The following is a 144,179-nucleotide window of genomic DNA, read 5'->3' on the forward strand; positions in this document are numbered from 1 at the left end:
AGTATTTTGAGAGTTATGATGGAAATAGTTAGACTCGCGCTTTGGTTTAGCAATTTACTGACCTACCTCCGATTGATTGACCATAACTCTGTCAATTTAACTCGTAATTCATTTAAATTAGTTTCATTTCGAAGGAATCGAAGTGTAGTTTAAAACGAAAGAAACGGAGATTAAAAACTCCAAGTATTTTGAGAGTTATGATGGAAATAGTTAGACTCGCGCTTTGGTTTAGCAATTTACTGACCTACCTCCGATTGATTGACCATAACTCTGTCAATTTAACTTGTAATTCATTTAAATTAGTTTCATTTCGAAGGAATCGATGTGTAGTTTAAAACGAAAGAAACGGATATGAAAAACTCCAAGTATTTTGAGAGTTATGATGGAAATAGTTAGACTCGCACTTTGGTTTAGCAATTTACTGACCTACCTCCGATTGATTGACCATAACTCACTCAATTTAACTCGTAATTCATTTAAATTCGTTTCATTTCGAATGAATCGAAGTATAGTTTAAAACGAAAGAAACGGAGATGAAAAACTCCAAGTATTTTGAGAGTTATGATGGAAATAGTTAGACTCGCTCTTTGGTTTAGCAATTTACTGACCTACCTCCGATTGATTGACCATAACTCTGTCAATTTAACTCGTAATTTATTTAAATTAGTTTCATTTCGAAGGAATCGAAGTGTAGTTTAAAACGAAAGAAACGGAGATTAAAAACTCCAAGTATTTTGGGAGTTATGATGGAAATAGTTAGACTCGCGCTTTGGTTTAGCAATTTACTGACCTCCCTACGATTGATTGACCATAACTCACTCAATTTAACTCGTAATTCATTGAAATTAGTTTCATTTCGAAGGAATCGAAGTGTAGTTTATAACGAAAGAAACGGAGATGAAAAACTCCAAGTATTTTGAGAGTTATGATGGAAATAGTTAGACTCGCGCTTTGGTTTAGCAATTTACTGACCTACCTCCGATTGATTGACCATAACTCTGTCAATTTAACTCGTAATTCATTTAAATTAGTTTCATTTCGAAGGAATCGAAGTGTAGTTTAAAACGAAAGAAACGGAGATGAAAAACTCCAAGTATTTTGAGAGTTATGATGGAAATAGTTAGACTCGCGCTTTGGTTTAGCAATTTACTGACCTACCTCCGATTGATTGACCATAACTCACTCAATTTAACTCGTAATTCATTTAAATTCGTTTCATTTCGAATGAATCGAAGTGTAGTTTAAAACGAAAGAAACGGAGATGAAAAACTCTAAGTATTTTGAGAGTTATGATGGAAATAGTTAGACTCGCTCTTTGGTTTAGCAATTTACTGACCTACCTCCGGTTGATTGACCATAACTCTGTCAATTTAACTCGTAATTCATTTAAATTAGTTTCATTTCGAAGGAATCGAAGTGTAGTTTAAAACGAAAGAAACGGAGATTAAAAACTCCAAGTATTTTGGGAGTTATGATGGAAATAGTTAGACTCGCGCTTTGGTTTAGCAATTTACTGACCTCCCTACGATTGATTGACCATAACTCACTCAATTTAACTCGTAATTCATTGAAATTAGTTTCATTTCGAAGGAATCGAAGTGTAGTTTATAACGAAAGAAACGGAGATGAAAAACTCCAAGTATTTTGAGAGTTATGATGGAAATAGTTAGACTCGCGCTTTGGTTTAGCAATTTACTGACCTACCTCCGATTGATTGACCATAACTCTGTCAATTTAACTCGTAATTCATTTAAATTAGTTTCATTTCGAATGAATCGAAGTGTAGTTTAAAACGAAAGAAACGGAGATTAAAAACTCCAAGTATTTTGGGAGTTATGATGGAAATAGTTAGACTCGCGCTTTGGTTTAGCAATTTACTGACCTCCCTACGATTGATTGACCATAACTCACTCAATTTAACTCGTAATTCATTGAAATTAGTTTCATTTCGAAGGAATCGAAGTGTAGTTTATAACGAAAGAAACGGAGATGAAAAACTCCAAGTATTTTGAGAGTTATGATGGAAATAGTTAGACTCGCGCTTTGGTTTAGCAATTTACTGACCTACCTCCGATTGATTGACCATAACTCTCCCAATTTAACTCTTAAGTCATTGAAATTAGTTTCATTTCGAAGGAATCAAAGTGTAGTTTAAAACGAAAGAAACGGAGATGAAAAACTCCAAGTATTTTGAGAATTATGATGGAAATAGTTAGACTCGCGCTTTGGTTTAGCAATTTACTGACCTACCTCCGATTGATTGACAATAACTCTGTCAATTTAACTCGTAATTCATTTAAATTAGTTTTATTTCGAAGGAATCGAAGTGTAGTTTAAAACGAAAGAAACAGAGATGAAAAACTCCAAGTATTTTGAGAGTTATGATGGAAATAGTTAGACTCGCGCTTTGGTTTAGCAATTTACTGACCTACCTACGATTGATTGACCATAACTCTCTCAATTTAACTCTTAAGTCATTGAAATTAATTTCATTTGAAATGAATCGAAGTGTAGTTTAAAACGAAAGAAACGGAGATGAAAAACTCCAAGTATTTTGAGAGTTATGATGGAAATAGTTAGACTCGCGCTTTGGTTTAGCAATTTACTGACCTACCTCCGATTGATTGACCATAACTCTGTCAATTTAACTCGTAATTCATTTAAATTAGTTTCATTTCGAAGGAATCGAAGTGTAGTTTAAAACGAAAGAAACGGAGATTAAAAACTCCAAGTATTTTGGGAGTTATGATGGAAATAGTTAGACTCGCGCTTTGGTTTAGCAATTTAATGACCTCCTGTGGGACATGATCCCGCGAGAGGGGCGTGGGGCGCGAGCCGCCGCGCGCTCTCCTTTGGTCTCTCGTACCCACGCGATTGGCGTGTGCATTTTAATTATTGATTTGAATTTGTCTTTCCTGTAAACTTGGGATCACTAAGGCAATCCGAATTCCACACGAAAGAGACTGACAGAGTCGCCACCTAGATGTGGGATCTAGGACCCGTAATTAACCAGAAATCTAGACTCGCTACCTGGTTACGAGAATGGAAGGTATGGGGAGTTATCCACCACATGCACCATTCCTGCCCGATAATCGGTCTTCGATTCCAAAAGCTAACTCTTTTAAATTTATTTTAAATGGCTCATTCAACTCTATGTTAATGTGCGAACTAAGTGACATGCATCCTAGAATCTAATTTCAATGTGAATCCTAGATGTGTATCTTGATTTATTAATTTGTCTGGATTCATTCTAAGTGAAAGTTCTCCTAGAATTCTAATTTCATGGAAAACCCTAACTGATTTGATTAAGTATTTACAAGAAAATTAATATACAAAACACCACAATTTGTTGTGGTGCCGACTCGCGGGTGGTATGCCGTCAGACATCCAAGCTGCCTACGTACCCAAGCCTCACTGGGATCAGAGTCGACGTAGTTCGGTGCACCTAAGCTAAGCTACATATGCCTAACTCAACTAGGACACCGACTTAGACGGATTTGACTGTTTCAACAGTTTTAAGAGGAATTATTTAATTCAAGTTGAGGATTTTATTATCTTAGGATTTCATCTAAGATGCTATATGATTCTTATCTGAATGCAAGTTGTCCCTTAGACTAATGCAGGTTTTGCCTACATCCTAGTTTACTAGGCTTGTCCTAGGGAAAGATCGGGTGACTAGTGTAACTAGACCTATGGTACGGTTGCTATTCATAGCAAGCGTCCGTGATGAGGCTGGACTCCTAACTCTAGGACTCCCTAAAACCTAGGACACGGCACGACACCAGTGTTCCTAAATTGGGCTCTAATGGTTCTTAGATTGGAAACCATAATCCAATGGTTCCGAAAGACACAAGATAAATCGATTTAAGTTCTCGAGGTTAATGAGTTTCAGATTTCGAAGATTTTCAGTTTCTAGACATTTAAGGATTACCAATGGTTCTAGGGTTCACCAATTTCGGCCTTGAATGACATCCAAAGGAGGGAATCGTGCGCTCTTTCCTTGTGCAATTTAATACTTAGGTTATAGCATCTTATTGCCTGGCAGAATCTCAGGATTTCCGTGGACAATAACCTCGGAGCCAACAACATGCTATAACTTAAATATTCAAATTGTCAAAGATCAAGTTGCAATTGGGATACGATTATGGATGCACTGGCCATTTTTCCAGGAAAATCTAAAGATCCTAAAATTTCTGTTTTAATGGATTAAGGAGTGAACATGTGACAGAATTTTAAAGTTCTTTAGGAATTTTTATATGATTTTCAATTAATTTCGAATTTTCCATGGATTTTATCAATTTTAAGCATATGAGCGGTTTTACAAGTGAAATTGTTGCAAATAAATTCGAAATGATTTGAAATTTCTACAGCAGCAAGATGAAAATGTATGTAGCTTACAGGATGAGTTTTGCATATTTTTACATTAAATTCACATTTAATCTTGATTAATCCATTAAATGTCCAGATTGCACAATTAACACATAAACTAGTAGAAATACAACTCTAAATTCTATGAAATTTCTACAGAAATACTATATGAATCAAAATAGCATGCAGTGAGATTTTCATGAATTTTAGAAATTATTTACTACCAATTTCGGATTTTACAATTTCCAGACCAGATTATAAATTAACACTACATCCCATATTAAAACAGATCCAAATAACACGAAAACTTTACAGTAACAAGTAATATGGAAGATAAGACTACTGTTAAAATTTTATGAATTTTAATGATGATCTGATGTTAGTAAAAATTCTCCTAAAATCTGATAAGTTTCAAAGAAAATATTAAATAATATACCAAATAAACTCCAAAAATCTTTATAAATTCATGGTAAAATGAATCAGTAACATATTATTTTCCCACGAAATTTCATTAATTTTAGAATCTGTTTGGTATATAATTTAATTTTTCTTCGTCAAAAGATGTTTTTTGAAGAGTTTTCCATTTTTAAAACACAATTTGCGGAAAAAATCAGAAAAATTCGGAAAAATACAGAAATATTTTGAGAACAATGCACCTACCTGTGGTGAAGATCTCCGCCCAATCCAAAAAAATATAAAAAATCCTGCCGCCGCCGATCCGCTCCGCCGTCTTTCGCTTTCTCTGGAGTGTTTAGAGGGAGTGATTGAGGGAGTGAAGAGATAATGGAAGAAGAATATTAGGGAGAGGGATGGAAGAATATATTGAGGAAAGGGATTGGAGGGAGTGATTAGAAGAGATAATGGAAGAGAAAGAGATAATGGAAGATAAATTTCTCTTTTTTTTCCTCTCTCTTATGGATGGGAAGGGAGATATATATAGGGAGAGAAAGAGAGAGAGAGAGATATGTTGGTGGAGAGCTCATCATGTTGTCCCTCTTAGTGGAGAATCCATCATTATTGTTCTTAGTGGAGGGCCCATCATGTTTCTTAGTGGAGAGTCCATCATTATTGCTCTTAGTGGAGGGCCCATCATGTTTCTTAGTGGAGAGTCCATCATTATTGCTCTTAGTGGAGGGCCCATCATGTTTCTTAGTGGAGAGCCCATCATTATTGCTCTTAGTGGAGGGCCCATCATGTTGTCTTAGTGGAGAGCTACCATCATTGCTCTTCATGGAGGGCCCATCATGTTGTCTTAGTGGAGAGCTACCATCATTGCTCTTCATAAGAGGCCTCACAAGAGGCCCCACTGAGGCCCCACAACGCGGGCCCCACAATGTGGGCCCTCGGTTGATTCGATTTTAAACAAATGTTCAATGCGGGCCCACCAAACGAGTCCAAATTTAATCAAAATGCATCATGCGGCCCCACCAAATGGGTCCAACTTTCTCGATCCAAATTTAATCGAAGCACCCAATGCAGGCCCACCAAACGGGTCCCAATTCTCTCTGGTTTAGATTTTTCTGAATAATCCTTCTCAACATTTAGCGGGAAAATACGAAACACGACGGAAACGACCAAAAATATTTAGAAATGTAACAAACGGATGCGGGAAAGAAAGACATTGGAAAACCGACGGAAAACAAACCCTAATTTCTTTATCGATTAAGGTAGAGCAAAATGGGGTGTCTACAGATGCCCCTCTTTGGTAGAGATGACGTAGTCATCGAATACCAAAGTCAAAATGACAGAGCCATTTTGCGTAGCTTTAATCGACAAAAGACTCTACACAAACGGAACTTAGACGCAAACATTTACTACCTACTGCAAGGCCCTAAATGAAATCCTAGAATTAGAACATAATAAGAAATCCTGATGCGGTGCCGTTCACAAACGGGCAACGAGAGAATGAGATACCACTTTCGAATGGATTCCGAACAGAAAGAACAAAGATCGTTCTCAAGCGGTGTTTTTTTTTTTTTTTTTTTTTTTTTTTTTTTTTTTTTTTTTAAATGAGACATCTTTAACAAGCGGGCTCAAGGAGGATAAGAGACCATTCACAAATGGACTCAGACAATGAGGTACCATTCACAAACGGCCTCAAGGAGGATATGAGACCATTCACAAATGGACTCAGACAATGAGGTACCATTCACAAACGGCCTCAAGGAGGATATGAGACCATTCACAAATGGACTCAGAAAATGAGGTACCGTTCACAAACGGGCTTAAGAAGAAGATGAGACCATTCACAAATGGACTCAGAAAATGAGGTACCGTTCACAAACGGGCTTAAGGAGAGGACGAGACCATTCACAAATGGACTCAGAAAATGAGGTACCGTTCACAAACGGGCTCAAGGAGAAGATGAGACCATTCACAAATGGACTCGAGAAACGAGGCACCGTTCACAAACGTGCTCAAGGAGAACATGAGACCATTCACAAATAGACTCAGAAAATGAGGTACTGTTCACAAACGGGTTCAAGGAGAATAAGAGACCATTCACAAATGGACTCAGAAAATGAGGTACCGTTCACAAACGGGCTCAAGGAGAAGACGAGACCATTCACAAATGAACTCGAGAAACGAGGCACCGTTCACAAACGGGCTTAAGGAGAAGACGAGACCATTCACAAATGGACTCGAGAAACGAGGCACCGTTCACAAACGGGCTCAAGGAGAATAAGAGACTGTAGACACCCCTATTTTATATCTCTGGTTATCTGTTGCAACAGAGCACATCATGGGATCCAGGGCCCACTTCCTTGGATGGCGACTCTTCTTTGTTTAAGGTACGCCTCGAATCGGGGCTAGTCCCCGAATCGAGTGGTATCTCACTCTACATCGCCGCTCATGCTGTGAGGGGCACTCTTTCGAGAGTTCCTTGGTGGGGCTCTCCTTCACGTGGATGGTCTGGAGACTCGCGCGGGGGCCCGTCCCCTCCGCTTGTCCCGGATCGGGTTCCACAGAGACCATTCACAAATGGACTCAGAAAATGAGGTACCGTTCACAAACGGGCTCAAGGAGAAGACGAGACCATTCACAAATGGACTCGAGAAACGAGGCACCGTTCACAAACGGGCTCAAGGAGAACATGAGACCATTCACAAATAGACTCAGAAAATGAGGTACCGTTCACAAACGGGCTTAAGGAGAAGACAAGACCATTCACAAATGGACTCGAGAAACGAGGCACCGTTCACAAACGGGCTCAAGGAGAACATGAGACCATTCACAAATGGACTCAGAAAATGAGGTACCGTTCACAAACGGGCTCAAGGAGAAGACGAGACCATTCACAAATGGACTCGAGAAACGAGGCACCGTTCACAAACGGGCTTAAGGAGAAGACGAGACCATTCACAAATGGACTCAGAAAATGAGGTACCGTTCACAAACGGGCTCAAGGAGAAGACGAGACCATTCACAAATGGACTCGAGAAACGAGGCACCGTTCACAAACGGGCTTAAGGAGAAGACGGAGACCATTCACAAATGGACTCGAGAAACGAGGCACCGTTCACAAACGGGCTCAAGGAGAATAAGAGACCATTCACAAATGGACTCAGAAAATGAGGTACCGTTCACAAACGGGCTTAAGGAGAAGACGAGACCATTTACAAATGGACTCGAGAAAAGAGGACCGTTCACAAACGGGCTCAAAGAAACAAGATAGCTTTGATTGATGAATTCAACAACGAAGAATTTAGAGTTTTTTTTTTTATGAACTTGAATTTGACATAGGATTGGATTTGATGAATTTTTGATTTTTCAGAAATAAGGCACCGTCCACAACCGGGCTCAAGGAGGACATGAGACCATAAACAAATGGACTCAGAAAATGAGGCACCGTTCACAAACGGGCTTGAAGAGGATATGAGACAATTTACAAATGAACTTCAGAAAATGAGACACCGTTCACAAACGGGATGAAGGGGAACATGAGACCATTTACAAATGAACTTCAGAAATGAGGCGCCGTTCACAAACGGGCTCAAGGAGAACACGAGACCATTCACAAATGGATTCGAGAAACGAGGCACCGTTCACAAACGGGCTCAAGGAAAACATGAGACCATTCACAAATAGACTCAGAAAATGAGGTACCGTTCACAAACGGGCTTAAGGAGAAGACGAGACCATTCACAAATGGACTCGAGAAACGAGGCACCGTTCACAAACGGGCTCTAGGAGAACATGAGACCATTCATAAATGGACTCGAGAAATGAGGCACCGTTCACAAATGGGCTCAAAGAAACAAGATAGCTTCAACCACGAAGAATTTAGAGATTTTTCATAAACTTGAATTTGACGTAGGATTGGATTTGATGAATTTTTGATTTTTCATAAATAAGGCAGCGTCCACAAACGGGCTCAAGGAGGACATGAGACCATTCACAAATAGACTCAGAAAATGAAACACCGTTCACAAACGGGTTCAAGGAGAAGACGAGACCATTTACAAATGGACTCGAGAAAAGAGGCACCGTTCACAAACGGGCTCAAAGAAACAAGATAGCTTTGATTGATGAATTCAACAATGAAGAATTTAGAGTTTTTTTTTTTTTATGAACTTGAATTTGACATAGGATTGGATTTGATGAATTTTTGATTTTTCAGAAATAAGGCACCGTCCACAACCGGGCTCAAGGAGGACATGAGACCATAAACAAATGGACTCAGAAAATGAGGCACCGTTCACAAACGGGCTTGAAGAGGATATGAGACAATTTACAAATGAACTTCAGAAAATGAGACACCGTTCACAAACGGGATGAAGGGGAACATGAGACCATTTACAAATGAACTTCAGAAATGAGGCGCCGTTCACAAACGGGCTCAAGGAGAACACGAGACCATTCACAAATGGACTCAGAAAATGAGGCACCGTTCACAAACGGGCTCAAGGAAACAAGATAGCTTTGATTGATGAATTCAACAATGAAGAATTTAGAGATTTTTCATGAACTTGAATTTGACATAGGATTGGATTTGATGAATTTTTGATTTTTTGAACTTAATGAAATCGAGATGTTATAGATCGTGCCTGACAAAGATATCGGAAACTAGGACTTTGACGAATGATGAAACGGCAAACCGAAGAACCATTACTAACAAGAATGGATTAGAAACACTTTTATGAAACTTCAACAAGATTTTTCTCAAAGAGACTGCTGGTCTTGTCTTTGGGGATTTGGATGACTGAAACCTTGAACAAGACACTTGAAATTGGTAATCTAGAACAACGGCTCTCTTGGATATAATCATGGAAAAGTGGGACTTGCCTCTTGATAGGTGTTTAGATAAACATTTCTTGACCAGGAAAGTATTTAACTAACTGGAAGGAAATTCTGAATTTTAACGGTTCATCTTTCTGAGAAATTGGCTCGACCATCATTGCATCTGAGGCTCTTCCAAGCTTAAGATGCCTTTTTGAGGTATGATCTTTTTACGGAAGCTGGGCTTTCTGATGTTTCTACTTCTGAACTCTTCTGAGTTGATCATCTTTGAAATGAAGCTGTTTGACTGGATTCTCAAGCTCTTTCAGGTACAATCGAAGGGAGCTGACGAAGCCGGGCCTCCTTCACCGAGACAGTTGCATCATTTTGGACATAGGAACGACGATTGGCTCTTTCTAAAGAGAAAACTTAGATGAAAGGCACTACTCAAAGGATTGAGCAGCTCTGAAGGAGTGAACTTAGAATGACAAAGAATGACTAACGACACTGACAAACACAGTAATGCTTCTGACTTAGTTAACGTTTTATTTGGTAAGTCTATCCTTTCGAAGAATGCTTTTTCTTTTTTTTCTTTTTTTTTTTTTTTTTTTTTGAAATCGTAAACACTGGACTTCTTCCTTGAAACAGTAATGCCTCAAGAATTTAATTATGACCCCTAAGATTGCTTAGCTTCAATGCCCCCAGTTTTGAGGATATCACTTGCATTTGCTTGAACTTCAGTTGATCTTCAGTCTTGATACCGGCTGTAGCCTTCTTATATCGATTCTCTTACCGTGACCAAGTCACCTCTTCAGGGTTTTTAACTTGGCGGACCGTGGTAGCCTTAACTTTTGCCTGAACCGTCTTTCTAGGTTTTCGATTCAGCAGGCTATCCCCTTAGCTTTTGCCTAAGCCGCCCTTTCGGGTTTTCAACTTAACAGGGGAATGATCTTAAATTTTGCCTAAACCGCCCTTTCAGGTTTTCAGTCTAGCAGATCTTCAAACTCCATTTTTTTTTTTTTTATTCATCATCATTTTTTTTTTTTTTTTTTTTGTTTCGGGACCTAGATCATTAGTTCTGAACACCGGAAGGACTTTATAGGTAGGATAGGGCTTTTCAAAGAATGGCTTAAGGTTCAACAAAGATTTCGACCGAACCTGTGAATAGGTTGCCTACATATCCCAAGGTAGGAATCAGGTCGTGTATAGTTCAGGGCGAATGCCCCTAGTTTGAAGATAAATTGTTCGAAAGTTTATTGATTTTTCTTTTTTTTTCTTCTTTCTGGAATAATTGACTTCTCTTCTTTAGGAACTTGTCCCCTTTTTTTTTTCTGAAAGGATTGAATTTCTTTTTTTTTTTTGGATTGATTGAATTGCTTTTCTTTTTTGAATTGACCGAACTCAGTTTAACCGAGCTGCCTACGTACCCCAGTGTAGGGATCAGGTCTCGCGTAGTTCGGGGCGAATGCCCCTAGTTTGATGGATTTTCAAGAAAATTTCATTTAGGCTCGAAGGGTTTGCAAACCAGTATTCTTTTGACGTTGGGTTCTGATTTTGGGATTTATTCGGCCAAAGGAGGCCTTCCGATGTTCAGATTGGGAGTCGATCTAGTTTACTAGAGTCCCTCTGGTACTGATTATTTATTTTTTTATTTTCTTTTTCTTTTTTTTACGGAGTTTGACGGCATTTCCAGGTAAGAGATAATAAATCTTCTTCTTTCAAGATTCTAATACGTGCCTTCGACTTTCATAGAGCGAAACTTGTTCTTCGACATCCTCCATCTATGGATTTGTAACTCTTGATATCTGATGATCACTTTTCAATGCTTGCTCTTGAACTTCTTATCTCGAATTTGATGGCTTCATGTTATGAATTTGAGAACCAAGGTCATTGATTGGAAATATGAAAGTTGTTTCCACTCCATGCCCCTTGCATAGCATATGATATTCACTTCATTCTTTCTTGAACCTTCTATCTGGGTCTTTCTCTTGGCATTAATGGTAACACTTACCGGACCATCTTTTTATCCTCAAAATGGGTTTACCAATTCTTCACACTCTTCAGAGGGTAATGTATTTTCAATCGGCATTTACTGGATCAAGGTTTCAGTGCCAGTGTTTACCACTTTAATTTCATCTTTGAAAGGCTGAGATTGGCGCTCCTCCTCTTGTTCAAGTAATCGTTGTGACTCAAGTGGAGTTTCGTCAATTTTGTCCTCATTTGATGAGGGAGTCTTACTTTAAGATCAGAAGCACACTTAAGAAACAGACACCAATGAACTTTTGGAACTGAAATTTTTATTTAAAGAAATGGCTATTACATCTGATGACCTATCCTGAACATTCTTAGGATTCACAACTCTAAATAAAAAAGAGAAGCAGAAGATATCTTGCCTGGACTAGGCATTGACCTTGAAATGTAAGACCGGACTCAACAATTGTACTGACCATGATTACTGATTCGCATAGGGGAACGCCCCTAGTTCAAGGATTATGATAGTGAACTCTGAAGGACTTAGCAAAATATTCTTGAAAAAGGTTGCCCTTAGAGTAAGAAAAGACCAAGGGTACAAGCAAGATTGGATCATCTGGACCAGGCATGATCAGATCATGAGATTGCATAATCGAAAGATTGTGAGATTCTGCTCCTGCCAGTTAGGGGATGGCATGAAGATACGATCGAATCGTATGACAGAAGAATGAAAGACGCACGATCAAGAGATTAGATGAGATAGTATAAGATTGCTTTCAACGGATAGATCATGAATGACTAATCCTATGAGATCTTTGGAAATGATGGGATTTATATCCTAACCCCAAAGGAAAAGTTTTTAGTCTTCGCACATTTTAACAGTGTTACCTGAAGGCATCAACCCTAATCCTAATCTAGCGGAGTGGAGAGAGGATCTCGACTCATGACTTTGTTTGTGTACCTAGGACCGATCGTAGCCATTGGAAGATGGACTACGGCCTAATCTAGACACAAATGGGTAAGATATCCTAAACTAGGCTCACACATGTGGTGCACATGTGTTCGTATACTGCATGCATGTGTGGGTTAATCTAGGGGTAAGGCCAAGAGTCCCCTTAGCGCGAATCCATGTTCGATATACTGTACCAGTGTCCGGCGTATCAGTACGTGAACAAGAGATCCGTTTACGCACCATAAAGGTACTAGGCTAAGGGTGGAATGCTTCTCTAGCACAGAGGCACCAGGTGATGAAATCCCAGTCAACCATGCTAGATAACACTCCGGGTTCCTAAAATAGGACGTGTGTGCATGTGAAATGCAAGGGTTTAGATGCAAGTGATGTAAGTGTGTGCAATAAGTTCGCGCAATCTATGATGCCTTCAGGTTTTGTTAAATTAAGTTCGAGTAAAATGTGATGAGAAAATAAAACGAGACAAACTAATCTAACAAGTATAGAGTTTTTATGAGCCAGTTAAATTAAATTTAAATGAATTATCTTTTGAAATTTTAATGAAGTTAGGTGGTCCCCAGCAGAGTCGCCAGACTGTGGGACATGATCCCGCGAGAGGGGCGTGGGGCGCGAGCCGCCGCGCGCTCTCCTTTGGTCTCTCGTACCCACGCGATTGGCGTGTGCATTTTATTTGTTGATTTGAATTCGTCTTTCCTGTGGACTTGGGATCACTAAGGCAATCCGAATTCCACACGAAAGAGACTGACAGAGTCGCCACCTAGATGTGGGATCTAGGACCCGTAATTAACCAGAAATCTAGACTCGCTACCTGGTTACGAGAATGGAAGGTATGGGGAGTTATCCGCCACATGCACCATTCCTGCCCGATAATCGGTCTTCGATTCCAAAAGCTAACTCTTTTAAATTTATTTTAAATGGCTCATTCAACTCTATGTTAATGTGCGAACTAAGTGACATGCATCCTAGAATCTAATTTCAATGTGAATCCTAGATGTGTATCTTGATTTATTAATTTGTCTGGATTCATTCTAAGTGAAAGTTCTCCTAGAATTCTAATTTCATGGAAAACCCTAACTGATTTGATTAAGTATTTACAAGAAAATTAATATACAAAACACCACAATTTGTTGTGGTGCCGACTCGCGGGTGGTATGCCGTCAGACATCCAAGCTGCCTACGTACCCAAGCCTCACTGGGATCAGAGTCGACGTAGTTCGGTGCACCTAAGCTAAGCTACATATGCCTAACTCAACTAGGACACCGACTTAGACGGATTTGACTGTTTCAACAGTTTTAAGAGGAATTATTTAATTCAAGTTGAGGATTTTATTATCTTAGGATTTCATCTAAGATGCTATATGATTCTTATCTGAATGCAAGTTGTCCCTTAGACTAATGCAGGTTTTGCCTACATCCTAGTTTACTAGGCTTGTCCTAGGGAAAGATCGGGTGACTAGTGTAACTAGACCTATGGTACGGTTGCTATTCATAGCAAGCGTCCGTGATGAGGCTGGACTCCTAACTCTAGGACTCCCTAAAACCTAGGACACGGCACGACACCAGTGTTCCTAAATTGGGCTCTAATGGTTCTTAGATTGGAAACCATAATCCAATGGTTCCGAAAGACACAAGATAAATCGATTTAAGTTCTCGAGGTTAATGAGTTTCAGATTTCGAAGATTTTCAGTTTCTAGACATTTAAGGATTACCAATGGTTCTAGGGTTCACCAATTTCGGCCTTGAATGACATCCAAAGGAGGGAATCGTGCGCTCTTTCCTTGTGCAATTTAATACTTAGGTTATAGCATCTTATTGCCTGGCAGAATCTCAGGATTTCCGTGGACAATAACCTCGGAGCCAACAACATGCTATAACTTAAATATTCAAATTGTCAAAGATCAAGTTGCAATTGGGATACGATTATGGATGCACTGGCCATTTTTCCAGGAAAATCTAAAGATCCTAAAATTTCTGTTTTAATGGATTAAGGAGTGAACATGTGACAGAATTTTAAAGTTCTTTAGGAATTTTTATATGATTTTCAATTAATTTCGAATTTTCCATGGATTTTATCAATTTTAAGCATATGAGCGGTTTTACAAGTGAAATTGTTGCAAATAAATTCGAAATGATTTGAAATTTCTACAGCAGCAAGATGAAAATGTATGTAGCTTACAGGATGAGTTTTGCATATTTTTACATTAAATTCACATTTAATCTTGATTAATCCATTAAATGTCCAGATTGCACAATTAACACATAAACTAGTAGAAATACAACTCTAAATTCTATGAAATTTCTACAGAAATACTATATGAATCAAAATAGCATGCAGTGAGATTTTCATGAATTTTAGAAATTATTTACTACCAATTTCGGATTTTACAATTTCCAGACCAGATTATAAATTAACACTACATCCCATATTAAAACAGATCCAAATAACACGAAAACTTTACAGTAACAAGTAATATGGAAGATAAGACTACTGTTAAAATTTTATGAATTTTAATGATGATCTGATGTTAGTAAAAATTCTCCTAAAATCTGATAAGTTTCAAAGAAAATATTAAATAATATACCAAATAAACTCCAAAAATCTTTATAAATTCATGGTAAAATGAATCAGTAACATATTATTTTCCCACGAAATTTCATTAATTTTAGAATCTGTTTGGTATATAATTTAATTTTTCTTCGTCAAAAGATGTTTTTTGAAGAGTTTTCCATTTTTAAAACACAATTTGCGGAAAAAATCAGAAAAATTCGGAAAAATACAGAAATATTTTGAGAACAATGCACCTACCTGTGGTGAAGATCTCCGCCCAATCCAAAAAAATATAAAAAATCCTGCCGCCGCCGATCCGCTCCGCCGTCTTTCGCTTTCTCTGGAGTGTTTAGAGGGAGTGATTGAGGGAGTGAAGAGATAATGGAAGAAGAATATTAGGGAGAGGGATGGAAGAATATATTGAGGAAAGGGATTGGAGGGAGTGATTAGAAGAGATAATGGAAGAGAAAGAGATAATGGAAGATAAATTTCTCTTTTTTTTCCTCTCTCTTATGGATGGGAAGGGAGATATATATAGGGAGAGAAAGAGAGAGAGAGAGATATGTTGGTGGAGAGCTCATCATGTTGTCCCTCTTAGTGGAGAATCCATCATTATTGTTCTTAGTGGAGGGCCCATCATGTTTCTTAGTGGAGAGTCCATCATTATTGCTCTTAGTGGAGGGCCCATCATGTTTCTTAGTGGAGAGTCCATCATTATTGCTCTTAGTGGAGGGCCCATCATGTTTCTTAGTGGAGAGTCCATCATTATTGCTCTTAGTGGAGGGCCCATCATGTTTCTTAGTGGAGAGCCCATCATTATTGCTCTTAGTGGAGGGCCCATCATGTTGTCTTAGTGGAGAGCTACCATCATTGCTCTTCATGGAGGGCCCATCATGTTGTCTTAGTGGAGAGCTACCATCATTGCTCTTCATAAGAGGCCTCACAAGAGGCCCCACTGAGGCCCCACAACGCGGGCCCCACAATGTGGGCCCTCGGTTGATTCGATTTTAAACAAATGTTCAATGCGGGCCCACCAAACGAGTCCAAATTTAATCAAAATGCATCATGCGGCCCCACCAAATGGGTCCAACTTTCTCGATCCAAATTTAATCGAAGCACCCAATGCAGGCCCACCAAACGGGTCCCAATTCTCTCTGGTTTAGATTTTTCTGAATAATCCTTCTCAACATTTAGCGGGAAAATACGAAACACGACGGAAACGACCAAAAATATTTAGAAATGTAACAAACGGATGCGGGAAAGAAAGACATTGGAAAACCGACGGAAAACAAACCCTAATTTCTTTATCGATTAAGGTAGAGCAAAATGGGGTGTCTACACCTCCCTACGATTGATTGACCATAACTCACTCAATTTAACTCGTAATTCATTGAAATTAGTTTCATTTCGAAGGAATCGAAGTGTAGTTTATAACGAAATAAACGGTAGTTAGACTCGCGCTTTGGTTTAGCAATTTAATGACCTCCCTACGATTGATTGACCATAACTCACTCAATTTAACTCGTAATTCATTGAAATTAGTTTCATTTCGAAGGAATCGAAGTGTAGTTTATAACGAAATAAACGGAGATGAAAAACTCCAAGTATTTTGAGAGTTATGATGGAAATAGTTAGACTCGCGCTTTGGTTTAGCAATTTACTGACCTATCTCCGATTGATTGACCATAACTCTCCCAATTTAACTCTTAAGTCATTGAAATTAGTTTCATTTCGAAGGAATCAAAGTGTAGTTTAAAACGAAAGAAACGGAGATGACAAACTCCAAGTATTTTGAGAGTTATGATGGAAATAGTTAGACTCGCGCTTTGGTTTAGCAATTTACTGACCTACCTCCGATTGATTGACAATAACTCTGTCAATTTAACTCGTAATTCATTTAAATTAGTTTCATTTCGAAGGAATCGAAGTGTAGTTTAAAACGAAAGAAACGGATATGAAAAACTCCAAGTATTTTGAGAGTTATGATGGAAATAGTTAGACTCGCACTTTGGTTTAGCAATTTACTGACCTACCTCCGATTGATTGACCATAACTCACTCAATTTAACTCGTAATTCATTTAAATTCGTTTCATTTCGAATGAATCGAAGTATAGTTTAAAACGAAAGAAACGGAGATGAAAAACTCCAAGTATTTTGAGAGTTATGATGGAAATAGTTAGACTCGCTCTTTGGTTTAGCAATTTACTGACCTACCTCCGATTGATTGACCATAACTCTGTCAATTTAACTCGTAATTCATTTAAATTAGTTTCATTTCGAAGGAATCGAAGTGTAGTTTAAAACGAAAGAAACGGAGATTAAAAACTCCAAGTATTTTGGGAGTTATGATGGAAATAGTTAGACTCGCGCTTTGGTTTAGCAATTTACTGACCTCCCTACGATTGATTGACCATAACTCACTCAATTTAACTCGTAATTCATTGAAATTAGTTTCATTTCGAAGGAATCGAAGTGTAGTTTATAACGAAAGAAACGGAGATGAAAAACTCCAAGTATTTTGAGAGTTATGATGGAAATAGTTAGACTCGCGCTTTGGTTTAGCAATTTACTGACCTACCTCCGATTGATTGACCATAACTCTCCCAATTTAACTCTTAAGTCATTGAAATTAGTTTCATTTCGAAGGAATCAAAGTGTAGTTTAAAACGAAAGAAACGGAGATGAAAAACTCCAAGTATTTTGAGAATTATGATGGAAATAGTTAGACTCGCGCTTTGGTTTAGCAATTTACTGACCTACCTCCGATTGATTGACAATAACTCTGTCAATTTAACTCGTAATTCATTTAAATTAGTTTCATTTCGAAGGAATCGAAGTGTAGTTTAAAACGAAAGAAACAGAGATGAAAAACTCCAAGTATTTTGAGAGTTATGATGGAAATAGTTAGACTCGCGCTTTGGTTTAGCAATTTACTGACCTCCCTACGATTGATTGACCATAACTCACTCAATTTAACTCGTAATTCATTTAAATTCGTTTCATTTCGAATAAATCGAAGTGTAGTTTAAAACGAAAGAAACGGAGATGAAAAACTCCAAGTATTTTGAGAGTTATGATGGAAATAGTTAGACTCGCGCTTTGGTTTAGCAATTTACTGACCTACCTACGATTGATTGACCATAACTCTCTCAATTTAACTCTTAAGTCATTGAAATTAATTTCATTTCAAATGAATCGAAGTGTAGTTTAAAACGAAAGAAACGGAGATGAAAAACTCCAAGTATTTTGAGAGTTATGATGGAAATAGTTAGACTCGCGCTTTGGTTTAACAATTTACTGACCTACCTCCGATTGATTGACCATAACTCTGTCAATTTAACTCGTAATTCATTTAAATTAGTTTCATTTCGAAGGAATCGAAGTGTAGTTTAAAACGAAAGAAACGGAGATGAAAAACTCCAAGTATTTTGAGAGTTATGATGGAAATAGTTAGACTCGCGCTTTGGTTTAGCAATTTACTGACCTACCTCCGATTGATTGACCATAACTCTGTCAATTTAACTCGTAATTCATTTAAATTAGTTTCATTTCGAAGGAATCGAAGTGTAGTTTAAAACGAAAGAAACGGAGATGAAAAACTCCAAGTATTTTGAGAGTTATGATGGAAATTGTTAGACTCGCGCTTTGGTTTAGCAATTTACTGAATTACCTCCGATTGATTGACCATAACTCTCTCAATTTAACTCTTAAGTCATTGAAATTAGTTTCATTTCGAAGGAATCAAAGTGTAGTTTAAAACGAAAGAAACGGAGATGAAAAACTCCAAGTATTTTGAGAGTTATGATGGAAATTGTTAGACTCGCGCTTTGGTTTAGCAATTTACTGACCTACCTCCGATTGATTGACCATAACTCACTCAATTTAACTCGTAATTCATTTAAATTAGTTTCATTTCGAAGGAATCGAAGTAAAGTTTAAAACGAAAGAAACGGAGATGAAAAACTCCAAGTATTTTGAGAGTTATGATGGAAATAGTTAGACTCGCGCTTTGGTTTAGCAATTTACTGACCTACCTCCGATTGATTGAACATAACTCTCTCAATTTAACTCGTAATTCATTTAAATTCGTTTCATTTCGAATGAATCGAAGTGTAGTTTAAAACGAAAGAAACGGAGATGAAAAACTCCAAGTATTTTGAGAGTTATGATGGAAATAGTTAGACTCGCGCTTTGGTTTAGCAATTTACTGACCTACCTCCGATTGATTGACAATAACTCTGTCAATTTAACTCGTAATTCATTTAAATTAGTTTCATTTCGAAGGAATCGAAGTGTAGTTTATAACGAAAGAAACGGAGATGAAAAACTCCAAGTATTTTGAGAGTTATGATGGAAATAGTTAGACTCGCGCTTTGGTTTAGCAATTTACTGACCTACATCCGATTGATTGACCATAACTCACTCAATTTAACTCGTAATTCATTTAAATTCGTTTCATTTCGAATGAATCGAAGTGTAGTTTAAAACGAAAGAAACGGAGATGAAAAACTCTAAGTATTTTGAGAGTTATGATGGAAATAGTTAGACTCGCTCTTTGGTTTAGCAATTTACTGACCTACCTCCGATTGATTGACCATAACTCTGTCAATTTAACTCGTAATTCATTTAAATTAGTTTCATTTCGAAGGAATCGAAGTGTAGTTTAAAACGAAAGAAACGGAGATTAAAAACTCCAAGTATTTTGGGAGTTATGATGGAAATAGTTAGACTCGCGCTTTGGTTTAGCAATTTACTGACCTCCCTACGATTGATTGACCATAACTCACTCAATTTAACTCGTAATTCATTGAAATTAGTTTCATTTCGAAGGAATCGAAGTGTAGTTTATAACGAAAGAAACGGAGATGAAAAACTCCAAGTATTTTGAGAGTTATGATGGAAATAGTTAGACTCGCGCTTTGGTTTAGCAATTTACTGACCTACCTCCGATTGATTGACCATAACTCTCCCAATTTAACTCTTAAGTCATTGAAATTAGTTTCATTTCGAAGGAATCAAAGTGTAGTTTAAAACGAAAGAAACGGAGATGAAAAACTCCAAGTATTTTGAGAGTTATGATGGAAATAGTTAGACTCGCGCTTTGGTTTAGCAATTTACTGACCTACCTCCGATTGATTGACCATAACTCTCTCAATTTAACTCTTAAGTCATTGAAATTAGTTTCATTTCGAAGGAATCGAAGTGTAGTTTAAAACGAAAGAAACGGAGATGAAAAACTCCAAGTATTTTGAGAGTTATGATGGAAATTGTTAGACTCGCGCTTTGGTTTAGCAATTTACTGACCTACCTCCGATTGATTGACCATAACTCACTCAATTTAACTCGTAATTCATTTAAATTAGTTTCATTTCGAAGGAATCGAAGTATAGTTTAAAACGAAAGAAACGGAGATGAAAAACTCCAAGTATTTTGAGAGTTATGATGGAAATAGTTAGACTCGCGCTTTGGTTTAGCAATTTACTGACCTACCTCCGATTAATTGACCATAACTCACTCAATTTTACTTGTAATTGATTGAAATTAGTTTCATTTCGAAGGAATGGAAGTGTACTTTAAAACGAAAGAAACGGAGATGAAAAACTCCAAGTATTTTGGGAGTTATGATGGAAATAGTTAGACTCGCGCTTTGGTTTAGAAATTTACTGACCTACCTCCGATTGATTGACTATAACTCACTTAATTTAACTCGTAATTCATTGAATTAGTTTCATTTCGAAGGAATCGAAGTGTAGTTTTAAACGAAAGAAACGGAGATGAAAAACTCCAAGTATTTTGAGAGTTATGATGGAAATAGTTAGACTCGCGCTTTGGTTTAGCAATTTACTGACCTACCTACGATTGATTGACCATAACTATCTCAATTTAACTCTTAAGTCATTGAAATTAATTTCATTTCAAATGAATCGAAGTGTAGTTTAAAACGAAAGAAACGGAGATGAAAAACTCCAAGTATTTTGAGAGTTATGATGGAAATAGTTAGACTCGCGCTTTGGTTTAGCAATTTACTGACCTACCTCCGATTGATTGACCATAACTCTGTCAATTTAACTCGTAATTCATTTAAATTAGTTTCATTTCGAAGGAATCGAAGTGTAGTTTAAAACGAAAGAAACGGAGATTAAAAACTCCAAGTATTTTGATGTTATGATGGAAATAGTTAGACTCGCGCTTTGGTTTAGCAATTTACTGACCTCCCTACGATTGATTGACCATAACTCACTCAATTTAACTCGTAATTCATTGAAATTAGTTTCATTTCGAAGGAATCGAAGTGTAGTTTATAACGAAAGAAACGGAGATGAAAAACTCCAAGTATTTTGAGAGTTATGATGGACATAGTTAGACTCGCGCTTTGGTTTAGCAATTTACTGACCTATCTCCGATTGATTGACCATAACTCTCCCAATTTAACTCTTAAGTCATTGAAATTAGTTTCATTTCGAAGGAATCAAAGTGTAGTTTAAAACGAAAGAAACGGAGATGAAAAACTCCAAGTATTTTGAGAGTTATGATGGAAATAGTTAGACTCGCGCTTTGGTTTAGCAATTTACTGACCTACCTCCGATTGATTGACAATAACTCTGTCAATTTAACTCGTAATTCATTTAAATTAGTTTCATTTCGAAGGAATCGAAGTGTAGTTTAAAACGAAAGAAACGGAGATGAAAAACTCCAAGTATTTTGAGAGTTATGATGGAAATAGTTAGACTCGCACTTTGGTTTTGCAATTTACTGACCTACCTCCGATTGATTGACCATAACTCACTAAATTTAACTCGTAATTCATTTAAATTCGTTTCATTTCGAATGAATCGAAGTGTAGTTTAAAACGAAAGAAACGGAGATGAAAAACTCCAAGTATTTTGAGAGTTATGATGGAAATAGTTAGACTCGCTCTTTGGTTTAGCAATTTACTGACCTACCTCCGATTGATTGACCATAACTCTGTCAATTTAACTCGTAATTCATTTAAATTAGTTTCATTTCGAAGGAATCAAAGTGTAGTTTAAAACGAAAGAAACGGAGATTAAAAACTCCAAGTATTTTGGGAGTTATGATGGAAATAGTTAGACTCGGGCTTTGGTTTAGCAATTTACTGACCTCCCTACGATTGTTTGACCATAACTCACTCAATTTAACTCGTAATTCATTGAAATTAGTTTCATTTCGAAGGAATCGAAGTGTAGTTTATAACGAAAGAAACGGAGATGAAAAACTCCAAGTATTTTGAGAGTTATGATGGAAATAGTTAGACTCGCGCTTTGGTTTAGCAATTTACTGACCTACCTCCGATTGATTGACCATAACTCTCCCAATTTAACTCTTAAGTCATTGAAATTAGTTTCATTTCGAAGGAATCAAAGTGTAGTTTAAAACGAAAGAAACAGAGATGAAAAACTCCAAGTATTTTGAGAGTTATGATGGAAATAGTTAGACTCGCGCTTTGGTTTAGCAATTTACTGACCTACCTCCGATTGATTGACAATAACTCTGTTAATTTAACTCGTAATTCATTTAAATTAGTTTCATTTCGAAGGAATCGAAGTGTAGTTTAAAACGAAAGAAACAGAGATGAAAAACTCCAAGTATTTTGAGAGTTATGATGGAAATAGTTAGACTCGCGCTTTGGTTTAGCAATTTACTGACCTCCCTACGATTGATTGACCATAACTCACTCAATTTAACTCGTAATTCATTTAAATTCGTTTCATTTCGAATGAATCGAAGTGTAGTTTAAAACGAAAGAAACGGAGATGAAAAACTCCAAGTATTTTGAGAGTTATGATGGAAATAGTTAGACTCGCGCTTTGGTTTAGCAATTTACTGACCTACCTACGATTGATTGACCATAACTCTCTCAATTTAACTCTTAAGTCATTGAAATTAATTTCATTTCAAATGAATCGAAGTGTAGTTTAAAACGAAAGAAACGGAGATGAAAAACTCCAAGTATTTTGAGAGTTATGATGGAAATAGTTAGACTCGCGCTTTGGTTTAGCAATTTACTGACCTACCTCCGATTGATTGACCATAACTCTGTAAATTTAACTCGTAATTCATTTAAATTAGTTTCATTTCGAAGGAATCGAAGTGTAGTTTAAAACGAAAGAAACGGAGATTAAAAACTCCAAGTATTTTGGGAGTTATGATGGAAATAGTTAGACTCGCGCTTTGGTTTAGCAATTTACTGACCTCCCTACGATTGATTGACCATAACTCACTCAATTTAACTCGTAATTCATTAAAATTAGTTTCATTTCGAAGGAATCGAAGTGTAGTTTATAACGAAAGAAACGGAGATGAAAAACTCCAAGTATTTTGAGAGTTATGATGGAAATAGTTAGACTCGCGCTTTAGTTTAGCAATTTACTGACCTACCTCCGATTGATTGACCATAACTCTCCCAATTTAACTCTTAAGTCATTGAAATTAGTTTCATTTCGAAGGAATCAAAGTGTAGTTTAAAACGAAAGAAACGGAGATGAAAAACTCCAAGTATTTTGAGAGTTATGTTGGAAATAGTTAGACTCGCGCTTTGGTTTAGCAATTTACTGACCTACCTCCGATTGATTGACAATAACTCTGTCAATTTAACTCGTAATTCATTTAAATTAGTTTCATTTCGAAGGAATCGAAGTGTAGTTTAAAACGAAAGAAACGGAGATGAAAAACTCCAAGTATTTTGAGAGTTATGATGGAAATAGTTAGACTCGCGCTTTGGTTTAGCAATTTACTGACCTACCTCCGATTGATTGACCATAACTCACTAAATTTAACTCGTAATTCATTTAAATTCGTTTCATTTCGAATGAATCGAAGTGTAGTTTAAAACGAAAGAAACGGAGATTAAAAACTCCAAGTATTTTGAGAGTTATGATGGAAATAGTTAGACTCGCTCTTTGGTTTAGCAATTTACTGACCTACCTCCGATTGATTGACCATAACTCTGTCAATTTAACTCGTAATTCATTTAAATTAGTTTCATTTCGAAGGAATCGAAGTGTAGTTTAATACGAAAGAAACGGAGATTAAAAACTCCAAGTATTTTGGGAGTTATGATGGAAATAGTTAGACTCGCGCTTTGGTTTAGCAATTTACTGACCTCCCTACGATTGATTGACCATAACTCACTCAATTTAACTCGTAATTCATTGAAATTAGTTTCATTTCGAAGGAATCAAAGTGTAGTTTATAACGAAAGAAACGGAGATGAAAAACTCCAAGTATTTTGAGAGTTATGATGGAAATAGTTAGACTCGCGCTTTGGTTTAGCAATTTACTGACCTACCTCCGATTGATTGACCATAACTCTCCCAATTTAACTCTTAAGTCATTGAAATTAGTTTCATTTCGAAGGAATCAAAGTGTAGTTTAAAACGAAAGAAACGGAGATGAAAAACTCCAAGTATTTTGAGAGTTATGATGGAAATAGTTAGACTCGCGCTTTAGTTTAGCAATTTACTGACCTACCTCCGATTGATTGACAATAACTCTGTCAATTTAACTCGTAATTCATTTAAATTAGTTTCATTTCGAAGGAATCGAAGTGTAGTTTAAAACGAAAGAAACGGAGATGAAAAACTCCAAGTATTTTGAGAGTTATGATGGAAATAGTTAGACTCGCGCTTTGGTTTAGCAATTTACTGACCTACCTCCGATTGATTGACCATAACTCACTCAATTTAACTCGTAATTCATTTAAATTCGTTTCATTTCGAATGAATCGAAGTGTAGTTTAAAACGAAAGAAACGGAGATGAAAAAATCCAAGTATTTTGAGAGTTATGATGGAAATAGTTAGACTCGCGCTTTGGTTTAGCAATTTACTGACCTCCCTACGATTGATTGACCATAACTCACTCAATTTAACTCGTAATTCATTTAAATTCGTTTCATTTCGAATGAATCGAAGTGTAGTTTAAAACGAAAGAAACGGAGATGAAAAACTCCAAGTATTTTGAGAGTTATGATGGAAATAGTTAGACTCGCGCTTTGGTTTAGCAATTTACTGACTTACCTACGATTGATTGACCATAACTCTCTCAATTTAACTCTTAAGTCATTGAAATTAATTTCATTTCAAATGAATCAAAGTGTAGTTTAAAACGAAAGAAACGGAGATGAAAAACTCCAAGTATTTTGAGAGTTATGATGGAAATAGTTAGACTCGCGCTTTGGTTTAGCAATTTACTGACCTACCTCCGATTGATTGACCATAACTCTCCCAATTTAACTCTTAAGTCATTGAAATTAGTTTCATTTCGAAGGAATCAAAGTGTAGTTTAAAACGAAAGAAACGGAGATGAGAAACTCCAAGTATTTTGAGAGTTATGATGGAAATAGTTAGACTCGCGCTTTAGTTTAGCAATTTACTGACCTACCTCCGATTGATTGACAATAACTCTGTCAATTTAACTCGTAATTCATTTAAATTAGTTTCATTTCGAAGGAATCGAAGTGTAGTTTAAAACGAAAGAAACGGAGATGAAAAACTCCAAGTATTTTGAGAGTTATGATGGAAATAGTTAGACTCGCGCTTTGGTTTAGCAATTTACTGACCTACCTCCGATTGATTGACCATAACTCACTCAATTTAACTCGTAATTCATTTAAATTCGTTTCATTTCGAATGAATCGAAGTGTAGTTTAAAATGAAAGAAACGGAGATGAAAAACTCCAAGTATTTTGAGAGTTATGATGGAAATAGTTAGACTCGCGCTTTGGTTTAGCAATTTACTGACCTACCTCCGATTGATTGACCATAACTCTGTCAATTTAACTCGTAATTCATTTAAATTAGTTTCATTTCGAAGGAATCGAAGTGTAGTTTAAAACGAAAGAAACGGAGATGAAAAACTCCAAGTATTTTTAGAGTTATGATGGAAATAGTTAGACTCGCGCTTTGGTTTAGCAATTTACTGACTTACCTCCGATTGATTGACCATAACTCTCCCAATTTAACTCTTAAGTCATTGAAATTAGTTTCATTTCGAAGGAATCAAAGTGTAGTTTAAAACGAAAGAAACGGAGATGAAAAACTCCAAGTATTTTGAGAGTTATGATGGAAATAGTTAGACTCGCGCTTTGGTTTAGCAATTTACTGACCTACCTCCGATTGATTGACCATAACTCTCTCAATTTAACTCTTAAGTCATTGAAATTAGTTTCATTTCGAAGGAATCAAAGTGTAGTTTAAAACGAAAGAAACGAAGATGAAAAACTCCAAGTATTTTGAGAGTTATGATGGAAATAGTTAGACTCGCTCTTTGGTTTAGCAATTTACTGACCTACCTCCGATTGATTGACCATAACTCTCTCAATTTAACTCTTAATTCATTGAAATTAGTTTCATTTCGAAGGAATCGAAGTGTAGTTTAAAACGAAAGAAACGAAGATGAAAAACTCCAAGTATTTTTAGAGTTATGATGGAAATAGTTAGACTCGCGCTTTGGTTTAGCAATTTACTGACCTACCTCCGATTGATTGACCATAACTCTGTCAATTTAACTCGTAATTCATTTAAATTAGTTTCATTTCGAAGGAATCGAAGTATAGTTTAAAACGAAAGAAACGGAGATTAAAAACTCCAAGTATTTTTAGAGTTATGATGGAAATAGTTAAACTCGCGCTTTGGTTTAGCAATTTACTGACCTACCTCCGATTGATTGACCATAACTCTCCCAATTTAACTCTTAAGTCATTGAAATTAGTTTCATTTCGAAGGAATCAAAGTGTAGTTTAAAACGAAAGAAACGGAGATGAAAAACTCCAAGTATTTTGAGAGTTATGATGGAAATAGTTAGACTCGCGCTTTGGTTTAGCAATTTACTGACCTACCTCCGATTGATTGACAATAACTCTGTCAATTTAACTCGTAATTCATTTAAATTAGTTTCATTTCGAAGGAATCGAAGTGTAGTTTAAAACGAAAGAAACGGAGATGAAAAACTCCAAGTATTTTGAGAGTTATGATGGAAATAGTTAGACTCGCACTTTGGTTTTGCAATTTACTGACATACCTCCGATTGATTGACCATAACTCACTCAATTTAACTCGTAATTCATTTAAATTCGTTTCATTTCGAATGAATCGAAGTGTAGTTTAAAACGAAAGAAACGGAGATGAAAAACTCCAAGTATTTTGAGAGTTATGATGGAAATAGTTAGACTCGCTCTTTGGTTTAGCAATTTACTGACCTACCTCCGATTGATTGACCATAACTCTGTCAATTTAACTCGTAATTCATTTAAATTAGTTTCATTTCGAAGGAATCAAAGTGTAGTTTAAAACGAAAGAAACGGAGATTAAAAACTCCAAGTATTTTGGGAGTTATGATGGAAATAGTTAGACTCGGGCTTTGGTTTAGCAATTTACTGACCTCCCTACGATTGATTGACCATAACTCACTCAATTTAACTCGTAATTCATTGAAATTAGTTTCATTTCGAAGGAATCGAAGTGTAGTTTATAACGAAAGAAACGGAGATGAAAAACTCCAAGTATTTTGAGAGTTATGATGGAAATAGTTAGACTCGCGCTTTGGTTTAGCAATTTACTGACCTACCTCCGCTTGATTGACCATAACTCTGTCAATTTAACTCGTAATTCATTTAAATTAGTTTCATTTCGAAGGAATCGAAGTGTAGTTTAAAATGAAAGAAACGGAGATTAAAAACTCCAAGTATTTTGGGAGTTATGATGGAAATAGTTAGACTCGCGCTTTGGTTTAGCAATTTACTGACCTCCCTACGATTGATTGACCATAACTCACTCAATTTAACTCGTAATTCATTGAAATTAGTTTCATTTCGAAGGAATCGAAGTGTAGTTTATAACGAAAGAAACGGAGATGAAAAACTCCAAGTATTTTGAGAGTTATGATGGAAATAGTTAGACTCGCGCTTTGGTTTAGCAATTTACTGACCTACCTCCGATTGATTGACCATAACTCTCCCAATTTAACTCTTAAGTCATTGAAATTAGTTTCATTTCGAAGGAATCAAAGTGTAGTTTAAAACGAAAGAAACGGAGATGAAAAACTCCAAGTATTTTGAGAGTTATGATGGAAATAGTTAGACTCGCGCTTTGGTTTAGCAATTTACTGACCTACCTCCGATTGATTGACAATAACTCTGTCAATTTAACTCGTAATTCATTTAAATTAGTTTCATTTCGAAGGAATCGAAGTGTAGTTTAAAACGAAAGAAACAGAGATGAAAAACTCCAAGTATTTTGAGAGTTATGATGGAAATAGTTAGACTCGCGCTTTGGTTTAGCAATTTACTGACCTCCCTACGATTGATTGACCATAACTCACTCAATTTAACTCGTAATTCATTTAAATTCGTTTCATTTCGAATGAATCGAAGTGTAGTTTAAAACGAAAGAAACGGAGATGAAAAACTCCAAGTATTTTGAGAGTTATGATGGAAATAGTTAGACTCGCGCTTTGGTTTAGCAATTTACTGACCTACCTACGATTGATTGACCATAACTCTCTCAATTTAACTCTTAAGTCATTGAAATTAATTTCATTTCAAATGAATCGAAGTGTAGTTTAAAACGAAAGAAACGGAGATGAAAAACTCCAAGTATTTTGAGAGTTATGATGGAAATAGTTAGACTCGCGCTTTGGTTTAGCAATTTACTGACCTACCTCCGATTGATTGACCATAACTCTGTCAATTTAACTCGTAATTCATTTAAATTAGTTTCATTTCGAAGGAATCGAAGTGTAGTTTAAAACGAAAGAAACGGAGATTAAAAACTCCAAGTATTTTGGGAGTTATGATGGAAATAGTTAGACTCGCGCTTTGGTTTAGCAATTTACTGACCTCCCTACGATTGATTGACCATAACTCACTCAATTTAACTCGTAATTCATTAAAATTAGTTTCATTTCGAAGGAATCGAAGTGTAGTTTATAACGAAAGAAACGGAGATGAAAAACTCCAAGTATTTTGAGAGTTATGATGGAAATAGTTAGACTCGCGCTTTAGTTTAGCAATTTACTGACCTACCTCCGATTGATTGACCATAACTCTCCCAATTTAACTCTTAAGTCATTGAAATTAGTTTCATTTCGAAGGAATCAAAGTGTAGTTTAAAACGAAAGAAACGGAGATGAAAAACTCCAAGTATTTTGAGAGTTATGATGGAAATAGTTAGACTCGCGCTTTGGTTTAGCAATTTACTGACCTACCTCCGATTGATTGACCATAACTCTCTCAATTTAACTCTTAAGTCATTGAAATTAGTTTCATTTCGAAGGAATCAAAGTGTAGTTTAAAACGAAAGAAACGGAGATGAAAAACTCCAAGTATTTTGAGAGTTATGATGGAAATAGTTAGACTCGCTCTTTGGTTTAGCAATTTACTGACCTACCTCCGATTGATTGACCATAACTCTCTCAATTTAACTCTTAATTCATTGAAATTAGTTTCATTTCGAAGGAATCGAAGTGTAGTTTAAAACGAAAGAAACGAAGATGAAAAACTCCAAGTATTTTTAGAGTTATGATGGAAATAGTTAGACTCGCGCTTTGGTTTAGCAATTTACTGACCTACCTCCGATTGATTGACCATAACTCTGTCAATTTAACTCGTAATTCATTTAAATTAGTTTCATTTCGAAGGAATCGAAGTATAGTTTAAAACGAAAGAAACGGAGATTAAAAACTCCAAGTATTTTTAGAGTTATGATGGAAATAGTTAAACTCGCGCTTTGGTTTAGCAATTTACTGACCTACCTCCGATTGATTGACCATAACTCTCCCAATTTAACTCTTAAGTCATTGAAATTAGTTTCATTTCGAAGGAATCAAAGTGTAGTTTAAAACGAAAGAAACGGAGATGAAAAACTCCAAGTATTTTGAGAGTTATGATGGAAATAGTTAGACTCGCGCTTTGGTTTAGCAATTTACTGACCTACCTCCGATTGATTGACAATAACTCTGTCAATTTAACTCGTAATTCATTTAAATTAGTTTCATTTCGAAGGAATCGAAGTGTAGTTTAAAACGAAAGAAACGGAGATGAAAAACTCCAAGTATTTTGAGAGTTATGATGGAAATAGTTAGACTCGCACTTTGGTTTTGCAATTTACTGACATACCTCCGATTGATTGACCATAACTCACTCAATTTAACTCGTAATTCATTTAAATTCGTTTCATTTCGAATGAATCGAAGTGTAGTTTAAAACGAAAGAAACGGAGATGAAAAACTCCAAGTATTTTGAGAGTTATGATGGAAATAGTTAGACTCGCTCTTTGGTTTAGCAATTTACTGACCTACCTCCGATTGATTGACCATAACTCTGTCAATTTAACTCGTAATTCATTTAAATTAGTTTCATTTCGAAGGAATCAAAGTGTAGTTTAAAACGAAAGAAACGGAGATTAAAAACTCCAAGTATTTTGGGAGTTATGATGGAAATAGTTAGACTCGGGCTTTGGTTTAGCAATTTACTGACCTCCCTACGATTGATTGACCATAACTCACTCAATTTAACTCGTAATTCATTGAAATTAGTTTCATTTCGAAGGAATCGAAGTGTAGTTTATAACGAAAGAAACGGAGATGAAAAACTCCAAGTATTTTGAGAGTTATGATGGAAATAGTTAGACTCGCGCTTTGGTTTAGCAATTTACTGACCTACCTCCGCTTGATTGACCATAACTCTGTCAATTTAACTCGTAATTCATTTAAATTAGTTTCATTTCGAAGGAATCGAAGTGTAGTTTAAAATGAAAGAAACGGAGATTAAAAACTCCAAGTATTTTGGGAGTTATGATGGAAATAGTTAGACTCGCGCTTTGGTTTAGCAATTTACTGACCTCCCTACGATTGATTGACCATAACTCACTCAATTTAACTCGTAATTCATTGAAATTAGTTTCATTTCGAAGGAATCGAAGTGTAGTTTATAACGAAAGAAACGGAGATGAAAAACTCCAAGTATTTTGAGAGTTATGATGGAAATAGTTAGACTCGCGCTTTGGTTTAGCAATTTACTGACCTACCTCCGATTGATTGACCATAACTCTCCCAATTTAACTCTTAAGTCATTGAAATTAGTTTCATTTCGAAGGAATCAAAGTGTAGTTTAAAACGAAAGAAACGGAGATGAAAAACTCCAAGTATTTTGAGAGTTATGATGGAAATAGTTAGACTCGCGCTTTGGTTTAGCAATTTACTGACCTACCTCCGATTGATTGACAATAACTCTGTCAATTTAACTCGTAATTCATTTAAATTAGTTTCATTTCGAAGGAATCGAAGTGTAGTTTAAAACGAAAGAAACAGAGATGAAAAACTCCAAGTATTTTGAGAGTTATGATGGAAATAGTTAGACTCGCGCTTTGGTTTAGCAATTTACTGACCTCCCTACGATTGATTGACCATAACTCACTCAATTTAACTCGTAATTCATTTAAATTCGTTTCATTTCGAATGAATCGAAGTGTAGTTTAAAACGAAAGAAACGGAGATGAAAAACTCCAAGTATTTTGAGAGTTATGATGGAAATAGTTAGACTCGCGCTTTGGTTTAGCAATTTACTGACCTACCTACGATTGATTGACCATAACTCTCTCAATTTAACTCTTAAGTCATTGAAATTAATTTCATTTCAAATGAATCGAAGTGTAGTTTAAAACGAAAGAAACGGAGATGAAAAACTCCAAGTATTTTGAGAGTTATGATGGAAATAGTTAGACTCGCGCTTTGGTTTAGCAATTTACTGACCTACCTCCGATTGATTGACCATAACTCTGTCAATTTAACTCGTAATTCATTTAAATTAGTTTCATTTCGAAGGAATCGAAGTGTAGTTTAAAACGAAAGAAACGGAGATTAAAAACTCCAAGTATTTTGGGAGTTATGATGGAAATAGTTAGACTCGCGCTTTGGTTTAGCAATTTACTGACCTCCCTACGATTGATTGACCATAACTCACTCAATTTAACTCGTAATTCATTAAAATTAGTTTCATTTCGAAGGAATCGAAGTGTAGTTTATAACGAAAGAAACGGAGATGAAAAACTCCAAGTATTTTGAGAGTTATGATGGAAATAGTTAGACTCGCGCTTTAGTTTAGCAATTTACTGACCTACCTCCGATTGATTGACCATAACTCTCCCAATTTAACTCTTAAGTCATTGAAATTAGTTTCATTTCGAAGGAATCAAAGTGTAGTTTAAAACGAAAGAAACGGAGATGAAAAACTCCAAGTATTTTGAGAGTTATGTTGGAAATAGTTAGACTCGCGCTTTGGTTTAGCAATTTACTGACCTACCTCCGATTGATTGACAATAACTCTGTCAATTTAACTCGTAATTCATTTAAATTAGTTTCATTTCGAAGGAATCGAAGTGTAGTTTAAAACGAAAGAAACGGAGATGAAAAACTCCAAGTATTTTGAGAGTTATGATGGAAATAGTTAGACTCGCGCTTTGGTTTAGCAATTTACTGACCTACCTCCGATTGATTGACCATAACTCACTAAATTTAACTCGTAATTCATTTAAATTCGTTTCATTTCGAATGAATCGAAGTGTAGTTTAAAACGAAAGAAACGGAGATGAAAAACTCCAAGTATTTTGAGAGTTATGATGGAAATAGTTAGACTCGCTCTTTGGTTTAGCAATTTACTGACCTACCTCCGATTGATTGACCATAACTCTGTCAATTTAACTCGTAATTCATTTAAATTAGTTTCATTTCGAAGGAATCGAAGTGTAGTTTAATACGAAAGAAACGGAGATTAAAAACTCCAAGTATTTTGGGAGTTATGATGGAAATAGTTAGACTCGCGCTTTGGTTTAGCAATTTACTGACCTCCCTACGATTGATTGACCATAACTCACTCAATTTAACTCGTAATTCATTGAAATTAGTTTCATTTCGAAGGAATCGAAGTGTAGTTTATAACGAAAGAAACGGAGATGAAAAACTCCAAGTATTTTGAGAGTTATGATGGAAATAGTTAGACTCGCGCTTTGGTTTAGCAATTTACTGACCTACCTCCGATTGATTGACCATAACTCTCCCAATTTAACTCTTAAGTCATTGAAATTAGTTTCATTTCGAAGGAATCAAAGTGTAGTTTAAAACGAAAGAAACGGAGATGAAAAACTCCAAGTATTTTGAGAGTTATGATGGAAATAGTTAGACTCGCGCTTTGGTTTAGCAATTTACTGACCTACCTCCGATTGATTGACAATAACTCTGTCAATTTAACTCGTAATTCATTTAAATTAGTTTCATTTCGAAGGAATCGAAGTGTAGTTTAAAACGAAAGAAACGGAGATGAAAAACTCCAAGTATTTTGAGAGTTATGATGGAAATAGTTAGACTCGCGCTTTGGTTTAGCAATTTACTGACCTACCTCCGATTGATTGACCATAACTCACTCAATTTAACTCGTAATTCATTTAAATTCGTTTCATTTCGAATGAATCGAAGTGTAGTTTAAAACGAAAGAAACGGAGATGAAAAACTCCAAGTATTTTGAGAGTTATGATGGAAATAGTTAGACTCGCGCTTTGGTTTAGCAATTTACTGACCTCCCTACGATTGATTGACCATAACTCACTCAATTTAACTCGTAATTCATTTAAATTCGTTTCATTTCGAATGAATCGAAGTGTAGTTTAAAACGAAAGAAACGGAGATGAAAAACTCCAAGTATTTTGAGAGTTATGATGGAAATAGTTAGACTCGCGCTTTGGTTTAGCAATTTACTGACTTACCTACGATTGATTGACCATAACTCTCTCAATTTAACTCTTAAGTCATTGAAATTAATTTCATTTCAAATGAATCAAAGTGTAGTTTAAAACGAAAGAAACGGAGATGAAAAACTCCAAGTATTTTGAGAGTTATGATGGAAATAGTTAGACTCGCGCTTTGGTTTAGCAATTTACTGACCTACCTCCGATTGATTGACCATAACTCTCCCAATTTAACTCTTAAGTCATTGAAATTAGTTTCATTTCGAAGGAATCAAAGTGTAGTTTAAAACGAAAGAAACGGAGATGAGAAACTCCAAGTATTTTGAGAGTTATGATGGAAATAGTTAGACTCGCGCTTTAGTTTAGCAATTTACTGACCTACCTCCGATTGATTGACAATAACTCTGTCAATTTAACTCGTAATTCATTTAAATTAGTTTCATTTCGAAGGAATCGAAGTGTAGTTTAAAACGAAAGAAACGGAGATGAAAAACTCCAAGTATTTTGAGAGTTATGATGGAAATAGTTAGACTCGCGCTTTGGTTTAGCAATTTACTGACCTACCTCCGATTGATTGACCATAACTCACTCAATTTAACTCGTAATTCATTTAAATTCGTTTCATTTCGAATGAATCGAAGTGTAGTTTAAAATGAAAGAAACGGAGATGAAAAACTCCAAGTATTTTGAGAGTTATGATGGAAATAGTTAGACTCGCGCTTTGGTTTAGCAATTTACTGACCTACCTCCGATTGATTGACCATAACTCTGTCAATTTAACTCGTAATTCATTTAAATTAGTTTCATTTCGAAGGAATCGAAGTGTAGTTTAAAACGAAAGAAACGGAGATGAAAAACTCCAAGTATTTTTAGAGTTATGATGGAAATAGTTAGACTCGCGCTTTGGTTTAGCAATTTACTGACTTACCTCCGATTGATTGACCATAACTCTCCCAATTTAACTCTTAAGTCATTGAAATTAGTTTCATTTCGAAGGAATCAAAGTGTAGTTTAAAACGAAAGAAACGGAGATGAAAAACTCCAAGTATTTTGAGAGTTATGATGGAAATAGTTAGACTCGCGCTTTGGTTTAGCAATTTACTGACCTACCTCCGATTGATTGACCATAACTCTCTCAATTTAACTCTTAAGTCATTGAAATTAGTTTCATTTCGAAGGAATCAAAGTGTAGTTTAAAACGAAAGAAACGGAGATGAAAAACTCCAAGTATTTTGAGAGTTATGATGGAAATAGTTAGACTCGCTCTTTGGTTTAGCAATTTACTGACCTACCTCCGATTGATTGACCATAACTCTCTCAATTTAACTCTTAATTCATTGAAATTACTTTCATTTCGAAGGAATCGAAGTGTAGTTTAAAACGAAAGAAACGGAGATGAAAAACTCCAAGTATTTTTAGAGTTATGATGGAAATAGTTAGACTCGCGCTTTGGTTTAGCAATTTACTGACCTACCTCCGATTGATTGACCATAACTCTGTCAATTTAACTCGTAATTCATTTAAATTAGTTTCATTTCGAAGGAATCGAAGTATAGTTTAAAACGAAAGAAACGGAGATTAAAAACTCCAAGTATTTTTAGAGTTATGATGGAAATAGTTAAACTCGCGCTTTGGTTTAGCAATTTACTGACCTACCTCCGATTGATTGACCATAACTCTCCCAATTTAACTCTTAAGTCATTGAAATTAGTTTCATTTCGAAGGAATCAAAGTGTAGTTTAAAACGAAAGAAACGGAGATGAAAAACTCCAAGTATTTTGAGAGTTATGATGGAAATAGTTAGACTCGCGCTTTGGTTTAGCAATTTACTGACCTACCTCCGATTGATTGACAATAACTCTGTCAATTTAACTCGTAATTCATTTAAATTAGTTTCATTTCGAAGGAATCGAAGTGTAGTTTAAAACGAAAGAAACAGAGATGAAAAACTCCAAGTATTTTGAGAGTTATGATGGAAATAGTTAGACTCGCGCTTTGGTTTAGCAATTTACTGACCTCCCTACGATTGATTGACCATAACTCACTCAATTTAACTCGTAATTCATTTAAATTCGTTTCATTTCGAATGAATCGAAGTGTAGTTTAAAACGAAAGAAACGGAGATGAAAAACTCCAAGTATTTTGAGAGTTATGATGGAAATAGTTAGACTCGCGCTTTGGTTTAGCAATTTACTGACCTACCTACGATTGATTGACCATAACTCTCTCAATTTAACTCTTAAGTCATTGAAATTAATTTCATTTCAAATGAATCGAAGTGTAGTTTAAAACGAAAGAAACGGAGATGAAAAACTCCAAGTATTTTGAGAGTTATGATGGAAATAGTTAGACTCGCGCTTTGGTTCAGCAATTTACTGACCTACCTCCGATTGATTGACCATAACTCTGTCAATTTAACTCGTAATTCATTTAAATTAGTTTCATTTCGAAGGAATCGAAGTGTAGTTTAAAACGAAAGAAACGGAGATTAAAAACTCCAAGTATTTTGGGAGTTATGATGGAAATAGTTAGACTCGCGCTTTGGTTTAGCAATTTACTGACCTCCCTACGATTGATTGACCATAACTCACTCAATTTAACTCGTAATTCATTAAAATTAGTTTCATTTCGAAGGAATCGAAGTGTAGTTTATAACGAAAGAAACGGAGATGAAAAACTCCAAGTATTTTGAGAGTTATGATGGAAATAGTTAGACTCGCGCTTTAGTTTAGCAATTTACTGACCTACCTCCGATTGATTGACCATAACTCTCCCAATTTAACTCTTAAGTCATTGAAATTAGTTTCATTTCGAAGGAATCAAAGTGTAGTTTAAAACGAAAGAAACGGAGATGAAAAACTCCAAGTATTTTGAGAGTTATGTTGGAAATAGTTAGACTCGCGCTTTGGTTTAGCAATTTACTGACCTACCTCCGATTGATTGACAATAACTCTGTCAATTTAACTCGTAATTCATTTAAATTAGTTTCATTTCGAAGGAATCGAAGTGTAGTTTAAAACGAAAGAAACGGAGATGAAAAACTCCAAGTATTTTGAGAGTTATGATGGAAATAGTTAGACTCGCGCTTTGGTTTAGCAATTTACTGACCTACCTCCGATTGATTGACCATAACTCTCCCAATTTAACTCGTAATTCATTTAAATTCGTTTCATTTCGAATGAATCGAAGTGTAGTTTAAAACGAAAGAAACGGAGATGAAAAACTCCAAGTATTTTGAGAGTTATGATGGAAATAGTTAGACTCGCTCTTTGGTTTAGCAATTTACTGACCTACCTCCGATTGATTGACCATAACTCTGTCAATTTAACTCGTAATTCATTTAAATTAGTTTCATTTCGAAGGAATCGAAGTGTAGTTTAATACGAAAGAAACGGAGATTAAAAACTCCAAGTATTTTGGGAGTTATGATGGAAATAGTTAGACTCGCGCTTTGGTTTAGCAATTTACTGACCTCCCTACGATTGATTGACCATAACTCACTCAATTTAACTCGTAATTCATTTAAATTCGTTTCATTTCGAAGGAATCGAAGTGTAGTTTATAACGAAAGAAACGGAGATGAAAAACTCCAAGTATTTTGAGAGTTATGATGGAAATAGTTAGACTCGCGCTTTGGTTTAGCAATTTACTGACCTACCTCCGATTGATTGACCATAACTCTCCCAATTTAACTCTTAAGTCATTGAAATTAGTTTCATTTCGAAGGAATCAAAGTGTAGTTTAAAACGAAAGAAACGGAGATGAAAAACTCCAAGTATTTTGAGAGTTATGATGGAAATAGTTAGACTCGCGCTTTGGTTTAGCAATTTACTGACCTACCTCCGATTGATTGACAATAACTCTGTCAATTTAACTCGTAATTCATTTAAATTAGTTTCATTTCGAAGGAATCGAAGTGTAGTTTAAAACGAAAGAAACGGAGATGAAAAACTCCAAGTATTTTGAGAGTTATGATGGAAATAGTTAGACTCGCGCTTTGGTTTAGCAATTTACTGACCTACCTCCGATTGATTGACCATAACTCACTCAATTTAACTCGTAATTCATTTAAATTCGTTTCATTTCGAATGAATCGAAGTGTAGTTTAAAACGAAAGAAACGGAGATGAAAAACTCCAAGTATTTTGAGAGTTATGATGGAAATAGTTAGACTCGCGCTTTGGTTTAGCAATTTACTGACCTCCCTACGATTGATTGACCATAACTCACTCAATTTAACTCGTAATTCATTTAAATTCGTTTCATTTCGAATGAATCGAAGTGTAGTTTAAAACGAAAGAAACGGAGATGAAAAACTCCAAGTATTTTGAGAGTTATGATGGAAATAGTTAGACTCGCGCTTTGGTTTAGCAATTTACTGACTTACCTACGATTGATTGACCATAACTCTCTCAATTTAACTCTTAAGTCATTGAAATTAATTTCATTTCAAATGAATCAAAGTGTAGTTTAAAACGAAAGAAACGGAGATGAAAAACTCCAAGTATTTTGAGAGTTATGATGGAAATAGTTAGACTCGCGCTTTGGTTTAGCAATTTACTGACCTACCTCCGATTGATTGACCATAACTCTCCCAATTTAACTCTTAAGTCATTGAAATTAGTTTCATTTCGAAGGAATCAAAGTGTAGTTTAAAACGAAAGAAACGGAGATGAAAAACTCCAAGTATTTTTAGAGTTATGATGGAAATAGTTAGACTCGCGCTTTGGTTTAGCAATTTACTGACCTACCTCCGATTGATTGACAATAACTCTGTCAATTTAACTCGTAATTCATTTAAATTAGTTTCATTTCGAAGGAATCGAAGTGTAGTTTAAAACGAAAGAAACGGAGATGAAAAACTCCAAGTATTTTGAGAGTTATGATGGAAATAGTTAGACTCGCGCTTTGGTTTAGCAATTTACTGACCTACCTCCGATTGATTGACCATAACTCACTCAATTTAACTCGTAATTCATTTAAATTCGTTTCATTTCGAATGAATCGAAGTGTAGTTTAAAATGAAAGAAACGGAGATGAAAAACTCCAAGTATTTTGAGAGTTATGATGGAAATAGTTAGACTCGCGCTTTGGTTTAGCAATTTACTGACCTACCTCCGATTGATTGACCATAACTCTCTCAATTTAACTCTTAATTCATTGAAATTAGTTTCATTTCGAAGGAATCGAAGTGTAGTTTAAAACGAAAGAAACGGAGATGAAAAACTCCAAGTATTTTTAGAGTTATGATGGAAATAGTTAGACTCGCGCTTTGGTTTAGCAATTTACTGACTTACCTCCGATTGATTGACCATAACTCTCCCAATTTAACTCTTAAGTCATTGAAATTAGTTTCATTTCGAAGGAATCGAAGTATAGTTTAAAACGAAAGAAACGGAGATTAAAAACTCCAAGTATTTTTAGAGTTATGATGGAAATAGTTAAACTCGCGCTTTGGTTTAGCAATTTACTGACCTACCTCCGATTGATTGACCATAACTCTCCCAATTTAACTCTTAAGTCATTGAAATTAGTTTCATTTCGAAGGAATCAAAGTGTAGTTTAAAACGAAAGAAACGGAGATGAAAAACTCCAAGTATTTTGAGAGTTATGATGGAAATAGTTAGACTCGCGCTTTGGTTTAGCAATTTACTGACCTACCTCCGATTGATTGACAATAACTCTGTCAATTTAACTCGTAATTCATTTAAATTAGTTTCATTTCGAAGGAATCGAAGTGTAGTTTAAAACGAAAGAAACAGAGATGAAAAACTCCAAGTATTTTGAGAGTTATGATGGAAATAGTTAGACTCGCGCTTTGGTTTAGCAATTTACTGACCTCCCTACGATTGATTGACCATAACTCACTCAATTTAACTCGTAATTCATTTAAATTCGTTTCATTTCGAATGAATCGAAGTGTAGTTTAAAACGAAAGAAACGGAGATGAAAAACTCCAAGTATTTTGAGAGTTATGATGGAAATAGTTAGACTCGCGCTTTGGTTTAGCAATTTACTGACCTACCTACGATTGATTGACCATAACTCTCTCAATTTAACTCTTAAGTCATTGAAATTAATTTCATTTCAAATGAATCGAAGTGTAGTTTAAAACGAAAGAAACGGAGATGAAAAACTCCAAGTATTTTGAGAGTTATGATGGAAATAGTTAGACTCGCGCTTTGGTTCAGCAATTTACTGACCTACCTCCGATTGATTGACCATAACTCTGTCAATTTAACTCGTAATTCATTTAAATTAGTTTCATTTCGAAGGAATCGAAGTGTAGTTTAAAACGAAAGAAACGGAGATTAAAAACTCCAAGTATTTTGGGAGTTATGATGGAAATAGTTAGACTCGCGCTTTGGTTTAGCAATTTACTGACCTCCCTACGATTGATTGACCATAACTCACTCAATTTAACTCGTAATTCATTAAAATTAGTTTCATTTCGAAGGAATCGAAGTGTAGTTTATAACGAAAGAAACGGAGATGAAAAACTCCAAGTATTTTGAGAGTTATGATGGAAATAGTTAGACTCGCGCTTTAGTTTAGCAATTTACTGACCTACCTCCGATTGATTGACCATAACTCTCCCAATTTAACTCTTAAGTCATTGAAATTAGTTTCATTTCGAAGGAATCAAAGTGTAGTTTAAAACGAAAGAAACGGAGATGAAAAACTCCAAGTATTTTGAGAGTTATGTTGGAAATAGTTAGACTCGCGCTTTGGTTTAGCAATTTACTGACCTACCTCCGATTGATTGACAATAACTCTGTCAATTTAACTCGTAATTCATTTAAATTAGTTTCATTTCGAAGGAATCGAAGTGTAGTTTAAAACGAAAGAAACGGAGATGAAAAACTCCAAGTATTTTGAGAGTTATGATGGAAATAGTTAGACTCGCGCTTTGGTTTAGCAATTTACTGACCTACCTCCGATTGATTGACCATAACTCACTAAATTTAACTCGTAATTCATTTAAATTCGTTTCATTTCGAATGAATCGAAGTGTAGTTTAAAACGAAAGAAACGGAGATGAAAAACTCCAAGTATTTTGAGAGTTATGATGGAAATAGTTAGACTCGCTCTTTGGTTTAGCAATTTACTGACCTCCCTACGATTGATTGACCATAACTCACTCAATTTAACTCGTAATTCATTTAAATTAGTTTCATTTCGAAGGAATCGAAGTGTAGTTTAATACGAAAGAAACGGAGATTAAAAACTCCAAGTATTTTGAGAGTTATGATGGAAATAGTTAGACTCGTGCTTTGGTTTAGCAATTTACTGACCTACCTCCGATTGATTGACCATAACTCTCCCAATTTAACTCTTAAGTCATTGAAATTAGTTTCATTTCGAAGGAATCAAAGTGTAGTTTAAAACGAAAGAAACGGAGATGAAAAACTCCAAGTATTTTGAGAGTTATGATGGAAATAGTTAGACTCGCGCTTTGGTTTAGCAATTTACTGACCTACCTCCGATTGATTGACAATAACTCTGTCAATTTAACTCGTAATTCATTTAAATTAGTTTCATTTCGAAGGAATCGAAGTGTAGTTTAAAACGAAAGAAACAGAGATGAAAAACTCCAAGTATTTTGAGAGTTATGATGGAAATAGTTAGACTCGCGCTTTGGTTTAGCAATTTACTGACCTCCCTACGATTGATTGACCATAACTCACTCAATTTAACTCGTAATTCATTTAAATTCGTTTCATTTCGAATGAATCGAAGTGTAGTTTAAAACGAAAGAAACGGAGATGAAAAACTCCAAGTATTTTGAGAGTTATGATGGAAATAGTTAGACTCGCGCTTTGGTTTAGAAATTTACTGACGTACCTCCGATTGATTGACAATAACTCTGTCAATTTAACTCGTAATTCATTTAAATTAGTTTCATTTCGAATGAATCGAAGTGTAGTTTAAACGAAAGAAACGGAGATGAAAAACTCCAAGTATTTTGAGAGTTATGATGGAAATAGTTAGACTCGCGCTTTGGTTTAGCAATTTACTGACCTACCTCCGATTGATTGACCATAACTCACGCAATTTAACTCGTAATTCATTGAAATTAGTTTCATTTCGAAGGAATCAAAGTGTAGTTTAAAACGAAAGAAACGGAGATGAAAAACTCCAAGTATTTTGAGGGTTATGATGGAAATAGTTAGACTCGCGCTTTGGTTTAGCAATTTACTGACCTACCTCCGATTGATTGACCATAACTCTGTCAATTTAACTCGTAATTCATTTAAATTAGTTTCATTTCGAAGGAATCGAAGTAAAGTTTAAAACGAAAGAAACGGAGATGAAAAAGTCCAAGTATTTTGAGAGTTATGATGGAAATAGTTAGACTCGCGCTTTGGTTTAGAAATTTACTGACCTACCTCCGATTGATTGACCATAACTCTGTCAATTTAACTCGTAATTCATTTAAATTAGTTTCATTTCGAAGGAATCGAAGTGTAGTTTAAAACGAAAGAAACGGAGATGAAAAACTCCAAGTATTTTGAAAGTTATGATGGAAATAGTTAGACTCGCGCTTTGGTTTAGCAATTTACTGACCTACCTCCGATTGATTGACCATAACTCTGTCAATTTAACTCGTAATTCATTTAAATTAGTTTCATTTCGAAGGAATCGAAGTGTAGTTTAAAACGAAAGAAACGGAGATGAAAAACTCCAAGTATTTTTAGAGTTATGATGGAAATAGTTAGACTCGCGCTTTGGTTTAGCAATTTACTGACTTACCTCCGATTGATTGACCATAACTCTCCCAATTTAACTCTTAAGTCATTGAAATTAGTTTCATTTCGAAGGAATCAAAGTGTAGTTTAAAACGAAAGAAACGGAGATGAAAAACTCCAAGTATTTTGAGAGTTATGATGGAAATAGTTAGACTCGCGCTTTGGTTTAGCAATTTACTGACCTACCTCCGATTGATTGACCATAACTCTCTCAATTTAACTCTTAAGTCATTGAAATTAGTTTCATTTCGAAGGAATCAAAGTGTAGTTTAAAACGAAAGAAACGGAGATGAAAAACTCCAAGTATTTTGAGAGTTATGATGGAAATAGTTAGACTCGCTCTTTGGTTTAGCAATTTACTGACCTACCTCCGATTGATTGACCATAACTCTCTCAATTTAACTCTTAATTCATTGAAATTAGTTTCATTTCGAAGGAATCGAAGTGTAGTTTAAAACGAAAGAAACGGAGATGAAAAACTCCAAGTATTTTGAGAGTTATGATGGAAATAGTTAGACTCGCGCTTTGGTTTAGCAATTTACTGACCTACCTCCGATTGATTGACCATAACTCTCTCAATTTAACTCTTAAGTCATTGAAATTAGTTTCATTTCGAAGGAATCAAAGTGTAGTTTAAAACGAAAGAAACGGAGATGAAAAACTCCAAGTATTTTGAAAGTTATGATGGAAATAGTTAGACTCGCTCTTTGGTTTAGCAATTTACTGACCTACCTCCGATTGATTGACCATAACTCTCTCAATTTAACTCTTAATTCATTGAAATTAGTTTCATTTCGAAGGAATCGAAGTGTAGTTTAAAACGAAAGAAACGGAGATTAAAAACTCCAAGTATTTTTAGAGTTATGATGGAAATAGTTAGACTCGCGCTTTGGTTTAGCAATTTACTGACCTACCTCCGATTGATTGACCATAACTCTGTCAATTTAACTCGTAATTCATTTAAATTAGTTTCATTTCGAAGGAATCGAAGTATAGTTTAAAACGAAAGAAACGGAGATTAAAAACTCCAAGTATTTTTAGAGTTATGATGGAAATAGTTAAACTCGCGCTTTGGTTTAGCAATTTACTGACCTACCTCCGATTGATTGACCATAACTCTCCCAATTTAACTCTTAAGTCATTGAAATTAGTTTCATTTCGAAGGAATCAAAGTGTAGTTTAAAACGAAAGAAACGGAGATGAAAAACTCCAAGTATTTTGAGAGTTATGATGGAAATAGTTAGACTCGCGCTTTGGTTTAGCAATTTACTGACCTACCTCCGATTGATTGACAATAACTCTGTCAATTTAACTCGTAATTCATTTAAATTAGTTTCATTTCGAAGGAATCGAAGTGTAGTTTAAAACGAAAGAAACGGAGATGAAAAACTCCAAGTATTTTGAGAGTTATGATGGAAATAGTTAGACTCGCACTTTGGTTTTGCAATTTACTGACCTACCTCCGATTGATTGACCATAACTCACTCAATTTAACTCGTAATTCATTTAAATTCGTTTCATTTCGAATGAATCGAAGTGTAGTTTAAAACGAAAGAAACGGAGATGAAAAACTCCAAGTATTTTGAGAGTTATGATGGAAATAGTTAGACTCGCTCTTTGGTTTAGCAATTTACTGACCTACCTCCGATTGATTGACCATAACTCTGTCAATTTAACTCGTAATTCATTTAAATTAGTTTCATTTCGAAGGAATCAAAGTGTAGTTTAAAACGAAAGAAACGGAGATTAAAAACTCCAAGTATTTTGGGAGTTATGATGGAAATAGTTAGACTCGGGCTTTGGTTTAGCAATTTACTGACCTCCCTACGATTGATTGACCATAACTCACTCAATTTAACTCGTAATTCATTGAAATTAGTTTCATTTCGAAGGAATCGAAGTGTAGTTTATAACGAAAGAAACGGAGATGAAAAACTCCAAGTATTTTGAGAGTTATGATGGAAATAGTTAGACTCGCGCTTTGGTTTAGCAATTTACTGACCTACCTCCGATTGATTGACCATAACTCTGTCAATTTAACTCGTAATTCATTTAAATTAGTTTCATTTCGAAGGAATCGAAGTGTAGTTTAAAACGAAAGAAACGGAGATTAAAAACTCCAAGTATTTTGGGAGTTATGATGGAAATAGTTAGACTCGCGCTTTGGTTTAGCAATTTACTGACCTCCCTACGATTGATTGACCATAACTCACTCAATTTAACTCGTAATTCATTGAAATTAGTTTCATTTCGAAGGAATCGAAGTGTAGTTTATAACGAAAGAAACGGAGATGAAAAACTCCAAGTATTTTGAGAGTTATGATGGAAATAGTTAGACTCGTGCTTTGGTTTAGCAATTTACTGACCTACCTCCGATTGATTGACCATAACTCTCCCAATTTAACTCTTAAGTCATTGAAATTAGTTTCATTTCGAAGGAATCAAAGTGTAGTTTAAAACGAAAGAAACGGAGATGAAAAACTCCAAGTATTTTGAGAGTTATGATGGAAATAGTTAGACTCGCGCTTTGGTTTAGCAATTTACTGACCTACCTCCGATTGATTGACAATAACTCTGTCAATTTAACTCGTAATTCATTTAAATTAGTTTCATTTCGAAGGAATCGAAGTGTAGTTTAAAACGAAAGAAACAGAGATGAAAAACTCCAAGTATTTTGAGAGTTATGATGGAAATAGTTAGACTCGCGCTTTGGTTTAGCAATTTACTGACCTCCCTACGATTGATTGACCATAACTCACTCAATTTAACTCGTAATTCATTTAAATTCGTTTCATTTCGAATGAATCGAAGTGTAGTTTAAAACGAAAGAAACGGAGATGAAAAACTCCAAGTATTTTGAGAGTTATGATGGAAATAGTTAGACTCGCGCTTTGGTTTAGCAATTTACTGACCTACCTACGATTGATTGACCATAACTCTCTCAATTTAACTCTTAAGTCATTGAAATTAATTTCATTTCAAATGAATCGAAGTGTAGTTTAAAACGAAAGAAACGGAGATGAAAAACTCCAAGTATTTTGAGAGTTATGATGGAAATAGTTAGACTCGCGCTTTGGTTTAGCAATTTACTGACCTACCTCCGATTGATTGACCATAACTCTGTCAATTTAACTCGTAATTCATTTACATTAGTTTAATTTCGAAGGAATCGAAGTGTAGTTTAAAACGAAAGAAACGGAGATTAAAAACTCCAAGTATTTTGGGAGTTATGATGGAAATAGTTAGACTCGCGCTTTGGTTTAGCAATTTACTGACCTCCCTATGATTGATTGACCATAACTCACTCAATTTAACTCGTAATTCATTAAAATTAGTTTCATTTCGAAGGAATCGAAGTGTAGTTTATAACGAAAGAAACGGAGATGAAAAACTCCAAGTATTTTGAGAGTTATGATGGAAATAGTTAGACTCGCGCTTTAGTTTAGCAATTTACTGACCTACCTCCGATTGATTGACCATAACTCTCCCAATTTAACTCTTAAGTCATTGAAATTAGTTTCATTTCGAAGGAATCAAAGTGTAGTTTAAAACGAAAGAAACGGAGATGAAAAACTCCAAGTATTTTGAGAGTTATGATGGAAATAGTTAGACTCGCGCTTTGGTTTAGCAATTTACTGACCTACCTCCGATTGATTGACAATAACTCTGTCAATTTAACTCGTAATTCATTTAAATTAGTTTCATTTCGAAGGAATCGAAGTGTAGTTTAAAACGAAAGAAACGGAGATGAAAAACTCCAAGTATTTTGAGAGTTATGATGGAAATAGTTAGACTCGCGCTTTGGTTTAGCAATTTACTGACCTACCTCCGATTGATTGACCATAACTCACTAAATTTAACTCGTAATTCATTTAAATTCGTTTCATTTCGAATGAATCGAAGTGTAGTTTAAAACGAAAGAAACGGAGATGAAAAACTCCAAGTATTTTGAGAGTTATGATGGAAATAGTTAGACTCGCTCTTTGGTTTAGCAATTTACTGACCTACCTCCGATTGATTGACCATAACTCTGTCAATTTAACTCGTAATTCATTTAAATTAGTTTCATTTCGAAGGAATCGAAGTGTAGTTTAATACGAAAGAAACGGAGATTAAAAACTCCAAGTATTTTGGGAGTTATGATGGAAATAGTTAGACTCGCGCTTTGGTTTAGCAATTTACTGACCTCCCTACGATTGATTGACCATAACTCACTCAATTTAACTCGTAATTCATTGAAATTAGTTTAATTTCGAAGGAATCGAAGTGTAGTTTATAACGAAAGAAACGGAGATGAAAAACTCCAAGTATTTTGAGAGTTATGATGGAAATAGTTAGACTCGCGCTTTGGTTTAGCAATTTACTGACCTACCTCCGATTGATTGACCATAACTCTCCCAATTTAACTCTTAAGTCATTGAAATTAGTTTCATTTCGAAGGAATCAAAGTGTAGTTTAAAACGAAAGAAACGGAGATGAAAAACTCCAAGTATTTTGAGAGTTATGATGGAAATAGTTAGACTCGCGCTTTAGTTTAGCAATTTACTGACCTACCTCCGATTGATTGACAATAACTCTGTCAATTTAACTCGTAATTCATTTAAATTAGTTTCATTTCGAAGGAATCGAAGTGTAGTTTAAAACGAAAGAAACGGAGATTAAAAACTCCAAGTATTTTGGGAGTTATGATGGAAATAGTTAGACTCGCGCTTTGGTTTAGCAATTTACTGACCTCCCTACGATTGATTGACCATAACTCACTCAATTTAACTCGTAATTCATTAAAATTAGTTTCATTTCGAAGGAATCGAAGTGTAGTTTATAACGAAAGAAACGGAGATGAAAAACTCCAAGTATTTTGAGAGTTATGATGGAAATAGTTAGACTCGCGCTTTAGTTTAGCAATTTACTGACCTACCTCCGATTGATTGACCATAACTCTCCCAATTTAACTCTTAAGTCATTGAAATTAGTTTCATTTCGAAGGAATCAAAGTGTAGTTTAAAACGAAAGAAACGGAGATGAAAAACTCCAAGTATTTTGAGAGTTATGATGGAAATAGTTAGACTCGCGCTTTGGTTTAGCAATTTACTGACCTACCTCCGATTGATTGAACATAACTCTCTCAATTTAACTCGTAATTCATTTAAATTCATTTCATTTCAAATGAATCGAAGTGTAGTTTAAAACGAAAGAAACGGAGATGAAAAACTCCAAGTATTTTGAGAGTTATGATGGAAATAGTTAGACTCGCGCTTTGGTTTAGCAATTTACTGACCTACCTCCGATTGATTGATCATAACTCTCTCAATTTAACTCTTAAGTCATTGAAATTAGTTTCATTTCGAAGGAATCAAAGTGTAGTTTAAAACGAAAGAAACGGAGATGAAAAACTCCAAGTATTTTGAGAGTTATGATGGAAATTGTTAGACTCGCGCTTTGGTTTAGCAATTTACTGACCTACCTCCGATTGATTGACCATAACTCACTCAATTTAACTCGTAATTCATTTAAATTAGTTTCATTTCGAAGGAATCGAAGTAAAGTTTAAAACGAAAGAAACGGAGATGAAAAACTTCAAGTATTTTGAGAGTTATGATGGAAATAGTTAGACTCGCGCTTTGGTTTAGCAATTTACTGACCTACCTCCGATTGATTGAATATAACTCTCTCAATTTAACTCGTAATTCATTTAAATTCGTTTCATTTCGAATGAATCGAAGTGTAGTTTAAAACGAAAGAAACGGAGATGAAAAACTCCAAGTATTTTGAGCGTTATGATGGAAATAGTTAGACTCGCGCTTTGGTTTAGCAATTTACTGACCTACCTCCGATTGATTGACAATAACTCTGTCAATTTAACTCGTAATTCATTTAAATTAGTTTCATTTCGAAGGAATTGAAGTGTAGTTTAAAACGAAAGAAACGGAGATGAAAAACTCCAAGTATTTTGAGAGTTATGATGGAAATAGTTAGACTCGCGCTTTGGTTTAGCAATTTACTGACCTACCTCCGATTGATTGAACATAACTCTCTCAATTTAACTCGTAATTCATTTAAATTCATTTCATTTCAAATGAATCGAAGTGTAGTTTAAAACGAAAGAAACGGAGATGAAAAACTCCAAGTATTTTGAGAGTTATGATGGAAATAGTTAGACTCGCGCTTTGGTTTAGCAATTTACTGACCTACCTCCGATTGATTGACCATAACTCTCTCAATTTAACTCTTAAGTCATTGAAATTAGTTTCATTTCGAAGGAATCAAAGTGTAGTTTAAAACGAAAGAAACGGAGATGAAAAACTCCAAGTATTTTGAGAGTTATGATGGAAATTGTTAGACTCGCGCTTTGGTTTAGCAATTTACTGACCTACCTCCGATTGATTGACAATAACTCACTCAATTTAACTCGTAATTCATTTAAATTAGTTTCATTTCGAAGGAATCGAAGTAAAGTTTAAAACGAAAGAAACGGAGATGAAAAACTCCAAGTATTTTGAGAGTTATGATGGAAATAGTTAGACTCGCGCTTTGGTTTAGCAATTTACTGACCTACCTCCGATTGATTGACCATAACTCTCTCAATTTAACTCTTAAGTCATTGAAATTAGTTTCATTTCGAAGGAATCAAAGTGTAGTTTAAAACGAAAGAAACGGAGATGAAAAACTCCAAGTATTTTGAGAGTTATGATGGAAATTGTTAGACTCGCGCTTTGGTTTAGCAATTTACTGACCTACCTCCGATTGATTGACCATAACTCACTCAATTTAACTCGTAATTCATTTAAATTAGTTTCATTTCGAAGGAATCGAATTAAGTTTAAAACGAAAGAAACGGAGATGAAAAACTCCAAGTATTTTGAGAGTTATGATGGAAATAGTTAGACTCGCGCTTTGGTTTAGCAATTTACTGACCTACCTCCGATTGATTGAACATAACTCTCTCAATTTAACTCGTAATTCATTTAAATTCATTTCATTTCAAATGAATCGAAGTGTAGTTTAAAACGAAAGAAACGGAGATGAAAAACTCCAAGTATTTTGAGAGTTATGATGGAAATAGTTAGACTCGCGCTTTGGTTTAGCAATTTACTGACCTACCTCCGATTGATTGACCATAACTCTCTCAATTTAACTCTTAAGTCATTGAAATTAGTTTCATTTCGAAGGAATCAAAGTGTAGTTTAAAACGAAAGAAACGGAGATGAAAAACTCCAAGTATTTTGAGAGTTATGATGGAAATTGTTAGACTCGCGCTTTGGTTTAGCAATTTACTGACCTACCTCCGATTGATTGACCATAACTCACTCAATTTAACTCGTAATTCATTTAAATTAGTTTCATTTCGAAGGAATCGAAGTAAAGTTTAAAACGAAAGAAACGGAGATGAAAAACCTCAAGTATTTTGAGAGTTATGATGGAAATAGTTAGACTCGCGCTTTGGTTTAGCAATTTACTGACCTACCTCCGATTGATTGAATATAACTCTCTCAATTTAACTCGTAATTCATTTAAATTCGTTTCATTTCGAATGAATCGAAGTGTAGTTTAAAACGAAAGAAACGGAGATGAAAAACTCCAAGTATTTTGAGAGTTATGATGGAAATAGTTAGACTCGCGCTTTGGTTTAGCAATTTACTGACCTACCTCCGATTGATTGACAATAACTCTGTCAATTTAACTCGTAATTCATTTAAATTAGTTTCATTTCGAAGGAATTGAAGTGTAGTTTAAAACGAAAGAAACGGAGATGAAAAACTCCAAGTATTTTGAGAGTTATGATGGAAATAGTTAGACTCGCGCTTTGGTTTAGCAATTTACTGACCTACCTCCGATTGATTGAACATAACTCTCTCAATTTAACTCGTAATTCATTTAAATTCATTTCATTTCAAATGAATCGAAGTGTAGTTTAAAACGAAAGAAACGGAGATGAAAAACTCCAAGTATTTTGAGAGTTATGATGGAAATAGTTAGACTCGCGCTTTGGTTTAGCAATTTACTGACCTACCTCCGATTGATTGACCATAACTCTCTCAATTTAACTCTTAAGTCATTGAAATTAGTTTCATTTCGAAGGAATCAAAGTGTAGTTTAAAACGAAAGAAACGGAGATGAAAAACTCCAAGTATTTTGAGAGTTATGATGGAAATTGTTAGACTCGCGCTTTGGTTTAGCAATTTACTGACCTACCTCCGATTGATTGACCATAACTCACTCAATTTAACTCGTAATTCATTTAAATTAGTTTCATTTCGAAGGAATCGAAGTAAAGTTTAAAACGAAAGAAACGGAGATGAAAAACTTCAAGTATTTTGAGAGTTATGATGGAAATAGTTAGACTCGCGCTTTGGTTTAGCAATTTACTGACCTACCTCCGATTGATTGAATATAACTCTCTCAATTTAACTCGTAATTCATTTAAATTCGTTTAATTTCGAATGAATCGAAGTGTAGTTTAAAACGAAAGAAACGGAGATGAAAAACTCCAAGTATTTTGAGAGTTATGATGGAAATAGTTAGACTCGCTCTTTGGTTTAGCAATTTACTGACCTACCTCCGATTGATTGACCATAACTCTGTCAATTGAACTCGTAATTCACTTAAATTAGTTTCATTTCGAAGGAATCGAAGTGTAGTTTAAAACGAAAGAAACGGAGATGAAAAACTCCAAGTATTTTGAGAGTTATGATGGAAATAGTTAGACTCGCACTTTGGTTTTGCAATTTACTGACCTACCTCCGATTGATTGAACATAACTCTCTCAATTTAACTCGTAATTCATTTAAATTCATTTCATTTCAAATGAATCGAAGTGTAGTTTAAAACGAAAGAAACGGAGATGAAAAACTCCAAGTATTTTGAGAGTTATGATGGAAATAGTTAGACTCGCGCTTTGGTTTAGCAATTTACTGACCTACCTCCGATTGATTGACCATAACTCTCTCAATTTAACTCTTAAGTCATTGAAATTAGTTTCATTTCGAAGGAATCAAAGTGTAGTTTAAAACGAAAGAAACGGAGATGAAAAACTCCAAGTATTTTGAGAGTTATGATGGAAATTGTTAGACTCGCGCTTTGGTTTAACAATTTACTGACCTACCTCCGATTGATTGACCATAACTCACTCAATTTAACTCGTAATTCATTTAAATTAGTTTCATTTCGAAGGAATCGAAGTAAAGTTTAAAACGAAAGAAACGGAGATGAAAAACTCCAAGTATTTTGAGAGTTATGATGGAAACAGTTAGACTCGCGCTTTGGTTTAGCAATTTACTGACCTACCTCCGATTGATTGACCATAACTCTCTCAATTTAACTCTTAAGTCATTGAAATTAGTTTCATTTCGAAGGAATCAAAGTGTAGTTTAAAACGAAAGAAACGGAGATGAAAAACTCCAAGTATTTTGAGAGTTATGATGGAAATTGTTAGACTCGCGCTTTGGTTTAGCAATTTACTGACCTACCTCCGATTGATTGACCATAACTCACTCAATTTAACTCGTAATTCATTTAAATTAGTTTCATTTCGAAGGAATCGAAGTAAAGTTTAAAACGAAAGAAACGGAGATGAAAAACTCCAAGTATTTTGAGAGTTATGATGGAAATAGTTAGACTCGCGCTTTAGTTTAGCAATTTACTGACCTACCTCCGATTGATTGACCATAACTCTCCCAATTTAACTCTTAAGTCATTGAAATTAGTTTCATTTCGAAGGAATCAAAGTGTAGTTTAAAACGAAAGAAACGGAGATGAAAAACTCCAAGTATTTTGAGAGTTATGATGGAAATAGTTAGACTCGCGCTTTGGTTTAGCAATTTACTGACCTACCTCCGATTGATTGAACATAACTCTCTCAATTTAACTCGTAATTCATTTAAATTCATTTCATTTCAAATGAATCGAAGTGTAGTTTAAAACGAAAGAAACGGAGATGAAAAACTCCAAGTATTTTGAGAGTTATGATGGAAATAGTTAGACTCGCGCTTTGGTTTAGCAATTTACTGACCTACCTCCGATTGATTGACCATAACTCTGTCAATTTAACTCGTAATTCATTTAAATTAGTTTCATTTCGAAGGAATCGAAGTGTAGTTTAATACGAAAGAAACGGAGATTAAAAACTCCAAGTATTTTGGGAGTTATGATGGAAATAGTTAGACTCGCGCTTTGGTTTAGCAATTTACTGACCTCCCTACGATTGATTGACCATAACTCACTCAATTTAACTCGTAATTCATTGAAATTAGTTTCATTTCGAAGGAATCGAAGTGTAGTTTATAACGAAAGAAACGGAGATGAAAAACTCCAAGTATTTTGAGAGTTATGATGGAAATAGTTAGACTCGCGCTTTGGTTTAGCAATTTACTGACCTACCTCCGATTGATTGACCATAACTCTCCCAATTTAACTCTTAAGTCATTGAAATCAGTTTCATTTCGAAGGAATCAAAGTGTAGTTTAAAACGAAAGAAACGGAGATGAAAAACTCCAAGTATTTTGGGAGTTATGATGGAAATAGTTAGACTCGCGCTTTGGTTTAGCAATTTACTGACCTCCCTATGATTGATTGACCATAACTCACTCAATTTAACTCGTAATTCATTAAAATTAGTTTCATTTCGAAGGAATCGAAGTGTAGTTTATAACGAAAGAAACGGAGATGAAAAACTCCAAGTATTTTGAGAGTTATGATGGAAATAGTTAGACTCGCGCTTTAGTTTAGCAATTTACTGACCTACCTCCGATTGATTGACAATAACTCTGTCAATTTAACTCGTAATTCATTGAAATTAGTTTCATTTCGAAGGAATCGAAGTGTAGTTTAAAATGAAAGAAACGGAGATTAAAAACTCCAAGTATTTTGGGAGTTATGATGGAAATAGTTAGACTCGCGCTTTGGTTTAGCAATTTACTGACCTCCCTACGATTGATTGACCATAACTCACTCAATTTAACTCGTAATTCATTAAAATTAGTTTCATTTCGAAGGAATCGAAGTGTAGTTTATAACGAAAGAAACGGAGATGAAAAACTCCAAGTATTTTGAGAGTTATGATGGAAATAGTTAGACTCGCGCTTTAGTTTAGCAATTTACTGACCTACCTCCGATTGATTGACCATAACTCTCCCAATTTAACTCTTAAGTCATTGAAATTAGTTTCATTTCGAAGGAATCAAAGTGTAGTTTAAAACGAAAGAAACGGAGATGAAAAACTCCAAGTATTTTGAGAGTTATGATGGAAATAGTTAGACTCGCGCTTTGGTTTAGCAATTTACTGACCTACCTCCGATTGATTGAACATAACTCTCTCAATTTAACTCGTAATTCATTTAAATTCATTTCATTTCAAATGAATCGAAGTGTAGTTTAAAACGAAAGAAACGGAGATGAAAAACTCCAAGTATTTTGAGAGTTATGATGGAAATAGTTAGACTCGCGCTTTGGTTTAGCAATTTACTGACCTACCTCCGATTGATTGATCATAACTCTCTCAATTTAACTCTTAAGTCATTGAAATTAGTTTCATTTCGAAGGAATCAAAGTGTAGTTTAAAACGAAAGAAACGGAGATGAAAAACTCCAAGTATTTTGAGAGTTATGATGGAAATTGTTAGACTCGCGCTTTGGTTTAGCAATTTACTGACCTACCTCCGATTGATTGACCATAACTCACTCAATTTAACTCGTAATTCATTTAAATTAGTTTCATTTCGAAGGAATCGAAGTAAAGTTTAAAACGAAAGAAACGGAGATGAAAAACTTCAAGTATTTTGAGAGTTATGATGGAAATAGTTAGACTCGCGCTTTGGTTTAGCAATTTACTGACCTACCTCCGATTGATTGAATATAACTCTCTCAATTTAACTCGTAATTCATTTAAATTCGTTTCATTTCGAATGAATCGAAGTGTAGTTTAAAACGAAAGAAACGGAGATGAAAAACTCCAAGTATTTTGAGCGTTATGATGGAAATAGTTAGACTCGCGCTTTGGTTTAGCAATTTACTGACCTACCTCCGATTGATTGACAATAACTCTGTCAATTTAACTCGTAATTCATTTAAATTAGTTTCATTTCGAAGGAATTGAAGTGTAGTTTAAAACGAAAGAAACGGAGATGAAAAACTCCAAGTATTTTGAGAGTTATGATGGAAATAGTTAGACTCGCGCTTTAGTTTAGCAATTTACTGACCTACCTCCGATTGATTGACCATAACTCTCCCAATTTAACTCTTAAGTCATTGAAATTAGTTTCATTTCGAAGGAATCAAAGTGTAGTTTAAAACGAAAGAAACGGAGATGAAAAACTCCAAGTATTTTGAGAGTTATGATGGAAATAGTTAGACTCGCGCTTTGGTTTAGCAATTTACTGACATACCTCCGATTGATTGACCATAACTCTCTCAATTTAACTCTTAAGTCATTGAAATTAGTTTCATTTCGAAGGAATCAAAGTGTAGTTTAAAACGAAAGAAACGGAGATGAAAAACTCCAAGTATTTTGAGAGTTATGATGGAAATTGTTAGACTCGCGCTTTGGTTTAGCAATTTACTGACCTACCTCCGATTGATTGACCATAACTCACTCAATTTAACTCGTAATTCATTTAAATTAGTTTCATTTCGAAGGAATCGAAGTAAAGTTTAAAACGAAAGAAACGGAGATGAAAAACTCCAAGTATTTTGAGAGTTATGATGGAAATAGTTAGACTCGCGCTTTGGTTTAGCAATTTACTGACCTACCTCCGATTGATTGACCATAACTCTCTCAATTTAACTCTTAAGTCATTGAAATTAGTTTCATTTCGAAGGAATCAAAGTGTAGTTTAAAACGAAAGAAACGGAGATGAAAAACTCCAAGTATTTTGAGAGTTATGATGGAAATTGTTAGACTCGCGCTTTGGTTTAGCAATTTACTGACCTACCTCCGATTGATTGACCATAACTCACTCAATTTAACTCGTAATTCATTTAAATTAGTTTCATTTCGAAGGAATCGAAGTAAAGTTTAAAACGAAAGAAACGGAGATGAAAAACTCCAAGTATTTTGAGAGTTATGATGGAAATAGTTAGACTCGCGCTTTGGTTTAGCAATTTACTGACCTACCTCCGATTGATTGAACATAACTCTCTCAATTTAACTCGTAATTCATTTAAATTCATTTCATTTCAAATGAATCGAAGTGTAGTTTAAAACGAAAGAAACGGAGATGAAAAACTCCAAGTATTTTGAGAGTTATGATGGAAATAGTTAGACTCGCGCTTTGGTTTAGCAATTTACTGACCTACCTCCGATTGATTGACCATAACTCTCTCAATTTAACTCTTAAGTTATTGAAATTAGTTTCATTTCGAAGGAATCAAAGTGTAGTTTAAAACGAAAGAAACGGAGATGAAAAACTCCAAGTATTTTGAGAGTTATGATGGAAATTGTTAGACTCGCGCTTTGGTTTAGCAATTTACTGACCTACCTCCGATTGATTGACCATAACTCACTCAATTTAACTCGTAATTCATTTAAATTAGTTTCATTTCGAAGGAATCGAAGTAAAGTTTAAAACGAAAGAAACGGAGATGAAAAACCTCAAGTATTTTGAGAGTTATGATGGAAATAGTTAGACTCGCGCTTTGGTTTAGCAATTTACTGACCTACCTCCGATTGATTGAATATAACTCTCTCAATTTAACTCGTAATTCATTTAAATTCGTTTCATTTCGAATGAATCGAAGTGTAGTTTAAAACGAAAGAAACGGAGATGAAAAACTCCAAGTATTTTGAGAGTTATGATGGAAATAGTTAGACTCGCGCTTTGGTTTAGCAATTTACTGACCTACCTCCGATTGATTGACAATAACTCTGTCAATTTAACTCGTAATTCATTTAAATTAGTTTCATTTCGAAGGAATTGAAGTGTAGTTTAAAACGAAAGAAACGGAGATGAAAAACTCCAAGTATTTTGAGAGTTATGATGGAAATAGTTAGACTCGCGCTTTGGTTTAGCAATTTACTGACCTACCTCCGATTGATTGAACATAACTCTCTCAATTTAACTCGTAATTCATTTAAATTCATTTCATTTCAAATGAATCGAAGTGTAGTTTAAAACGAAAGAAACGGAGATGAAAAACTCCAAGTATTTTGAGAGTTATGATGGAAATAGTTAGACTCGCGCTTTGGTTTAGCAATTTACTGACCTACCTCCGATTGATTGACCATAACTCTCTCAATTTAACTCTTAAGTCATTGAAATTAGTTTCATTTCGAAGGAATCAAAGTGTAGTTTAAAACGAAAGAAACGGAGATGAAAAACTCCAAGTATTTTGAGAGTTATGATGGAAATTGTTAGACTCGCGCTTTGGTTTAGCAATTTACTGACCTACCTCCGATTGATTGACCATAACTCACTCAATTTAACTCGTAATTCATTTAAATTAGTTTCATTTCGAAGGAATCGAAGTAAAGTTTAAAACGAAAGAAACGGAGATGAAAAACTTCAAGTATTTTGAGAGTTATGATGGAAATAGTTAGACTCGCGCTTTGGTTTAGCAATTTACTGACCTACCTCCGATTGATTGAATATAACTCTCTCAATTTAACTCGTAATTCATTTAAATTCGTTTAATTTTGAATGAATCGAAGTGTAGTTTAAAACGAAAGAAACGGAGATGAAAAACTCCAAGTATTTTGAGAGTTATGATGGAAATAGTTAGACTCGCTCTTTGGTTTAGCAATTTACTGACCTACCTCCGATTGATTGACCATAACTCTGTCAATTTAACTCGTAATTCACTTAAATTAGTTTCATTTCGAAGGAATCGAAGTGTAGTTTAAAACGAAAGAAACGGAGATGAAAAACTCCAAGTATTTTGAGAGTTATGATGGAAATAGTTAGACTCGCACTTTGGTTTTGCAATTTACTGACCTACCTCCGATTGATTGAACATAACTCTCTCAATTTAACTCGTAATTCATTTAAATTCATTTCATTTCAAATGAATCGAAGTGTAGTTTAAAACGAAAGAAACGGAGATGAAAAACTCCAAGTATTTTGAGAGTTATGATGGAAATAGTTAGACTCGCGCTTTGGTTTAGCAATTTACTGACCTACCTCCGATTGATTGACCATAACTCTCTCAATTTAACTCTTAAGTCATTGAAATTAGTTTCATTTCGAAGGAATCAAAGTGTAGTTTAAAACGAAAGAAACGGAGATGAAAAACTCCAAGTATTTTGAGAGTTATGATGGAAATTGTTAGACTCGCGCTTTGGTTTAGCAATTTACTGACCTACCTCCGATTGATTGACCATAACTCACTCAATTTAACTCGTAATTCATTTAAATTAGTTTCATTTCGAAGGAATCGAAGTAAAGTTTAAAACGAAAGAAACGGAGATGAAAAACTCCAAGTATTTTGAGAGTTATGATGGAAATAGTTAGACTCGCGCTTTGGTTTAGCAATTTACTGACCTACCTCCGATTGATTGACCATAACTCTCTCAATTTAACTCTTAAGTCATTGAAATTAGTTTCATTTCGAAGGAATCAAAGTGTAGTTTAAAACGAAAGAAACGGAGATGAAAAACTCCAAGTATTTTGAGAGTTATGATGGAAATTGTTAGACTCGCGCTTTGGTTTAGCAATTTACTGACCTACCTCCGATTGATTGACCATAACTCACTCAATTTAACTCGTAATTCATTTAAATTATTTTCATTTCGAAGGAATCGAAGTAAAGTTTAAAACGAAAGAAACGGAGATGAAAAACTCCAAGTATTTTGAGAGTTATGATGGAAATAGTTAGACTCGCGCTTTAGTTTAGCAATTTACTGACCTACCTCCGATTGATTGACCATAACTCTCCCAATTTAACTCTTAAGTCATTGAAATTAGTTTCATTTCGAAGGAATCAAAGTGTAGTTTAAAACGAAAGAAACGGAGATGAAAAACTCCAAGTATTTTGAGAGTTATGATGGAAATAGTTAGACTCGCGCTTTGGTTTAGCAATTTACTGACCTACCTCCGATTGATTGAACATAACTCTCTCAATTTAACTCGGAATTCATTTAAATTCATTTCATTTCAAATGAATCGAAGTGTAGTTTAAAACGAAAGAAACGGAGATGAAAAACTCCAAGTATTTTGAGAGTTATGATGGAAATAGTTAGACTCGCGCTTTGGTTTAGCAATTTACTGACCTACCTCCGATTGATTGACCATAACTCTGTCAATTTAACTCGTAATTCATTTAAATTAGTTTCATTTCGAAGGAATCGAAGTGTAGTTTAATACGAAAGAAACGGAGATTAAAAACTCCAAGTATTTTGGGAGTTATGATGGAAATAGTTAGACTCGCGCTTTGGTTTAGCAATTTACTGACCTCCCTACGATTGATTGACCATAACTCACTCAATTTAACTCGTAATTCATTGAAATTAGTTTCATTTCGAAGGAATCGAAGTGTAGTTTATAACGAAAGAAACGGAGATGAAAAACTCCAAGTATTTTGAGAGTTATGATGGAAATAGTTAGACTCGCGCTTTGGTTTAGCAATTTACTGACCTACCTCCGATTGATTGACCATAACTCTCCCAATTTAACTCTTAAGTCATTGAAATTAGTTTCATTTCGAAGGAATCAAAGTGTAGTTTAAAACGAAAGAAACGGAGATGAAAAACTCCAAGTATTTTGAGAGTTATGATGGAAATAGTTAGACTCGCGCTTTGGTTTAGCAATTTACTGACCTCCCTATGATTGATTGACCATAACTCACTCAATTTAACTCGTAATTTATTAAAATTAGTTTCATTTCGAAGGAATCGAAGTGTAGTTTATAACGAAAGAAACGGAGATGAAAAACTCCAAGTATTTTGAGAGTTATGATGGAAATAGTTAGACTCGCGCTTTAGTTTAGCAATTTACTGACCTACCTCCGATTGATTGACAATAACTCTGTCAATTTAACTCGTAATTCATTTAAATTAGTTTCATTTCGAAGGAATCGAAGTGTAGTTTAAAACGAAAGAAACGGAGATTAAAAACTCCAAGTATTTTGGGAGTTATGATGGAAATAGTTAGACTCGCGCTTTGGTTTAGCAATTTACTGACCTCCCTACGATTGATTGACCATAACTCACTCAATTTAACTCGTAATTCATTAAAATTAGTTTCATTTCGAAGGAATCGAAGTGTAGTTTATAACGAAAGAAACGGAGATGAAAAACTCCAAGTATTTTGAGAGTTATGATGGAAATAGTTAGACTCGCGCTTTAGTTTAGCAATTTACTGACCTACCTCCGATTGATTGACCATAACTCTCCCAATTTAACTCTTAAGTCATTGAAATTAGTTTCATTTCGAAGGAATCAAAGTGTAGTTTAAAACGAAAGAAACGGAGATGAAAAACTCCAAGTATTTTGAGAGTTATGATGGAAATAGTTAGACTCGCGCTTTGGTTTAGCAATTTACTGACCTACCTCCGATTGATTGAACATAACTCTCTCAATTTAACTCGTAATTCATTTAAATTCATTTCATTTCAAATGAATCGAAGTGTAGTTTAAAACGAAAGAAACGGAGATGAAAAACTCCAAGTATTTTGAGAGTTATGATGGAAATAGTTAGACTCGCGCTTTGGTTTAGCAATTTACTGACCTACCTCCGATTGATTGATCATAACTCTCTCAATTTAACTCTTAAGTCATTGAAATTAGTTTCATTTCGAAGGAATCAAAGTGTAGTTTAAAACGAAAGAAACGGAGATGAAAAACTCCAAGTATTTTGAGAGTTATGATGGAAATTGTTAGACTCGCGCTTTGGTTTAGCAATTTACTGACCTACCTCCGATTGATTGACCATAACTCACTCAATTTAACTCGTAATTCATTTAAATTAGTTTCATTTCGAAGGAATCGAAGTAAAGTTTAAAACGAAAGAAACGGAGATGAAAAACTTCAAGTATTTTGAGAGTTATGATGGAAATAGTTAGACTCGCGCTTTGGTTTAGCAATTTACTGACCTACCTCCGATTGATTGAATATAACTCTCTCAATTTAACTCGTAATTCATTTAAATTCGTTTCATTTCGAATGAATCGAAGTGTAGTTTAAAACGAAAGAAACGGAGATGAAAAACTCCAAGTATTTTGAGCGTTATGATGGAAATAGTTAGACTCGCGCTTTGGTTTAGCAATTTACTGACCTACCTCCGATTGATTGACAATAACTCTGTCAATTTAACTCGTAATTCATTTAAATTAGTTTCATTTCGAAGGAATTGAAGTGTAGTTTAAAACGAAAGAAACGGAGATGAAAAACTCCAAGTATTTTGAGAGTTATGATGGAAATAGTTAGACTCGCGCTTTGGTTTAGCAATTTACTGACCTACCTCCGATTGATTGAACATAACTCTCTCAATTTAACTCGTAATTCATTTAAATTCATTTCATTTCAAATGAATCGAAGTGTAGTTTAAAACGAAAGAAACGGAGATGAAAAACTCCAAGTATTTTGAGAGTTATGATGGAAATAGTTAGACTCGCGCTTTGGTTTAGCAATTTACTGACCTACCTCCGATTGATTGACCATAACTCTCTCAATTTAACTCTTAAGTCATTGAAATTAGTTTCATTTCGAAGGAATCAAAGTGTAGTTTAAAACGAAAGAAACGGAGATGAAAAACTCCAAGTATTTTGAGAGTTATGATGGAAATTGTTAGACTCGCGCTTTGGTTTAGCAATTTACTGACCTACCTCCGATTGATTGACCATAACTCACTCAATTTAACTCGTAATTCATTTAAATTAGTTTCATTTCGAAGGAATCGAAGTAAAGTTTAAAACGAAAGAAACGGAGATGAAAAACTCCAAGTATTTTGAGAGTTATGATGGAAATAGTTAGACTCGCGCTTTGGTTTAGCAATTTACTGACCTACCTCCGATTGATTGACCATAACTCTCTCAATTTAACTCTTAAGTCATTGAAATTAGTTTCATTTCGAAGGAATCAAAGTGTAGTTTAAAACGAAAGAAACGGAGATGAAAAACTCCAAGTATTTTGAGAGTTATGATGGAAATTGTTAGACTCGCGCTTTGGTTTAGCAATTTACTGACCTACCTCCGATTGATTGACCATAACTCACTCAATTTAACTCGTAATTCATTTAAATTAGTTTCATTTCGAAGGAATCGAAGTAAAGTTTAAAACGAAAGAAACGGAGATGAAAAACTCCAAGTATTTTGAGAGTTATGATGGAAATAGTTAGACTCGCGCTTTGGTTTAGCAATTTACTGACCTACCTCCGATTGATTGAACATAACTCTCTCAATTTAACTCGTAATTCATTTAAATTCATTTCATTTCAAATGAATCGAAGTGTAGTTTAAAACGAAAGAAACGGAGATGAAAAACTCCAAGTATTTTGAGAGTTATGATGGAAATAGTTAGACTCGCGCTTTGGTTTAGCAATTTACTGACCTACCTCCGATTGATTGACCATAACTCTCTCAATTTAACTCTTAAGTCATTGAAATTAGTTTCATTTCGAAGGAATCAAAGTGTAGTTTAAAACGAAAGAAACGGAGATGAAAAACTCCAAGTATTTTGAGAGTTATGATGGAAATTGTTAGACTCGCGCTTTGGTTTAGCAATTTACTGACCTACCTCCGATTGATTGACCATAACTCACTCAATTTAACTCGTAATTCATTTAAATTAGTTTCATTTCGAAGGAATCGAAGTAAAGTTTAAAACGAAAGAAACGGAGATGAAAAACCTCAAGTATTTTGAGAGTTATGATGGAAATAGTTAGACTCGCGCTTTGGTTTAGCAATTTACTGACCTACCTCCGATTGATTGAATATAACTCTCTCAATTTAACTCGTAATTCATTTAAATTCGTTTCATTTCGAATGAATCGAAGTGTAGTTTAAAACGAAAGAAACGGAGATGAAAAACTCCAAGTATTTTGAGAGTTATGATGGAAATAGTTAGACTCGCGCTTTGGTTTAGCAATTTACTGACCTACCTCCGATTGATTGACAATAACTCTGTCAATTTAACTCGTAATTCATTTAAATTAGTTTCATTTCGAAGGAATTGAAGTGTAGTTTAAAACGAAAGAAACGGAGATGAAAAACTCCAAGTATTTTGAGAGTTATGATGGAAATAGTTAGACTCGCGCTTTGGTTTAGCAATTTACTGACCTACCTCCGATTGATTGAACATAACTCTCTCAATTTAACTCGTAATTCATTTAAATTCATTTCATTTCAAATGAATCGAAGTGTAGTTTAAAACGAAAGAAACGGAGATGAAAAACTCCAAGTATTTTGAGAGTTATGATGGAAATAGTTAGACTCGCGCTTTGGTTTAGCAATTTACTGACCTACCTCCGATTGATTGACCATAACTCTCTCAATTTAACTCTTAAGTCATTGAAATTAGTTTCATTTCGAAGGAATCAAAGTGTAGTTTAAAACGAAAGAAACGGAGATGAAAAACTCCAAGTATTTTGAGAGTTATGATGGAAATTGTTAGACTCGCGCTTTGGTTTAGCAATTTACTGACCTACCTCCGATTGATTGACCATAACTCACTCAATTTAACTCGTAATTCATTTAAATTAGTTTCATTTCGAAGGAATCGAAGTAAAGTTTAAAACGAAAGAAACGGAGATGAAAAACTTCAAGTATTTTGAGAGTTATGATGGAAATAGTTAGACTCGCGCTTTGGTTTAGCAATTTACTGACCTACCTCCGATTGATTGAATATAACTCTCTCAATTTAACTCGTAATTCATTTAAATTCGTTTAATTTCGAATGAATCGAAGTGTAGTTTAAAACGAAAGAAACGGAGATGAAAAACTCCAAGTATTTTGAGAGTTATGATGGAAATAGTTAGACTCGCTCTTTGGTTTAGCAATTTACTGACCTACCTCCGATTGATTGACCATAACTCTGTCAATTTAACTCGTAATTCACTTAAATTAGTTTCATTTCGAAGGAATCGAAGTGTAGTTTAAAACGAAAGAAACGGAGATGAAAAACTCCAAGTATTTTGAGAGTTATGATGGAAATAGTTAGACTCGCGCTTTGGTTTAGCAATTTACTGACCTACCTCCGATTGATTGACCATAACTCTGTCAATTTAACTCGTAATTCTTTTAAATTAGTTTCATTTCGAAGGAATCGAAGTGTAGTTTAAAACGAAAGAAACGGAGATGAATAACTCCAAGTATTTTGAGAGTTATGATGGAAATAGTTAGACTCGCGCTTTGGTTTAGCAATTTACTGACCTACCTCCGATTGATTGACCATAACTCTCTCAATTTAACTCTTAAGTCATTGAAATTAGTTTCATTTCGAAGGAATCAAAGTGTAGTTTAAAACGAAAGAAACGGAGATGAAAAACTCCAAGTATTTTGAGAGTTATGATGGAAATTGTTAGACTCGCGCTTTGGTTTAGCAATTTACTGACCTACCTCCGATTGATTGACCATAACTCACTCAATTTAACTCGTAATTCATTTAAATTAGTTTCATTTCGAAGGAATCGAAGTAAAGTTTAAAACGAAAGAAACGGAGATGAAAAACTTCAAGTATTTTGAGAGTTATGATGGAAATAGTTAGACTCGCGCTTTGGTTTAGCAATTTACTGACCTACCTCCGATTGATTGAATATAACTCTCTCAATTTAACTCGTAATTCATTTAAATTCGTTTAATTTCGAATGAATCGAAGTGTAGTTTAAAACGAAAGAAACGGAGATGAAAAACTCCAAGTATTTTGAGAGTTATGATGGAAATAGTTAGACTCGCTCTTTGGTTTAGCAATTTACTGACCTACCTCCGATTGATTGACCATAACTCTGTCAATTTAACTCGTAATTCACTTAAATTAGTTTCATTTCGAAGGAATCAAAGTGTAGTTTAAAACGAAAGAAACGGAGATGAAAAACTCCAAGTATTTTGAGAGTTATGATGGAAATTGTTAGACTCGCGCTTTGGTTTAGCAATTTACTGACCTACCTCCGATTGATTGACCATAACTCACTCAATTTAACTCGTAATTCATTTAAATTAGTTTCATTTCGAAGGAATCGAAGTAAAGTTTAAAACGAAAGAAACGGAGATGAAAAACCTCAAGTATTTTGAGAGTTATGATGGAAATAGTTAGACTCGCGCTTTGGTTTAGCAATTTACTGACCTACCTCCGATTGATTGAATATAACTCTCTCAATTTAACTCGTAATTCATTTAAATTCGTTTCATTTCGAATGAATCGAAGTGTAGTTTAAAACGAAAGAAACGGAGATGAAAAACTCCAAGTATTTTGAGAGTTATGATGGAAATAGTTAGACTCGCGCTTTGGTTTAGCAATTTACTGACCTACCTCCGATTGATTGACAATAACTCTGTCAATTTAACTCGTAATTCATTTAAATTAGTTTCATTTCGAAGGAATTGAAGTGTAGTTTAAAACGAAAGAAACGGAGATGAAAAACTCCAAGTATTTTGAGAGTTATGATGGAAATAGTTAGACTCGCGCTTTGGTTTAGCAATTTACTGACCTACCTCCGATTGATTGAACATAACTCTCTCAATTTAACTCGTAATTCATTTAAATTCATTTCATTTCAAATGAATCGAAGTGTAGTTTAAAACGAAAGAAACGGAGATGAAAAACTCCAAGTATTTTGAGAGTTATGATGGAAATAGTTAGACTCGCGCTTTGGTTTAGCAATTTACTGACCTACCTCCGATTGATTGACCATAACTCTCTCAATTTAACTCTTAAGTCATTGAAATTAGTTTCATTTCGAAGGAATCAAAGTGTAGTTTAAAACGAAAGAAACGGAGATGAAAAACTCCAAGTATTTTGAGAGTTATGATGGAAATTGTTAGACTCGCGCTTTGGTTTAGCAATTTACTGACCTCCCTACGATTGATTGACCATAACTCACTCAATTTAACTCGTAATTCATTAAAATTAGTTTCATTTCGAAGGAATCGAAGTGTAGTTTATAACGAAAGAAACGGAGATGAAAAACTCCAAGTATTTTGAGAGTTATGATGGAAATAGTTAGACTCGCGCTTTAGTTTAGCAATTTACTGACCTACCTCCGATTGATTGACCATAACTCTCCCAATTTAACTCTTAAGTCATTGAAATTAGTTTCATTTCGAAGGAATCAAAGTGTAGTTTAAAACGAAAGAAACGGAGATGAAAAACTCCAAGTATTTTGAGAGTTATGATGGAAATAGTTAGACTCGCGCTTTGGTTTAGCAATTTACTGACCTACCTCCGATTGATTGAACATAACTCTCTCAATTTAACTCGTAATTCATTTAAATTCATTTCATTTCAAATGAATCGAAGTGTAGTTTAAAACGAAACAAACGGAGATGAAAAACTCCAAGTATTTTGAGAGTTATGATGGAAATAGTTAGACTCGCGCTTTGGTTTAGGAATTTACTGACCTACCTCCGATTGATTGATCATAACTCTCTCAATTTAACTCTTAAGTCATTGAAATTAGTTTCATTTCGAAGGAATCAAAGTGTAGTTTAAAACGAAAGAAACGGAGATGAAAAACTCCAAGTATTTTGAGAGTTATGATGGAAATTGTTAGACTCGCGCTTTGGTTTAGCAATTTACTGACCTACCTCCGATTGATTGACCATAACTCACTCAATTTAACTCGTAATTCATTTAAATTAGTTTCATTTCGAAGGAATCGAAGTAAAGTTTAAAACGAAAGAAACGGAGATGAAAAACTTCAAGTATTTTGAGAGTTATGATGGAAATAGTTAGACTCGCGCTTTGGTTTAGCAATTTACTGACCTACCTCCGATTGATTGAATATAACTCTCTCAATTTAACTCGTAATTCATTTAAATTCGTTTCATTTCGAATGAATCGAAGTGTAGTTTAAAACGAAAGAAACGGAGATGAAAAACTCCAAGTATTTTGAGAGTTATGATGGAAATAGTTAGACTCGCGCTTTGGTTTAGCAATTTACTGACCTACCTCCGATTGATTGACAATAACTCTGTCAATTTAACTCGTAATTCATTTAAATTAGTTTCATTTCGAAGGAATTGAACTGTAGTTTAAAACGAAAGAAACGGAGATGAAAAACTCCAAGTATTTTGAGAGTTATGATGGAAATAGTTAGACTCGCGCTTTGGTTTAGCAATTTACTGACCTACCTCCGATTGATTGAATATAACTCTCTCAATTTAACTCGTAATTCATTTAAATTCATTTCATTTCAAATGAATCGAAGTGTAGTTTAAAACGAAAGAAACGGAGATGAAAAACTCCAAGTATTTTGAGAGTTATGATGGAAATAGTTAGACTCGCGCTTTGGTTTAGCAATTTACTGACCTACCTCCGATTGATTGACCATAACTCTCTCAATTTAACTCTTAAGTCATTGAAATTAGTTTCATTTCGAAGGAATCAAAGTGTAGTTTAAAACGAAAGAAACGGAGATGAAAAACTCCAAGTATTTTGAGAGTTATGATGGAAATTGTTAGACTCGCGCTTTGGTTTAGCAATTTACTGACCTACCTCCGATTGATTGACCATAACTCACTCAATTTAACTCGTAATTCATTTAAATTAGTTTCATTTCGAAGGAATCGAAGTAAAGTTTAAAACGAAAGAAACGGAGATGAAAAACTCCAACTATTTTGAGAGTTATGATGGAAATAGTTAGACTCGCGCTTTGGTTTAGCAATTTACTGACCTACCTCCGATTGATTGACCATAACTCTCTCAATTTAACTCTTAAGTCATTGAAATTAGTTTCATTTCGAAGGAATCAAAGTGTAGTTTAAAACGAAAGAAACGGAGATGAAAAACTCCAAGTATTTTGAGAGTTATGATGGAAATTGTTAGACTCGCGCTTTGGTTTAGCAATTTACTGACCTACCTCCGATTGATTGACCATAACTCACTCAATTTAACTCGTAATTCATTTAAATTAGTTTCATTTCGAAGGAATCGAAGTAAAGTTTAAAACGAAAGAAACGGAGATGAAAAACTCCAAGTATTTTGAGAGTTATGATGGAAATAGTTAGACTCGCGCTTTGGTTTAGCAATTTACTGACCTACCTCCGATTGATTGAACATAACTCTCTCAATTTAACTCGTAATTCATTTAAATTCATTTCATTTCAAATGAATCGAAGTGTAGTTTAAAACGAAAGAAACGGAGATGAAAAACTCCAAGTATTTTGAGAGTTATGATGGAAATAGTTAGACTCGCGCTTTGGTTTAGCAATTTACTGACCTACCTCCGATTGATTGACCATAACTCTCTCAATTTAACTCTTAAGTCATTGAAATTAGTTTCATTTCGAAGGAATCAAAGTGTAGTTTAAAACGAAAGAAACGGAGATGAAAAACTCCAAGTATTTTGAGAGTTATGATGGAAATTGTTAGACTCGCGCTTTGGTTTAGCAATTTACTGACCTACCTCCGATTGATTGACCATAACTCACTCAATTTAACTCGTAATTCATTTAAATTAGTTTCATTTCGAAGGAATCGAAGTAAAGTTTAAAACGAAAGAAACGGAGATGAAAAACCTCAAGTATTTTGAGAGTTATGATGGAAATAGTTAGACTCGCGCTTTGGTTTAGCAATTTACTGACCTACCTCCGATTGATTGAATATAACTCTCTCAATTTAACTCGTAATTCATTTAAATTCGTTTCATTTCGAATGAATCGAAGTGTAGTTTAAAACGAAAGAAACGGAGATGAAAAACTCCAAGTATTTTGAGAGTTATGATGGAAATAGTTAGACTCGCGCTTTGGTTTAGCAATTTACTGACCTACCTCCGATTGATTGACAATAACTCTGTCAATTTAACTCGTAATTCATTTAAATTAGTTTCATTTCGAAGGAATTGAAGTGTAGTTTAAAACGAAAGAAACGGAGATGAAAAACTCCAAGTATTTTGAGAGTTATGATGGAAATAGTTAGACTCGCGCTTTGGTTTAGCAATTTACTGACCTACCTCCGATTGATTGAACATAACTCTCTCAATTTAACTCGTAATTCATTTAAATTCATTTCATTTCAAATGAATCGAAGTGTAGTTTAAAACGAAAGAAACGGAGATGAAAAACTCCAAGTATTTTGAGAGTTATGATGGAAATAGTTAGACTCGCGCTTTGGTTTAGCAATTTACTGACCTACCTCCGATTGATTGACCATAACTCTCTCAATTTAACTCTTAAGTCATTGAAATTAGTTTCATTTCGAAGGAATCAAAGTGTAGTTTAAAACGAAAGAAACGGAGATGAAAAACTCCAAGTATTTTGAGAGTTATGATGGAAATTGTTAGACTCGCGCTTTGGTTTAGCAATTTACTGACCTACCTCCGATTGATTGACCATAACTCACTCAATTTAACTCGTAATTCATTTAAATTAGTTTCATTTCGAAGGAATCGAAGTAAAGTTTAAAACGAAAGAAACGGAGATGAAAAACTTCAAGTATTTTGAGAGTTATGATGGAAATAGTTAGACTCGCGCTTTGGTTTAGCAATTTACTGACCTACCTCCGATTGATTGAATATAACTCTCTCAATTTAACTCGTAATTCATTTAAATTCGTTTAATTTCGAATGAATCGAAGTGTAGTTTAAAACGAAAGAAACGGAGATGAAAAACTCCAAGTATTTTGAGAGTTATGATGGAAATAGTTAGACTCGCTCTTTGGTTTAGCAATTTACTGACCTACCTCCGATTGATTGACCATAACTCTGTCAATTTAACTCGTAATTCACTTAAATTAGTTTCATTTCGAAGGAATCGAAGTGTAGTTTAAAACGAAAGAAACGGAGATGAAAAACTCCAAGTATTTTGAGAGTTATGATGGAAATAGTTAGACTCGCGCTTTGGTTTAGCAATTTACTGACCTACCTCCGATTGATTGACCATAACTCTGTCAATTTAACTCGTAATTCTTTTAAATTAGTTTCATTTCGAAGGAATCGAAGTGTAGTTTAAAACGAAAGAAACGGAGATGAATAACTCCAAGTATTTTGAGAGTTATGATAGAAATAGTTAAACTCGCTCTTTGGTTTAGCAATTTACTGACCTCTCTCCGATTGATTTACCATAACTCACTCAATTTAACTCGTAATTAATTGAAATTAGTTTCATTTCGAAGGAATCGAAGTGTAGTTTAAAACGAAAGAAACGGAGATAAAAAACTCCAAGTATTTTGAGAGTTATGATGGAAATTGTTAGACTCGCGCTTTGGTTTAGCAATTTACTGACCTACCTCCGATTGATTGACCATAACTCACTCAATTTAACTCGTAATTCATTTAAATTAGTTTCATTTCGAAGGAATCGAAGTAAAGTTTAAAACGAAAGAAACGGAGATGAAAAACTCCAAGTATTTTGAGAGTTATGATGGAAATAGTTAGACTCGCGCTTTGGTTTAGCAATTTACTGACCTACCTCCGATTGATTGACCATAACTCTCTCAATTTAACTCTTAAGTCATTGAAATTAGTTTCATTTCGAAGGAATCAAAGTGTAGTTTAAAACGAAAGAAACGGAGATGAAAAACTCCAAGTATTTTGAGAGTTATGATGGAAATTGTTAGACTCGCGCTTTGGTTTAGCAATTTACTGACCTACCTCCGATTGATTGACCATAACTCACTCAATTTAACTCGTAATTCATTTAAATTAGTTTCATTTCGAAGGAATCGAAGTAAAGTTTAAAACGAAAGAAACGGAGATGAAAAACTCCAAGTATTTTGAGAGTTATGATGGAAATAGTTAGACTCGCGCTTTGGTTTAGCAATTTACTGACCTACCTCCGATTGATTGAACATAACTCTCTCAATTTAACTCGTAATTCATTTAAATTCATTTCATTTCAAATGAATCGAAGTGTAGTTTAAAACGAAAGAAACGGAGATGAAAAGCTCCAAGTATTTTGAGAGTTATGATGGAAATAGTTAGACTCGCGCTTTGGTTTAGCAATTTACTGACCTACCTCCGATTGATTGACCATAACTCTCTCAATTTAACTCTTAAGTCATTGAAATTAGTTTCATTTCGAAGGAATCAAAGTGTAGTTTAAAACGAAAGAAACGGAGATGAAAAACTCCAAGTATTTTGAGAGTTATGATGAAAATTGTTAGACTCGCGCTTTGGTTTAGCAATTTACTGACCTACCTCCGATTGATTGACCATAACTCACTCAATTTAACTCGTAATTCATTTAAATTAGTTTCATTTCGAAGGAATCGAAGTAAAGTTTAAAACGAAAGAAACGGAGATGAAAAACTTCAAGTATTTTGAGAGTTATGATGGAAATTGTTAGACTCGCGCTTTGGTTTAGCAATTTACTGACCTACCTCCGATTGATTGAATATAACTCTCTCAATTTAACTCGTAATTCATTTAAATTCGTTTCATTTCGAATGAATCGAAGTGTAGTTTAAAACGAAAGAAACGGAGATGAAAAACTCCAAGTATTTTGAGAGTTATGATGGAAATAGTTAGACTCGCGCTTTGGTTTAGCAATTTACTGACCTACCTCCGATTGATTGACAATAACTCTGTCAATTTAACTCGTAATTCATTTAAATTAGTTTCATTTCGAAGGAATTGAAGTGTAGTTTAAAACGAAAGAAACGGAGATGAAAAACTCCAAGTATTTTGAGAGTTATGATGGAAATAGTTAGACTCGCACTTTGGTTTAGCAATTTACTGACCTACCTCCGATTGATTGACCATAACTCACTCAATTTAACTCGTAATTCATTTAAATTCGTTTAATTTCGAATGAATCGAAGTGTAGTTTAAAACGAAAGAAACGGAGATGAAAAACTCCAAGTATTTTGAGAGTTATGATGGAAATAGTTAGACTCGCTCTTTGGTTTAGCAATTTACTGACCTACCTCCGATTGATTGACCATAACTCTGTCAATTTAACTCGTAATTCACTTAAATTAGTTTCATTTCGAAGGAATCGAAGTGTAGTTTAAAACGAAAGAAACGGAGATTAAAAACTCCAAGTATTTTGGGAGTTATGATGGAAATAGTTAGACTCGCGCTTTGGTTTAGCAATTTACTGACCTCCCTACGATTGATTGACCATAACTCACTCAATTTAACTCGTAATTCATTGAAATTAGTTTCATTTCGAAGGAATCGAAGTGTAGTTTATAACGAAAGAAACGGAGATGAAAAACTCCAAGTATTTTGAGAGTTATGATGGAAATAGTTAGACTCGCGCTTTGGTTTAGCAATTTACTGACCTACCTCCGATTGATTGACCATAACTCTCCCAATTTAACTCTTAAGTCATTGAAATTAGTTTCATTTCGAAGGAATCAAAGTGTAGTTTAAAACGAAAGAAACGGAGATTAAAAACTCCAAGTATTTTGAGAGTTATGATGGAAATAGTTAGACTCGCGCTTTGGTTTAGCAATTTACTGACCTACCTCCGATTGATTGACCATAACTCTCTCAATTTAACTCTTAAGTCATTGAAATTAGTTTCATTTCGAAGGAATCGAAGTGTAGTTTAAAACGAAAGAAACGGAGATGAAAAACTCCAAGTATTTTGAGAGTTATGATGGAAATTGTTAGACTCGCGCTTTGGTTTAGCAATTTACTGACCTACCTCCGATTGATTGACCATAACTCACTCAATTTAACTCGTAATTCATTTAAATTAGTTTCATTTCGAAGGAATCGAAGTATAGTTTAAAACGAAAGAAACGGAGATGAAAAACTCCAAGTATTTTGAGAGTTATGATGGAAATAGTTAGACTCGCGCTTTGGTTTAGCAATTTACTGACCTACCTCCGATTAATTGACCATAACTCACTCAATTTTACTTGTAATTGATTGAAATTAGTTTCATTTCGAAGGAATCGAAGTGTAGTTTAAAATGAAAGAAACGGAGATGAAAAACTCCAAGTATTTTGGGAGTTATGATGGAAATAGTTAGACTCGCGCTTTGGTTTAGAAATTTACTGACCTACCTCCGATTGATTGACCATAACTCACTCAATTTTACTCGTAATTCATTGAATTAGTTTCATTTCGAAGGAATCGAAGTGTAGTTTAAAACGAAAGAAACGGAGATGAAAAACTCCAAGTATTTTGAGAGTTATGATGGAAATAGTTAGACTCGCGCTTTGGTTTAACAATTTACTGACCTACCTACGATTGATTGACCATAACTCTCTCAATTTAACTCTTAAGTCATTGAAATTAATTTCATTTCAAATGAATCGAAGTGTAGTTTAAAACGAAAGAAACGGAGATGAAAAACTCCAAGTATTTTGAGAGTTATGATGGAAATAGTTAGACTCGCGCCTTGGTTTAGCAATTTACTGACCTACCTCCGATTGATTGACCATAACTCTGTCAATTTAACTCGTAATTCATTTAAATTAGTTTCATTTCGAAGGAATCGAAGTGTAGTTTAAAACGAAAGAAACGGAGATTAAAAACTCCAAGTATTTTGGGAGTTATGATGGAAATAGTTAGACTCGCGCTTTGGTTTAGCAATTTACTGACCTCCCTACGATTGATTGACCATAACTCACTCAATTTAACTCGTAATTCATTGAAATTTGTTTCATTTCGAAGTAATCGAAGTGTAGTTTATAATGAAAGAAACGGAGATGAAAAACTCCAAGTATTTTGAGAGTTATGATGGAAATTGTTAGACTCGCGCTTTGGTTTAGCAATTTACTGACCTCCCTACGATTGATTGACCATAACTCACTCAATTTAACTCGTAATTCATTGAAATTAGTTTCATTTCGAAGGAATCGAAGTGTAGTTTATAACGAAAGAAACGGAGATGAAAAACTCCAAGTATTTTGAGAGTTATGATGGAAATAGTTAGACTCGCGCTTTGGTTTAGCAATTTACTGACCTACCTCCGATTGATTGACCATAACTCACTCAATTTAACTCGTAATTCATTTAAATTCGTTTCATTTCGAATGAATCGAAGTGTAGTTTAAAACGAAAGAAACGGAGATGAAAAACTCGAAGTATTTTGAGAGTTATGATGGAAATAGTTAGACTCGCGCTTTGGTTTAGCAATTTACTGACCTACCTCCGATTGATTGACCATAACTCACTCAATTTAACTCGTAATTCATTGAAATTAGTTTCATTTCGAAGGAATCAAAGTGTAGTTTAAAACGAAAGAAACGGAGATGAAAAACTCCAAGTATTTTGAGAGTTATGATGGAAATAGTTAGACTCGCGCTTTGGTTTAGCAATTTACTGACCTACCTCCGATTTATTGAACATAACTCTCTCAATTTAACTCGTAATTCATTTAAATTCGTTTCATTTCGAATGAATCGAAGTGTAGTTTAAAACGAAAGAAACGGAGATGAAAAACTCCAAGTATTTTGAGAGTTATGATGGAAATAGTTAGACTCGCGCTTTGGTTTAGCAATTTACTGACCTACCTACGATTGATTGACCATAACTGTGTCAATTTAACTCGTAATTCATTTAAATTAGTTTCATTTCGAAGGAATCGAAGTGTAGTTTAAAACAAAAGAAACGGAGATGAAAAACTCCAAGTATTTTGAGAGTTATGATGGAAATAGTTAGACTCGCGCTTTGGTTTAGCAATTTACTGACCTCCCTACGATTTATTGACCATAACTCACTCAATTTAACTCGTAATTCATTGAAATTAGTTTCATTTCGAAAGAATCGAAGTGTAGTTTAAAACGAAAGAAACGGAGATGAAAAACTCCAAGTATTTTGAGAGTTATGATGGAAATAGTTAGACTCGCGCTTTGGTTTAGCAATTTACTGACCTACCTCCGATTGATTGACCATAACTCTCTCAATTTAACTCTTAAGTCATTGAAATTAGTTTCATTTCGAAAGAATCAAAGTGTAGTTTAAAACGAAAGAAACGGAAATGAAAAACTACAAGTATTTTGAGAGTTATGATGGAAATAGTTAGACTCGCGCTTTGGTTTAGCAATTTACTGACCTACCTCCGATTGATTGACAATAACTCTCTCAATTTAACTCGTAATTCATTTAAATTACTTTCATTTCGAAGGAATCGAAGTGTAGTTTATAACGAAAGAAACGGAGATGAAAAACTCCAAGTATTTTGTGAGTTATGATGGAAATAGTTAGACTCGCGCTTTGGTTTAGCAATTTACTGACCTACCTCCGATTGATTGACCATAACTCACTCAATTTAACTCGTAATTCATTTAAATTCGTTTCATTTCGAATGAATCGAAGTGTAGTTTAAAACGAAAGAAACGGAGATGAAAAACTCGAAGTATTTTGAGAGTTATGATGGAAATAGTTAGACTCGCGCTTTGGTTTAGCAATTTACTGACCTACCTCCGATTGATTGACCATAACTCACTCAATTTAACTCGTAATTCATTGAAATTAGTTTCATTTCGAAGGAATCGAAGTGTAGTTTAAAACGAAAGAAACGGAGATAAAAAACTCCAAGTATTTTGAGAGTTATGATGGAAATTGTTAGACTCGCGCTTTGGTTTAGCAATTTACTGACCTACCTCCGATTGATTGACCATAACTCACTCAATTTAACTCGTAATTCATTTAAATTAGTTTCATTTCGAAGGAATCGAAGTAAAGTTTAAAACGAAAGAAACGGAGATGAAAAACTCCAAGTATTTTGAGAGTTATGATGGAAATAGTTAGACTCGCGCTTTGGTTTAGCAATTTACTGACCTACCTCCGATTGATTGTCCATAACTATCTCAATTTAACTCTTAAGTCATTGAAATTAGTTTCATTTCGAAGGAATCAAAGTGTAGTTTAAAACGAAAGAAACGGAGATGAAAAACTCCAAGTATTTTGAGAGTTATGATGGAAATTGTTAGACTCGCGCTTTGGTTTAGCAATTTACTGACCTACCTCCGATTGATTGACCATAACTCACTCAATTTAACTCGTAATTCATTTAAATTAGTTTCATTTCGAAGGAATCGAAGTAAAGTTTAAAACGAAAGAAACGGAGATGAAAAACTCCAAGTATTTTGAGAGTTATGATGGAAATAGTTAGACTCGCGCTTTGGTTTAGCAATTTACTGACCTACCTCCGATTGATTGAACATAACTCTCTCAATTTAACTCGTAATTCATTTAAATTCGTTTCATTTCAAATGAATCGAAGTGTAGTTTAAAACGAAAGAAACGGAGATGAAAAACTCCAAGTATTTTGAGAGTTACGATGGAAATAGTTAGACTCGCGCTTTGGTTTAGCAATTTACTGACCTACCTCCGATTGATTGACCATAACTCTCTCAATTTAACTCTTAAGTCATTGAAATTAGTTTCATTTCGAAGGAATCAAAGTGTAGTTTAAAACGAAAGAAACGGAGATGAAAAACTCCAAGTATTTTGAGAGTTATGATGGAAATTGTTAGACTCGCGCTTTGGTTTAGCAATTTACTGACCTACCTCCGATTGATTGACCATAACTCACTCAATTTAACTCGTAATTCATTTAAATTAGTTTCATTTCGAAGGAATCGAAGTAAAGTTTAAAACGAAAGAAACGGAGATGAAAAACTCCAAGTATTTTGAGAGTTATGATGGAAATAGTTAGACTCGCGCTTTTGTTTAGCAATTTACTGACCTACCTCCGATTGATTGAACATAACTCTCTCAATTTAACTCGTAATTCATTTAAATTCGTTTAATTTCGAATGAATCGAAGTGTAGTTTAAAACGAAAGAAACGGAGATGAAAAACTCCAAGTATTTTGAGAGTTATGATGGAAATAGTTAGACTCGCGCTTTGGTTTAGCAATTTACTGACCTACCTACGATTGATTGACCATAACTGTGTCAATTTAACTCGTAATTCATTTAAATTAGTTTCATTTCGAAGGAATCGAAGTGTAGTTTAAAACAAAAGAAACGGAGATGAAAAACTCCAAGTATTTTGAGAGTTATGATGGAAATAGTTAGACTCGCGCTTTGGTTTAGCAATTTACTGACCTACCTCCGATTGATTGACCATAACTCTCTCAATTTAACTCTTAAGTCATTGAAATTAGTTTCATTTCGAAGGAATCAAAGTGTAGTTTAAAACGAAAGAAACGGAGATGAAAAACTCCAAGTATTTTGAGAGTTATGATGGAAATTGTTAGACTCGCGCTTTGGTTTAGCAATTTACTGACCTACCTCCGATTGATTGACCATAACTCACTCAATTTAACTCGTAATTCATTGAAATTAGTTTTATTTCGAAGGAATCGAAGTGTAGTTTAAAACGAAAGAAACGGAGATAAAAAACTCCAAGTATTTTGTGAGTTATGATGGAAATTGTTAGACTCGCGCTTTGGTTTAGCAATTTACTGACCTACCTCCGATTGATTGACCATAACTCACTCAATTTAACTCGTAATTCATTTAAATTAGTTTCATTTCGAAGGAATCGAAGTAAAGTTTAAAACGAAAGAAACGGAGATGAAAAACTCCAAGTATTTTGAGAGTTATGATGGAAATAGTTAGACTCGCGCTTTGGTTTAGCAATTTACTGACCTACCTCCGATTGATTGTCCATAACTATCTCAATTTAACTCTTAAGTCATTGAAATTAATTTCATTTCGAAGGAATCAAAGTGTAGTTTAAAACGAAAGAAACGGAGATGAAAAACTCCAAGTATTTTGAGAGTTATGATGGAAATTGTTAGACTCGCGCTTTGGTTTAGCAATTTACTGACCTACCTCCGATTGATTGACCATAACTCACTCAATTTAACTCGTAATTCATTTAAATTAGTTTCATTTCGAAGGAATCGAAGTAAAGTTTAAAACGAAAGAAACGGAGATGAAAAACTCCAAGTATTTTGAGAGTTATGATGGAAATAGTTAGACTCGCGCTTTGGTTTAGCAATTTACTGACCTACCTCCGATTGATTGAACATAACTCTCTCAATTTAACTCGTAATTCATTTAAATTCGTTTCATTTCAAATGAATCGAAGTGTAGTTTAAAACGAAAGAAACGGAGATGAAAAACTCCAAGTATTTTGAGAGTTATGATGGAAATAGTTAGACTCGCGCTTTGGTTTAGCAATTTACTGACCTACCTCCGATTGATTGACCATAACTCTCTCAATTTAACTCTTAAGTCATTGAAATTAGTTTCATTTCGAAGGAATCAAAGTGTAGTTTAAAACGAAAGAAACGGAGATGAAAAACTCCAAGTATTTTGAGAGTTATGATGGAAATTGTTAGACTCGCGCTTTGGTTTAGCAATTTACTGACCTACCTCCGATTGATTGACCATAACTCACTCAATTTAACTCGTAATTCATTTAAATTAGTTTCATTTCGAAGGAATCGAAGTAAAGTTTAAAACGAAAGAAACGGAGATGAAAAACTCCAAGTATTTTGAGAGTTATGATGGAAATAGTTAGACTCGCGCTTTGGTTTAGCAATTTACTGACCTACCTCCGATTGATTGAACATAACTCTCTCAATTTAACTCGTAATTCATTTAAATTCGTTTAATTTCGAATGAATCGAAGTGTAGTTTAAAACGAAAGAAACGGAGATGAAAAACTCCAAGTATTTTGAGAGTTATGATGGAAATTGTTAGACTCGCGCTTTGGTTTAGCAATTTACTGACCTCCCTACGATTGATTGACCATAACTCACTCAATTTAACTCGTAATTCATTGAAATTAGTTTCATTTCGAAGGAATCGAAGTGTAGTTTATAACGAAAGAAACGGAGATGAAAAACTCCAAGTATTTTGAGAGTTATGATGGAAATAGTTAGACTCGCGCTTTGGTTTAGCAATTTACTGACCTACCTCCGATTGATTGACCATAACTCACTCAATTTAACTCGTAATTCATTTAAATTCGTTTCATTTCGAATGAATCGAAGTGTAGTTTAAAACGAAAGAAACGGAGATGAAAAACTCGAAGTATTTTGAGAGTTATGATGGAAATAGTTAGACTCGCGCTTTGGTTTAGCAATTTACTGACCTACCTCCGATTGATTGACCATAACTCACTCAATTTAACTCGTAATTCATTGAAATTAGTTTCATTTCGAAGGAATCAAAGTGTAGTTTAAAACGAAAGAAACGGAGATGAAAAACTCCAAGTATTTTGAGAGTTATGATGGAAATAGTTAGACTCGCGCTTTGGTTTAGCAATTTACTGACCTACCTCCGATTTATTGAACATAACTCTCTCAATTTAACTCGTAATTCATTTAAATTCGTTTCATTTCGAATGAATCGAAGTGTAGTTTAAAACGAAAGAAACGGAGATGAAAAACTCCAAGTATTTTGAGAGTTATGATGGAAATAGTTAGACTCGCGCTTTGGTTTAGCAATTTACTGACCTACCTACGATTGATTGACCATAACTGTGTCAATTTAACTCGTAATTCATTTAAATTAGTTTCATTTCGAAGGAATCGAAGTGTAGTTTAAAACAAAAGAAACGGAGATGAAAAACTCCAAGTATTTTGAGAGTTATGATGGAAATAGTTAGACTCGCGCTTTGGTTTAGCAATTTACTGACCTCCCTACGATTTATTGACCATAACTCACTCAATTTAACTCGTAATTCATTGAAATTAGTTTCATTTCGAAAGAATCGAAGTGTAGTTTAAAACGAAAGAAACGGAGATGAAAAACTCCAAGTATTTTGAGAGTTATGATGGAAATAGTTAGACTCGCGCTTTGGTTTAGCAATTTACTGACCTACCTCCGATTGATTGACCATAACTCTCTCAATTTAACTCTTAAGTCATTGAAATTAGTTTCATTTCGAAAGAATCAAAGTGTAGTTTAAAACGAAAGAAACGGAAATGAAAAACTACAAGTATTTTGAGAGTTATGATGGAAATAGTTAGACTCGCGCTTTGGTTTAGCAATTTACTGACCTACCTCCGATTGATTGACAATAACTCTATCAATTTAACTCGTAATTCATTTAAATTACTTTCATTTCGAAGGAATCGAAGTGTAGTTTATAACGAAAGAAACGGAGATGAAAAACTCCAAGTATTTTGTGAGTTATGATGGAAATAGTTAGACTCGCGCTTTGGTTTAGCAATTTACTGACCTACCTCCGATTGATTGAACATAACTCTCTCAATTTAACTCGTAATTCATTTAAATTCGTTTAATTTCGAATGAATCGAAGTGTAGTTTAAAACGAAAGAAACGGAGATGAAAAACTCCAAGTATTTTGAGAGTTATGATGGAAATAGTTAGACTCGCGCTTTGGTTTAGCAATTTACTGACCTACCTCCGATTGATTGACAATAACTCTGTCAATTTAACTCGTAATTCATTTAAATTAGTTTCATTTCGAAGGAATCGAAGTGTAGTTTAAAACGAAAGAAACGGAGATGAAAAACTCCAAGTATTTTGAGAGTTATGATGGAAATAGTTAGACTCGCGCTTTGGTTTAGCAATTTACTGACCTACCTCCGATTGATTGACCATAACTCACTCAATTTAACTCGTAATTCATTTAAATTCGTTTCATTTCGAATGAATCGAAGTGTAGTTTAAAACGAAAGAAACGGAGATGAAAAACTCTAAGTATTTTGAGAGTTATGATGGAAATAGTTAGACTCGCTCTTTGGTTTAGCAATTTACTGACCTACCTCCGGTTGATTGACCATAACTCTGTCAATTTAACTCGTAATTCATTTAAATTAGTTTCATTTCGAAGGAATCGAAGTGTAGTTTAAAACGAAAGAAACGGAGATTAAAAACTCCAAGTATTTTGGGAGTTATGATGGAAATAGTTAGACTCGCGCTTTGGTTTAGCAATTTACTGACCTCCCTACGATTGATTGACCATAACTCACTCAATTTAACTCGTAATTCATTGAAATTAGTTTCATTTCGAAGGAATCGAAGTGTAGTTTATAACGAAAGAAACGGAGATGAAAAACTCCAAGTATTTTGAGAGTTATGATGGAAATAGTTAGACTCGCGCTTTGGTTTAGCAATTTACTGACCTACCTCCGATTGATTGACCATAACTCTGTCAATTTAACTCGTAATTCATTTAAATTAGTTTCATTTCGAAGGAATCGAAGTGTAGTTTAAAACGAAAGAAACGGAGATTAAAAACTCCAAGTATTTTGGGAGTTATGATGGAAATAGTTAGACTCGCGCTTTGGTTTAGCAATTTACTGACCTCCCTACGATTGATTGACCATAACTCACTCAATTTAACTCGTAATTCATTGAAATTAGTTTCATTTCGAAGGAATCGAAGTGTAGTTTATAACGAAAGAAACGGAGATGAAAAACTCCAAGTATTTTGAGAGTTATGATGGAAATAGTTAGACTCGCGCTTTGGTTTAGCAATTTACTGACCTACCTCCGATTGATTGACCATAACTCTCCCAATTTAACTCTTAAGTCATTGAAATTAGTTTCATTTCGAAGGAATCAAAGTGTAGTTTAAAACGAAAGAAACGGAGATGAAAAACTCCAAGTATTTTGAGAATTATGATGGAAATAGTTAGGCTCGCGCTTTGGTTTAGCAATTTACTGACCTACCTCCGATTGATTGACAATAACTCTGTCAATTTAACTCGTAATTCATTTAAATTAGTTTCATTTCGAAGGAATCGAAGTGTAGTTTAAAACGAAAGAAACAGAGATGAAAAACTCCAAGTATTTTGAGAGTTATGATGGAAATAGTTAGACTCGCGCTTTGGTTTAGCAATTTACTGACCTCCCTACGATTGATTGACCATAACTCACTCAATTTAACTCGTAATTCATTTAAATTCGTTTCATTTCGAATGAATCGAAGTGTAGTTTAAAACGAAAGAAACGGAGATGAAAAACTCCAAGTATTTTGAGAGTTATGATGGAAATAGTTAGACTCGCGCTTTGGTTTAGCAATTTACTGACCTACCTACGATTGATTGACCATAACTCTCTCAATTTAACTCTTAAGTCATTGAAATTAATTTCATTTCAAATGAATCGAAGTGTAGTTTAAAACGAAAGAAACGGAGATGAAAAACTCCAAGTATTTTGAGAGTTATGATGGAAATTGTTAGACTCGCGCTTTGGTTTAGCAATTTACTGACCTACCTCCGATTGATTGACCATAACTCTGTCAATTTAACTCGTAATTCATTTAAATTAGTTTCATTTCGAAGGAATCGAAGTGTAGTTTAAAACGAAAGAAACGGAGATTAAAAACTCCAAGTATTTTGGGAGTTATGATGGAAATAGTTAGACTCGCGCTTTGGTTTAGCAATTTACTGACCTCCCTACGATTGATTGACCATAACTCACTCAATTTAACTCGTAATTCATTGAAATTAGTTTCATTTCGAAGGAATCGAAGTGTAGTTTATAACGAAAGAAACGGAGATGAAAAACTCCAAGTATTTTGAGAGTTATGATGGAAATAGTTAGACTCGCGCTTTGGTTTAGCAATTTACTGACCTATCTCCGATTGATTGACCATAACTCTCCCAATTTAACTCTTAAGTCATTGAAATTAGTTTCATTTCGAAGGAATCAAAGTGTAGTTTAAAACGAAAGAAACGGAGATGAAAAACTCCAAGTATTTTGAGAGTTATGATGGAAATAGTTAGACTCGCGCTTTGGTTTAGCAATTTACTGACCTACCTCCGATTGATTGACAATAACTCTGTCAATTTAACTCGTAATTCATTTAAATTAGTTTCATTTCGAAGGAATCGATGTGTAGTTTAAAACGAAAGAAACGGATATGAAAAACTCCAAGTATTTTGAGAGTTATGATGGAAATAGTTAGACTCGCACTTTGGTTTAGCAATTTACTGACCTACCTCCGATTGATTGACCATAACTCACTCAATTTAACTCGTAATTCATTTAAATTCGTTTCATTTCGAATGAATCGAAGTATAGTTTAAAACGAAAGAAACGGAGATGAAAAACTCCAAGTATTTTGAGAGTTATGATGGAAATAGTTAGACTCGCTCTTTGGTTTAGCAATTTACTGACCTACCTCCGATTGATTGACCATAACTCTGTCAATTTAACTCGTAATTTATTTAAATTAGTTTCATTTCGAAGGAATCGAAGTGTAGTTTAAAACGAAAGAAACGGAGATTAAAAACTCCAAGTATTTTGGGAGTTATGATGGAAATAGTTAGACTCGCGCTTTGGTTTAGCAATTTACTGACCTCCCTACGATTGATTGACCATAACTCACTCAATTTAACTCGTAATTCATTGAAATTAGTTTCATTTCGAAGGAATCGAAGTGTAGTTTATAACGAAAGAAACGGAGATGAAAAACTCCAAGTATTTTGAGAGTTATGATGGAAATAGTTAGACTCGCGCTTTGGTTTAGCAATTTACTGACCTACCTCCGATTGATTGACCATAACTCTGTCAATTTAACTCGTAATTCATTTAAATTAGTTTCATTTCGAAGGAATCGAAGTGTAGTTTAAAACGAAAGAAACGGAGATGAAAAACTCCAAGTATTTTGAGAGTTATGATGGAAATAGTTAGACTCGCGCTTTGGTTTAGCAATTTACTGACCTACCTCCGATTGATTGACCATAACTCACTCAATTTAACTCGTAATTCATTTAAATTCGTTTCATTTCGAATGAATCGAAGTGTAGTTTAAAACGAAAGAAACGGAGATGAAAAACTCTAAGTATTTTGAGAGTTATGATGGAAATAGTTAGACTCGCTCTTTGGTTTAGCAATTTACTGACCTACCTCCGGTTGATTGACCATAACTCTGTCAATTTAACTCGTAATTCATTTAAATTAGTTTCATTTCGAAGGAATCGAAGTGTAGTTTAAAACGAAAGAAACGGAGATTAAAAACTCCAAGTATTTTGGGAGTTATGATGGAAATAGTTAGACTCGCGCTTTGGTTTAGCAATTTACTGACCTCCCTACGATTGATTGACCATAACTCACTCAATTTAACTCGTAATTCATTGAAATTAGTTTCATTTCGAAGGAATCGAAGTGTAGTTTATAACGAAAGAAACGGAGATGAAAAACTCCAAGTATTTTGAGAGTTATGATGGAAATAGTTAGACTCGCGCTTTGGTTTAGCAATTTACTGACCTACCTCCGATTGATTGACCATAACTCTGTCAATTTAACTCGTAATTCATTTAAATTAGTTTCATTTCGAATGAATCGAAGTGTAGTTTAAAACGAAAGAAACGGAGATTAAAAACTCCAAGTATTTTGGGAGTTATGATGGAAATAGTTAGACTCGCGCTTTGGTTTAGCAATTTACTGACCTCCCTACGATTGATTGACCATAACTCACTCAATTTAACTCGTAATTCATTGAAATTAGTTTCATTTCGAAGGAATCGAAGTGTAGTTTATAACGAAAGAAACGGAGATGAAAAACTCCAAGTATTTTGAGAGTTATGATGGAAATAGTTAGACTCGCGCTTTGGTTTAGCAATTTACTGACCTACCTCCGATTGATTGACCATAACTCTCCCAATTTAACTCTTAAGTCATTGAAATTAGTTTCATTTCGAAGGAATCAAAGTGTAGTTTAAAACGAAAGAAACGGAGATGAAAAACTCCAAGTATTTTGAGAATTATGATGGAAATAGTTAGACTCGCGCTTTGGTTTAGCAATTTACTGACCTACCTCCGATTGATTGACAATAACTCTGTCAATTTAACTCGTAATTCATTTAAATTAGTTTCATTTCGAAGGAATCGAAGTGTAGTTTAAAACGAAAGAAACAGAGATGAAAAACTCCAAGTATTTTGAGAGTTATGATGGAAATAGTTAGACTCGCGCTTTGGTTTAGCAATTTACTGACCTCCCTACGATTGATTGACCATAACTCACTCAATTTAACTCGTAATTCATTTAAATTCGTTTCATTTCGAATGAATCGAAGTGTAGTTTAAAACGAAAGAAACGGAGATGAAAAACTCCAAGTATTTTGAGAGTTATGATGGAAATAGTTAGACTCGCGCTTTGGTTTAGCAATTTACTGACCTACCTACGATTGATTGACCATAACTCTCTCAATTTAACTCTTAAGTCATTGAAATTAATTTCATTTCAAATGAATCGAAGTGTAGTTTAAAACGAAAGAAACGGAGATGAAAAACTCCAAGTATTTTGAGAGTTATGATGGAAATAGTTAGACTCGCGCTTTGGTTTAGCAATTTACTGACCTACCTCCGATTGATTGACCATAACTCTGTCAATTTAACTCGTAATTCATTTAAATTAGTTTCATTTCGAAGGAATCGAAGTGTAGTTTAAAACGAAAGAAACGGAGATTAAAAACTCCAAGTATTTTGGGAGTTATGATGGAAATAGTTAGACTCGCGCTTTGGTTTAGCAATTTAATGACCTCCCTACGATTGATTGACCATAACTCACTCAATTTAACTCGTAATTCATTGAAATTAGTTTCATTTCGAAGGAATCGAAGTGTAGTTTATAACGAAATAAACGGTAGTTAGACTCGCGCTTTGGTTTAGCAATTTAATGACCTCCCTACGATTGATTGACCATAACTCACTCAATTTAACTCGTAATTCATTGAAATTAGTTTCATTTCGAAGGAATCGAAGTGTAGTTTATAACGAAATAAACGGAGATGAAAAACTCCAAGTATTTTGAGAGTTATGATGGAAATAGTTAGACTCGCGCTTTGGTTTAGCAATTTACTGACCTACCTCCGATTGATTGACCATAACTCACTCAATTTAACTCATAATTCATTGAATTAGTTTCATTTCGAAGGAATCGAAGTGTAGTTTAAAACGAAAGAAACGGAGATGAAAAACTCCAAGTATTTTGAGAGTTATTATGGAAATAGTTAGACTCGCGCTTTGGTTTAGCAATTTACTGACCTACCTACGATTGATTGACCATAACTCTCTCAATTTAACTCTTAAGTCATTGAAATTAATTTCATTTCAAATGAATCGAAGTGTAGTTTAAAACGAAAGAAACGGAGATTAAAAACTCCAAGTATTTTGGGAGTTATGATGGAAATAGTTAGACTCGCGCTTTGGTTTAGCAATTTACTGACCTACCTCCGATTGATTGACCATAACTCACTCAATTTAACTCGTAATTCATTGAATTAGTTTCATTTCGAAGGAATCGAAGTGTAGTTTAAAACGAAAGAAACGGAGATGAAAAACTCCAAGTATTTTGAGAGTTATGATGGAAATAGTTAGACTCGCGCTTTGGTTTAGCAATTTACTGACCTACCTCCGATTGATTGACAATAACTCTGTCAATTTAACTCGTAATTCATTTAAATTAGTTTCATTTCGAAGGAATCGAAGGGTAGTTTAAAACGAAAGAAACGGATATGAAAAACTCCAAGTATTTTGAGAGTTATGATGGAAATAGTTAGACTCGCACTTTGGTTTAGCAATTTACTGACCTACCTCCGATTGATTGACCATAACTCACTCAATTTAACTCGTAATTCATTTAAATTCGTTTCATTTCGAATGAATCGAAGTATAGTTTAAAACGAAAGAAACGGAGATGAAAAACTCCAAGTATTTTGAGAGTTATGATGGAAATAGTTAGACTCGCTCTTTGGTTTAGCAATTTACTGACCTACCTCCGATTGATTGACCATAACTCTGTCAATTTAACTCGTAATTCATTTAAATTAGTTTCATTTCGAAGGAATCGAAGTGTAGTTTAAAACGAAAGAAACGGAGATTAAAAACTCCAAGTATTTTGGGAGTTATGATGGAAATAGTTAGACTCGCGCTTTGGTTTAGCAATTTACTGACCTCCCTACGATTGATTGACCATAACTCACTCAATTTAACTCGTAATTCATTGAAATTAGTTTCATTTCGAAGGAATCGAAGTGTAGTTTATAACGAAAGAAACGGAGATGAAAAACTCCAAGTATTTTGAGAGTTATGATGGAAATAGTTAGACTCGCGCTTTGGTTTAGCAATTTACTGACCTACCTCCGATTGATTGACCATAACTCTCCCAATTTAACTCTTAAGTCATTGAAATTAGTTTCATTTCGAAGGAATCAAAGTGTAGTTTAAAACGAAAGAAACGGAGATGAAAAACTCCAAGTATTTTGAGAATTATGATGGAAATAGTTAGACTCGCGCTTTGGTTTAGCAATTTACTGACCTACCTCCGATTGATTGACAATAACTCTGTCAATTTAACTCGTAATTCATTTAAATTAGTTTCATTTCGAAGGAATCGAAGTGTAGTTTAAAACGAAAGAAACAGAGATGAAAAACTCCAAGTATTTTGAGAGTTATGATGGAAATAGTTAGACTCGCGCTTTGGTTTAGCAATTTACTGACCTCCCTACGATTGATTGACCATAACTCACTCAATTTAACTCGTAATTCATTTAAATTCGTTTCATTTCGAATAAATCGAAGTGTAGTTTAAAACGAAAGAAACGGAGATGAAAAACTCCAAGTATTTTGAGAGTTATGATGGAAATAGTTAGACTCGCGCTTTGGTTTAGCAATTTACTGACCTACCTACGATTGATTGACCATAACTCTCTCAATTTAACTCTTAAGTCATTGAAATTAATTTCATTTCAAATGAATCGAAGTGTAGTTTAAAACGAAAGAAACGGAGATGAAAAACTCCAAGTATTTTGAGAGTTATGATGGAAATAGTTAGTCTCGCGCTTTGGTTTAGCAATTTACTGACCTACCTCCGATTGATTGACCATAACTCTGTCAATTTAACTCGTAATTCATTTAAATTAGTTTCATTTCGAAGGAATCGAAGTGTAGTTTAAAACGAAAGAAACGGAGATTAAAAACTCCAAGTATTTTGGGAGTTATGATGGAAATAGTTAGACTCGCGCTTTGGTTTAGCAATTTACTGACCTCCCTACGATTGATTGACCATAACTCACTCAATTTAACTCGTAATTCATTGAAACTAGTTTCATTTCGAAGGAATCGAAGTGTAGTTTATAACGAAATAAACGGAGATGAAAAACTCCAAGTATTTTGAGAGTTATGATGGAAATAGTTAGACTCGCGCTTTGGTTTAGCAATTTACTGACCTATCTCCGATTGATTGACCATAACTCTCCCAATTTAACTCTTAAGTCATTGAAATTAGTTTCATTTCGAAGGAATCAAAGTGTAGTTTAAAACGAAAGAAACGGAGATGAAAAACTCCAAGTATTTTGAGAGTTATGATGGAAATAGTTAGACTCGCGCTTTGGTTTAGCAATTTACTGACCTACCTCCGATTGATTGACAATAACTCTGTCAATTTAACTCGTAATTCATTTAAATTAGTTTCATTTCGAAGGAATCGAAGTGTAGTTTAAAACGAAAGAAACGGATATGAAAAACTCCAAGTATTTTGAGAGTTATGATGGAAATAGTTAGACTCGCACTTTGGTTTAGCAATTTACTGACCTACCTCCGATTGATTGACCATAACTCACTCAATTTAACTCGTAATTCATTTAAATTCGTTTCATTTCGAATGAATCGAAGTATAGTTTAAAACGAAAGAAACGGAGATGAAAAACTCCAAGTATTTTGAGAGTTATGATGGAAATAGTTAGACTCGCTCTTTGGTTTAGCAATTTACTGACCTACCTCCGATTGATTGACCATAACTCTGTCAATTTAACTCGTAATTCATTTAAATTAGTTTCATTTCGAAGGAATCGAAGTGTAGTTTAAAACGAAAGAAACGGAGATTAAAAACTCCAAGTATTTTGGGAGTTATGATGGAAATAGTTAGACTCGCGCTTTGGTTTAGCAATTTACTGACCTCCCTACGATTGATTGACCATAACTCACTCAATTTAACTCGTAATTCATTGAAATTAGTTTCATTTCGAAGGAATCGAAGTGTAGTTTATAACGAAAGAAACGGAGATGAAAAACTCCAAGTATTTTGAGAGTTATGATGGAAATAGTTAGACTCGCGCTTTGGTTTAACAATTTACTGACCTACCTCCGATTGATTGACCATAACTCTGTCAATTTAACTCGTAATTCATTTAAATTAGTTTCATTTCGAAGGAATCGAAGTGTAGTTTAAAACGAAAGAAACGGAGATGAAAAACTCCAAGTATTTTGAGAGTTATGATGGAAATTGTTAGACTCGCGCTTTGGTTTAGCAATTTACTGAATTACCTCCGATTGATTGACCATAACTCTCTCAATTTAACTCTTAAGTCATTGAAATTAGTTTCATTTCGAAGGAATCAAAGTGTAGTTTAAAACGAAAGAAACGGAGATGAAAAACTCCAAGTATTTTGAGAGTTATGATGGAAATTGTTAGACTCGCGCTTTGGTTTAGCAATTTACTGACCTACCTCCGATTGATTGACCATAACTCACTCAATTTAACTCGTAATTCATTTAAATTAGTTTCATTTCGAAGGAATCGAAGTAAAGTTTAAAACGAAAGAAACGGAGATGAAAAACTCCAAGTATTTTGAGAGTTATGATGGAAATAGTTAGACTCGCGCTTTGGTTTAGCAATTTACTGACCTACCTCCGATTGATTGAACATAACTCTCTCAATTTAACTCGTAATTCATTTAAATTCGTTTCATTTCGAATGAATCGAAGTGTAGTTTAAAACGAAAGAAACGGAGATGAAAAACTCCAAGTATTTTGAGAGTTATGATGGAAATAGTTAGACTCGCGCTTTGGTTTAGCAATTTACTGACCTACCTCCGATTGATTGACAATAACTCTGTCAATTTAACTCGTAATTCATTTAAATTAGTTTCATTTCGAAGGAATCGAAGTGTAGTTTATAACGAAAGAAACGGAGATGAAAAACTCCAAGTATTTTGAGAGTTATGATGGAAATAGTTAGACTCGCGCTTTGGTTTAGCAATTTACTGACCTACATCCGATTGATTGACCATAACTCACTCAATTTAACTCGTAATTCATTTAAATTCGTTTCATTTCGAATGAATCGAAGTGTAGTTTAAAACGAAAGAAACGGAGATGAAAAACTCTAAGTATTTTGAGAGTTATGATGGAAATAGTTAGACTCGCTCTTTGGTTTAGCAATTTACTGACCTACCTCCGATTGATTGACCATAACTCTGTCAATTTAACTCGTAATTCATTTAAATTAGTTTCATTTCGAAGGAATCGAAGTGTAGTTTAAAACGAAAGAAACGGAGATTAAAAACTCCAAGTATTTTGGGAGTTATGATGGAAATAGTTAGACTCGCGCTTTGGTTTAGCAATTTACTGACCTCCCTACGATTGATTGACCATAACTCACTCAATTTAACTCGTAATTCATTGAAATTAGTTTCATTTCGAAGGAATCGAAGTGTAGTTTATAACGAAAGAAACGGAGATGAAAAACTCCAAGTATTTTGAGAGTTATGATGGAAATAGTTAGACTCGCGCTTTGGTTTAGCAATTTACTGACCTACCTCCGATTGATTGACCATAACTCTCCCAATTTAACTCTTAAGTCATTGAAATTAGTTTCATTTCGAAGGAATCAAAGTGTAGTTTAAAACGAAAGAAACGGAGATGAAAAACTCCAAGTATTTTGAGAGTTATGATGGAAATAGTTAGACTCGCTCTTTGGTTTAGCAATTTACTGACCTACCTCCGATTGATTGACCATAACTCTCTCAATTTAACTCTTAAGTCATTGAAATTAGTTTCATTTCGAAGGAGTCAAAGTGTAGTTTAAAACGAAAGAAACGGAGATGAAAAACTCCAAGTATTTTGAGAGTTATGATGGAAATAGTTAGACTCGCGCTTTGGTTTAGCAATTTACTGACCTATCTCCGATTGATTGACCATAACTCTCCCAATTTAACTCTTAAGTCATTGAAATTAGTTTCATTTCGAAGGAATCAAAGTGTAGTTTAAAACGAAAGAAACGGAGATGAAAAACTCCAAGTATTTTGAGAGTTATGATGGAAATAGTTAGACTCGCGCTTTGGTTTAGCAATTTACTGACCTACCTCCGATTGATTGACAATAACTCTGTCAATTTAACTCGTAATTCATTTAAATTAGTTTCATTTCGAAGGAATCGAAGTGTAGTTTAAAACGAAAGAAACGGATATGAAAAACTCCAAGTATTTTGAGAGTTATGATGGAAATAGTTAGACTCGCACTTTGGTTTAGCAATTTACTGACCTACCTCCGATTGATTGTCCATAACTCACTCAATTTAACTCGTAATTCATTTAAATTCGTTTCATTTCGAATGAATCGAAGTATAGTTTAAAACGAAAGAAACGGAGATGAAAAACTCCAAGTATTTTGAGAGTTATGATGGAAATAGTTAGACTCGCTCTTTGGTTTAGCAATTTACTGACCTACCTCCGATTGATTGACCATAACTCTGTCAATTTAACTCGTAATTCATTTAAATTAGTTTCATTTCGAAGGAATCGAAGTGTAGTTTAAAACGAAAGAAACGGAGATTAAAAACTCCAAGTATTTTGGGAGTTATGATGGAAATAGTTAGACTCGCGCTTTGGTTTAGCAATTTACTGACCTCCCTACGATTGATTGACCATAACTCACTCAATTTAACTCGTAATTCATTGAAATTAGTTTCATTTCGAAGGAATCGAAGTGTAGTTTATAACGAAAGAAACGGAGATGAAAAACTCCAAGTATTTTGAGAGTTATGATGGAAATAGTTAGACTCGCGCTTTGGTTTAACAATTTACTGACCTACCTCCGATTGATTGACCATAACTCTGTCAATTTAACTCGTAATTCATTTAAATTAGTTTCATTTCGAAGGAATCGAAGTGTAGTTTAAAACGAAAGAAACGGAGATGAAAAACTCCAAGTATTTTGGGAGTTATGATGGAAATAGTTAGACTCGCGCTTTGGTTTAGCAATTTACTGACCTACCTCCGATTGATTGACCATAACTCACTCAATTTAACTCGTAATTCATTGAATTAGTTTCATTTCGAAGGAATCGAAGTGTAGTTTAAAACGAAAGAAACGGAGATGAAAAACTCCAAGTATTTTGAGAGTTATGATGGAAATAGTTAGACTCGCGCTTTGGTTTAGCAATTTACTGACCTACCTCCGATTGATTGACAATAACTCTGTCAATTTAACTTGTAATTCATTTAAATTAGTTTCATTTCGAAGGAATCGAAGTGTAGTTTAAAACGAAAGAAACGGATATGAAAAACTCCAAGTATTTTGAGAGTTATGATGGAAATAGTTAGACTCGCACTTTGGTTTAGCAATTTACTGACCTACCTCCGATTGATTGACCATAACTCACTCAATTTAACTCGTAATTCATTTAAATTCGTTTCATTTCGAATGAATCGAAGTATAGTTTAAAACGAAAGAAACGGAGATGAAAAACTCCAAGTATTTTGAGAGTTATGATGGAAATAGTTAGACTCGCTCTTTGGTTTAGCAATTTACTGACCTACCTCCGATTGATTGACCATAACTCTGTCAATTTAACTCGTAATTCATTTAAATTAGTTTCATTTCGAAGGAATCGAAGTGTAGTTTAAAACGAAAGAAACGGAGATTAAAAACTCCAAGTATTTTGGGAGTTATGATGGAAATAGTTAGACTCGCGCTTTGGTTTAGCAATTTACTGACCTCCCTACGATTGATTGACCATAACTCACTCAATTTAACTCGTAATTCATTGAAATTAGTTTCATTTCGAAGGAATCGAAGTGTAGTTTATAACGAAAGAAACGGAGATGAAAAACTCCAAGTATTTTGAGAGTTATGATGGAAATAGTTAGACTCGCGCTTTGGTTTAGCAATTTACTGACCTACCTCCGATTGATTGACCATAACTCTCCCAATTTAACTCTTAAGTCATTGAAATTAGTTTCATTTCGAAGGAATCAAAGTGTAGTTTAAAACGAAAGAAACGGAGATGAAAAACTCCAAGTATTTTGAGAATTATGATGGAAATAGTTAGACTCGCGCTTTGGTTTAGCAATTTACTGACCTACCTCCGATTGATTGACAATAACTCTGTCAATTTAACTCGTAATTCATTTAAATTAGTTTCATTTCGAAGGAATCGAAGTGTAGTTTAAAACGAAAGAAACAGAGATGAAAAACTCCAAGTATTTTGAGAGTTATGATGGAAATAGTTAGACTCGCGCTTTGGTTTAGCAATTTACTGACCTCCCTACGATTGATTGACCATAACTCACTCAATTTAACTCGTAATTCATTTAAATTCGTTTCATTTCGAATAAATCGAAGTGTAGTTTAAAACGAAAGAAACGGAGATGAAAAACTCCAAGTATTTTGAGAGTTATGATGGAAATAGTTAGACTCGCGCTTTGGTTTAGCAATTTACTGACCTACCTACGATTGATTGACCATAACTCTCTCAATTTAACTCTTAAGTCATTGAAATTAATTTCATTTCAAATGAATCGAAGTGTAGTTTAAAACGAAAGAAACGGAGATGAAAAACTCCAAGTATTTTGAGAGTTATGATGGAAATAGTTAGTCTCGCGCTTTGGTTTAGCAATTTACTGACCTACCTCCGATTGATTGACCATAACTCTGTCAATTTAACTCGTAATTCATTTAAATTAGTTTCATTTCGAAGGAATCGAAGTGTAGTTTAAAACGAAAGAAACGGAGATTAAAAACTCCAAGTATTTTGGGAGTTATGATGGAAATAGTTAGACTCGCGCTTTGGTTTAGCAATTTACTGACCTCCCTACGATTGATTGACCATAACTCACTCAATTTAACTCGTAATTCATTGAAACTAGTTTCATTTCGAAGGAATCGAAGTGTAGTTTATAACGAAATAAACGGAGATGAAAAACTCCAAGTATTTTGAGAGTTATGATGGAAATAGTTAGACTCGCGCTTTGGTTTAGCAATTTACTGACCTATCTCCGATTGATTGACCATAACTCTCCCAATTTAACTCTTAAGTCATTGAAATTAGTTTCATTTCGAAGGAATCAAAGTGTAGTTTAAAACGAAAGAAACGGAGATGAAAAACTCCAAGTATTTTGAGAGTTATGATGGAAATAGTTAGACTCGCGCTTTGGTTTAGCAATTTACTGACCTACCTCCGATTGATTGACAATAACTCTGTCAATTTAACTCGTAATTCATTTAAATTAGTTTCATTTCGAAGGAATCGAAGTGTAGTTTAAAACGAAAGAAACGGATATGAAAAACTCCAAGTATTTTGAGAGTTATGATGGAAATAGTTAGACTCGCACTTTGGTTTAGCAATTTACTGACCTACCTCCGATTGATTGACCATAACTCACTCAATTTAACTCGTAATTCATTTAAATTCGTTTCATTTCGAATGAATCGAAGTATAGTTTAAAACGAAAGAAACGGAGATGAAAAACTCCAAGTATTTTGAGAGTTATGATGGAAATAGTTAGACTCGCTCTTTGGTTTAGCAATTTACTGACCTACCTCCGATTGATTGACCATAACTCTGTCAATTTAACTCGTAATTCATTTAAATTAGTTTCATTTCGAAGGAATCGAAGTGTAGTTTAAAACGAAAGAAACGGAGATTAAAAACTCCAAGTATTTTGAGAGTTATGATGGAAATAGTTAGACTCGCGCTTTGGTTTAGCAATTTACTGACCTCCCTACGATTGATTGACCATAACTCACTCAATTTAACTCGTAATTCATTGAAATTAGTTTCATTTCGAAGGAATCGAAGTGTAGTTTATAACGAAAGAAACGGAGATGAAAAACTCCAAGTATTTTGAGAGTTATGATGGAAATAGTTAGACTCGCGCTTTGGTTTAACAATTTACTGACCTACCTCCGATTGATTGACCATAACTCTGTCAATTTAACTCGTAATTCATTTAAATTAGTTTCATTTCGAAGGAATCGAAGTGTAGTTTAAAACGAAAGAAACGGAGATGAAAAACTCCAAGTATTTTGAGAGTTATGATGGAAATAGTTAGACTCGCGCTTTGGTTTAGCAATTTACTGACCTACCTCCGATTGATTGACCATAACTCTGTCAATTTAACTCGTAATTCATTTAAATTAGTTTCATTTCGAAGGAATCGAAGTGTAGTTTAAAACGAAAGAAACGGAGATGAAAAACTCCAAGTATTTTGAGAGTTATGATGGAAATTGTTAGACTCGCGCTTTGGTTTAGCAATTTACTGAATTACCTCCGATTGATTGACCATAACTCTCTCAATTTAACTCTTAAGTCATTGAAATTAGTTTCATTTCGAAGGAATCAAAGTGTAGTTTAAAACGAAAGAAACGGAGATGAAAAACTCCAAGTATTTTGAGAGTTATGATGGAAATTGTTAGACTCGCGCTTTGGTTTAGCAATTTACTGACCTACCTCCGATTGATTGACCATAACTCACTCAATTTAACTCGTAATTCATTTAAATTAGTTTCATTTCGAAGGAATCGAAGTAAAGTTTAAAACGAAAGAAACGGAGATGAAAAACTCCAAGTATTTTGAGAGTTATGATGGAAATAGTTAGACTCGCGCTTTGGTTTAGCAATTTACTGACCTACCTCCGATTGATTGAACATAACTCTCTCAATTTAACTCGTAATTCATTTAAATTCGTTTCATTTCGAATGAATCGAAGTGTAGTTTAAAACGAAAGAAACGGAGATGAAAAACTCCAAGTATTTTGAGAGTTATGATGGAAATAGTTAGACTCGCGCTTTGGTTTAGCAATTTACTGACCTACCTCCGATTGATTGACAATAACTCTGTCAATTTAACTCTTAAGTCATTGAAATTAGTTTCATTTCGAAGGAATCGAAGTGTAGTTTATAACGAAAGAAACGGAGATGAAAAACTCCAAGTATTTTGAGAGTTATGATGGAAATAGTTAGACTCGCGCTTTGGTTTAGCAATTTACTGACCTACATCCGATTGATTGACCATAACTCACTCAATTTAACTCGTAATTCATTTAAATTCGTTTCATTTCGAATGAATCGAAGTGTAGTTTAAAACGAAAGAAACGGAGATGAAAAACTCTAAGTATTTTGAGAGTTATGATGGAAATAGTTAGACTCGCTCTTTGGTTTAGCAATTTACTGACCTACCTCCGATTGATTGACCATAACTCTGTCAATTTAACTCGTAATTCATTTAAATTAGTTTCATTTCGAAGGAATCGAAGTGTAGTTTAAAACGAAAGAAACGGAGATTAAAAACTCCAAGTATTTTGGGAGTTATGATGGAAATAGTTAGACTCGCGCTTTGGTTTAGCAATTTACTGACCTCCCTACGATTGATTGACCATAACTCACTCAATTTAACTCGTAATTCATTGAAATTAGTTTCATTTCGAAGGAATCGAAGTGTAGTTTATAACGAAAGAAACGGAGATGAAAAACTCCAAGTATTTTGAGAGTTATGATGGAAATAGTTAGACTCGCGCTTTGGTTTAGCAATTTACTGACCTACCTCCGATTGATTGACCATAACTCTCCCAATTTAACTCTTAAGTCATTGAAATTAGTTTCATTTCGAAGGAATCAAAGTGTAGTTTAAAACGAAAGAAACGGAGATGAAAAACTCCAAGTATTTTGAGAGTTATGATGGAAATAGTTAGACTCGCTCTTTGGTTTAGTAATTTACTGACCTACCTCCGATTGATTGACCATAACTCTCTCAATTTAACTCTTAAGTCATTGAAATTAGTTTCATTTCGAAGGAATCGAAGTGTAGTTTAAAACGAAAGAAACGGAGATGAAAAACTCCAAGTATTTTGAGAGTTATGATGGAAATTGTTAGACTCGCGCTTTGGTTTAGCAATTTACTGACTTACCTCCGATTGATTGACCATAACTCACTCAATTTAACTCGTAATTCATTTAAATTAGTTTCATTTCGAAGGAATCGAAGTATAGTTTAAAACGAAAGAAACGGAGATGAAAAACTCCAAGTATTTTGAGAGTTATGATGGAAATAGTTAGACTCGCGCTTTGGTTTAGCAATTTACTGACCTACCTCCGATTAATTGACCATAACTCACTCAATTTTACTTGTAATTGATTGAAATTAGTTTCATTTCGAAGGAATGGAAGTGTACTTTAAAACGAAAGAAACGGAGATGAAAAACTCCAAGTATTTTGGGAGTTATGATGGAAATAGTTAGACTCGCGCTTTGGTTTAGAAATTTACTGACCTACCTCCGATTGATTGACTATAACTCACTTAATTTAACTCGTAATTCATTGAATTAGTTTCATTTCGAAGGAATCGAAGTGTAGTTTAAAACGAAAGAAACGGAGATGAAAAACTCCAAGTATTTTGAGAGTTATGATGGAAATAGTTAGACTCGCGCTTTGGTTTAGCAATTTACTGACCTCCCTACGATTGATTGACCATAACTCACTCAATTTAACTCGTAATTCATTGAAATTAGTTTCATTTCGAAGGAATCGAAGTGTAGTTTATAACGAAAGAAACGGAGATGAAAAACTCCAAGTATTTTGAGAGTTATGATGGAAATAGTTAGACTCGCGCTTTGGTTTAGCAATTTACTGACCTACCTCCGATTGATTGACCATAACTCTCCCAATTTAACTCTTAAGTCATTGAAATTAGTTTCATTTCGAAGGAATCAAAGTGTAGTTTAAAACGAAAGAAACGGAGATGAAAAACTCCAAGTATTTTGAGAGTTATGATGGAAATAGTTAGACTCGCTCTTTGGTTTAGTAATTTACTGACCTACCTCCGATTGATTGACCATAACTCTCTCAATTTAACTCTTAAGTCATTGAAATTAGTTTCATTTCGAAGGAATCGAAGTGTAGTTTAAAACGAAAGAAACGGAGATGAAAAACTCCAAGTATTTTGAGAGTTATGATGGAAATTGTTAGACTCGCGCTTTGGTTTAGCAATTTACTGACCTACCTCCGATTGATTGACCATAACTCACTCAATTTAACTCGTAATTCATTTAAATTAGTTTCATTTCGAAGGAATCGAAGTATAGTTTAAAACGAAAGAAACGGAGATGAAAAACTCCAAGTATTTTGAGAGTTATGATGGAAATAGTTAGACTCGCGCTTTGGTTTAGCAATTTACTGACCTACCTCCGATTAATTGACCATAACTCACTCAATTTTACTTGTAATTGATTGAAATTAGTTTCATTTCGAAGGAATGGAAGTGTACTTTAAAACGAAAGAAACGGAGATGAAAAACTCCAAGTATTTTGGGAGTTATGATGGAAATAGTTAGACTCGCGCTTTGGTTTAGAAATTTACTGACCTACCTCCGATTGATTGACTATAACTCACTTAATTTAACTCGTAATTCATTGAATTAGTTTCATTTCGAAGGAATCGAAGTGTAGTTTAAAACGAAAGAAACGGAGATGAAAAACTCCAAGTATTTTGAGAGTTATGATGGAAATAGTTAGACTCGCGCTTTGGTTTAGCAATTTACTGACCTACCTACGATTGATTGACCATAACTCTCTCAATTTAACTCTTAAGTCATTGAAATTAATTTCATTTCAAATGAATCGAAGTGTAGTTTAAAACGAAAGAAACGGAGATGAAAAACTCCAAGTATTTTGAGAGTTATGATGGAAATAGTTAGACTCGCGCTTTGGTTTAGCAATTTACTGACCTACCTCCGATTGATTGACCATAACTCTGTCAATTTAACTCGTAATTCATTTAAATTAGTTTCATTTCGAAGGAATCGAAGTGTAGTTTAAAACGAAAGAAACGGAGATTAAAAACTCCAAGTATTTTGATGTTATGATGGAAATAGTTAGACTCGCGCTTTGGTTTAGCAATTTACTGACCTCCCTACGATTGATTGACCATAACTCACTCAATTTAACTCGTAATTCATTGAAATTAGTTTCATTTCGAAGGAATCGAAGTGTAGTTTATAACGAAAGAAACGGAGATGAAAAACTCCAAGTATTTTGAGAGTTATGATGGAAATAGTTAGACTCGCGCTTTGGTTTAGCAATTTACTGACCTATCTCCGATTGATTGACCATAACTCTCCCAATTTAACTCTTAAGTCATTGAAATTAGTTTCATTTCGAAGGAATCGAAGTGTAGTTTAAAACGAAAGAAACGGAGATGAAAAACTCCAAGTATTTTGAGAGTTATGATGGAAATAGTTAGACTCGCGCTTTGGTTTAGCAATTTACTGACCTACCTCCGATTGATTGACAATAACTCTGTCAATTTAACTCGTAATTCATTTAAATTAGTTTCATTTCGAAGGAATCGAAGTGTAGTTTAAAACGAAAGAAACGGAGATGAAAAACTCCAAGTATTTTGAGAGTTATGATGGAAATAGTTAGACTCGCACTTTGGTTTTGCAATTTACTGACCTACCTCCGATTGATTGACCATAACTCACTCAATTTAACTCGTAATTCATTTAAATTCGTTTCATTTCGAATGAATCGAAGTGTAGTTTAAAACGAAAGAAACGGAGATGAAAAACTCCAAGTATTTTGAGAGTTATGATGGAAATAGTTAGACTCGCTCTTTGGTTTAGCAATTTACTGACCTACCTCCGATTGATTGACCATAACTCTGTCAATTTAACTCGTAATTCATTTAAATTAGTTTCATTTCGAAGGAATCAAAGTGTAGTTTAAAACGAAAGAAACGGAGATTAAAAACTCCAAGTATTTTGGGAGTTATGATGGAAATAGTTAGACTCGGGCTTTGGTTTAGCAATTTACTGACCTCCCTACGATTGATTGACCATAACTCACTCAATTTAACTCGTAATTCATTGAAATTAGTTTCATTTCGAAGGAATCGAAGTGTAGTTTATAACGAAAGAAACGGAGATGAAAAACTCCAAGTATTTTGAGAGTTATGATGGAAATAGTTAGACTCGCGCTTTGGTTTAGCAATTTACTGACCTACCTCCGATTGATTGACCATAACTCTGTCAATTTAACTCGTAATTCATTTAAATTAGTTTCATTTCGAAGGAATCGAAGTGTAGTTTAAAACGAAAGAAACGGAGATTAAAAACTCCAAGTATTTTGGGAGTTATGATGGAAATAGTTAGACTCGCGCTTTGGTTTAGCAATTTACTGACCTCCCTACGATTGATTGACCATAACTCACTCAATTTAACTCGTAATTCATTGAAATTAGTTTCATTTCGAAGGAATCGAAGTGTAGTTTATAACGAAAGAAACGGAGATGAAAAACTCCAAGTATTTTGAGAGTTATGATGGAAATATTTAGACTCGCGCTTTGGTTTAGCAATTTACTGACCTACCTCCGATTGATTGACCATAACTCTCCCAATTTAACTCTTAAGTCATTGAAATTAGTTTCATTTCGAAGGAATCAAAGTGTAGTTTAAAACGAAAGAAACGGAGATGAAAAACTCCAAGTATTTTGAGAGTTATGATGGAAATAGTTAGACTCGCGCTTTGGTTTAGCAATTTACTGACCTACCTCCGATTGATTGACAATAACTCTGTCAATTTAACTCGTAATTCATTTAAATTAGTTTCATTTCGAAGGAATCGAAGTGTAGTTTAAAACGAAAGAAACAGAGATGAAAAACTCCAAGTATTTTGAGAGTTATGATGGAAATAGTTAGACTCGCGCTTTGGTTTAGCAATTTACTGACCTCCCTACGATTGATTGACCATAACTCACTCAATTTAACTCGTAATTCATTTAAATTCGTTTCATTTCGAATGAATCGAAGTGTAGTTTAAAACGAAAGAAACGGAGATGAAAAACTCCAAGTATTTTGAGAGTTATGATGGAAATAGTTAGACTCGCGCTTTGGTTTAGCAATTTACTGACCTACCTACGATTGATTGACCATAACTCTCTCAATTTAACTCTTAAGTCATTGAAATTAATTTCATTTCAAATGAATCGAAGTGTAGTTTAAAACGAAAGAAACGGAGATGAAAAACTCCAAGTATTTTGAGAGTTATGATGGAAATAGTTAGACTCGCGCTTTGGTTTAGCAATTTACTGACGTACCTCCGATTGATTGACCATAACTCTGTCAATTTAACTCGTAATTCATTTAAATTAGTTTCATTTCGAAGGAATCGAAGTGTAGTTTAAAACGAAAGAAACGGAGATTAAAAACTCCAAGTATTTTGGGAGTTATGATGGAAATAGTTAGACTCGCGCTTTGGTTTAGCAATTTACTGACCTCCCTACGATTGATTGACCATAACTCACTCAATTTAACTCGTAATTCATTAAAATTAGTTTCATTTCGAAGGAATCGAAGTGTAGTTTATAACGAAAGAAACGGAGATGAAAAACTCCAAGTATTTTGAGAGTTATGATGGAAATAGTTAGACTCGCGCTTTAGTTTAGCAATTTACTGACCTACCTCCGATTGATTGACCATAACTCTCCCAATTTAACTCTTAAGTCATTGAAATTAGTTTCATTTCGAAGGAATCAAAGTGTAGTTTAAAACGAAAGAAACGGAGATGAAAAACTCCAAGTATTTTGAGAGTTATGTTGGAAATAGTTAGACTCGCGCTTTGGTTTAGCAATTTACTGACCTACCTCCGATTGATTGACAATAACTCTGTCAATTTAACTCGTAATTCATTTAAATTAGTTTCATTTCGAAGGAATCGAAGTGTAGTTTAAAACGAAAGAAACGGAGATGAAAAACTCCAAGTATTTTGAGAGTTATGATGGAAATAGTTAGACTCGCGCTTTGGTTTAGCAATTTACTGACCTACCTCCGATTGATTGACCATAACTCACTAAATTTAACTCGTAATTCATTTAAATTCGTTTCATTTCGAATGAATCGAAGTGTAGTTTAAAACGAAAGAAACGGAGATGAAAAACTCCAAGTATTTTGAGAGTTATGATGGAAATAGTTAGACTCGCTCTTTGGTTTAGCAATTTACTGACCTACCTCCGATTGATTGACCATAACTCTGTCAATTTAACTCGTAATTCATTTAAATTAGTTTCATTTCGAAGGAATCGAAGTGTAGTTTAATACGAAAGAAACGGAGATTAAAAACTCCAAGTATTTTGGGAGTTATGATGGAAATAGTTAGACTCGCGCTTTGGTTTAGCAATTTACTGACCTCCTTACGATTGATTGACCATAACTCACTCAATTTAACTCGTAATTCATTGAAATTAGTTTCATTTCGAAGGAATCGAAGTGTAGTTTATAACGAAAGAAACGGAGATGAAAAACTCCAAGTATTTTGAGAGTTATGATGGAAATAGTTAGACTCGCGCTTTGGTTTAGCAATTTACTGACCTACCTCCGATTGATTGACCATAACTCTCCCAATTTAACTCTTAAGTCATTGAAATTAGTTTCATTTCGAAGGAATCAAAGTGTAGTTTAAAACGAAAGAAACGGAGATGAAAAACTCCAAGTATTTTGAGAGTTATGATGGAAATAGTTAGACTCGCGCTTTCGTTTAGCAATTTACTGACCTACCTCCGATTGATTGACAATAACTCTGTCAATTTAACTCGTAATTCATTTAAATTAGTTTCATTTCGAAGGAATCGAAGTGTAGTTTAAAACGAAAGAAACGGAGATGAAAAACTCCAAGTATTTTGAGAGTTATGATGGAAATAGTTAGACTCGCGCTTTGGTTTAGCAATTTACTGACCTACCTCCGATTGATTGACCATAACTCACTCAATTTAACTCGTAATTCATTTAAATTCGTTTCATTTCGAATGAATCGAAGTGTAGTTTAAAACGAAAGAAACGGAGATGAAAAACTCCAAGTATTTTGAGAGTTATGATGGAAATAGTTAGACTCGCGCTTTGGTTTAGCAATTTACTGACCTACCTACGATTGATTGACCATAACTCACTCAATTTAACTCGTAATTCATTTAAATTCGTTTCATTTCGAATGAATCGAAGTGTAGTTTAAAACGAAAGAAACGGAGATGAAAAACTCCAAGTATTTTGAGAGTTATGATGGAAATAGTTAGACTCGCGCTTTGGTTTAGCAATTTACTGACTTACCTACGATTGATTGACCATAACTCTCTCAATTTAACTCTTAAGTCATTGAAATTAATTTCATTTCAAATGAATCAAAGTGTAGTTTAAAACGAAAGAAACGGAGATGAAAAACTCCAAGTATTTTGAGAGTTATGATGGAAATAGTTAGACTCGCGCTTTGGTTTAGCAATTTACTGACCTACCTCCGATTGATTGACCATAACTCTCCTAATTTAACTCTTAAGTCATTGAAATTAGTTTCATTTCGAAGGAATCAAAGTGTAGTTTAAAACGAAAGAAACGGAGATGAGAAACTCCAAGTATTTTGAGAGTTATGATGGAAATAGTTAGACTCGCGCTTTAGTTTAGCAATTTACTGACCTACCTCCGATTGATTGACAATAACTCTGTCAATTTAACTCGTAATTCATTTAAATTAGTTTCATTTCGAAGGAATCGAAGTGTAGTTTAAAACGAAAGAAACGGAGATGAAAAACTCCAAGTATTTTGAGAGTTATGATGGAAATAGTTAGACTCGCGCTTTGGTTTAGCAATTTACTGACCTACCTCCGATTGATTGACCATAACTCACTCAATTTAACTCGTAATTCATTTAAATTCGTTTCATTTCGAATGAATCGAAGTGTAGTTTAAAATGAAAGAAACGGAGATGAAAAACTCCAAGTATTTTGAGAGTTATGATGGAAATAGTTAGACTCGCGCTTTGGTTTAGCAATTTACTGACCTACCTCCGATTGATTGACCATAACTCTGTCAATTTAACTCGTAATTCATTTAAATTAGTTTCATTTCGAAGGAATCGAAGTGTAGTTTAAAACGAAAGAAACGGAGATGAAAAACTCCAAGTATTTTTAGAGTTATGATGGAAATAGTTAGACTCGCGCTTTGGTTTAGCAATTTACTGACTTACCTCCGATTGATTGACCATAACTCTCCCAATTTAACTCTTAAGTCATTGAAATTAGTTTCATTTCGAAGGAATCAAAGTGTAGTTTAAAACGAAAGAAACGGAGATGAAAAACTCCAAGTATTTTGAGAGTTATGATGGAAATAGTTAGACTCGCGCTTTGGTTTAGCAATTTACTGACCTACCTCCGATTGATTGACCATAACTCTCTCAATTTAACTCTTAAGTCATTGAAATTAGTTTCATTTCGAAGGAATCAAAGTGTAGTTTAAAACGAAAGAAACGGAGATGAAAAACTCCAAGTATTTTGAGAGTTATGATGGAAATAGTTAGACTCGCTCTTTGGTTTAGCAATTTACTGACTTACCTCCGATTGATTGACCATAACTCTCTCAATTTAACTCTTAATTCATTGAAATTAGTTTCATTTCGAAGGAATCGAAGTGTAGTTTAAAACGAAAGAAACGGAGATGAAAAACTCCAAGTATTTTTAGAGTTATAATTGAAATAGTTAGACTCGCGCTTTGGTTTAGCAATTTACTGACCTACCTCCGATTGATTGACCATAACTCTGTCAATTTAACTCGTAATTCATTTAAATTAGTTTCATTTCGAAGGAATCGAAGTATAGTTTAAAACGAAAGAAACGGAGATTAAAAACTCCAAGTATTTTTAGAGTTATGATGGAAATAGTTAAACTCGCGCTTTGGTTTAGCAATTTACTGACCTACCTCCGATTGATTGACCATAACTCTCCCAATTTAACTCTTAAGTCATTGAAATTAGTTTCATTTCGAAGGAATCAAAGTGTAGTTTAAAACGAAAGAAACGGAGATGAAAAACTCCAAGTATTTTGAGAGTTATGATGGAAATAGTTAGACTCGCGCTTTGGTTTAGCAATTTACTGACCTACCTCCGATTGATTGACAATAACTCTGTCAATTTAACTCGTAATTCATTTAAATTAGTTTCATTTCGAAGGAATCGAAGTGTAGTTTAAAACGAAAGAAACGGAGATGAAAAACTCCAAGTATTTTGAGAGTTATGATGGAAATAGTTAGACTCGCACTTTGGTTTTGCAATTTACTGACCTACCTCCGATTGATTGACCATAACTCACTCAATTTAACTCGTAATTCATTTAAATTCGTTTCATTTCGAATGAATCGAAGTGTAGTTTAAAACGAAAGAAACGGAGATGAAAAACTCCAAGTATTTTGAGAGTTATGATGGAAATAGTTAGACTCGCTCTTTGGTTTAGCAATTTACTGACCTACCTCCGATTGATTGACCATAACTCTGTCAATTTAACTCGTAATTCATTTAAATTAGTTTCATTTCGAAGGAATCAAAGTGTAGTTTAAAACGAAAGAAACGGAGATTAAAAACTCCAAGTATTTTGGGAGTTATGATGGAAATAGTTAGACTCGGGCTTTGGTTTAACAATTTACTGACCTCCCTACGATTGATTGACCATAACTCACTCAATTTAACTCGTAATTCATTGAAATTAGTTTCATTTCGAAGGAATCGAAGTGTAGTTTATAACGAAAGAAACGGAGATGAAAAACTCCAAGTATTTTGAGAGTTATGATGGAAATAGTTAGACTCGCGCTTTCGTTTAGCAATTTACTGACCTACCTCCGATTGATTGACCATAACTCTGTCAATTTAACTCGTAATTCATTTAAATTAGTTTCATTTTGAAGGAATCGAAGTGTAGTTTAAAATGAAAGAAACGGAGATTAAAAACTCCAAGTATTTTGGGAGTTATGATGGAAATAGTTAGACTCGCGCTTTGGTTTAGCAATTTACTGACCTCCCTACGATTGATTGACCATAACTCACTCAATTTAACTCGTAATTCATTGAAATTAGTTTCATTTCGAAGGAATCGAAGTGTAGTTTATAACGAAAGAAACGGAGATGAAAAACTCCAAGTATTTTGAGAGTTATGATGGAAATAGTTAGACTCGCGCTTTGGTTTAGCAATTTACTGACCTACCTCCGATTGATTGACCATAACTCTCCCAATTTAACTCTTAAGTCATTGAAATTAGTTTCATTTCGAAGGAATCAAAGTGTAGTTTAAAACGAAAGAAACGGAGATGAAAAACTCCAAGTATTTTGAGAGTTATGATGGAAATAGTTAGACTCGCGCTTTGGTTTAGCAATTTACTGACCTACCTCCGATTGATTGACAATAACTCTGTCAATTTAACTCGTAATTCATTTAAATTAGTTTCATTTCGAAGGAATCGAAGTGTAGTTTAAAACGAAAGAAACAGAGATGAAAAACTCCAAGTATTTTGAGAGTTATGATGGAAATAGTTAGACTCGCGCTTTGGTTTAGCAATTTACTGACCTCCCTACGATTGATTGACCATAACTCACTCAATTTAACTCGTAATTCATTTAAATTCGTTTCATTTCGAATGAATCGAAGTGTAGTTTAAAACGAAAGAAACGGAGATGAAAAACTCCAAGTATTTTGAGAGTTATGATGGAAATAGTTAGACTCGCGCTTTGGTTTAGCAATTTACTGACCTACCTACGATTGATTGACCATAACTCTCTCAATTTAACTCTTAAGTCATTGAAATTAATTTCATTTCAAATGAATCGAAGTGTAGTTTAAAACGAAAGAAACGGAGATGAAAAACTCCAAGTATTTTGAGAGTTATGATGGAAATAGTTAGACTCGCGCTTTGGTTTAGCAATTTACTGACATACCTCCGATTGATTGACCATAACTCTGTCAATTTAACTCGTAATTTATTTAAATTAGTTTCATTTCGAAGGAATCGAAGTGTAGTTTAAAACGAAAGAAACGGAGATTAAAAACTCCAAGTATTTTGGGAGTTATGATGGAAATAGTTAGACTCGCGCTTTGGTTTAGCAATTTACTGACCTCCCTACGATTGATTGACCATAACTCACTCAATTTAACTCGTAATTCATTAAAATTAGTTTCATTTCGAAGGAATCGAAGTGTAGTTTATAACGAAAGAAACGGAGATGAAAAACTCCAAGTATTTTGAGAGTTATGATGGAAATAGTTAGACTCGCGCTTTAGTTTAGCAATTTACTGACCTACCTCCGATTGATTGACCATAACTCTCCCAATTTAACTCTTAAGTCATTGAAATTAGTTTCATTTCGAAGGAATCAAAGTGTAGTTTAAAACGAAAGAAACGGAGATGAAAAACTCCAAGTATTTTGAGAGTTATGTTGGAAATAGTTAGACTCGCGCTTTGGTTTAGCAATTTACTGACCTACCTCCGATTGATTGACAATAACTCTGTCAATTTAACTCGTAATTCATTTAAATTAGTTTCATTTCGAAGGAATCGAAGTGTAGTTTAAAACGAAAGAAACGGAGATGAAAAACTCCAAGTATTTTGAGAGTTATGATGGAAATAGTTAGACTCGCGCTTTGGTTTAGCAATTTACTGACCTACCTCCGATTGATTGACCATAACTCACTAAATTTAACTCGTAATTCATTTAAATTCGTTTCATTTCGAATGAATCGAAGTGTAGTTTAAAACGAAAGAAACGGAGATGAAAAACTCCAAGTATTTTGAGAGTTATGATGGAAATAGTTAGACTCGCTCTTTGGTTTAGCAATTTACTGACCTACCTCCGATTGATTGACCATAACTCTGTCAATTTAACTCGTAATTCATTTAAATTAGTTTCATTTCGAAGGAATCGAAGTGTAGTTTAATACGAAAGAAACGGAGATTAAAAACTCCAAGTATTTTGGGAGTTATGATGGAAATAGTTAGACTCGCGCTTTGGTTTAGCAATTTACTGACCTCCCTACGATTGATTGACCATAACTCACTCAATTTAACTCGTAATTCATTGAAATTAGTTTCATTTCGAAGGAATCGAAGTGTAGTTTATAACGAAAGAAACGGAGATGAAAAACTCCAAGTATTTTGAGAGTTATGATGGAAATAGTTAGACTCGCGCTTTGGTTTAGCAATTTACTGACCTACCTCCGATTGATTGACCATAACTCTCCCAATTTAACTCTTAAGTCATTGAAATTAGTTTCATTTCGAAGGAATCAAAGTGTAGTTTAAAACGAAAGAAACGGAGATGAAAAACTCCAAGTATTTTGAGAGTTATGATGGAAATAGTTAGACTCGCGCTTTAGTTTAGCAATTTACTGACCTACCTCCGATTGATTGACAATAACTCTGTCAATTTAACTCGTAATTCATTTAAATTAGTTTCATTTCGAAGGAATCGAAGTGTAGTTTAAAACGAAAGAAACGGAGATGAAAAACTCGAAGTATTTTGAGAGTTATGATGGAAATAGTTAGACTCGCGCTTTGGTTTAGCAATTTACTGACCTACCTCCGATTGATTGACCATAACTCACTCAATTTAACTCGTAATTCATTTAAATTCGTTTCATTTCGAATGAATCGAAGTGTAGTTTAAAACGAAAGAAACGGAGATGAAAAACTCCAAGTATTTTGAGAGTTATGATGGAAATAGTTAGACTCGCGCTTTGGTTTAGCAATTTACTGACCTCCCTACGATTGATTGACCATAACTCACTCAATTTAACTCGTAATTCATTTAAATTCGTTTCATTTCGAATGAATCGAAGTGTAGTTTAAAACGAAAGAAACGGAGATGAAAAACTCCAAGTATTTTGAGAGTTACGATGGAAATAGTTAGACTCGCGCTTTGGTTTAGCAATTTACTGACTTACCTACGATTGATTGACCATAACTCTCTCAATTTAACTCTTAAGTCATTGAAATTAATTTCATTTCAAATGAATCAAAGTGTAGTTTAAAACGAAAGAAACGGAGATGAAAAACTCCAAGTATTTTGAGAGTTATGATGGAAATAGTTAGACTCGCGCTTTGCTTTAGCAATTTACTGACCTACCTCCGATTGATTGACCATAACTCTCCCAATTTAACTCTTAAGTCATTGAAATTAGTTTCATTTCGAAGGAATCAAAGTGTAGTTTAAAACGAAAGAAACGGAGATGAAAAACTCCAAGTATTTTGAGAGTTATGATGGAAATAGTTAGACTCGCGCTTTGGTTTAGCAATTTACTGACCTACCTCCGATTGATTGACCATAACTCCCTCAATTTAACTCGTAATTCATTTAAATTCGTTTCATTTCGAATGAATCGAAGTGTAGTTTAAAATGAAAGAAACGGAGATGAAAAACTCCAAGTATTTTGAGAGTTATGATGGAAATAGTTAGACTCGCGCTTTGGTTTAGCAATTTACTGACCTACCTCCGATTGATTGACCATAACTCTGTCAATTTAACTCGTAATTCATTTAAATTAGTTTCATTTCGAAGGAATCGAAGTGTAGTTTAAAACGAAAGAAACGGAGATGAAAAACTCCAAGTATTTTTAGAGTTATGATGGAAATAGTTAGACTCGCGCTTTGGTTTAGCAATTTACTGACTTACCTCCGATTGATTGACCATAACTCTCCCAATTTAACTCTTAAGTCATTGAAATTAGTTTCATTTCGAAGGAATCAAAGTGTAGTTTAAAACGAAAGAAACGGAGATGAAAAACTCCAAGTATTTTGAGAGTTATGATGGAAATAGTTAGACTCGCGCTTTGGTTTAGCAATTTACTGACCTACCTCCGATTGATTGACCATAACTCTCTCAATTTAACTCTTAAGTCATTGAAATTAGTTTCATTTCGAAGGAATCAAAGTGTAGTTTAAAACGAAAGAAACGGAGATGAAAAACTCCAAGTATTTTGAGAGTTATGATGGAAATAGTTAGACTCGCTCTTTGGTTTAGCAATTTACTGACCTACCTCCGATTGATTGACCATAACTCTCTCAATTTAACTCTTAATTCATTGAAATTAGTTTCATTTCGAAGGAATCGAAGTGTAGTTTAAAACGAAAGAAACGGAGATGAAAAACTCCAAGTATTTTTAGAGTTATGATGGAAATAGTTAGACTCGCGCTTTGGTTTAGCAATTTACTGACCTACCTCCGATTGATTGACCATAACTCTGTCAATTTAACTCGTAATTCATTTAAATTAGTTTCATTTCGAAGGAATCGAAGTATAGTTTAAAACGAAAGAAACGGAGATTAAAAACTCCAAGTATTTTTAGAGTTATGATGGAAATAGTTAAACTCGCGCTTTGGTTTAGCAATTTACTGACCTACCTCCGATTGATTGACCATAACTCTCCCAATTTAACTCTTAAGTCATTGAAATTAGTTTCATTTCGAAGGAATCAAAGTGTAGTTTAAAACGAAAGAAACGGAGATGAAAAACTCCAAGTATTTTGAGAGTTATGATGGAAATAGTTAGACTCGCGCTTTGGTTTAGCAATTTACTGACCTACCTCCGATTGATTGACAATAACTCTGTCAATTTAACTCGTAATTCATTTAAATTAGTTTCATTTCGAAGGAATCGAAGTGTAGTTTAAAACGAAAGAAACGGAGATGAAAAACTCCAAGTATTTTGAGAGTTATGATGGAAATAGTTAGACTCGCACTTTGGTTTTGCAATTTACTGACCTACCTCCGATTGATTGAGCATAACTCACTCAATTTAACTCGTAATTCATTTAAATTCGTTTCATTTCGAAGGAATCGAAGTGTAGTTTATAACGAAAGAAACGGAGATGAAAAACTCCAAGTATTTTGAGAGTTATGATGGAAATAGTTAGACTCGCGCTTTGGTTTAGCAATTTACTGACCTACCTCCGATTGATTGACCATAACTCTGTCAATTTAACTCGTAATTCATTTAAATTAGTTTCATTTCGAAGGAATCGAAGTGTAGTTTAAAACGAAAGAAACGGAGATTAAAAACTCCAAGTATTTTGGGAGTTATGATGGAAATAGTTAGACTCGCGCTTTGGTTTAGCAATTTACTGACCTACCTCCGATTGATTGACCATAACTCTGTCAATTTAACTCGTAATTCATTTAAATTAGTTTCATTTCGAAGGAATCGAAGTGTAGTTTAAAACGAAAGAAACGGAGATTAAAAACTCCAAGTATTTTGGGAGTTATGATGGAAATAGTTAGACTCGCGCTTTGGTTTAGCAATTTACTGACCTCCCTACGATTGATTGACCATAACTCACTCAATTTAACTCGTAATTCATTAAAATTAGTTTCATTTCGAAGGAATCGAAGTGTAGTTTATAACGAAAGAAACGGAGATGAAAAACTCCAAGTATTTTGAGAGTTATGATGGAAATAGTTAGACTCGCGCTTTAGTTTAGCAATTTACTGACCTACCTCCGATTGATTGACCATAACTCTCCCAATTTAACTCTTAAGTCATTGAAATTAGTTTCATTTCGAAGGAATCAAAGTGTAGTTTAAAACGAAAGAAACGGAGATGAAAAACTCCAAGTATTTTGAGAGTTATGATGGAAATAGTTAGACTCGCGCTTTGGTTTAGCAATTTACTGACCTACCTCCGATTGATTGACAATAACTCTGTCAATTTAACTCGTAATTCATTTAAATTAGTTTCATTTCGAAGGAATCGAAGTGTAGTTTAAAACGAAAGAAACGGAGATGAAAAACTCCAAGTATTTTGAGAGTTATGATGGAAATAGTTAGACTCGCGCTTTGGTTTAGCAATTTACTGACCTACCTCCGATTGATTGACCATAACTCTGTCAATTTAACTCGTAATTCATTTAAATTAGTTTCATTTCGAAGGAATCGAAGTATAGTTTAAAACGAAAGAAACGGAGATTAAAAACTCCAAGTATTTTTAGAGTTATGATGGAAATAGTTAAACTCGCGCTTTGGTTTAGCAATTTACTGACCTACCTCCGATTGATTGACCATAACTCTCCCAATTTAACTCTTAAGTCATTGAAATTAGTTTCATTTCGAAGGAATCAAAGTGTAGTTTAAAACGAAAGAAACGGAGATGAAAAACTCCAAGTATTTTGAGAGTTATGATGGAAATAGTTAGACTCGCGCTTTGGTTTAGCAATTTACTGACCTACCTCCGATTGATTGACAATAACTCTGTCAATTTAACTCGTAATTCATTTAAATTAGTTTCATTTCGAAGGAATCGAAGTGTAGTTTAAAACGAAAGAAACGGAGATGAAAAACTCCAAGTATTTTGAGAGTTATGATGGAAATAGTTAGACTCGCACTTTGGTTTTGCAATTTACTGACCTACCTCCGATTGATTGACCATAACTCACTCAATTTAACTCGTAATTCATTTAAATTCGTTTCATTTCGAAGGAATCGAAGTGTAGTTTATAACGAAAGAAACGGAGATGAAAAACTCCAAGTATTTTGAGAGTTATGATGGAAATAGTTAGACTCGCGCTTTGGTTTAGCAATTTACTGACCTACCTCCGATTGATTGACCATAACTCTGTCAATTTAACTCGTAATTCATTTAAATTAGTTTCATTTCGAAGGAATCGAAGTGTAGTTTAAAACGAAAGAAACGGAGATTAAAAACTCCAAGTATTTTGGGAGTTATGATGGAAATAGTTAGACTCGCGCTTTGGTTTAGCAATTTACTGACCTACCTCCGATTGATTGACCATAACTCTGTCAATTTAACTCGTAATTCATTTAAATTAGTTTCATTTCGAAGGAATCGAAGTGTAGTTTAAAACGAAAGAAACGGAGATTAAAAACTCCAAGTATTTTGGGAGTTATGATGGAAATAGTTAGACTCGCGCTTTGGTTTAGCAATTTACTGACCTCCCTACGATTGATTGACCATAACTCACTCAATTTAACTCGTAATTCATTAAAATTAGTTTCATTTCGAAGGAATCGAAGTGTAGTTTATAACGAAAGAAACGGAGATGAAAAACTCCAAGTATTTTGAGAGTTATGATGGAAATAGTTAGACTCGCGCTTTAGTTTAGCAATTTACTGACCTACCTCCGATTGATTGACCATAACTCTCCCAATTTAACTCTTAAGTCATTGAAATTAGTTTCATTTCGAAGGAATCAAAGTGTAGTTTAAAACGAAAGAAACGGAGATGAAAAACTCCAAGTATTTTGAGAGTTATGATGGAAATAGTTAGACTCGCGCTTTGGTTTAGCAATTTACTGACCTACCTCCGATTGATTGACAATAACTCTGTCAATTTAACTCGTAATTCATTTAAATTAGTTTCATTTCGAAGGAATCGAAGTGTAGTTTAAAACGAAAGAAACGGAGATGAAAAACTCCAAGTATTTTGAGAGTTATGATGGAAATAGTTAGACTCGCGCTTTGGTTTAGCAATTTACTGACCTACCTCCGATTGATTGACCATAACTCACTAAATTTAACTCGTAATTCATTTAAATTCGTTTCATTTCGAATGAATCGAAGTGTAGTTTAAAACGAAAGAAACGGAGATGAAAAACTCCAAGTATTTTGAGAGTTATGATGGAAATAGTTAGACTCGCTCTTTGGTTTAGCAATTTACTGACCTACCTCCGATTGATTGACCATAACTCTGTCAATTTAACTCGTAATTCATTTAAATTAGTTTCATTTCGAAGGAATCGAAGTGTAGTTTAATACGAAAGAAACGGAGATTAAAAACTCCAAGTATTTTGGGAGTTATGATGGAAATAGTTAGACTCGCGCTTTGGTTTAGCAATTTACTGACCTCCCTACGATTGATTGACCATAACTCAATCAATTTAACTCGTAATTCATTGACATTAGTTTCATTTCGAAGGAATCGAAGTGTAGTTTATAACGAAAGAAACGGAGATGAAAAACTCCAAGTATTTTGAGAGTTATGATGGAAATAGTTAGACTCGCGCTTTGGTTTAGCAATTTACTGACCTACCTCCGATTGATTGACCATAACTCTCCCAATTTAACTCTTAAGTCATTGAAATTAGTTTCATTTCGAAGGAATCAAAGTTTAGTTTAAAACGAAAGAAACGGAGATGAAAAACTCCAAGTATTTTGAGAGTTATGATGGAAATAGTTAGACTCGCGCTTTGGTTTAGCAATTTACTGACCTACCTCCGATTGATTGACCATAACTCTCTCAATTTAACTCTTAAGTCATTGAAATTAGTTTCATTTCGAAGGAATCAAAGTGTAGTTTAAAACGAAAGAAACGGAGATGAAAAACTCCAAGTATTTTGAGAGTTATGATGGAAATAGTTAGACTCGCGCTTTGGTTTAGCAATTTACTGACCTACCTCCGATTGATTGACCATAACTCTCTCAATTTAACTCTTAATTCATTGAAATTAGTTTCATTTCGAAGGAATCGAAGTGTAGTTTAAAACGAAAGAAACGGAGATGAAAAACTCCAAGTATTTTTAGAGTTATGATGGAAATAGTTAGACTCGCGCTTTGGTTTAGCAATTTACTGACCTACCTCCGATTGATTGACCATAACTCTGTCAATTTAACTCGTAATTCATTTAAATTAGTTTCATTTCGAAGGAATCGAAGTGTAGTTTAAAACGAAAGAAACGGAGATTAAAAACTCCAAGTATTTTGATGTTATGATGGAAATAGTTAGACTCGCGCTTTGGTTTAGCAATTTACTGACCTCCCTACGATTGATTGACCATAACTCACTCAATTTAACTCGTAATTCATTGAAATTAGTTTCATTTCGAAGGAATCGAAGTGTAGTTTAAAACGAAAGAAACGGAGATGAAAAACTCCAAGTATTTTGAGAGTTATGATGGAAATAGTTAGACTCGCGCTTTGGTTTAGCAATTTACTGACCTACCTCCGATTGATTGACCATAACTCACTAAATTTAACTCGTAATTCATTTAAATTAGTTTCATTTCGAAGGAATCAAAGTGTAGTTTAAAACGAAAGAAACGGAGATGAAAAACTCCAAGTATTTTTAGAGTTATGATGGAAATAGTTAGACTCGCGCTTTGGTTTAGCAATTTACTGACTTACCTCCGATTGATTGACCATAACTCTCCCAATTTAACTCTTAAGTCATTGAAATTAGTTTCATTTCGAAGGAATCAAAGTGTAGTTTAAAACGAAAGAAACGGAGATGAAAAACTCCAAGTATTTTGAGAGTTATGATGGAAATAGTTAGACTCGCGCTTTGGTTTAGCAATTTACTGACCTACCTCCGATTGATTGACCATAACTCTCTCAATTTAACTCTTAAGTCATTGAAATTAGTTTCATTTCGAAGGAATCAAAGTGTAGTTTAAAACGAAAGAAACGGAGATGAAAAACTCCAAGTATTTTGAGAGTTATGATGGAAATAGTTAGACTCGCTCTTTGGTTTAGCAATTTACTGACCTACCTCCGATTGATTGACCATAACTCTCTCAATTTAACTCTTAATTCATTGAAATTAGTTTCATTTCGAAGGAATCGAAGTGTAGTTTAAAACGAAAGAAACGGAGATGAAAAACTCCAAGTATTTTTAGAGTTATGATGGAAATAGTTAGACTCGCGCTTTGGTTTAGCAATTTACTGACCTACCTCCGATTGATTGACCATAAGTCTGTCAATTTAACTCGTAATTCATTTAAATTAGTTTCATTTCGAAGGAATCGAAGTATAGTTTAAAACGAAAGAAACGGAGATTAAAAACTCCAAGTATTTTTAGAGTTATGATGGAAATAGTTAAACTCGCGCTTTGGTTTAGCAATTTACTGACCTACCTCCGATTGATTGACCATAACTCTCCCAATTTAACTCTTAAGTCATTGAAATTAGTTTCATTTCGAAGGAATCAAAGTGTAGTTTAAAACGAAAGAAACGGAGATGAAAAACTCCAAGTATTTTGAGAGTTATGATGGAAATAGTTAGACTCGCGCTTTGGTTTAGCAATTTACTGACCTACCTCCGATTGATTGACAATAACTCTGTCAATTTAACTCGTAATTCATTTAAATTAGTTTCATTTCGAAGGAATCGAAGTGTAGTTTAAAACGAAAGAAACGGAGATGAAAAACTCCAAGTATTTTGAGAGTTATGATGGAAATAGTTAGACTCGCACTTTGGTTTTGCAATTTACTGACCTACCTCCGATTGATTGACCATAACTCACTCAATTTAACTCGTAATTCATTTAAATTCGTTTCATTTCGAAGGAATCGAAGTGTAGTTTATAACGAAAGAAACGGAGATGAAAAACTCCAAGTATTTTGAGAGTTATGATGGAAATAGTTAGACTCGCGCTTTGGTTTAGCAATTTACTGACCTACCTCCGATTGATTGACCATAACTCTGTCAATTTAACTCGTAATTCATTTAAATTAGTTTCATTTCGAAGGAATCGAAGTGTAGTTTAAAACGAAAGAAACGGAGATTAAAAACTCCAAGTATTTTGGGAGTTATGATGGAAATAGTTAGACTCGCGCTTTGGTTTAGCAATTTACTGACCTACCTCCGATTGATTGACCATAACTCTGTCAATTTAACTCGTAATTCATTTAAATTAGTTTCATTTCGAAGGAATCGAAGTGTAGTTTAAAACGAAAGAAACGGAGATTAAAAACTCCAAGTATTTTGGGAGTTATGATGGAAATAGTTAGACTCGCGCTTTGGTTTAGCAATTTACTGACCTCCCTACGATTGATTGACCATAACTCACTCAATTTAACTCGTAATTCATTAAAATTAGTTTCATTTCGAAGGAATCGAAGTGTAGTTTATAACGAAAGAAACGGAGATGAAAAACTCCAAGTATTTTGAGAGTTATGATGGAAATAGTTAGACTCGCGCTTTAGTTTAGCAATTTACTGACCTACCTCCGATTGATTGACCATAACTCTCCCAATTTAACTCTTAAGTCATTGAAATTAGTTTCATTTCGAAGGAATCAAAGTGTAGTTTAAAACGAAAGAAACGGAGATGAAAAACTCCAAGTATTTTGAGAGTTATGATGGAAATAGTTAGACTCGCGCTTTGGTTTAGCAATTTACTGACCTACCTCCGATTGATTGACAATAACTCTGTCAATTTAACTCGTAATTCATTTAAATTAGTTTCATTTCGAAGGAATCGAAGTGTAGTTTAAAACGAAAGAAACGGAGATGAAAAACTCCAAGTATTTTGAGAGTTATGATGGAAATAGTTAGACTCGCGCTTTGGTTTAGCAATTTACTGACCTACCTCCGATTGATTGACCATAACTCACTAAATTTAACTCGTAATTCATTTAAATTCGTTTCATTTCGAATGAATCGAAGTGTAGTTTAAAACGAAAGAAACGGAGATGAAAAACTCCAAGTATTTTGAGAGTTATGATGGAAATAGTTAGACTCGCTCTTTGGTTTAGCAATTTACTGACCTACCTCCGATTGATTGACCATAACTCTGTCAATTTAACTCGTAATTCATTTAAATTAGTTTCATTTCGAAGGAATCGAAGTGTAGTTTAATACGAAAGAAACGGAGATTAAAAACTCCAAGTATTTTGGGAGTTATGATGGAAATAGTTAGACTCGCGCTTTGGTTTAGCAATTTACTGACCTCCCTACGATTGATTGACCATAACTCAATCAATTTAACTCGTAATTCATTGACATTAGTTTCATTTCGAAGGAATCGAAGTGTAGTTTATAACGAAAGAAACGGAGATGAAAAACTCCAAGTATTTTGAGAGTTATGATGGAAATAGTTAGACTCGCGCTTTGGTTTAGCAATTTACTGACCTACCTCCGATTGATTGACCATAACTCTCCCAATTTAACTCTTAAGTCATTGAAATTAGTTTCATTTCGAAGGAATCAAAGTTTAGTTTAAAACGAAAGAAACGGAGATGAAAAACTCCAAGTATTTTGAGAGTTATGATGGAAATAGTTAGACTCGCGCTTTGGTTTAGCAATTTACTGACCTACCTCCGATTGATTGACCATAACTCTCTCAATTTAACTCTTAAGTCATTGAAATTAGTTTCATTTCGAAGGAATCAAAGTGTAGTTTAAAACGAAAGAAACGGAGATGAAAAACTCCAAGTATTTTGAGAGTTATGATGGAAATAGTTAGACTCGCGCTTTGGTTTAGCAATTTACTGACCTACCTCCGATTGATTGACCATAACTCTCTCAATTTAACTCTTAATTCATTGAAATTAGTTTCATTTCGAAGGAATCGAAGTGTAGTTTAAAACGAAAGAAACGGAGATGAAAAACTCCAAGTATTTTTAGATTTATGATGGAAATAGTTAGACTCGCGCTTTGGTTTAGCAATTTACTGACCTACCTCCGATTGATTGACCATAACTCTGTCAATTTAACTCGTAATTCATTTAAATTAGTTTCATTTCGAAGGAATCGAAGTGTAGTTTAAAACGAAAGAAACGGAGATGAAAAACTCCAAGTATTTTTAGAGTTATGATGGAAATAGTTAGACTCGCGCTTTGGTTTAGCAATTTACTGACATACCTCCGATTGATTTACCATAACTCACTCAATTTAACTCGTAATTCATTGAAATTAGTTTCATTTCGAAGGAATCGAAGTGTAGTTTAAAACGAAAGAAACGGAGATGAAAAACTCCAAGTATTTTGAGAGTTATGATGGAAATAGTTAGACTCGCTCTTTGGTTTAGCAATTTACTGACCTCTCTCCGATTGATTTACCATAACTCACTCAATTTAACTCGTAATTCATTGAAATTAGTTTCATTTCGAAGGAATCGAAGTGTAGTTTAAAACGAAAGAAACGGAGATGAAAAACTCCAAGTATTTTGAGAGTTATGATGGAAATTGTTAGACTCGCGCTTTGGTTTAGCAATTTACTGACCTACCTCCGATTGATTGACCATAACTCACTCAATTTAACTCGTAATTCATTTAAATTAGTTTCATTTCGAAGGAATCGAAGTAAAGTTTAAAACGAAAGAAACGGAGATGAAAAACTCCAAGTATTTTGAGAGTTATGATGGAAATAGTTAGACTCGCGCTTTGGTTTAGCAATTTACTGACCTACCTCCGATTGATTGAACATAACTCTCTCAATTTAACTCGTAATTCATTTAAATTCGTTTCATTTCGAATGAATCGAAGTGTAATTTAAAACGAAAGAAACGGAGGTGAAAAACTCCAAGTATTTTGAGAGTTATGATGGAAATAGTTAGACTCGCTCTTTGGTTTACCAATTTACTGACCTCTCTCCGATTGATTTAACATAACTCACTCAATTTAACTCGTAATTCATTGAAATTAGTTTCATTTCGAAGGAATCGAAGTGTAGTTTAAAACGAAAGAAACGGAGATGAAAAACTCCAAGTATTTTGAGAGTTATGATGGAAATTGTTAGACTCGCGCTTTGGTTTAGCAATTTACTGACCTACCTCCGATTGATTGACCATAACTCACTCAATTTAACTCGTAATTCATTTAAATTAGTTTCATTTCGAAGGAATCGAAGTATAGTTTAAAACGAAAGAAACGGAGATGAAAAACTCCAAGTATTTTGAGAGTTATGATGGAAATAGTTAGACTCGCGCTTTGGTTTAGCAATTTACTGACCTCCCTACGATTGATTAACCATAACTCACTAAATTTAACTCGTAATTCATTGACATTATATTCATTTCGAAGGAATCGAAGTGTAGTTTAAAACGAAAGAAACGGAGATGAAAAACTCCAAGTATTTTGAGAGTTATGATGGAAATAGTTAGACTCGCGCTTTGGTTTAGCAATTTACTGACCTACCTCCGATTGATTGACCATAACTCTCTCAATTTAACTCTTAAGTCATTGAAATTAGTTTCATTTCGAAGGAATCAAAGTGTAGTTTAAAACGAAAGAAACGGAGATGAAAAACTCCAAGTATTTTGAGAGTTATGATGGAAATAGTTAGACTCGCGCTTTGGTTTAGCAATTTACTGACCTACCTCCGATTGATTGACCATAACTCTCCCAATTTAACTCTTAAGTCATTGAAATTAGTTTCATTTCGAAGGAATCAAAGTTTAGTTTAAAACGAAAGAAACGGAGATGAAAAACTCCAAGTATTTTGAGAGTTATGATGGAAATAGTTAGACTCGCGCTTTGGTTTAGCAATTTACTGACCTACCTCCGATTGATTGACCATAACTCTCTCAATTTAACTCTTAAGTCATTGAAATTAGTTTCATTTCGAAGGAATCAAAGTGTAGTTTAAAACGAAAGAAACGGAGATGAAAAACTCCAAGTATTTTGAGAGTTATGATGGAAATAGTTAGACTCGCGCTTTGGTTTAGCAATTTACTGACCTACCTCCGATTGATTGACCATAACTCTCTCAATTTAACTCTTAATTCATTGAAATTAGTTTCATTTCGAAGGAATCGAAGTGTAGTTTAAAACGAAAGAAACGGAGATGAAAAACTCCAAGTATTTTTAGAGTTATGATGGAAATAGTTAGACTCGCGCTTTGGTTTAGCAATTTACTGACCTACCTCCGATTGATTGACCATAACTCTGTCAATTTAACTCGTAATTCATTTAAATTAGTTTCATTTCGAAGGAATCGAAGTGTAGTTTAAAACGAAAGAAACGGAGATGAAAAACTCCAAGTATTTTTAGAGTTATGATGGAAATAGTTAGACTCGCGCTTTGGTTTAGCAATTTACTGACCTACCTCCGATTGATTTACCATAACTCACTCAATTTAACTCGTAATTCATTGAAATTAGTTTCATTTCGAAGGAATCGAAGTGTAGTTTAAAACGAAAGAAACGGAGATGAAAAACTCCAAGTATTTTGAGAGTTATGATGGAAATAGTTAGACTCGCTCTTTGGTTTAGCAATTTACTGACCTCTCTCCGATTGATTTACCATAACTCACTCAATTTAACTCGTAATTCATTGAAATTAGTTTCATTTCGAAGGAATCGAAGTGTAGTTTAAAACGAAAGAAACGGAGATGAAAAACTCCAAGTATTTTGAGAGTTATGATGGAAATTGTTAGACTCGCGCTTTGGTTTAGCAATTTACTGACCTACCTCCGATTGATTGACCATAACTCACTCAATTTAACTCGTAATTCATTTAAATTAGTTTCATTTCGAAGGAATCGAAGTAAAGTTTAAAACGAAAGAAACGGAGATGAAAAACTCCAAGTATTTTGAGAGTTATGATGGAAATAGTTAGACTCGCGCTTTGGTTTAGCAATTTACTGACCTACCTCCGATTGATTGAACATAACTCTCTCAATTTAACTCGTAATTCATTTAAATTCGTTTCATTTCGAATGAATCGAAGTGTAATTTAAAACGAAAGAAACGGAGGTGAAAAACTCCAAGTATTTTGAGAGTTATGATGGAAATAGTTAGACTCGCTCTTTGGTTTACCAATTTACTGACCTCTCTCCGATTGATTTAACATAACTCACTCAATTTAACTCGTAATTCATTGAAATTAGTTTCATTTCGAAGGAATCGAAGTGTAGTTTAAAACGAAAGAAACGGAGATGAAAAACTCCAAGTATTTTGAGAGTTATGATGGAAATAGTTAGACTCGCGCTTTGGTTTAGCAATTTACTGACCTACCTCCGATTGATTGACCATAACTCACTCAATTTAACTCGTAATTCATTTAAATTCGTTTCATTTCGAATGAATCGAAGTGTAGTTTAAAATGAAAGAAACGGAGATGAAAAACTCCAAGTATTTTGAGAGTTATGATGGAAATAGTTAGACTCGCGCTTTGGTTTAGCAATTTACTGACCTACCTCCGATTGATTGACCATAACTCTGTCAATTTAACTCGTAATTCATTTAAATTAGTTTCATTTCGAAGGAATCGAAGTGTAGTTTAAAACGAAAGAAACGGAGATGAAAAACTCCAAGTATTTTTAGAGTTATGATGGAAATAGTTAGACTCGCGCTTTGGTTTAGCAATTTACTGACTTACCTCCGATTGATTGACCATAACTCTCCCAATTTAACTCTTAAGTCATTGAAATTAGTTTCATTTCGAAGGAATCAAAGTGTAGTTTAAAACGAAAGAAACGGAGATGAAAAACTCCAAGTATTTTGAGAGTTATGATGGAAATAGTTAGACTCGCGCTTTGGTTTAGCAATTTACTGACCTACCTCCGATTGATTGACCATAACTCTCTCAATTTAACTCTTAAGTCATTGAAATTAGTTTCATTTCGAAGGAATCAAAGTGTAGTTTAAAACGAAAGAAACGGAGATGAAAAACTCCAAGTATTTTGAGAGTTATGATGGAAATAGTTAGACTCGCTCTTTGGTTTAGCAATTTACTGACCTACCTCCGATTGATTGACCATAACTCTCTCAATTTAACTCTTAATTCATTGAAATTAGTTTCATTTCGAAGGAATCGAAGTGTAGTTTAAAACGAAAGAAACGGAGATGAAAAACTCCAAGTATTTTTAGAGTTATGATGGAAATAGTTAGACTCGCGCTTTGGTTTAGCAATTTACTGACCTACCTCCGATTGATTGACCATAACTCTGTCAATTTAACTCGTAATTCATTTAAATTAGTTTCATTTCGAAGGAATCGAAGTGTAGTTTAAAACGAAAGAAACGGAGATTAAAAACTCCAAGTATTTTTAGAGTTATGATGGAAATAGTTAGACTCGCGCTTTGGTTTAGCAATTTACTGACCTACCTCCGATTGATTGACCATAACTCTCCCAATTTAACTCTTAAGTCATTGAAATTAGTTTCATTTCGAAGGAATCAAAGTTTAGTTTAAAACGAAAGAAACGGAGATGAAAAACTCCAAGTATTTTGAGAGTTATGATGGAAATAGTTAGACTCGCGCTTTGGTTTAGCAATTTACTGACCTACCTCCGATTGATTGACCATAACTCTCTCAATTTAACTCTTAAGTCATTGAAATTAGTTTCATTTCGAAGGAATCAAAGTGTAGTTTAAAACGAAAGAAACGGAGATGAAAAACTCCAAGTATTTTGAGAGTTATGATGGAAATAGTTAGACTCGCGCTTTGGTTTAGCAATTTACTGACCTACCTCCGATTGATTGACCATAACTCTCTCAATTTAACTCTTAATTCATTGAAATTAGTTTCATTTCGAAGGAATCGAAGTGTAGTTTAAAACGAAAGAAACGGAGATGAAAAACTCCAAGTATTTTTAGAGTTATGATGGAAATAGTTAGACTCGCGCTTTGGTTTAGCAATTTACTGACCTACCTCCGATTGATTGACCATAACTCTGTCAATTTAACTCGTAATTCATTTAAATTAGTTTCATTTCGAAGGAATCGAAGTGTAGTTTAAAACGAAAGAAACGGAGATGAAAAACTCCAAGTATTTTTAGAGTTATGATGGAAATAGTTAGACTCGCGCTTTGGTTTAGCAATTTACTGACCTACCTCCGATTGATTTACCATAACTCACTCAATTTAACTCGTAATTCATTGAAATTAGTTTCATTTCGAAGGAATCGAAGTGTAGTTTAAAACGAAAGAAACGGAGATGAAAAACTCCAAGTATTTTGAGAGTTATGATGGAAATAGTTAGACTCGCTCTTTGGTTTAGCAATTTACTGACCTCTCTCCGATTGATTTACCATAACTCACTCAATTTAACTCGTAATTCATTGAAATTAGTTTCATTTCGAAGGAATCGAAGTGTAGTTTAAAACGAAAGAAACGGAGATGAAAAACTCCAAGTATTTTGAGAGTTATGATGGAAATTGTTAGACTCGCGCTTTGGTTTAGCAATTTACTGACCTACCTCCGATTGATTGACCATAACTCCCTCAATTTAACTCGTAATTCATTTAAATTAGTTTCATTTCGAAGGAATCGAAGTAAAGTTTAAAACGAAAGAAACGGAGATGAAAAACTCCAAGTATTTTGAGAGTTATGATGGAAATAGTTAGACTCGCGCTTTGGTTTAGCAATTTACTGACCTACCTCCGATTGATTGAACATAACTCTCTCAATTTAACTCGTAATTCATTTAAATTCGTTTCATTTCGAATGAATCGAAGTGTAATTTAAAACGAAAGAAACGGAGGTGAAAAACTCCAAGTATTTTGAGAGTTATGATGGAAATAGTTAGACTCGCTCTTTGGTTTACCAATTTACTGACCTCTCTCCGATTGATTTAACATAACTCACTCAATTTAACTCGTAATTCATTGAAATTAGTTTCATTTCGAAGGAATCGAAGTGTAGTTTAAAACGAAAGAAACGGAGATGAAAAACTCCAAGTATTTTGAGAGTTATGATGGAAATTGTTAGACTCGCGCTTTGGTTTAGCAATTTACTGACCTACCTCCGATTGATTGACCATAACTCACTCAATTTAACTCGTAATTCATTTAAATTAGTTTCATTTCGAAGGAATCGAAGTATAGTTTAAAACGAAAGAAACGGAGATGAAAAACTCCAAGTATTTTGAGAGTTATGATGGAAATAGTTAGACTCGCGCTTTGGTTTAGCAATTTACTGACCTCCCTACGATTGATTGACCATAACTCACTAAATTTAACTCGTAATTCATTGACATTATATTCATTTCGAAGGAATCGAAGTGTAGTTTAAAACGAAAGAAACGGAGATGAAAAACTCTAAGTATTTTGAGAGTTATGATGGAAATAGTTAGACTCGCGCTTTGGTTTAGCAATTTACTGACCTACCTCCGATTGATTGACAATAACTCTCTCAATTTAACTCTTAAGTCATTGAAATTAGTTTCATTTCGAAGGAATCAAAGTGTAGTTTAAAACGAAAGAAACGGAGATGAAAAACTCCAAGTATTTTGAGAGTTATGATGGAAATAGTTAGACTCGCGCTTTGGTTTAGCAATTTACTGACCTACCTCCGATTGATTGACCATAACTCTCCCAATTTAACTCTTAAGTCATTGAAATTAGTTTCATTTCGAAGGAATCAAAGTTTAGTTTAAAACGAAAGAAACGGAGATGAAAAACTCCAAGTATTTTGAGAGTTATGATGGAAATAGTTAGACTCGCGCTTTGGTTTAGCAATTTACTGACCTACCTCCGATTGATTGACCATAACTCTCTCAATTTAACTCTTAAGTCATTGAAATTAGTTTCATTTCGAAGGAATCAAAGTGTAGTTTAAAACGAAAGAAACGGAGATGAAAAACTCCAAGTATTTTGAGAGTTATGATGGAAATAGTTAGACTCGCGCTTTGGTTTAGCAATTTACTGACCTACCTCCGATTGATTGACCATAACTCTCTCAATTTAACTCTTAATTCATTGAAATTAGTTTCATTTCGAAGGAATCGAAGTGTAGTTTAAAACGAAAGAAACGGAGATGAAAAACTCCAAGTATTTTTAGAGTTATGATGGAAATAGTTAGACTCGCGCTTTGGTTTAGCAATTTACTGACCTACCTCCGATTGATTGACCATAACTCTGTCAATTTAACTCGTAATTCATTTAAATTAGTTTCATTTCGAAGGAATCGAAGTGTAGTTTAAAACGAAAGAAACGGAGATGAAAAACTCCAAGTATTTTTAGAGTTATGATGGAAATAGTTAGACTCGCGCTTTGGTTTAGCAATTTACTGACCTACCTCCGATTGATTTACCATAACTCACTCAATTTAACTCGTAATTCATTGAAATTAGTTTCATTTCGAAGGAATCGAAGTGTAGTTTAAAACGAAAGAAACGGAGATGAAAAACTCCAAGTATTTTGAGAGTTATGATGGAAATAGTTAGACTCGCTCTTTGGTTTAGCAATTTACTGACCTCTCTCCGATTGATTTACCATAACTCACTCAATTTAACTCGTAATTCATTGAAATTAGTTTCATTTCGAAGGAATCGAAGTGTAGTTTAAAACGAAAGAAACGGAGATGAAAAACTCCAAGTATTTTGAGAGTTATGATGGAAATTGTTAGACTCGCGCTTTGGTTTAGCAATTTACTGACCTACCTCCGATTGATTGACCATAACTCACTCAATTTAACTCGTAATTCATTTAAATTAGTTTCATTTCGAAGGAATCGAAGTAAAGTTTAAAACGAAAGAAACGGAGATGAAAAACTCCAAGTATTTTGAGAGTTATGATGGAAATAGTTAGACTCGCGCTTTGGTTTAGCAATTTACTGACCTACCTCCGATTGATTGAACATAACTCTCTCAATTTAACTCGTAATTCATTTAAATTCGTTTCATTTCGAATGAATCGAAGTGTAATTTAAAACGAAAGAAACGGAGGTGAAAAACTCCAAGTATTTTGAGAGTTATGATGGAAATAGTTAGACTCGCTCTTTGGTTTACCAATTTACTGACCTCTCTCCGATTGATTTAACATAACTCACTCAATTTAACTCGTAATTCATTGAAATTAGTTTCATTTCGAAGGAATCGAAGTGTAGTTTAAAACGAAAGAAACGGAGATGAAAAACTCCAAGTATTTTGAGAGTTATGATGGAAATTGTTAGACTCGCGCTTTGGTTTAGCAATTTACTGACCTACCTCCGATTGATTGACCATAACTCACTCAATTTAACTCGTAATTCATTTAAATTAGTTTCATTTCGAAGGAATCGAAGTATAGTTTAAAACGAAAGAAACGGAGATGAAAAACTCCAAGTATTTTGAGAGTTATGATGGAAATAGTTAGACTCGCGCTTTGGTTTAGCAATTTACTGACCTCCCTACGATTGATTGACCATAACTCACTAAATTTAACTCGTAATTCATTGACATTATATTCATTTCGAAGGAATCGAAGTGTAGTTTAAAACGAAAGAAACGGAGATGAAAAACTCTAAGTATTTTGAGAGTTATGATGGAAATAGTTAGACTCGCGCTTTGGTTTAGCAATTTACTGACCTACCTCCGATTGATTGACAATAACTCTCTCAATTTAACTCTTAAGTCATTGAAATTAGTTTCATTTCGAAGGAATCAAAGTGTAGTTTAAAACGAAAGAAACGGAGATGAAAAACTCCAAGTATTTTGAGAGTTATGATGGAAATAGTTAGACTCGCGCTTTGGTTTAGCAATTTACTGACCTACCTCCGATTGATTGACCATAACTCTCCCAATTTAACTCTTAAGTCATTGAAATTAGTTTCATTTCGAAGGAATCAAAGTTTAGTTTAAAACGAAAGAAACGGAGATGAAAAACTCCAAGTATTTTGAGAGTTATGATGGAAATAGTTAGACTCGCGCTTTGGTTTAGCAATTTACTGACCTACCTCCGATTGATTGACCATAACTCTCTCAATTTAACTCTTAAGTCATTGAAATTAGTTTCATTTCGAAGGAATCAAAGTGTAGTTTAAAACGAAAGAAACGGAGATGAAAAACTCCAAGTATTTTGAGAGTTATGATGGAAATAGTTAGACTCGCGCTTTGGTTTAGCAATTTACTGACCTACCTCCGATTGATTGACCATAACTCTCTCAATTTAACTCTTAATTCATTGAAATTAGTTTCATTTCGAAGGAATCGAAGTGTAGTTTAAAACGAAAGAAACGGAGATGAAAAACTCCAAGTATTTTTAGAGTTATGATGGAAATAGTTAGACTCGCGCTTTGGTTTAGCAATTTACTGACCTACCTCCGATTGATTGACCATAACTCTGTCAATTTAACTCGTAATTCATTTAAATTAGTTTCATTTCGAAGGAATCGAAGTGTAGTTTAAAACGAAAGAAACGGAGATGAAAAACTCCAAGTATTTTTAGAGTTATGATGGAAATAGTTAGACTCGCGCTTTGGTTTAGCAATTTACTGACCTACCTCCGATTGATTTACCATAACTCACTCAATTTAACTCGTAATTCATTGAAATTAGTTTCATTTCGAAGGAATCGAAGTGTAGTTTAAAACGAAAGAAACGGAGATGAAAAACTCCAAGTATTTTGAGAGTTATGATGGAAATAGTTAGACTCGCTCTTTGGTTTAGCAATTTACTGACCTCTCTCCGATTGATTTACCATAACTCACTCAATTTAACTCGTAATTCATTGAAATTAGTTTCATTTCGAAGGAATCGAAGTGTAGTTTAAAACGAAAGAAACGGAGATGAAAAACTCCAAGTATTTTGAGAGTTATGATGGAAATTGTTAGACTCGCGCTTTGGTTTAGCAATTTACTGACCTACCTCCGATTGATTGACCATAACTCACTCAATTTAACTCGTAATTCATTTAAATTAGTTTCATTTCGAAGGAATCGAAGTAAAGTTTAAAACGAAAGAAACGGAGATGAAAAACTCCAAGTATTTTGAGAGTTATGATGGAAATAGTTAGACTCGCGCTTTGGTTTAGCAATTTACTGACCTACCTCCGATTGATTGAACATAACTCTCTCAATTTAACTCGTAATTCATTTAAATTCGTTTCATTTCGAATGAATCGAAGTGTAATTTAAAACGAAAGAAACGGAGGTGAAAAACTCCAAGTATTTTGAGAGTTATGATGGAAATAGTTAGACTCGCTCTTTGGTTTACCAATTTACTGACCTCTCTCCGATTGATTTAACATAACTCACTCAATTTAACTCGTAATTCATTGAAATTAGTTTCATTTCGAAGGAATCGAAGTGTAGTTTAAAACGAAAGAAACGGAGATGAAAAACTCCAAGTATTTTGAGAGTTATGATGGAAATTGTTAGACTCGCGCTTTGGTTTAGCAATTTACTGACCTACCTCCGATTGATTGACCATAACTCACTCAATTTAACTCGTAATTCATTTAAATTAGTTTCATTTCGAAGGAATCGAAGTATAGTTTAAAACGAAAGAAACGGAGATGAAAAACTCCAAGTATTTTGAGAGTTATGATGGAAATAGTTAGACTCGCGCTTTGGTTTAGCAATTTACTGACCTCCCTACGATTGATTGACCATAACTCACTAAATTTAACTCGTAATTCATTGACATTATATTCATTTCGAAGGAATCGAAGTGTAGTTTAAAACGAAAGAAACGGAGATGAAAAACTCCAAGTATTTTGAGAGTTATGATGGAAATAGTTAGACTCGCGCTTTGGTTTAGCAATTTACTGACCTACCTCCGATTGATTGACCATAACTCTCTCAATTTAACTCTTAAGTCATTGAAATTAGTTTCATTTCGAAGGAATCAAAGTGTAGTTTAAAACGAAAGAAACGGAGATGAAAAACTCCAAGTATTTTGAGAGTTATGATGGAAATAGTTAGACTCGCGCTTTGGTTTAGCAATTTACTGACCTACCTCCGATTGATTGACCATAACTCTCCCAATTTAACTCTTAAGTCATTGAAATTAGTTTCATTTCGAAGGAATCAAAGTTTAGTTTAAAACGAAAGAAACGGAGATGAAAAACTCCAAGTATTTTGAGAGTTATGATGGAAATAGTTAGACTCGCGCTTTGGTTTAGCAATTTACTGACCTACCTCCGATTGATTGACCATAACTCTCTCAATTTAACTCTTAAGTCATTGAAATTAGTTTCATTTCGAAGGAATCAAAGTGTAGTTTAAAACGAAAGAAACGGAGATGAAAAACTCCAAGTATTTTGAGAGTTATGATGGAAATAGTTAGACTCGCGCTTTGGTTTAGCAATTTACTGACCTACCTCCGATTGATTGACCATAACTCTCTCAATTTAACTCTTAATTCATTGAAATTAGTTTCATTTCGAAGTATAGTTTAAAACGAAAGAAACGGAGATGAAAAACTCCAAGTATTTTTAGAGTTATGATGGAAATAGTTAGACTCGCGCTTTGGTTTAGCAATTTACTGACCTACCTCCGATTGATTGACCATAACTCTGTCAATTTAACTCGTAATTCATTTAAATTAGTTTCATTTCGAAGGAATCGAAGTGTAGTTTAAAACGAAAGAAACGGAGATGAAAAACTCCAAGTATTTTTAGAGTTATGATGGAAATAGTTAGACTCGCGCTTTGGTTTAGCAATTTACTGACCTACCTCCGATTGATTTACCATAACTCACTCAATTTAACTCGTAATTCATTGAAATTAGTTTCATTTCGAAGGAATCGAAGTGTAGTTTAAAACGAAAGAAACGGAGATGAAAAACTCCAAGTATTTTGAGAGTTATGATGGAAATAGTTAGACTCGCTCTTTGGTTTAGCAATTTACTGACCTCTCTCCGATTGATTTACCATAACTCACTCAATTTAACTCGTAATTCATTGAAATTAGTTTCATTTCGAAGGAATCGAAGTGTAGTTTAAAACGAAAGAAACGGAGATGAAAAACTCCAAGTATTTTGAGAGTTATGATGGAAATTGTTAGACTCGCGCTTTGGTTTAGCAATTTACTGACCTACCTCCGATTGATTGACCATAACTCACTCAATTTAACTCGTAATTCATTTAAATTAGTTTCATTTCGAAGGAATCGAAGTAAAGTTTAAAACGAAAGAAACGGAGATGAAAAACTCCAAGTATTTTGAGAGTTATGATGGAAATAGTTAGACTCGCGCTTTGGTTTAGCAATTTACTGACCTACCTCCGATTGATTGACCATAACTCTCTCAATTTAACTCTTAAGTCATTGAAATTAGTTTCATTTCGAAGGAATCAAAGTGTAGTTTAAAACGAAAGAAACGGAGATGAGAAACTCCAAGTATTTTGAGAGTTATGATGGAAATAGTTAGACTCGCGCTTTAGTTTAGCAATTTACTGACCTACCTCCGATTGATTGACAATAACTCTGTCAATTTAACTCGTAATTCATTTAAATTAGTTTCATTTCGAAGGAATCGAAGTGTAGTTTAAAACGAAAGAAACGGAGATGAAAAACTCCAAGTATTTTGAGAGTTATGATGGAAATAGTTAGACTCGCGCTTTGGTTTAGCAATTTACTGACCTACCTCCGATTGATTGACCATAACTCACTCAATTTAACTCGTAATTCATTTAAATTCGTTTCATTTCGAATGAATCGAAGTGTAGTTTAAAATGAAAGAAACGGAGATGAAAAACTCCAAGTATTTTGAGAGTTATGATGGAAATAGTTAGACTCGCGCTTTGGTTTAGCAATTTACTGACCTACCTCCGATTGATTGACCATAACTCTGTCAATTTAACTCGTAATTCATTTAAATTAGGTTCATTTCGAAGGAATCGAAGTGTAGTTTAAAACGAAAGAAACGGAGATGAAAAACTCCAAGTATTTTTAGAGTTATGATGGAAATAGTTAGACTCGCGCTTTGGTTTAGCAATTTACTGACTTACCTCCGATTGATTGACCATAACTCTCCCAATTTAACTCTTAAGTCATTGAAATTAGTTTCATTTCGAAGGAATCAAAGTGTAGTTTAAAACGAAAGAAACGGAGATGAAAAACTCCAAGTATTTTGAGAGTTATGATGGAAATAGTTAGACTCGCGCTTTGGTTTAGCAATTTACTGACCTACCTCCGATTGATTGACCATAACTCTCTCAATTTAACTCTTAAGTCATTGAAATTAGTTTCATTTCGAAGGAATCAAAGTGTAGTTTAAAACGAAAGAAACGGAGATGAAAAACTCCAAGTATTTTGAGAGTTATGATGGAAATAGTTAGACTCGCTCTTTGGTTTAGCAATTTACTGACCTACCTCCGATTGATTGACCATAACTCTCTCAATTTAACTCTTAATTCATTGAAATTAGTTTCATTTCGAAGGAATCGAAGTGTAGTTTAAAACGAAAGAAACGGAGATGAAAAACTCCAAGTATTTTTAGAGTTATGATGGAAATAGTTAGACTCGCGCTTTGGTTTAGCAATTTACTGACCTCTCTCCGATTGATTTAACATAACTCACTCAATTTAACTCGTAATTCATTGAAATTAGTTTCATTTCGAAGGAATCAAAGTGTAGTTTAAAACGAAAGAAACGGAGATGAAAAACTCCAAGTATTTTGGGAGTTATGATGGAAATTGTTAGACTCGCGCTTTGGTTTAGCAATTTACTGACCTACCTCCGATTGATTGATCATAACTCACTCAATTTAACTCGTAATTCATTTAAATTAGTTTCATTTCGAAGGAATCGAAGTATAGTTTAAAACGAAAGAAACGGAGATGAAAAACTCCAAGTATTTTGAGAGTTATGATGGAAATAGTTAGACTCGCGCTTTGGTTTAGCAATTTACTGACCTCCCTACGATTGATTGACCATAACTCACTAAATTTAACTCGTAATTCATTGACATTATATTCATTTCGAAGGAATCGAAGTGTAGTTTAAAACGAAAGAAACGGAGATGAAAAACTCCAAGTATTTTGAGAGTTATGATGGAAATAGTTAGACTCGCGCTTTGGTTTAGCAATTTACTGACCTACCTCCGATTGATTGACCATAACTCTCTCAATTTAACTCTTAAGTCATTGAAATTAGTTTCATTTCGAAGGAATCAAAGTGTAGTTTAAAACGAAAGAAACGGAGATGAAAAACTCCAAGTATTTTGAGAGTTATGATGGAAATAGTTAGACTCGCGCTTTGGTTTAGCAATTTACTGACCTACCTCCGATTGATTGACCATAACTCTCCCAATTTAACTCTTAAGTCATTGAAATTAGTTTCATTTCGAAGGAATCAAAGTTTAGTTTAAAACGAAAGAAACGGAGATGAAAAACTCCAAGTATTTTGAGAGTTATGATGGAAATAGTTAGACTCGCGCTTTGGTTTAGCAATTTACTGACCTACCTCCGATTGATTGACCATAACTCTCTCAATTTAACTCTTAAGTCATTGAAATTAGTTTCATTTCGAAGGAATCAAAGTGTAGTTTAAAACGAAAGAAACGGAGATGAAAAACTCCAAGTATTTTGAGAGTTATGATGGAAATAGTTAGACTCGCGCTTTGGTTTAGCAATTTACTGACCTACCTCCGATTGATTGACCATAACTCTCTCAATTTAACTCTTAATTCATTGAAATTAGTTTCATTTCGAAGTATAGTTTAAAACGAAAGAAACGGAGATGAAAAACTCCAAGTATTTTTAGAGTTATGATGGAAATAGTTAGACTCGCGCTTTGGTTTAGCAATTTACTGACCTACCTCCGATTGATTGACCATAACTCTGTCAATTTAACTCGTAATTCATTTAAATTAGTTTCATTTCGAAGGAATCGAAGTGTAGTTTAAAACGAAAGAAACGGAGATGAAAAACTCCAAGTATTTTTAGAGTTATGATGGAAATAGTTAGACTCGCGCTTTTGTTTAGCAATTTACTGACCTACCTCCGATTGATTTACCATAACTCACTCAATTTAACTCGTAATTCATTGAAATTAGTTTCATTTCGAAGGAATCGAAGTGTAGTTTAAAACGAAAGAAACGGAGATGAAAAACTCCAAGTATTTTGAGAGTTATGATGGAAATAGTTAGACTCGCTCTTTGGTTTAGCAATTTACTGACCTCTCTCCGATTGATTTACCATAACTCACTCAATTTAACTCGTAATTCATTGAAATTAGTTTCATTTCGAAGGAATCGAAGTGTAGTTTAAAACGAAAGAAACGGAGATGAAAAACTCCAAGTATTTTGAGAGTTATGATGGAAATTGTTAGACTCGCGCTTTGGTTTAGCAATTTACTGACCTACCTCCGATTGATTGACCATAACTCACTCAATTTAACTCGTAATTCATTTAAATTAGTTTCATTTCGAAGGAATCGAAGTAAAGTTTAAAACGAAAGAAACGGAGATGAAAAACTCCAAGTATTTTGAGAGTTATGATGGAAATAGTTAGACTCGCGCTTTGGTTTAGCAATTTACTGACCTACCTCCGATTGATTGACCATAACTCTCTCAATTTAACTCTTAAGTCATTGAAATTAGTTTCATTTCGAAGGAATCAAAGTGTAGTTTAAAACGAAAGAAACGGAGATGAGAAACTCCAAGTATTTTGAGAGTTATGATGGAAATAGTTAGACTCGCGCTTTAGTTTAGCAATTTACTGACCTACCTCCGATTGATTGACAATAACTCTGTCAATTTAACTCGTAATTCATTTAAATTAGTTTCATTTCGAAGGAATCGAAGTGTAGTTTAAAACGAAAGAAACGGAGATGAAAAACTCCAAGTATTTTGAGAGTTATGATGGAAATAGTTAGACTCGCGCTTTGGTTTAGCAATTTACTGACCTACCTCCGATTGATTGACCATAACTCACTCAATTTAACTCGTAATTCATTTAAATTCGTTTCATTTCGAATGAATCGAAGTGTAGTTTAAAATGAAAGAAACGGAGATGAAAAACTCCAAGTATTTTGAGAGTTATGATGGAAATAGTTAGACTCGCGCTTTGGTTTAGCAATTTACTGACCTACCTCCGATTGATTGACCATAACTCTGTCAATTTAACTCGTAATTCATTTAAATTAGGTTCATTTCGAAGGAATCGAAGTGTAGTTTAAAACGAAAGAAACGGAGATGAAAAACTCCAAGTATTTTTAGAGTTATGATGGAAATAGTTAGACTCGCGCTTTGGTTTAGCAATTTACTGACTTACCTCCGATTGATTGACCATAACTCTCCCAATTTAACTCTTAAGTCATTGAAATTAGTTTCATTTCGAAGGAATCAAAGTGTAGTTTAAAACGAAAGAAACGGAGATGAAAAACTCCAAGTATTTTGAGAGTTATGATGGAAATAGTTAGACTCGCGCTTTGGTTTAGCAATTTACTGACCTACCTCCGATTGATTGACCATAACTCTCTCAATTTAACTCTTAAGTCATTGAAATTAGTTTCATTTCGAAGGAATCAAAGTGTAGTTTAAAACGAAAGAAACGGAGATGAAAAACTCCAAGTATTTTGAGAGTTATGATGGAAATAGTTAGACTCGCTCTTTGGTTTAGCAATTTACTGACCTACCTCCGATTGATTGACCATAACTCTCTCAATTTAACTCTTAATTCATTGAAATTAGTTTCATTTCGAAGGAATCGAAGTGTAGTTTAAAACGAAAGAAACGGAGATGAAAAACTCCAAGTATTTTTAGAGTTATGATGGAAATAGTTAGACTCGCGCTTTGGTTTAGCAATTTACTGACCTCTCTCCGATTGATTTAACATAACTCACTCAATTTAACTCGTAATTCATTGAAATTAGTTTCATTTCGAAGGAATCAAAGTGTAGTTTAAAACGAAAGAAACGGAGATGAAAAACTCCAAGTATTTTGGGAGTTATGATGGAAATTGTTAGACTCGCGCTTTGGTTTAGCAATTTACTGACCTACCTCCGATTGATTGATCATAACTCACTCAATTTAACTCGTAATTCATTTAAATTAGTTTCATTTCGAAGGAATCGAAGTATAGTTTAAAACGAAAGAAACGGAGATGAAAAACTCCAAGTATTTTGAGAGTTATGATGGAAATAGTTAGACTCGCGCTTTGGTTTAGCAATTTACTGACCTCCCTACGATTGATTGACCATAACTCACTAAATTTAACTCGTAATTCATTGACATTATATTCATTTCGAAGGAATCGAAGTGTAGTTTAAAACGAAAGAAACGGAGATGAAAAACTCCAAGTATTTTGAGAGTTATGATGGAAATAGTTAGACTCGCGCTTTGGTTTAGCAATTTACTGACCTACCTCCGATTGATTGACCATAACTCTCTCAATTTAACTCTTAAGTCATTGAAATTAGTTTCATTTCGAAGGAATCAAAGTGTAGTTTAAAACGAAAGAAACGGAGATGAAAAACTCCAAGTATTTTGAGAGTTATGATGGAAATAGTTAGACTCGCGCTTTGGTTTAGCAATTTACTGACCTACCTCCGATTGATTGACCATAACTCTCCCAATTTAACTCTTAAGTCATTGAAATTAGTTTCATTTCGAAGGAATCAAAGTTTAGTTTAAAACGAAAGAAACGGAGATGAAAAACTCCAAGTATTTTGAGAGTTATGATGGAAATAGTTAGACTCGCGCTTTGGTTTAGCAATTTACTGACCTACCTCCGATTGATTGACCATAACTCTCTCAATTTAACTCTTAAGTCATTGAAATTAGTTTCATTTCGAAGGAATCAAAGTGTAGTTTAAAACGAAAGAAACGGAGATGAAAAACTCCAAGTATTTTGAGAGTTATGATGGAAATAGTTAGACTCGCGCTTTGGTTTAGCAATTTACTGACCTACCTCCGATTGATTGACCATAACTCTCTCAATTTAACTCTTAATTCATTGAAATTAGTTTCATTTCGAAGGAATCGAAGTGTAGTTTAAAACGAAAGAAACGGAGATGAAAAACTCCAAGTATTTTTAGAGTTATGATGGAAATAGTTAGACTCGCGCTTTGGTTTAGCAATTTACTGACCTACCTCCGATTGATTGACCATAACTCTGTCAATTTAACTCGTAATTCATTTAAATTAGTTTCATTTCGAAGGAATCGAAGTGTAGTTTAAAACGAAAGAAACGGAGATGAAAAACTCCAAGTATTTTTAGAGTTATGATGGAAATAGTTAGACTCGCGCTTTGGTTTAGCAATTTACTGACCTACCTCCGATTGATTTACCATATCTCACTCAATTTAACTCGTAATTCATTGAAATTAGTTTCATTTCGAAGGAATCGAAGTGTAGTTTAAAACGAAAGAAACGGAGATGAAAAACTCCAAGTATTTTGAGAGTTATGATGGAAATAGTTAGACTCGCTCTTTGGTTTAGCAATTTACTGACCTCTCTCCGATTGATTTACCATAACTCACTCAATTTAACTCGTAATTCATTGAAATTAGTTTCATTTCGAAGGAATCGAAGTGTAGTTTAAAACGAAAGAAACGGAGATGAAAAACTCCAAGTATTTTGAGAGTTATGATGGAAATTGTTAGACTCGCGCTTTGGTTTAGCAATTTACTGACCTACCTCCGATTGATTGACCATAACTCACTCAATTTAACTCGTAATTCATTTAAATTAGTTTCATTTCGAAGGAATCGAAGTAAAGTTTAAAACGAAAGAAACGGAGATGAAAAACTCCAAGTATTTTGAGAGTTATGATGGAAATAGTTAGACTCGCGCTTTGGTTTAGCAATTTACTGACCTACCTCCGATTGATTGACCATAACTCTCTCAATTTAACTCTTAAGTCATTGAAATTAGTTTCATTTCGAAGGAATCAAAGTGTAGTTTAAAACGAAAGAAACGGAGATGAGAAACTCCAAGTATTTTGAGAGTTATGATGGAAATAGTTAGACTCGCGCTTTAGTTTAGCAATTTACTGACCTACCTCCGATTGATTGACAATAACTCTGTCAATTTAACTCGTAATTCATTTAAATTAGTTTCATTTCGAAGGAATCGAAGTGTAGTTTAAAACGAAAGAAACGGAGATGAAAAACTCCAAGTATTTTGAGAGTTATGATGGAAATAGTTAGACTCGCGCTTTGGTTTAGCAATTTACTGACCTACCTCCGATTGATTGACCATAACTCACTCAATTTAACTCGTAATTCATTTAAATTCGTTTCATTTCGAATGAATCGAAGTGTAGTTTAAAATGAAAGAAACGGAGATGAAAAACTCCAAGTATTTTGAGAGTTATGATGGAAATAGTTAGACTCGCGCTTTGGTTTAGCAATTTACTGACCTACCTCCGATTGATTGACCATAACTCTGTCAATTTAACTCGTAATTCATTTAAATTAGTTTCATTTCGAAGGAATCGAAGTGTAGTTTAAAACGAAAGAAACGGAGATGAAAAACTCCAAGTATTTTTAGAGTTATGATGGAAATAGTTAGACTCGCGCTTTGGTTTAGCAATATACTGACTTACCTCCGATTGATTGACCATAACTCTCCCAATTTAACTCTTAAGTCATTGAAATTAGTTTCATTTCGAAGGAATCAAAGTGTAGTTTAAAACGAAAGAAACGGAGATGAAAAACTCCAAGTATTTTGAGAGTTATGATGGAAATAGTTAGACTCGCGCTTTGGTTTAGCAATTTACTGACCTACCTCCGATTGATTGACCATAACTCTCTCAATTTAACTCTTAAGTCATTGAAATTAGTTTCATTTCGAAGGAATCAAAGTGTAGTTTAAAACGAAAGAAACGGAGATGAAAAACTCCAAGTATTTTGAGAGTTATGATGGAAATAGTTAGACTCGCTCTTTGGTTTAGCAATTTACTGACCTACCTCCGATTGATTGACCATAACTCTCTCAATTTAACTCTTAATTCATTGAAATTAGTTTCATTTCGAAGGAATCGAAGTGTAGTTTAAAACGAAAGAAACGGAGATGAAAAACTCCAAGTATTTTTAGAGTTATGATGGAAATAGTTAGACTCGCGCTTTGGTTTAGCAATTTACTGACCTCTCTCCGATTGATTTAACATAACTCACTCAATTTAACTCGTAATTCATTGAAATTAGTTTCATTTCGAAGGAATCGAAGTGTAGTTTAAAACGAAAGAAACGGAGATGAAAAACTCCAAGTATTTTGAGAGTTATGATGGAAATTGTTATACTCGCGCTTTGGTTTAGCAATTTACTGACCTACCTCCGATTGATTGACCATAACTCACTCAATTTAACTCGTAATTCATTTAAATTAGTTTCATTTCGAAGGAATCGAAGTATAGTTTAAAACGAAAGAAACGGAGATGAAAAACTCCAAGTATTTTGAGAGTTATGATGGAAATAGTTAGACTCGCGCTTTGGTTTAGCAATTTACTGACCTCCCTACGATTGATTGACCATAACTCACTAAATTTAACTCGTAATTCATTGACATTATATTCATTTCGAAGGAATCGAAGTGTAGTTTAAAACGAAAGAAACGGAGATGAAAAACTCCAAGTATTTTGAGAGTTATGATGGAAATAGTTAGACTCGCGCTTTGGTTTAGCAATTTACTGACCTACCTCCGATTGATTGACCATAACTCTCTCAATTTAACTCTTAAGTCATTGAAATTAGTTTCATTTCGAAGGAATCAAAGTGTAGTTTAAAACGAAAGAAACGGAGATGAAAAACTCCAAGTATTTTGAGAGTTATGATGGAAATAGTTAGACTCGCGCTTTGGTTTAGCAATTTACTGACCTACCTCCGATTGATTGACCATAACTCTCCCAATTTAACTCTTAAGTCATTGAAATTAGTTTCATTTCGAAGGAATCAAAGTTTAGTTTAAAACGAAAGAAACGGAGATGAAAAACTCCAAGTATTTTGAGAGTTATGATGGAAATAGTTAGACTCGCGCTTTGGTTTAGCAATTTACTGACCTACCTCCGATTGATTGACCATAACTCTCTCAATTTAACTCTTAAGTCATTGAAATTAGTTTCATTTCGAAGGAATCAAAGTGTAGTTTAAAACGAAAGAAACGGAGATGAAAAACTCCAAGTATTTTGAGAGTTATGATGGAAATAGTTAGACTCGCGCTTTGGTTTAGCAATTTACTGACCTACCTCCGATTGATTGACCATAACTCTCTCAATTTAACTCTTAATTCATTGAAATTAGTTTCATTTCGAAGGAATCGAAGTGTAGTTTAAAACGAAAGAAACGGAGATGAAAAACTCCAAGTATTTTTAGAGTTATGATGGAAATAGTTAGACTCGCGCTTTGGTTTAGCAATTTACTGACCTACCTCCGATTGATTGACCATAACTCTGTCAATTTAACTCGTAATTCATTTAAACTAGTTTCATTTCGAAGGAATCGAAGTGTAGTTTAAAACGAAAGAAACGGAGATGAAAAACTCCAAGTATTTTTAGAGTTATGATGGAAATAGTTAGACTCGCGCTTTGGTTTAGCAATTTACTGACCTACCTCCGATTGATTTACCATAACTCACTCAATTTAACTAATAATTCATTGAAATTAGTTTCATTTCGAAGGAATCGAAGTGTAGTTTAAAACGAAAGAAACGGAGATGAAAAACTCCAAGTATTTTGAGAGTTATGATGGAAATAGTTAGACTCGCTCTTTGGTTTAGCAATTTACTGACCTCTCTCCGATTGATTTACCATAACTCACTCAATTTAACTCGTAATTCATTGAAATTAGTTTCATTTCGAAGGAATCGAAGTGTAGTTTAAAACGAAAGAAACGGAGATGAAAAACTCCAAGTATTTTGAGAGTTATGATGGAAATTGTTAGACTCGCGCTTTGGTTTAGCAATTTACTGACCTACCTCCGATTGATTGACCATAACTCACTCAATTTAACTCGTAATTCATTTAAATTAGTTTCATTTCGAAGGAATCGAAGTAAAGTTTAAAACGAAAGAAACGGAGATGAAAAACTCCAAGTATTTTGAGAGTTATGATGGAAATAGTTAGACTCGCGCTTTGGTTTAGCAATTTACTGACCTACCTCCGATTGATTGACCATAACTCTCTCAATTTAACTCTTAAGTCATTGAAATTAGTTTCATTTCGAAGGAATCAAAGTGTAGTTTAAAACGAAAGAAACGGAGATGAGAAACTCCAAGTATTTTGAGAGTTATGATGGAAATAGTTAGACTCGCGCTTTAGTTTAGCAATTTACTGACCTACCTCCGATTGATTGACAATAACTCTGTCAATTTAACTCGTAATTCATTTAAATTAGTTTCATTTCGAAGGAATCGAAGTGTAGTTTAAAACGAAAGAAACGGAGATGAAAAACTCCAAGTATTTTGAGAGTTATGATGGAAATAGTTAGACTCGCGCTTTGGTTTAGCAATTTACTGACCTACCTCCGATTGATTGACCATAACTCACTCAATTTAACTCGTAATTCATTTAAATTCGTTTCATTTCGAATGAATCGAAGTGTAGTTTAAAATGAAAGAAACGGAGATGAAAAACTCCAAGTATTTTGAGAGTTATGATGGAAATAGTTAGACTCGCGCTTTGGTTTAGCAATTTACTGACCTACCTCCGATTGATTGACCATAACTCTGTCAATTTAACTCGTAATTCATTTAAATTAGTTTCATTTCGAAGGAATCGAAGTGTAGTTTAAAACGAAAGAAACGGAGATGAAAAACTCCAAGTATTTTTAGAGTTATGATGGAAATAGTTAGACTCGCGCTTTGGTTTAGCAATTTACTGACTTACCTCCGATTGATTGACCATAACTCTCCCAATTTAACTCTTAAGTCATTGAAATTAGTTTCATTTCGAAGGAATCAAAGTGTAGTTTAAAACGAAAGAAACGGAGATGAAAAACTCCAAGTATTTTGAGAGTTATGATGGAAATAGTTAGACTCGCGCTTTGGTTTAGCAATTTACTGACCTACCTCCGATTGATTGACCATAACTCTCTCAATTTAACTCTTAAGTCATTGAAATTAGTTTCATTTCGAAGGAATCAAAGTGTAGTTTAAAACGAAAGAAACGGAGATGAAAAACTCCAAGTATTTTGAGAGTTATGATGGAAATAGTTAGACTCGCTCTTTGGTTTAGCAATTTACTGACCTACCTCCGATTGATTGACCATAACTCTCTCAATTTAACTCTTAATTCATTGAAATTAGTTTCATTTCGAAGGAATCGAAGTGTAGTTTAAAACGAAAGAAACGGAGATGAAAAACTCCAAGTATTTTTAGAGTTATGATAGAAATAGTTAGACTCGCGCTTTGGTTTAGCAATTTACTGACCTACCTCCGATTGATTGACCATAACTCTGTCAATTTAACTCGTAATTCATTTAAATTAGTTTCATTTCGAAGGAATCGAAGTATAGTTTAAAACGAAAGAAACGGAGATTAAAAACTCCAAGTATTTTCAGAGTTATGATGGAAATAGTTAGACTCGCGCTTTGGTTTAGCAATTTACTGACCTACCTCCGATTGATTGACCATAACTCTCCCAATTTAACTCTTAAGTCATTGAAATTAGTTTCATTTCGAAGGAATCAAAGTGTAGTTTAAAACGAAAGAAACGGAGATGAAAAACTCCAAGTATTTTGAGAGTTATGATGGAAATAGTTAGACTCGCGCTTTGGTTTAGCAATTTACTGACCTACCTCCGATTGATTGACCATAACTCTCTCAATTTAACTCTTAAGTCATTGAAATTAGTTTCATTTCGAAGGAATCAAAGTGTAGTTTAAAACGAAAGAAACGGAGATGAAAAACTCCAAGTATTTTGAGAGTTATGATGGAAATAGTTAGACTCGCGCTTTGGTTTAGCAATTTACTGACCTACCTCCGTTTGATTGACCATAACTCTCTCAATTTAACTCTTAATTCACTGAAATTAGTTTCATTTCGAAGGAATCGAAGTGTAGTTTAAAACGAAAGAAACGGAGATGAAAAACTCCAAGTATTTTTAGAGTTATGATGGAAATAGTTAGACTCGCGCTTTGGTTTAGCAATTTACTGACCTACCTCCGATTGATTGACCATAACTCTGTCAATTTAACTCGTAATTCATTTAAATTAGTTTCATTTCGAAGGAATCTAAGTGTAGTTTAAAACGAAAGAAACGGAGATGAAAAACTCCAAGTATTTTGAGAGTTATGATGGAAATAGTTAGACTCGCGCTTTGGTTTAGCAATTTACTGACCTACCTCCGATTGATTGACCATAACTCTGTCAATTTAACTCTTAATTCATTGAAATTAGTTTAATTTCGAAGGAATCTAAGTGTAGTTTAAAACGAAAGAAACGGAGATGATAAACTCCAAGTATTTTGAGAGTTATGATGGAAATAGTTAGACTCGCTCTTTGGTTTAGCAATTTACTGACCTCTCTCCGATTGATTTACCATAACTCACTCAATTTAACTCGTAATTCATTGAAATTAGTTTCATTTCGAAGGAATCGAAGTGTAGTTTAAAACGAAAGAAACGGAGATGAAAAACTCCAAGTATTTTGAGAGTTATGATGGAAATAGTTAGACTCGCTCTTTGGTTTAGCAATTTACTGACCTCTCTCCGATTGATTTACCATAACTCACTCAATTTAACTCGTAATTCATTGAAATTAGTTTCATTTCGAAGGAATCGAAGTGTAGTTTAAAACGAAAGAAACGGAGATGAAAAACTCCAAGTATTTTGAGAGTTATGATGGAAATTGTTAGACTCGCGCTTTGGTTTAGCAATTTACTGACCTACCTCCGATTGATTGACCATAACTCACTCAATTTAACTCGTAATTCATTTAAATTAGTTTCATTTCGAAGGAATCGAAGTAAAGTTTAAAACGAAAGAAACGGAGATGAAAAACTCCAAGTATTTTGAGAGTTATGATGGAAATAGTTAGACTCGCGCTTTGGTTTAGCAATTTACTGACCTACCTCCGATTGATTGAACATAACTCTCTCAATTTAACTCGTAATTCATTTAAATTCGTTTCATTTCGAATGAATCGAAGTGTAATTTAAAACGAAAGAAACGGAGGTGAAAAACTCCAAGTATTTTGAGAGTTATGATGGAAATAGTTAGACTCGCTCTTTGGTTTACCAATTTACTGACCTCTCTCCGATTGATTTAACATAACTCACTCAATTTAACTCGTAATTCATTGAAATTAGTTTCATTTCGAAGGAATCGAAGTGTAGTTTAAAACGAAAGAAACGGAGATGAAAAACTCCAAGTATTTTGAGAGTTATGATGGAAATTGTTAGACTCGCGCTTTGGTTTAGCAATTTACTGACCTACCTCCGATTGATTGACCATAACTCACTCAATTTAACTCGTAATTCATTTAAATTAGTTTCATTTCGAAGGAATCGAAGTATAGTTTAAAACGAAAGAAACGGAGATGAAAAACTCCAAGTATTTTGAGAGTTATGATGGAAATAGTTAGACTCGCGCTTTGGTTTAGCAATTTACTGACCTCCCTACGATTGATTGACCATAACTCACTAAATTTAACTCGTAATTCATTGACATTATATTCATTTCGAAGGAATCGAAGTGTAGTTTAAAACGAAAGAAACGGAGATGAAAAACTCTAAGTATTTTGAGAGTTATGATGGAAATAGTTAGACTCGCGCTTTGGTTTAGCAATTTACTGACCTACCTCCGATTGATTGACAATAACTCTGTCAATTTAACTCGTAATTCATTTAAATTAGTTTCATTTTGAAGGAATCGAAGTGTAGTTTAAAACGAAAGAAACGGAGATGAAAAACTCCAAGTATTTTGAGAGTTATGATGGAAATAGTTAGATTCGCGCTTTGGTTTAGCAATTTACTGACATACCTCCGATTGATTGACAATAACTCTGTCAATTTAACTCGTAATTCATTTAAATTAGTTTCATTTCGAAGGAATCGAAGTGTAGTTTAAAACGAAAGAAACGGAGATGAAAAACTCCAAGTATTTTGAGAGTTATGATGGAAATAGTTAGACTCGCGCTTTGGTTTAGCAATTTACTGACCTACCTCCGATTGATTGACCATAACTCACTCAATTTAACTCGTAATTCATTTAAATTCGTTTCATTTCGAATGAATCGAAGTGTAGTTTAAAACGAAAGAAACGGAGATGAAAAACTCCAAGTATTTTGAGAGTTATGATGGAAATAGTTAGACTCGCTCTTTGGTTTAGCAATTTACTGACCTACCTCCGATTGATTGACCATAACTCTGTCAATTTAACTCGTAATTCATTTAAATTAGTTTCATTTCGAAGGAATCGAAGTGTAGTTTAAAACGAAAGAAACGGAGATTAAAAACTCCAAGTATTTTGGGAGTTATGATGGAAATAGTTAGACTCTTTGGTTTAGCAATTTACTGACCTCCCTACGATTGATTGACCATAACTCACTTAATTTAACTCGTAATTCAGTGAAATTAGTTTCATTTCGAAGGAATCGAAGTGTAGTTTATAACGAAAGAAACGGAGATGA

Source organism: Tasmannia lanceolata, unplaced genomic scaffold (assembly GCF_043159265.1).
Source record: "Tasmannia lanceolata isolate RefF3 unplaced genomic scaffold, GAP_Taslan_0.1 ptg000044l, whole genome shotgun sequence".
Taxonomy (NCBI): Eukaryota; Viridiplantae; Streptophyta; class Magnoliopsida; order Canellales; family Winteraceae; genus Tasmannia; species Tasmannia lanceolata.